Consider the following 141,391-nt stretch of genomic DNA (forward strand, 5'->3'; position numbering starts at 1 on the left):
GTCTCAAAGTTGTAGTGAGGCTGGTGTTGGCCTCTTCTCTCCCGTATGACAGGACAAGAGGAAATGGCCTCAAGCTGTGGCAGGACAGGTTTAGATTGGATATTAGGAAGAATTTTCTTTACTAAGTGGTCAGGCATTGGAATAGGCTGCCCAGGGAGGTGGTGGAGTCACGGTCCCTGGAGGTGTTAAAAACAAATATGTGTCACTTTGGGACATAATCTAGTGGTCATGGAGGTGTTCGGTAGAAGGTTGGCCTGGATGTTCTCAGAGGTCTTTTCCAACGTTAATGAATCTATGATTCTGTGTGTCAGGGTGCAGGGGCTTCCTCTGGCTGTGGGAACCTCCCCAGGCTGCGGGGTGCTCACGGGCCTCGGAGCCGTCGCGGAGCCGCCTCGTCGGGCCCAGCCCCTCCCCACAGGCGGTCTCTTACCGGCGGGCGGGAGCTTGTTCTAGGGTCGGAAGCGGGACCGTGGCTGGCGGGGTCTGGGCGCGGCTCCGAGGGCAGTTGCGGGCAGTACCCATGGCGCTGACGGCCGCCGGGGCGCGGGTGCTGCGCGCCCTCAGCCGCTGGCTCCCGCCGGGCCGGCTGCGTGCGGCCGGCCGGAGCTGCCGCCGCGGTGTGGGGGGCTCCGCGGAGCTGCCGCCGGGCGGGTACGGAGTCTGGCAGGAGCGGGCGGCCCGCGACCCCGCCGGGTTCTGGGCGGAGGTGGCGCGGGGGACGCTGTGCTGGGACAACCCCTTCCACACGGCTTGCCAGCCCGGCCTGCCCGCCGGCACCGCTCGCTGGTTCCTCGGTGGCCGCCTCAACGTCTCAGGTAAGGGCTCTCCGGGACCGCGCGTCTCCTCAAGCCCCACCGCCGCGGGAGACTGCCCCGCCGGCCCTGCCCGCTGCTGCCCTCGGGGTGCCCGGGGGGTACCCACTGTTTTTTCTGTTTGTTTTTGCCAGCGACCCTATTTTTGAGGGAAACCCCCAAGAATTTCGGTTGGAAACTGCTCTGAGAAAGTCCGCGGAGTGTTACAAAATGCCGTATAAGATGTTAAAAAGCACGGCTGAGGGAACTGGGGTTGTTTAGTCTGGAGAAGAGGAGGCTGAGGGGAAACCTCATTGCTCTCTACAACTCCCTGTAAGGAGGCTGGAGCTAGATGAGTGATGGTCTCTTCTCCCTTAGTAGCAAGTGATAGGAAGAGAGGAAATGGCCTCGAGTTGCACCAGGGGAGGTTTGGGTTGGATATTAGAAGAAACGGGTTCAAACTTGAACATAGAAGGTTTCACCTCAACATGAAGAGGAACCTCTTTACAGTGAGGGTGATGGAGCCCTGGAGGAGGCTGCCCGGGGGGTTGTGGAGTCTCCTTCTCTGGAGACTTTCAAAACCCACCTGGATGCATTCCTGTGCAGACTACCCTAAGTGATCCTGCTTTGGCAGGGTTGGATCTGATGATCCCTTGAGGTCCTTTCCAGCTTCTGATATACTGTGATCTCCCTGCTGAGGAAAGGCTGAGGGAGCTGGGGCTCTTTAGCTTGGAGAAGAGGAGGCTGAGAGGTGATCTCATTCATGTTTATAAAGATGTGAAGGGCTTTCTCAGGAGGACAGAGCCAGGCTCTGCTCAGAGATGCCCAATGATAGGCCAAGAGGCAATGGGTGCAAGATGGAGCAGAGGAGGTTCCATGTGAACACAAGGTAAAACTTTGTCGCTGTGAAGGTGACAAAACACTGGAACTCAGAGAGGCTGTTTACTCTCCTTCTCTGGAGACATTCAAAACCCTCCTGGATGCATTCCTGTGTGACCTGCTCTAGGTGCTGCTGCTCTGTCGGGGGGGTTGGACTTCATGATCTTTTGAGGTTCCTTCAAACCACTAATATTCTGTGAGTAGGAAGGGGAAAGTAACTAAATTCTATTTTGTGAAATGAGCAAAAGGCTCTTGTAAGCCTCAGATCAGGAAGGAAATAATAGTGTTTGGCCTAGTTCACCTCCTGGTTCTTACTTAGCAAGGAGCTAAAGCTCTCATTTGGCTCAGCTGGGGCTTCCTGCACTAGAAATTCCCTCTAAAGCCTGCTCACGAGTAAGAAATGCTGCTTGGGCAGTGGATCCCCATTAATGTGATTTACTGTAGTGTGGCACAATATGTGAGGGTGTTGCTGCAGTCAGCTTGGTGGTGGGAATTGCTAAGGGTCATGGAACAAAGCACAGCAGATCAAGTCAAGTGTGGATGGAGTGCAAAGTAATGTGTTGACTGCTTAAGGTGTTCTCAGTTCTTCCTGTATGGTATCAGGAGAATAAGAAATAGCTTTAACTGCTGGAATTTTTATAGTATTACTGCAGGAATTTACATGAAAATAAAATACCTTCAAACAGCTGAAGAGTGCTTTTCCATGTTTTTGAGACTGACAGTTACTCTCCCTGAAATGTGTGGAATTCTGAGGGATTTCCCACTCTGTGGACCTTTAGGGGCTCATTTCTCCACCCTAGGAATGATTCATACCCTGGTGGTGTAAATCTGATGTGATCACAAAACAGCCCAAGCTGACTCCCGAGTCTGCAGTGTCCTTAAATGCCCACAAAGTGGGACAGCAAAAGGCAGTTTTTGTTGCACTTGTGTGGAAAAATGAAACCCTTTCCCACAAGTATTACTAACATTTCCTGGAAATATGATCTGAAACTCATTATTTTTTTTAAGGGTGCTCTCTGAGTTATGCAACTGTTGTTTAATAGCTGTCCATTGAAGTCAAAGCTTCATCTAGAAGATAATAATGAAATAAGTGTAGATTACACTTGGATTTAATCTTTCACAAGGTTAATCTCTAACCATCAGGCAGGTTTCTTGGGTGCATTCTCTAAGTTTCCTCAGGGTGGGTGCTTCCCTAGGTTAATTTGGGCCCTGCATAGATAATGGTTTCCTCTACCACAAGTGGTTGCAGATCACCTCCAGAAGGTACTTTTATACCCTTAAGTTTGAGCATGTGTTGTTTGTAGCTTGAGATATGTTCAACGTTCTCAGATGTCTACTAATGTATAGATAGCATCATAGAATGATTTTGGTTGGAAAAGACCTTAAAGTTCACCAAGTCTGCTGCAAAACCATGTCCCTCAGCACCACATCTCTGCCTCTTTGAAACACTTCCAGAGATGGGGATTTAACCATCTCCCTGAGCAGCCTGTTCCAGTGTTTGAGAGCCCTTTCAGGGAAGAAGGTTTTTCTAATCTCCAACCTAAACCTCCCCTGGTGCAACTTGAGGCCATTTCTTGATCACCTGGTTGCCCTGCACTTGCTGCATAATGGCACTCAAGATGATCTGCAAAGACATAAGGTGTCTGTGCACTCTGAGTTTACCTTGGAATCTATAGTTTGGGATATTTTCAGTTATCTGAGATTCAGCTTTTCTAACATACCCTGGAAGAAAAATGTTTCACATGAGCTTTAATTAGAAAATTCAAATAGTACAGTGCTAAAAATGCAAGTCTGTCAGATGTATGGAGTGAAATGCTGCTCTGGGGAGCAAGAACATCAAAAGTACGTCTCGTCTTAGTGCTACTGGGAGCAGGGGAAAAATTTGGGCTGGTTTAAACATAGCCAGAACAGCTAAGCTGAGCTGAATCATCTGAGAGCTCTCCTGGGGATGCCCTATCTAAGGCAGCTGTAGCAATTAAGTGTAGAGTATTTGTAGTATTTGCATACTACAGATATGGCAAAGGGCAGCTTTGTCAGTGCTGCAAACCCTGCCACTGCCAGGGCTATAAATGAGCATGGGGCTGGTTAGCTAGCAAATGACGGTTCATCATGTGCTGGTTACTGTTACACTTGGAATCACAGAATTCTTTTGGTTGGAAATCACCTCTAAGATCATTGAGTCCTAAGACCACCTGGGCCATTAAGCTGTGTCCTGAAGTACAACACGTACTCGTTTTTTGAACGCCTCTGGGGTTGGTGACTCCACCATCTCCCTGGGCAGCCTATTCCAATGCCTTACCACTCTTGCTATAAAGACATATTCCCTGATATCCAACCTAAACCTCCCCTGGCACAATTTCAGGCCATTTCCTCTCATTCTATGACCTATTACTATGGAGGAGAGACTGACCTCCACTTCACTCCAACTCCTTTCAGGGAGTTGTAGAGAGCAATGAGGTCTTCCCTCAGCCTCGTCTTTTCCAGACCACACAATCCCAGTTCCCTCAGCCACTCCTCACCAGACCTCTTCTCCAGACCCTTCACCAGCTTTGTTGACCTTCTCTGGACCTGCTCCAGCACCTCAATGTCCTTCTTGTAGTGAGGGACCCAAAACTGAACCCAGTGTTTGTGGTGTGGCCTCACCAGTGCTGAGTACAGGGGCACGATCACTTCCCTACTCTGCTGGCCACACTATTTCTCATCCTGGCCAAGATGCTGGGGGCCTTCTTGGCCACCTGAGCATGCACTGGCTTGCGTTCAGCCAGCTGTCAACCAGCACCCGAAGGTCTTTTTATGCTGGGCAACTTTCCAGCCACTGTGCCCCAGGCCAAGTGGCCAGCTTGAGCAAGCCATGTTTGCAGAGCACCTTGCACACAAGCAGGCTTTATTGAAACCTCTTTTCTTACAGTAAATTGCTTGGATCAACACGTCAGAAAGTCTCCAAACAAAGTGGCTTTGATTTGGGAGAGAGATGAGCCTGGCACTGAAGTGCATGTCACGTACAGGTATGACACCTTCTCATTGGGTGCATTGGGTTCTGGTTTCATGATCATAGACTCATAGAACTGTTTCAGCTGGAAAAGACTTTGAAGATCATCAAACCCAACAATGGTCTAATTTCACCAAGTCTGGGGCTGAACCATGTTCCTCAGCACCACATCTCTATGTCTCTGGAACACTTCCAGGGATGGGGATTCAACCACCTCTCTGGGGAGCCTGTTCCAGCATTTGAGAAGAAATTTCTTCTCATGTCCAACCTAAACCTCTCCTGGTGCAAAACTTGAGGCCATTTCGCCTCATTCCTCATTTGATACTAGGGAGAAGACACTGATACCCACCTGGCTCCAACCTCTTTTCAGGGAGTTGTAGAGAGCAGTGAGGTCTCTCCTCATCCTTGTCTTCTCCAGACTAAACAACCCCAGTTCCCTCAGCTGCTCCTCACCAGACTTGTTCTTCAGATCCTTCACCAGCTTTGTTGCCCTTCTCTGGTCATGCTCCAGCACCTCAATGTCTTTCTTGTAGTGAGGGGCCCAGAACTGACCCCAGTACTGAAGGTGTGGCTTGACCAGTGCTGAGTACAGGGGAATTTGTTCTGTTTTTGGTCAATAGCATGATACCAAGTCCTGTCAGGAGGAGATTTGAAGCTCCCTGTGTTCCTCTTTCCCATCCTCCTTGCAGATTGAGCAACTGCTCTATGTGACACTGACTTGTAATCACTGCTGTAATTGGTAGGCTTTGTTAGACTCTAGTAATTTTCAAGCACATTTCTCCCTGCTCTGTGGCCTCATTTAGCAGATAGGCCTGCCTGCAAAAAATGCCTTTTAGGTCATCTGTGTCTCTAGTGAGAGTTAAAGGTTTCCCACACTTTTATGTTCCTCAATGCGTATCTCAGGGAGCCAGGTGTTAGATCTGCTGTATCCCAGGGAGCCAGATGTTTGATCTGCTGGATCAGAAAACAGGAGACATAGGAGGTCCTGGCATCTGACCCTTTTCTGTCCCTTTGCCAATAAGGGGATTCCTGGAGCTCCTTCAGTCGAAATAGATTCTGGTGGTCTGGTTCACCTCCAGAATGTTTTAAAGCTCCTGCAAACGTTATTCATTGGACTGACAAAGCTGGTCAGCAGGGAGGTGTGAGTATATAAATAGCTTTGAGAGGTTAGTGGCCCATGCAGCAGAAATCAGCATGATCTGTCCTAAAGCTGTGGAAGGAGTGGATTATCTGGGGGTTGTTATTTGGCAGGCTGTGTAGCACGTTATGATATAAACGTGATGTAACAACGCAGTAGCTTGGCTAGATGCTTGCAGTTTTGGCTTTTGCCATTCTAGTGGTAGAAAAGGAGATGGGATCAAAAGTTCTTTCAGAGCTCAGGGTGGGGTATGTGATTTTTTTACCACTTCACTCTTTCGAGCACAAATAGAGGTCGGACAGGAGTGGCTTGAGAGCAGTCTTGAGGGGAAGGACTTGGGGGTGTAGGTTGATGGAAAAACTCAATGTGAGCCAGCAATGTGCACTGGCAGCCCAGAAGGCAACTGTGTGCTGGGCTGCAGCAAAAGAAGTGTGACCTGCAGGACAAGGGAGGTGATTCTGCCCCTATGCTCTGCTCTCATGAGACCCCACCTGGAGTACTGTGTCCAGTTCTGGGGTCCTGTCACAGGCCAAGCAGAAGAAGATAAAACTGTTGGAGTGGGTCCAGAGAAGGCCATAAAGATGATCAGAGGGCTGGAGCATCTCCCCTATGGGGACAGGTTGGGAGAGCTGGGGCTGTTCAGCCTGGAGAAGGTTCCTGGGAGACCTTACAGCAGCCTCCCAGTACCTGAAGGGGGTCTGCATCAAAGCTGGGGAGGGACTTTACAAGGGCTTGGAAGCTGGAAGAGAGGAGATGTATACTGGATATTAGGGGGAATCTCTTTCCAGTGAGGATGGTGAGACACTGGAACAGGTTGCCCAAGGAGGTTGTGGATGCCCCCTTCCTGAATTGTTCAAAGCCTGGTTGGACAGGGTCTCGAGCAGCCTGGTCTAGTGGAAGGTGTCCCTGCCCATGGCAGGGGGCTTAGAATTAGATGATCTTTAACATCTCTACCAACCTAAACCATTCTAAGATTCATGCCCCATGTGTGAACCTGAGGGTAGGTCAGAGGAGGCAATTGTGCTCTGATTAACCTGAGAAGGAGAGCAGCTTATCAGACAGCTTCAGTCAACACAACTGTAGCCTTCCCCTTAGGCTGTGCTACTTGAAATGTGCTGAGCTGTTCCAGACTCTCAAACCATCTTCTTGGGATCTCAGGAGATAGGAGAAGACATTTCCAAACAGAACTGTTTTTTTTTTTTTTTCTTGGCCTTGAGAAAATGTTTGGAAGAAAGCATGTTTTCAGCTTGTAGATCTGTGATTGCTGAGGCCTGAAGACAAGAACAGATATCCCCAAACTGAATTTATCTTTGAAGTGCTGTACAAAGAGGCAGTAAGTAACAACCAGAAAGGACATCAAAGTGCAAGATAACCTTGATAACCTCTATTTTCAAACTTATGCTTGTGTTTGAGAGCTATGTTCCTGCTCCTCTGCCTGCTTGTCTCAGTGAGAGGTGACTGCGGCGAGTGACAGTTTCCCAAGAGACTTTGGTCCCATGACAGGGTAAAAGGGTCACCTGGTTCTCTGCTTATCTCATTAAGTCAAGAATAGCTTTGTTGGAAACAGCCATGTTATATGGGTGTGTGCACAAGGAGAGAATCCAAAGTTTTGCCTTTTCTGGGATCTTTGGGCTGCATTTTTAAAGGTTTCTGATGGGGTGGAAAGGTTTTCCGAGGTGTGTTGGCACTGACCTTCCTTGGAGGCCAAGCTTAGTTGAGAACTTTTTGTAGAATCATAGAATGGTCTGGGTTGGAAGGGACCTCCAAAGGTCATGTAGTCCTACCCCTCTGCAATCAGTGGGGAACCCTCAACTAGATCAAGTTTCCCAGAGCCCTGTCAAAGCCTCACCTTGAATATTTCTGGGGATGGAGCCTCAATCACCTCCCTGGGCAACATGTTCCAGTGTTCCACTACCCTTATGGTAAAGAACTTGTTCCTAACATCCAATCTAAATCTACTCTTCTCTAGTTTGAAATCATTGCCTCTAGTAGTAGCATCATGTTTTAGCTTGAAGTTTTCCTGGGAAGCACGTGAGAAAAAAGAGCTGGCCCAGAAGCTGTGATGCTGGCTGACTAATCCTCTGAGATCCCTGTGGCCTCTGCAGGACAGCCCCAGCATACAGAGGGAACGAGAGGGATGCTGAATGTCAGGAGGACCCAAACTCTGGGAGATGTGCCCTTTTCCTTAGGATCTGGTTGTGCTGCTAATGGGACAGCAGCCTCCAAGTTATGCTCTAGGAAGGCAAAGACTTTAATGTAGCCACTGCAGTATGGATCAGCTTTGAGAAAGGTTTTGGAATCTCAGCTGGGAGGTGTCCAGGGTTTACGTGCAGAGAAAGACAAGGCACTAGTTTTGTGTGTTATCTGCTTTGCAAGGCTTGCTGCTGTGAGCTTCTCCTCCTAGATAAGCCCTGGGTGGCACAAGGAAGGAGGTGTTTGCTGTCATGGATGTTCTTCCTTCTCCTCTGGGCAGCTGTCAGGGGCAAGAAAACAGCTGAGTCCTGGCCCCATTCCCATCACAGCATGCAAAGGAAGCAAGTGGCTGTGCAGGAAATGGGCTGGAACAGGCTTCCTCCTCCCTGAGGAAGGGAAAAGCCTCAGTCACAGAATGACAGAGTGGAAGGGACCCTTGAAGGTCATCTTGTCCAATCCCTCTGCAGTAAGCAGGGACATCTCCAACTAGATCAGATTGCTTAGGGCCCCATTACTTTTGATCTTGAATGTCTCCAGGGATGGGGCCTCAACCACATCTCTGTGCAATCTGTTCCAGTATTTTACCACCCTCAATGTGAAAAGAGTAGAAAGAATGTCCAACCTAAACCTACCCTGCTCTAGTTTAAAACCATTGCCTCTCGTCTTATCACTACAAGCTCTTGTAAGAAGTTTCTCCCCAACTTTCCTGTAGGCCCTCTTTGGATACTGAAATGCTGTATTAAAGTCTCCACAAAGCCTTCTCCAGGCTGAACAACCTTAACTCTCTCAGCCTGTCTTCGTAGGAGACTCTAGCCTTCTGATTATCCTTGTGGCCCTCTTCTGGACCTGCTCCCTCAGGTCCATGTCCTTCCTGAATTGAGGGCACCAGAGCTGGACACAGTACTCTAGGTGAGGTCTTACCAGAGCTGAGTAAAGTGGCAGAATCACCTCTCTTGACCTGCTGGCCATGCTTCTTCTGATGCAGCCCAGGATACCATTTGACTTCTGTCCTCAAGCTCACACTGTCTGCTCATGTCCAGCTTCTCACCTGTCAGCAGGTCCTTGTCTGCAGGGCTGCTTTCTATCTTCTCATTCCCCAGTCTGTATTGATAGTGAGGATTGTTGCCACACAGGTGCAGACCCCTGCACTTGCTCTTGTTGAACCTCACGAGGTGCACCTAGGCTCACCTCTCCGGCTTGTTCAGGCATCCCATCCCTCTGGCCTATTGACAGCACCACTCAGTTTCGTGTCATCTAAAAATGTCTAGAAATACTTTGCCAGGGATTGCTTTCCAAAGAAGGTCTTGTTATTTTGGGGGTGTAAAAAGAACTGGATTAACTTGTTTAGAAAGCTGCAAGCTGTCTTGCTGTGGTGAAAGACAGCATCAGGGCTTCTTGGGAAAAGGTTTCTGCCAGGCACCCCTAAAATGTGTCAGAGAAAATGCCACGTGTTGGTGATGGGTTTTACAGGAGTCTTTGTTCCAGACATTGAATGATGAGTTTTGGAAACACAGGCACTGCTGTATCTGGGTGAGGATCTGGGAAAAATATGGCCTGGTAGTTTCTGAACAGAGTCATAAAGATAGGGAGAGAAGCATTGCATCTGTGAGATTAAACAGAGGCACTGGTGTGAACAGTGATCTGCTGGCTCTGCTGGAGGGACAGCCTTGCAGGGCTTGTGCTGAGAAGTGATGCAGATGAGATGCCTGCATGAAAGGTGATGAGTGTCTAGAATAGAACAGTGTTAACACTGAAAGTTTTGTTGATGGGCAATAAAAAGGAAACCAACCTTATATAGAGAGAGACAAGGGTTTTTTAGTATAAGCAAAGGACCTGGGGGTGCTGCTTGACATCTGGCTGAACATGAGCCAGCAATGTGCTAAGGTGGCCAAGAAGGCCACCAGCATCCTGGCCTGGATCAGGAATAGCATGGCCAGCAGGAGCAGGGAAGTGATTGTCACCCTGTACTCATCACTGGTGAGGTCACACCTCAAATACTGGGTTCAAGTTTTGGACCCTCATTACAAGAAAGACATTGAAGAGCTGGAGTATGTCCAGAGAAGGATGACAAAGCTGGTGAAGAGTTTGGAGAACAGGTCTGGTGAGGAGCAGCAGGGACTGGGGTTCAGTCTGGAGAAGAGGAGGCTGAGGAGAGACCTCACTGCTCTTTACAACTGCCTGAAAGGAGGTTGGAGTGAGGTGGGGGTTGGTCTCTGGAGTGGTGTTCTGCTGCCCTGTTTGCTCCCTTACTTGCTCCCAGCTCTCAATCTTCTTTTGCAGAGGATCTGCAGACTGTTGCACCATGAACTGACTTTGCTGTTCCTTGTCTGTCTCTGTCCAGAGGGGCTGGGCACTTCCTCTCATTGCGTCACATTTCCTTCTCCTGTAGTGGCAGTCTCCTCTTGTCTGACGGTCTTGTGCCCAGGGCATCAGGTGCTCTGGGACCCTCTGTGTGCTCTGTGGTGTTGTCCATCTCTGGTGGTTGCCCTCTCTGCCTCTGTGGGGCGTTGTGCCCAGCTCCACACCGTCAGGCAGGATCGATAGGCTGAGGTCAGTTCTGTGAGATTCAGCAAGGCCAAGTGCCAGGTCCTGCACCTGGGTCACAACAACCCCATGAACACTCCAGGCCTGAAGGTGTTTGAAAGGCGCAGAGTTGTGGTGCTGAGGGATGTGGCTTAGCACTGGACTTGGTAGACTTAGATAATGGTTGGAGTTGATGATCTTAAAGGTCTTTTCCAACCAAAATGACTCTGTGATTCTGTGACCCTGCAGGGTGCTCTTTTCAGACCTGACACAGGCCTTGGTTGAGCACTGGAAATGTGTAACCTGCTGGCATGTACAAATTGCCTGACAGCTAGAGCAGAGCATGTGTGAAGTAGTGAGGGAGTCAAGGGAAGTTATTCCTGACACAGCACTTCTGCGAACTCCCTTTCCTGAACTGGATGGGAAACCTAAGTTTCTGCTACAGGAGCCAGGGATTTGTGGTTGTCGTAGTTTTAGGCTATACCTTTAAAATTTTTTCGCAGATCTTGGAACAGAAAGTAGTAAAATGTCAACAAATTACAATTCGGTGTAAAAAGGAAAATAAAGGTAATTCTAAGCATTCCCATTGGAGAAACATCTACCACAAGATTTGGTTCCCAAAACAATTTCTCTCTTCTCACTTCTTCACTCTGGGAGAGACTCACTGGCTTTACTGACCTTGGCTGCACTGTTTTGGCTAAGCCTAGTATCTCTGCTTCTGTCTCTTGTCTCTTTTGTACAAGGGGGAAGCAGGGAGGGAGAAGCTGTTGCAGCTCCCCTGGTCTTTGGCCAGGGGGGCCCTTGTGCTGTTTGTTAATTGTAAATACCTGTAAATATTGTCAATACTGTGTATTTGTACATATTCATTGCATTTCATTGTAGACTGTAGTTGTGCTTGTAAATACACCTTCCATTTGCCTTCCAACTGAGCTGGTCTGGCAAAGTTAATGTTGGGGGGGAATTTCAACCCACCAGAGTGGTTTTCTTTGTTGAGGGTTCTTGGCTTCACTTTTTCATTGCCTTTGTCTGTTCCACCATGTGCTACACCACTAAGGGACCTCCAAGACGTTCCTTTTGACATTTCCTGTCTCCCATAACATCTTCATAGGTAAGCTTAAGAAGTGTGGGCCAGATGACTGTACAGTGAGGTGGATTGAGAATGGGCTGAATTACAGAGTGCAGAGGGTTGTGATCAGTGGTGCAGGGTCTAGTTGGAGGCCTGTAGCTAGTGGTGTTCCCCAGGGGTCAGGACTGGGTCCACTCTTGTTCAACATCTTCATCAATGAGCTGGATGAAGGGACAGACACTGGGAGGAATGGCTGGCACCCTTCCAGGCTATGCTGTCATTCCACAGGCTGGAGAAGGTGAACCTCATGAAGTTCAACGAGGGTAAGTGTAGGGTGCTGCACCTGGGGAGGAATAACCCCCCTGTACCAGGGTAGGTTAGGGGTTGTCCTGTTGGAAAGCAGTTCTGCAGAGAAGGACTTGGGAATGCTGGTGGAGAGCAAGTTCTCCACAAGCCAGCAATGGCCAGGAAGGCCAAGGGTATTCTTGAAAGCTTTAAGAACAGTGTGGTCAGCAGGTTGAGGGCATCAGTACACAGAGAGTTCCTGAACCTAGAGGACAATTTTATTCCTGGCAGATCTGGCCTGGCAGATTCTTCTCTTCCAAGCTCTTCTCGCTAGTAACAAGTGGTAGGGTGAGAGGAAATGGCCTCAGGTTGCACTAGGAGAGGTTTAGGTTGGAGATTAGAAGAAACTTCTTCACTGAAAGGATTCTCAAAGACTGGAACAGGCTCCCTAGGGAGGTGGTTGAATCTCTGTCTCTGGAGGTGTTTAAAAGATGCAGAGATGTGGTGCTGAGGGACATGGTTCAGCACCAGCCTTGGTAGAACTGGAGAATGTTTGGATTTGAATCACCAAGGTCTCTTCCAACCAAAAAGATTCTGTGATTGGCATCAGTAGTGGGTGCTCTGCTGCCCCTTGTGAGGGCCACCTCCTTCCTTGATGTGAGAGCACTCTTCACCTGGCAGTCGTCTTCCACTTCAGGCACACAGAGCTGTTCAGTTCCTGACAGCATCTTGCTCTGAGGGATGCCTGCAATTGCACTGCTCCCTGTGCGGGCATCAGAATAAGCTACATGCAAGCCCTTGTCCACCAACTGCTTTTTTGTTGCTTGGAGGAATGTTTCTGCTGTTAAGTCAGCACATTGCAGCAGAGAGCTCTGTGAAAAGAGCTTTTGTTACTGTTGGTGGTGTTCCTGACTTTCTCTGTGAGTCTCCGCAGCTTCCCTGAACAGCTTTGTGCAGGGCTCCAGCACCCTCAAAGGAAAGAAGTTTTTCCTTAAGTTGGAGTGAAATCTCCTGTGTTCTAGTTTGTACCTCTTGCCCCTTGTCTTGTCTGTGGGCACCACTGAAAAGAGCCCAGACCCATCCTCTTAACCTCCACCCTTCAGATATTGATGAGATCACCTAAGTCTCCTCTTCTCCAGGCTAAATAGTCCCAGCTTTCTCAGACTGTCCTCATCAGAGAGATGCTACAGTCCCCTCAGCAGCTCTCTGCTGGACTCTCTGCAGTAGTTCCTTGTCCTCTTGAACTGGGGATCACAGAACTGGACACAGTATTCCAGATGAGGCATCCCCAGGGCAGAGCAGAGTGGGAGGAGAACCTCCCTTGTCATGCTGGCCACAATCTTAATGCATCCCAGAATACTGTTGGCCTTCTTGGCCATGAGGGCACATTGCTGTCAGGCAAATGCATTGTGTACCCTTGCAATACAAAGGGGAGCTACTAGTTACAGAATCACAGAATCAATAAGGTTGGAAAAGACCTCAAGGATCATCAAAGTCCAACCTGTCACCCAAGACCTCATGACTACTAAACCATGTCACCAAGTGCCACATCCAGTCCCCTCTTGAACACCTGCAGGGATGGTGACTCCACCACCTTCCTGGGCAGCACATTCCGACGTCTAACAACTCTCTCCATGAAGAACTTTCTCCTCACCTCGAGCCTAAAATTCCCCTGGCGCAGCTTGAGACTGTGTCCTCTTGTTCTGGTGCTGGTTGTGAACTTTCAGGACACTGTAAACAGTGCTGGGAGTCTTTGGACAATGCTTCCATTTAATCTTGTGTTTATTCCATACATGTTCTCAGTAGCTTCTGACTGAGCCTTGCAGGTAAAAAAGGCCAATAGTGGCTAAAATGGGCACCAGCTTACAGAGGCAGCCGGACAACTGCTGGCTTTCTGGCTGCTCTACCTACCCCAGAGCTCAGCAGCTCTGGGCAGCACCTGTGGCTCTTGCTTGCACTGTGGTAGTTTTACGCTGATGCCAAGGAAAATTTTCCACATACGGAGTAGGAAAGTAGTATAATGTAAATAAATTACCATAGGATGTAAAAGGGAAAATAATGCTAAGGTCTAAATAATCCCATTGGTCTGATAACTAACATAAAGTTAGTTGTGTAAACTAACTCTCTTTTTGGCTTCTTTGCTCTAGCAGATACTAGCTGGTGCTTTTGCTTAGCTGTTGCTGACCTTGGCTGTGTTCCTTTGTTGTGGCTAAGTACTAACAAGCTACTCTTTGCTCTTCTTTCTCTTGTCCTGTGTACAGGGAGGAAGAGGAGGAAGCTGTTGGTAACCCCCTGGTTTTGTCCGGGGGGGTTCTAGTGTTGTATATAAATTGTAAAGGGATATAAATATTGTGTATTTTTAACATATTCACTGCATTCCATATTTCTATATTTTAGTTTTGCTTGTAAATATAGCTTCATTTGCTTCCATCTGATCTAGTCTGGCAATTTTATTTTTGGGGAGTAATTTCCACCCACCATGCTCTCTTTATCCTTTTGCAGCAAGTGTGGCTCTCTTCCCCTCTTTCCTTCTCGATGGCAGGAGCAGTCTGGCTTTCACCTCACTGCAGGCCACCCTCTTTAAGATGCAAAAGCTGTCATGCCCCACACTGCTGAGGTGACAAGGTCCAGAGGTGATGGCAATGCTTTGCTCAGTTCAAGTTCATCCTTTTCTTTTTTTTCTTTTTTTCTTTTTTTTTTTTTTAGCTCTTCTGTGTAAAACAGGTTGTGTGGTCACTTACCAATGCTGCTTCTGTGCTGCAGGGAACTTCTGGATCTGACATGCCGCCTTGCCAACACCCTGAAAAAATATGGGATAGAGAAAGGGGACAAGGTGGCCATTTACATGTCTGTGTCTCCCTTGTCTGTGGCAGCCATGCTGGCTTGTGCCAGGATTGGTGCCATTCACACCGTGATCTTCGCTGGATTCAGTGCGGAGTCCTTAGCTGGGAGGATCATGGACTGTAAGTAGATGCAGACTGGGGAACAAACCCCTCTGGAGATGTATGCTAATTTGGTGTTTTCTCAACAGACAGAGGAAAAGTTCCTTCTCAGGAATTCACTCTTCTCTGCAAAGCGCTGTGAAAAGTCTTTTCCTTGGTGGCAGATGCAGTGTTCTCTGGCCTTAAAAACATAGAATCATAGAATGGTTTGGGTTGGAAGGGACCTTAAAAGTCATTTAGTTCCAACCCCCCTGCCATGTGCAGGGACACCTTCCACTAGACCAGGTTGCTCAAGGCCTGGTCTTCAACACCTCCAGGGAGAGGGCATCCACAGCCTCCCTGGGCAACCTGTTCCAATGTCTCACCACCCTCTCTGGAAAGAATTTCTTCCTAATCTCCAGTCTAAATCTCCCCTCTTCCATCTTACAATCCATTCCCCCTTCTCCTATCATTACAAGCCCTTGTCAAAAGTCCCTCCCAGCTTTCTTGTAGGCCCCTTCAGGTAGGGGAAGGCTGCTCTAAGGTCTACCTGGAGCCTTCTCCCCTCCAGGCTGAAGAGCCCCAACTTTTGCAGCCTGTCCCCATGGGGGAGGTGCTGCAGCCCTCTGATCGTCTTTGTGGCCCTCCTCTCTCCAACAGTTCCATGTCCTCCTTGTGTTGAGGCCTGTCACATGCTGGTCAGAGACTGTGATGATGGGTTTAATCGCATTCTAGGGAACAGAATCAAGATTCTAAATGGAGTCAAGGGCCAAGTAACTATTTTTCTGCCAACAAATTCACAAATGCAAAGGAAAGAGAGAGAGAAAAAGAGAAAGGAAGGAAGAAAAGAAAAGAAAAGGTCAGTTGCAATAGCTACCATAATGATAGACCTTCAGCGTCCCCAAAGCAAATTTGTCTTCCAGCTCAGTGGGGGAAGGTTCCATCGGAAGTTAGTAGTCTCCTCTTTTATCTGGTAGCATTGTTTTATCACAGAATCATAGAATGGTCTGGGTTGGAAGGGACCTCCAAAGCTCATCTGCAGTCAGCAGGGGATTCCTCTGCAGTCAGCAGGGGATTCCTCAACTAGATCAGGTTGCCCACAGCCCTGTCCAGCCTCACATTGATAATCTCCAGGAATGGGGCCTCACCCACCTCCCTGGGCAACCTCTTCCAGTGTTCCACTACCCTCATGGTGTAGAACTTGTTCCTAACATCCAATGTAAATCTGATCTTCACTAGTATGAAGTCATTCCCCCTCATCTTATCACTATAGGCCTTTGTAAACAGTCTTTCTCCATCCTTCTTGTAGGGCCCCTTCAGGTACTGGATATGTTCACCTTCTGCTGAGAACCACTTAGCATATTCTGAGAGCTGTTTTGCTTCCCCACAGCCCCCACCTGGGGGTGGTGCACATGCTCAGTACCATCACTGGGGTGTCTCACGTGGTCTTCAGGGGTCTCTGAGCCCCTCTGTCCCCAGGCCATGGGTTTGAGTGCAGGTGCAGGGGTTGGGTCAGATTTCTTGGAATCAGCTCCATATTCAGGTGTGGAAAAAAACCCAAGAAGCCTCTAGTCTTGTGGTTTGATTGATGCTCCATTGCCACAGTGGTGGTGTGAGTTGGTGGTTTCATGTTCCAGCAACACTGAGGCAAAATAAGCAACCAGTCTCTCACAGGGGCACCAGAACTGGACGCAGTACTCCAGGTGGGGTCTCATGAGAGCACAATAGAGGGGCAGAATCACCTCCCTTGTCCTGCTGGTCACACTTTTGATGCAGCTCAGGACAAGGTTGGCCTTCTGGGTTGGCAACTCACATTGCTGGCTCATGTTGAGTTTTTTGTCTACTGACACCGCCAAGTCCTTCTCCTCAAGACTGCTCTCAAGCTGCTCCTCACATAGCTTCTATTAGTGCTTGGGATTGCCTCAAGCCAGAATCATAAAATAGTTTGGTTGGAGAAGACCTTGAGGATCATCAAGCCCAACTATTCTCTAACTCTACCAAGTCTGGTGCACCTGGGTTGTGGTGTCATGATCATAGTATCACAGAAGTGTTGAAAAAGAAGGTCATTGAACCCAGCTATTACTTAAGTAATAGTGCTAAACCATCTCCCTCAGCACCACATCTCTGTGTCTTTGAAGCCTCTCCATCCATGGGGATTCAACCAACTTCCCAGGGAGCCTGTTCCAAAACAATAAATTGCTTGCCACAGAACCAGAGAATCATTGCAGCTGGAAAAGACCTCTAAAATGATCAACTCCAACCATCAACCCAAGACCACCATGCCCATTAAACCATGTCCCAATGTGCCATGTCTACACGGTTTTTGAACCCCTCCTGGGATGGTGACTCCTTAATATTCAGTCAGTTCTGGCTTACTGCCAGACAGCAGTGAAGCTGGAGAGAAATCCAGAGCTTAGGAACGGGGCCTGATTTGTCCCTTGGCTGTAGTGTTTGTTTGAGACTCCTGCAGCCTGGGCAGTGATTCCATGATTTATGGACAGCACTGGAAGCATTGGCAGCCTGCCCCTGCTTTGTTAGCCTTTGTACCAAGAGACAGAGCTGCTTTTAGGCCAAAGCATGTATAAGGTGATGAGGCCATGAAAAAAAACCCAAGGAATGATAAAAATACCAGCAGGAGAACAAAGCAGCAACTGGCTCATCTCCTAGCAGTCACAGAAGTTTTCTTATGGCTAGTGTGAGGGAATAAAAATCTGACAGCAGTTTCAATGTCCTTTTTTTTTGGTGTGTGTCCTGTTTCAGCAGAATTAGTCTGAAGAGTGTAAGTCCAGGTTTTAGTTACCCTTTGTTTTTTGTAGAATCAGAGAATTGTTTCAGTTAGAAAAGACCTCTGAGACCATTGAGTCCAGCCTTCAACCTAAGACCACCATGGTGACTTGTATGGACACCATGGGCTAAAGAGCCTTTTCTCTGCAGCCACAGCTCTGTAGTAACATTGTGGAGTACAATTTGAGCATTTTTTTTTCTGGGGAAGAGAACCTTACTCTCTACAAATTTAATTCTGTGAAATATCTGGAGAGAGGCTGGAGCCAGGTGGGTCTTGGTCTCTGCTTCCTAGTACAAAGGACAGGACAAGAGGAAATGGCCACAAGTTGCAGCAGGGGAGGCTTGGATTGGAGATTAGAATCATAGAAATGTTTTGGTTGGAAAAGGCCTCTATCTAAGATCACTGAGTCTAACCACCAACCTAAGACCACCATGGCTATTAAACCATGTCCTAAAGTGCCATGGCCACACATTTCTTGAACACCTCCTTGGATGGTGACTCCACCACCTCCCTGGGCAGCCTGTTCCAATGCCTGACCACTCTTGCAGCAAAGAAATGTTTCCTCCTATCCAACCTAAACCTCCCCTGGCACAATTTCAGGCCATTTCCTCTCATTCTATCACCTGATACTAGGGAGAAGAGACCAACCCCACCTCTCTTCAACCTCCTTTCAGGGAGTTGCAGAGAGCAATGTGGTCTCCCCTCAGGGAATTGTAGAGAGCAATAAGGTCTCTGCTCAGCCTTCTCTTCTCCAGACTAGACAACCCCAGTCCCCTCAGCTGCTCCTCACCAGACCTGCTCTCCAGACCCTTCACCAGCTTTGTTGCCCTTCCCTGGTCATGCTCCAGCACCTCAATATCTGTCTTGTAGAGAAGGCCCCAAAACAGAACCTGTTATTTGAGTCATGCCCTCGCCAGTGCTGAGTACAGGGTCACGATCACTCCTCTGGTGCTGCTGACCACACTATTCCTGATCCAGGCCAGGATGCTCTTTGTCTTCTTAGAAGAAACTTCTTCACTGAAACTTCAAACACTGGAATAGGCTGCTCTGGGAGGTGGTTCAATCCCCATCCCTGAAGGTGTTTAAAAATTGCAGAGATGTGCAGTTAAGGGACATAGTTTAGCATCAGACTTGATAGAGCTAGGTAATGGTTGGACTTGATTTTGAAAGTCATTTCCAACTGAAACGATTGTATGAATTTGAAGTGCTCTGCTTCCAGGATGTTTCTTTTCTAGGTGCAGTTCTGTTTCAGAATGTTTCAGAATCTCAGAGCAGAGTAATGGCTCCAAGAAGATGCTGGATTTGGTGCTGTTCAGTTCAGCTTGCAATGGATACTGAGAAAGGATGAGAGAGGGGTAAATGTGCTTGTTCACTAAGGTTATAGAAGTCTTGCATTGGTTTCAGGGCATGAGCTGTTGGGCTAAAGCAGCAGAAGTCACTATAACAAGCAACTGGGAAGAAACTATTCTGTGTGTTGTCTTTGCTGGAGAGGAATGGAGGCATTTTAAGTGCCAAGAGTGATACAGAGGCTTGCAGTGATACAGCAAGGGGCAATGGCTTCAAACTAGTGAGGAGGAGATTTAGGTTGGATGTTGGGAACAAGTTCTGCACCATTAGGGTGGTGGAACACTGCAACAGGTTGCCTAGGAAGGTAGTTGAGACCCCATCCCTGGAGATACTCAAGGTCAGGCTCAACAGGACTCTGGACTACCTGATCTAGATGAGGATGCCCCTGCTTACTGCAGAGGGGTTGGACTAGATGACCTTTGGAGGTCCCTTCCAACCCAAACCATTCTATGATTCTGATTCTATACTGCTTAGGCTAGACATTGGGAGAGACTTTCTTGTGTTTGTGATAGGCATTGGAGTAGAGTGGTGGGGAGAGGGTAGATACCTTGGGAGCATTTTGGGACAGCCGTGAGAAATGGTTTAGATGGAGTGCACCCTGCTTTGGAGTGGAGGAGATGGACTAAACATGCAGAGGTTCCAGCTCCCCCTAATCTCCCTGGGCCTCACGTTTTTGAAGTGTTTTCATCGGTGACACTGCCTCATTTTGACTGATAGACCTTGTGAGCATGTGCTGTCCTATCCTTCAGTTCCCACAGTGATGAAAGCAGGGTGCACCTACTAGCCTGCAAGACAAGGCTGCTATGTCTGCTAATTCTTTCTCTCTTTAGCTGGATGCAAAGCAGTTATCACCTACAACCAGGGACTCAGAGGAGGTCGAATCATAGAGCTGAAGAAGACTGTGGATGAAGCAGTGAAGAATTGTCCAAGCATCAAACATGTTTTTGTGGCTCAGAGGACAGATAACAAAGTCCAGATGGGTGACTGTGATATTTCCCTTGAGGAGGTATGCTGATGTTGGTAAACTCTGCCTGGTTCTTCAGATGCTTCTTGAAGTATGTGATGTTTATTGTGCTAGAGGAGAGAAATATGGAATGTAGCCATCAGCTAACAAAGACATCTCTGAGAGACCCAGTACAGGGTTGTTGACATGGGCAAGAGATTCTTGATGAATGTGCAGATCATGTGCATTCTCCTCTTTGTTTCTGGAGTTTGATCTGCTGTAGGCAACACTGGGAACTGTCAGCCAAGGGTCTCCATACTTTCCTTGTGTATGTGATGTACAATGTTCTACCATGGCTTGGCTCCACTCTAGTGCAGCTGCATCAGAGCTGCCAGTGATGGTTGGCCTTTGTGCTGCAACTGGAGCAGGCTTTCAGAGTGTGCTGCTCTTCCAGTGTTGCCACAGTGCTCCAGTAGGCTAAGGGATAAAGCAGTGACAGTATCTGTGGGTCTCTGCACTCACTTAGCTCTGCAGATGTCTACTAGCCCTCTGCACAACTCCTTTTAGATTTGAGTGTTGGCTAGAACATCTTTCTCTCCAACTATACTTTTCAGACCCAAGTTCTGCAGATAATAAGGAGATGCCCATTATGACATCTGGATCTTCATCCTAATCACAGAATGGGTTGGGTTGGAAGGGGCCTTAAAGATCATCTAGTTCAAATCCCCCTGCCATGGCCAGGGACACTTTCCACTAGACGAGGTTGCTTGAGGCCTTGTCCAGCCTGGTCTGGAATACCTCCGGGGAGGAGATAAACCACAGTGATAGCATTAATGGCCCTAAACCTAATGACCCTAAACTTAGTGACCCTAACCCTAACAGCCTTAAGCCTAAATCTTCCACCCAGCCCTAACCTTAATCCTAATGAACCTAACCCTAATGGCTGCACCCCTTAATGACCCTGACCCTAATGACCCTACGCCTTAATGACCCTAACCCTGCTGTGCTGTTACATACGCCTGAAAGGAGGGTGTAGTGAGGTGGGGGTGGTCTCTTCTCCTTAGTGTCAGGTGATAGAATGAGAGGAAATGGCCTGAAATCGTGCCAGGGGAGGTTTAGGTTGAATATGAGGAAAAATGTCTTTGCTGCAAGAGTGGTCAGGCATTGGAACAGGCTGCCTAGGGAGGTGGTGGAGTCACTATCCCCAGAGGTGTTCAAGAAACGTGTGGCCATGGCACTTTGGGACATGGTTTTATGGCCAAGGTGGTCTTAAGTTGCAAGTTGGACTCAATCTTAGAGGTCTTTTCCAACTGAGACATTTCTATGGTTCTAAACATTCACAGACTGAACTGCTGAAATGCACTGCAGAAATGATGAAGCTCATGAGAGGATTGATGTCACCCCTGGATGTTATTGTGGTTACTCTGTGATGGGAGGACAAGTGATGGCTTGGGAATATTTAGAACCTGTCCTGCCTGGATAAAAAAACAGCAGTTCACGGAATGGAGCTCTGGAGATTGAGTCCAACCCCCTGCCAAGGCAGGTTCACCTAGAGAAGGTCACACAGGAACACATCCAGGCAGGTTTTGAATGTCTCCAGAAATGGAGACTCCACCACCTGTCTGGGCAGCCTGTTCCAGTGCTCCATCATGCTTAAAGAAGTTCCTCCTCATGTTTAGCTGAAACTTCCTATGTTCAAGTTTGTGCCTGTTACCCCTTGTCCTGTCACTGGGCACCACTGAAAACAGACTGGCTCTATCCTCCTGACACCCACTCTTTCAGTATTTCTTAGCATTGATGAGATCCCCTCTCAGTCTTCCCTTTTCCAGACAAAAAAAGACCAAATTCCCTCAGTTTTTCCTCATAAGAGAGATGTTCCATTCCCCTCAGCATCTTTTTAATCAGTTTTTTAGTGTGTTTAGCTAGTAGGTGGGACTGCAGCCTGATGCAGAAGTAGCTTTATCGTTTTGCTGGCAGCAGCAAACAGAAGCTACTCATGGCAAAAGTGCCTGGATATCACCAGTCTGCAGCCAAGAGAAGTAGTCAGGAGTCCCTGTGCTGCTCACATGAGATAGGACCAACTATCAGGGTAAGTTAAGCAGGGAAGGCAGTGTTTGTTTGGAAATTGCCTTGCTCCTCTTCACCAAGCACATTCTGACAACTGTCTTCATTCTTCGAGCAGCCTGAGGGGATTTGTTGAGCCGAGAGCTGAGCGCAGCCCAGTGTTAATTGGAGGGTGTGAAACCCTTAGTGCTCTTAACTTGGTCACTACTGGGGTTGCCAGCACTTGTGCAGTGGATCTAAACTCCTGTTGCAATGGAACATATGCCAACTCCATCTTCATTTCAAAACCTGGCAAGTCAGCCTGAAGTGGCAGTACTGAAATGTCAGAGTAAATACCTGAGCTGACCAGGAGTGCTGGAACTCAGAGGCTAGGAAGTCCATCTGACCCTAATAGCTCTTCATATTATATTCTGTTTTGTTTGTCAGATATTTTTAAAGAACTGGACCTGCCATTGGTAGTGCTCACTTGTAGAATCATAGAATCTTACAATTTCTTTGGTTTGAAAAGACCTCTAAGATCATCAAGTCCAACTGTCAGCCTAAGGCCGCCGTGGCTGTGAAACCATGTCTCAAAGTGCCATGGCCACATGTTTCTGGAACTCCTCCAGGGATGGGGACACCACCACCTCCCTGGGCAGCCTGTTCCAATGCCTGACCACTCTTGCAGAAAATAAATGTTTTTCTCCTATCAAACCTAAACCTCCCCTGGCACAATTTCAGGCTGTTTCCTCTCGTACTATCACCTGATACTCCAACTCTTTTTCAGGTAGCTGTAAACATCAGTGAGGTCACTCCACAGCCTCTGTTTCTCCAGAACAACCAACCCCAGTTTCATCAGCCACTCCTCACCAGACCTGTTCTCCAGACCCTTCACCAGCTTTGTTGTCCTTCTCTGGACACACTCCAGCACTTCAATGTCTTTCTTGGAGTGAGGACCCCAAAACTAACAGTACTTGAGGTGCAGCCTCACCAGTGATGGGTACAAGGGCACAATCATTTCTCTACTCCTGCTGGCCACTATAAATGCAGTGTGCATCTAGACATTCCTTTTAAGAGCCACTTAAAAACCCTTGCAGAAATCATTATTCATCTGGGACAGGACAGAGCTTAAGAGAAACAAGCCAGCTGTGCTTTTTTTTTTTGACAGCCATATGTTGATCATCTGAAACACACAGTGATTGTTGCAAGTTTGTGTACCATGAATAAGGAAAATGTTCAGCCTTGTCCTGATAAAGCTACAATATGGGAAAACAAGCCCTCTGCTGCTGCAAAGTTTAGTGGCCACAAGTGCCTCTTTCAAAGCACATTTTAGAAGAAACTCCCTCACTGAAAGGGTTCTCAAAGACTGGAACAGGCTCCCCAGGGAGGTGGGTGAATCCCCATCCCTGAAGGTGTTTAAGAGTTGCAGAGATGTGGTGCTGAGGGACATGGTTTAGCACCAGCCTTGGCAGAGTTAGAGAATGGTTGGGCTCTGTGATCTTAAAGGTCTTTTCCATACAAAATGACTCTGTGATTATTTTCCCTTCCTCTGCTGGAATGGGCACACAAGCTGAATCAAGAGTTTGTTCTGATCTAGTAGGACATTGCATCCTTCCCTCCTGTGGCTCTGATCATAGGGATGAGGAAAAGTTCTCTCCTACTTGGCTAAAAGTTGGAGTGTGAGGAGAGTGACAGAGACAGGAAAGAACTCTCCTTCTCATGGGTAGAAGCAATTAGAATCTGAGGATCAAACGGAGAGGACAGTCATTGCTGGGGCCAGGAAGGGAGCAGAATGCACAGTTCAGCTCTAGCACTGTAGTTTTAAAAAGGAAGAGGAAGGTCCTAAACAGTATGCAGGCAGCCCTGCTGCTGCTGTCAAGTGTGGTTGATGTTTGCAGTCAATGTGGTTTTCCACCAGCAGCTTATAAAAGCTGGAAATGTAAGCTATGACACAGTTGTTTGTTTGTTTGCTTGCTTTTCCCTGAAATATTATTTTGTCTGGCCAGTTCCTCTCTCCTAGGAGAGATGGTGGTGGAAAGCCTGGGTGCTCTGCTCCACAGGAACCTTTCCACAAGGTGAGCACATATCACCTACAACACATCCATGGATGTTTGTGAGGGGCCAGCAGCGATGGTGGTTCTTGACTCTGGAAACTGCTGACATGCTTACAGCATGGTTGGCTCCATATAGTCAAAGTCTTTCTGCCATTACCACCTTTTTATTCCTTAGGAGATGGCCAAGGCAGCTTCTGAATGCACTCCAGAGAGCATGGACAGTGAAGATGTGCTTTTCATGCTGTATACCTCGGGCAGCACAGGGAAACCTAAAGGAATTGTTCACTCCCAGGCTGGCTACCTGCTGTATGCTGCTCTCACTCACAAGGTAACTCAGCTGCATCCTCTGGAAGGGGTTCCCTGACCTTCCAGCAGTGTTAACAAGAGGGATTTGGGCTGGGGAGAGATGCTGTATTCTGTTTGCTACCTGATTGGCTTATTCATAGAATCATAGAGTGGTTTGAGTTGGAAGGAAGATCATCTAGTTCCAAACCCCCTGCCATGGGCAGGGACACCTTCTGCTAGACCAGGTTGCTCAAGGCCTCATCCAGCTTGGCCTTGAACACTTCCAGGGAGGGGGAATCCACAACCTCCCTGGGCAACCTGTTCCAGTGTCTCACCACCCTCCCTGGGAATAATTTCTTCCTAATAACTAGTCTAAATCTCCCCTCTTCCACATTAAAGCCATTCCCCCTCATCCTATCATTACAAACCTTATTGGGTGTGAATAAACTGAAACCTGTCTGAGAAGCTCTAATTAACCTTCATGATTTGTTCCTGGGGAATATAATTCTGTGCAAACCAGGGCCTAGAGTTATGGTGGAAGCTCCATCTCTGGAGACATTCAAAACCCTCCTGGACACGTTCTTGTGTGCCCTTTGTTAGGTGAACCTGCTTTGGCAGGGGAGGTTGGGCTTGATGATCTCCAGAGGTTCTTTCCAACCCCTACCATACTGTGATTCTGTGAAAGGAAGGAAAGAAACTGCAATTCTATTGCTACTTATGTGTTTAAAATGTGCTAGTGTTGCAGGCCAGAGTTTGCAGATGTTAAAGTGATGCAGTCCAGGTGAGTACTTTGCTGGTGTTGGCAACGTGGATGTTGCTGTAGTTTGTTTTTTTTTTTTTATCCTGCTGCAAGCCTCTTCTATTTCTGAGTGAATCTGGACTCCTAAAACAACCTCTTTGCATAGCACTTACCTGAACATCAACAATTACATTCTCACCCTGTGGTTGCACCTTTGCTGCTTTCCTGTGCTACCTAGGCTAGATGTTTAAACCTTCTTTCCCATGAAAATTAAAGGTCAAGGTAGCTGCTTTTTGAAGCTTCAGGTCTGAGCTCTGCATATGAAAAGGTAGCAGTGAGATGTAGAGAGGGCTGTGGTGAAGGATCTCCACCTGGCTGTAGTGGTATCACTCTGTAATCACATGGAATTCAGGCAGAGGATTTCTTTCTTCAGGCTGACAGTGGAATTTTTATGAGGTTTGACTGTGCAGGTGTCAGACTTCTCTGCATGAAGGATATTTCATCAGTTGGAAAAGGCCTTTAGGATCACATAGTCCAACCATTCTCTGAACTCTACTAAGGCTAGTGCTAAACCATGTCCCTCAGCACCACATCTGCCTCTTTTAACCACCTCCAGGGATGGGGATTCAACCACCTCCCTGGGCAGCCTGTTCCAGTCTTTGAGAACCCTTTCAGTCAAGAAGCTTCTTCTAATTTGCAACCTAAACCTTCCACGGTGCAGCTTGATGCCATTTCCTATCCTCCTATCACTTGTTACTAGGGAGAAGAGACCAACACTCACCTCACTTCAACCTCTTTTCAGGGAGTTGTACTGAGTAAGAAGCTCTCTCCTCAGCCTCCTCTTCTCCAGACTAAACAGTCCCAGTTCCCTCAGCTGTTCCTCAGAAGACCTTTTTTCCAGCATCTTGTTGCATCAGCTTTTTAAAGTGACAGCCTAATCTTCCAGGCATCTTTCTTTCTTAGCTCAGAAGGTAGATCCTGAACCCTGGTGCAGGCAGAGGAGGGAGGCACTTTATGCAGCTGCTGTCTCTTTAGGGCTACCTCAGAGCCTGGGAGAGAAAGGCACTCACAAATGTGAGATGAGAATTGGCTCTTCTAGAGAGTGATCAGTTGACCTGTGTGGCCTCTATGGTCTTTACACAGTCACCTGTGACAGTCTTGTCCCACATTCTTGAGGTTTTCTTATAGTTCTGATGCAGTTTTCTGCCATTTAAAACATAAGGCTAACTCTGCCTTGTGAGTTAGAACCTCTTCACCATATGGAAGAGGAGTTGGACTTAGAGTGGGAAGCATTTTCCATGATCAGGACAAGATAATGGAGTCTCTGAGACTTTTCTCTTGAAATTTGATGAGCAGGGACAGGGTAGCATCTGGCAAGTGATACACTGGCAGAGAGGCTGAGCAGCTAAGAACATTTCTCGTGGGCATCTCTCAGTGTCTCCAGCTTTTGGGCATCTCTCATTTTCTCCAGCTCTCTCATGGAAACCTGTTGATACAGGTGAGGTGTCTGAGCTGCTGAGGCTTGCCCCTTCCCTGCAGTTCAGACTCAGCTGTCCTACATAGACTGCCTGAGGTATCCAGGGCTCTGGGCTTTGCTTGTAGCTTAGTTGCTCCAATCTGAGGAGCTGCTGGTACAGCCATGCTCTCTGTATGTTTGCACTAGCAGTCAGGAGCCTGGGAGCCCTGGAACTGTTCCTTCTGACTTGCTTCCTCACCTTGGGCTGGCCTTTGTGCTGCTGTGTGCTGTGTGCTTGGCTGCACTTGCCCTGTGTGCTGTCTTGCTCCCATTCCAGCACCTCACCTTTGAAGCTCTTTGCTCCTGCCAAAGGGAAGTCAGCTGGCCTTACATTTATCTTTGCAGTATGTATTTGACTACCAGCAAGGTGATGTCTTTGGCTGTGTGGCTGACATTGGCTGGATCACAGGACATAGCTATGTTGTGTATGGACCACTCTGCAATGGAGCCACCTCTGTCCTGTTTGAAAGCACTCCAGTGTACCCTGACCCAGGTGAGGAAGTGCTCAACAAAGGTTTGGCTAGAGATGGCAGTGGGACAAAGGAGATTTAGACAACGATTCAGTATAACCTGCCTGCTCAGGGGAGGAAAGCTCCATTGCTTTGGAACATGTGTCTGTAGAACTGAATCACAGAATGTTTCAGCTGAAAAAGACCTCTAAGATCAAGTCCAGCCATCAACCTAAGACCACCATGGCCATCAAACCATGTCCCAAAGTGCCATGGCCACACATTTCTTGAACACCTCCAGGGACAGTGACTCCACCACCTCCCTGGGCAGCCTGTTCCAATGCCTGACCACTCTTGCAGGAAAGAAATTTTCCCTCCTATCCAACCTAAACCTCCCCTGGCACAGTTTCAGGCCATTTCCTCTCATTCTATCACCTGATACTGGGGAGAAGAGACCAACCCCACCTCAGTTCTACCTCCATTCAGGGAGCTGTAGAGAGCAATGAGGTCTACCCTCAGCCTCCTCTTCTCCAGACCAAAAAATTCAGGTCCCCCAGCCACTCCTCACCAGACCTGTTCTCCAGCTTCACCAGCTTTGTTGCCCTTCTCTGGACCCTCTCCAGCACCTCAATGTCTTTCTTGTAGTGAGGGGGCCAATGCTGAACCCAGTATTCAAAGCACAGCTCCACCAGTGATCATACAGGGGCATGATCACATCCCTGGTCCTGCTGGCCACATATTCCTGATCCAGGCCAGGATGCTGGTGGCCTTCTTGGCCACCTGAGCACAATGCAGGCTCATGTTCAGAGGGCTGTAAATCAACACCCTCAGATCCTTTTCTGCCAGGCAGCTTTCCAGCCACTCTGCCCTAAGCCTGGAGTGTTTCCTGGGGCTGCTGTGACTCAAGTGCAGGACCTGGCACTTGGCCTTGTTACATCTCATACAACTGACCTCAGCCCATTGATCCAGCCTGTCCTGATCCTTCTGCAGAGTCTTCCTACCCTCCAGCAGATCAACATTCCTACCCAATTTAGTGTCATCTACAAACATACTGAGGGTGCACTTAATCCCCTCATCCAGACTAGTAATAAAGATATTGAAGAGAACTGGCCCCAGCAGCGAGCCCTGGAGAAGACCTTTTGTGACTAGCTGCCAACTGGATTTAACTTCATTGCCAGCACTCTTTGGGCCCAGCCATCCAGGCAGTTTTTCACCCAGCAAAGTCTCCACCAATCCAATCCATGAGGGGGCAGTTTCTCCAGAAGGATGCTGTGGGAAACGGTGTCAAAGGCTTTAGTAAAGTCTGGCTAAACAACATCCACAGCCTTTCCTTCATCCTCTAAGCATGTCACCTTGTCACTAAAGAAGATCAAGATGCCAAGGAGAATGCAGGGATCCATGCTGACTAGGCCTGATCATCTTGTCTGTGATGTTCAGGAATATCCAGGGTGGAAAAAAAAAAAAAAACAAATCAACTTGCTCTTGGTTTTGCTCTGTCCTCTCTGTAGACACAGCTCTAACTTTGGTCCTGCTGTGGCAGGGGGGTTGGGCTCAATGATCTCCGGAGGTGCCTTCCAACCCCTAACATCCTGTGATCCTGTGATCCTGTTCATCTTTCTGCTGAGCTTGTGTGTCAGCATTTCAGTGGTAGGAGATAAAAAAAGCTGTTTGTGGTGTTGCAGGTCGTTACTGGGAAGTGGTGCAAAGGTTGAAAATTAATCAGTTTTATGGAGCACCAACGGCCATCCGCTTGCTGCTCAACTATGGAGAGGAGTGGGTGAAGAAATATGACAGATCTTCCTTGAAGACCTTGGGATCAGGTAAGGGGTGGGGAATCTTCATCTGGAAAAAAAAAAAAAAGACACAAGGGCTTCTACTCTGCTCTGGGAGATCCCACCTGGAGTACTGCATCCAGTTCTGGAGCCCCTATTACAAGAGGGATCTGGACATGCTGGAACGTGTACAGAGAAGGGCCATGAGGATGAGCAGAGGGCTGGAGCTCCTCTGCTATGGAGACAGACTAAGAGAGTTGGGGCTGTTCAGTCTGGAGAGAAGGCTCTGAGGAGACCTTGTTGTGGCCTTCCAGTATCTGGAGGGAGCCTACAAGAAAGCTGGGGAGGGACTTTTTAGGATCTCAGGTAGTAGCAGAACTAGGGGGAATGGAACAAAGCTGGAAGTGGGGAGATTCAGACTGGAAGTGAGGAAGAAGTTCTTCACCATGAGAGTGGTTGTGTCAGTGAGAGCCTGGAATGGGTTGTCCAGGGAGGTGGTTGAGGCCCCATCCCTGGAGGTGTTTAAGGCCAGGCTGGATGAGGCTCTGGCCAGCCTGATCTATTGTGAGGTGTCCCTGCCCATGGCAGGGAGGTTGAAACTAGATGATCCTTGGGGTCCCTTCCAACCCTGACTGATTCTATGATTCTAGATGGTGAAATGAAGAAGCTCAACTGACCAGATGGGATGTGGTTAAAAATAGATGATAAAGCAGGCTCCCTGCCTGGCTTTTCAGATATTTTCTCAGCAGAAGGAGAAACAAACTGAAGTTGGGGCCATTGAACCTTAGTGTAATTGCCTATTTCCTAGCTCATTTGGCAGGATCCCATTCTTTGCTAAAAAGATTTATCCAATAGTGAATGACATCATTTGGAATTTTGCTGGCATTTTGCTGGATCCAAGCAGTATTTTCCTGCATTGTTTGGGATTCTAGAGGCTCTTATACGTGACCTGCATTAATTAGTTACATTCAGTGATATTTATTGTTTGCCTTTTGGTCTTTCTCTAAAAATCAGTCCTCAGTTCACAGTATAGTAGGGGTTGGAAGTGACCTCTGAAGATCATCTAGACTGTCCCCTTCTGCAGGGAGCAGGATCACCCAGAGTCAATCACACAGGAACATGCCCATGCAGGTTTGAAATGCCTCCAGAGATGGAGACTCCACAACCTCTCTGGGCAGCCTGCTCCAGTGCTCAGGCACCCTCAGAGTGAAAAACTTCTTCCTCAGGTTTACATGGAACCTCCTGTGTTCCAGGTGGTGTCCATTGCCCCTTGTCCTGTCACTGACACCACTGAGAAGAGCCTGGCTCCATCCTCCTGACGCTCACCCTGTAGCTATTAATCAACATGAATGAGATCCCCCTCAGTCTCTTCTTCTCCAGTTTAAACAGCCCCAGCTCTCTCAGCCTCTCCTTGTTAGAGAGATGTTCCAGTCCCTCAGCATCTTAGGGGCTCTGGACACTCTCCAGTAGTTCCTTGTCCTTCTTGAGCTGGGGAGCTCAGAACTGGACATAGTATTCCAGATGCTGCTGCACCAGGGCACAGCAGAGGCTGGCCATGCTCTTCTTAATGCATGACAGGAGACCATTGGCCTACTTGGCCGTGAGTGCACATTTTTGGCTCATGGTGAACTTGTCCATCAGCACTCCCAGGTCCTTTTCCCTAAAGCTGCTCTCCAGCAGGTCAGCCCCCAACCTGTACTGATCCATGGGGCTGTTCTTCCCCAGATGCAGGACTCTACACCTGCCCTTGTTGACTTTTGTTTGGTTTCTTCCACCCGACTCTCCAGCCTGTCCAGGTCAGGGGAGACAGCAGCACAGCCTGACAGGGTGTCAGCTGCTCCTCCCAGCTCTTTCCATGAGAGCACTGCAGAGCCTTGCACAGACCAGCAAAAATACTGTTAGCACTCTGCTGAAGGACCATGCATACAGTGTGATGTGCACCAAAGGGGAGGCTGAACTGCCTGCAACCCCCTGAGGCTGAAGTTGATTCCTGTGGTAGTTTCAGGCTGTGCCTTGAAAATTTTCCACAGATCTTGAACAGAAAGTAGTAGAATGGAAACAAATCACCATTGGATGTGAAAAGGAAAATAATGATAAGTTCTAAATAACCCCATTGGACAGATAACAAACAAAACTTAGAGCTGTGAACTAACTTTCTCTCTTTTCAGCTTCCTTGTTCTACCAGATACTAGCTCTGGCTGCTGCTGGTTTGCTGACCTTGGCTGCGTTGCTTTGTTGTAGCTGAGTATTAACAAACAACTCTCTGCTCTTTCTCTTGTCCTGTGTGTACAGGGGGGTAGGAAAAGGAGCAGGGAAGGGGAAGCTATTAGTAGCCCCCTGGTTTTTGCCAGGGGGGTTCCTGTGTTGTTTATAAATTGCACATATATGTAAATATTGTACATTTTGTACATATTCATTGCTTGTAGTTTTGCTTGTGCATGCAGCTTCATTTGCTTCCAGCTGAGCTGGTCTGGCAATCTTGGGGGGAATTTTCAACCCAGCAACACTTCCTTTCTTCTTTTGGCCTAGTGGGAGAGCCCATCAACAACGAAGCTTGGCAGTGGTTCTACCATGTGGTGGGAGAAGGGCGCTGCACCCTTGTGGACACGTGGTGGCAGACAGGTAAAATGCATCCTTGGGGAGCCTGGGGGGCCCTGACTGTGTATAGGTTCCTGGTGGCTAGAGAAGGAATGTTACAGAATCATTGAATTACAGGGTTGTAAAGGACTCCCAGAGATCATCTAGTCCAGTCCTCCTGCTAGAGCAGGGTCACCTAGATCAGGTTGCCCAGGAACGTGTCCAGGTAGGTTTGCGATCTCTCCAGAGAAGGAGACTCCACAACTTCTCTGGGCAGCCTGTTCCAGCACTCTGTCCCCCTCTCAGGGAAGAAGTTTTTCCTCATGTTTCATTGAAACATCCTGTGTTCCAGTTTGTGCGCATTGCCCCTTGTCCTGTCCCTGGAAACATTTCAATTCAAGCCCAACAAGTCTGTCTGGTGTGTAGAATAGCTTTTGAGATTTGCTGTGGACTTTCAGCAGACAACAGCTATGTGACAGCATCCAAAAGAAGTAGAAGTGTTGGATTTTTCTTTTTATCTTTTTCCTTCTAAATGTTCTTTGATATTTTGGATGACAGAAAATACCAAATTCTTTTAGAAATAGGAGGCAGAGGTTGAACTTCAGGACAGAGCTGGGAATAGGCAGCTTGACTTTAACCTCATTTTCAATTGTTTATTCCATTGTACTGATCTTGGTGTGGTCTTGTAATGAAAAGGCATTTAGAGCACAATGTATCCACAATCCCTGCTTAGGTCTGCTTTGTTTCCCTTCCTGGGAATGGTCAGAGGAGGGTGGAAAACTAAGCTGTTTAGTCAGAGGGACCTAGTGCAACTGCTCTGGTGGATTGGAAAGGAGTGAAGGCTTTACTGGCTGTGCATCAGGTGAGTAGGGGACAGTGGTTGTCACACAGCACCTTCTCCCAGGAGTGAGGTAGGATGCTGCAGTTACTTTGTAATGCCTGAAAAAAGAGCGTGCTTCTGTTCTGGCAACCTGTGTGGCCCAGCTCTGTGCAGCAGTTAAGGTTTGTTTTCCATTTACAACCCAGTGGACAGAGTGATTGGTCCTCACAGATCCCTCTCTGGTTAGAGCAGAGCTGATCCCTATCTCGTGCCTTCCCTGGCCAGCACCAGGGAGAGGCCACAGTGCTGCACTCTGCCTGGGGGGACTCTGCTGCACTTGAAGGAATCCTCCAGCTCCTTCCTCAGTACCTGCTCCACTCTTCTGGGCAATAACATTCAAGAGTTGCTAAAGGTGCCTTTCAATATGTCCTTCTCATGTTGTGAACCACTGTTTTTCACAGAGTCATGGCCTTAAAGGATGCAGCACAACTGCTGCTGTTCTGCTTCTGCTAAAAGAAAAAACCAAAACAACAAATAAACAAAACCAACCAACCAAACACCAAAAAAAAGCCCAAAACAAAATCCCCAAATGCATCCTATTACTTTCCTTTCCAATCTACCTGCTTCTGACTTCACCTTTATTCCTTCTAGCAAGCTCTTTCTTCAGGATCCCTCTGGCCCATCTCAGTGTGATGCAGTAGCCTCTGGCACAACGCAAAATTCCATTTCATACAGACCAGGCTTGCAGGCTCTTTTTATTTTTTCAGATTTGAAATAAAACCACCTCAGAGCGATAATGCTAACTACTGTCAACTACTGGTCTCTTAAGCCCTCTGGGATTCTCACATACTGAGCAGAAGGAAAGCTGCCTGGCTGGGTGTTATGTGCTTTCCTCCTCACTGCTCCAAAATAAAACAGAATGATGGAGCTGAAAACTCTTTTTTTGCCCTAAATATTTTTTTGTTAGCCTTCAGTTAATTGACACAAGCAACATTTACTCAGCACAAATACAGGCTGGGCAGTGACTGGCTGGAGAGCAACCCGGAGGAGAGGGACTTGGGGGTGCTGGTGGATGAGAAGCTCAACATGAGCTGTCAGTGTGCACTTGCAGCTCAGAAAGCCAACCAGAGCCTGGGCTGCATCAAGAGAAGTGTGGCCAGCAGGTCAAGGGAGTTGATGCTCCCCCTCTATTCTGCTCTGGTGAGACCCCACCTGGAGTACTGCGTCCAGTTCTGGAGCCCGTATTACAAGAGGGACCTGGACATGCTGGAACATGTCCAGAGAAGGGCCATGAGGATGAGCAGAGGGCTGGAGCTCTTCTCCTATGAGGACAGACTGAGAGAGGAGAAGTCTCCGAGGTGACCTTATTGTGGCCTTCCAGTATTTGAAGGGGCCTACAAGAAAGCTGGGGAGGGACTTTTCAGGATCTCAGGTAGTGACAGGACTAGGGGGAATGGAACAAAGCTGGAAGTGGGGAGGTTCAGACTGGACGTGAGGAAGAAGTTCTTCCCCATGAGAGTGCTGAGAGCCTGGAATGGGTTGTCCAGGGAGGTGGTTGAGGCCCTATCCCTGGAGGTGTTTAAGGCCAGGCTGGATGAGGCTCTAGCCAGCCTGATCTAGTGTGAGGTGTTGGAAATAGGTGATCCTTGAGGTCCCTTCCAACCCTGACTCATTCCATGATTCTAACTATGTGCATCTTTTATCTGCATTAGTGTCTAGAGTTTCCTCTGAAGTATGGGGTTCTATCTTGTATTAAACTGGATTTCTCCTGGGATTTTTGTGGCAACAGTTGTCAGGTGAGAGGTTAAAAAACGTTTGCTGGACAGTCTGAGAGCAGAGTCTGTGATCCCACCTTGAACCAGGCATAATTTTGCAGAAAAACACTTACCAGCTCCTGGAAGCATAAAATAATGATAAATATTCATTAAATTGATTTTGTTAGAATCAAGCTTTCTCCACAGTTGATGCTTGCAATAGAAGAGGAAGCCAATATTCATTAAACTGATTTTGTTAGAATCAAGCTTTCTCCACAGTTGATGCTTGCAATAGAAGAGGAAGCCAATATTCATTAAACTGATTTTGTTAGGATCAAACTTTCTCCACAGTTGATGCTTCCAATAGAAGAGGAAGCCAGATTAATCTTGGAAAAATGCTACATGCCACTGGAATTTAAATAGAGCACAGAGACAGTTTGATGGATGCTGGTGGTGGTCCTGCAGTGTCACCTCTCATACACAATTACAGTGTGGCTTGTTAATTGTGGTGTGGTGTGCAGCGTCCCCCATGGCGTGTTGCTTTCGGAAGCAGTAAGGTGTTGGCAGACAATAAAGCCTGGCAGGCATCAAGATTGGCAAATGGTTATTTCAGAATCCACTTAGAAGTCTTTGGAGGAGCACTGACAACTCATCCAAAGCAATTTAGTAAGGGCAAGTGTAGAGTCCTGCAGCTGGGAAGGAGTAACACCAGGCACCAGTACAGACTAGGAGTCATCCTGCTGGAAAACAGCTCTGTGGAGAAAGACCTTGGAGACCTAGTAGGCAGAAAGTTCTCCACGGGACAGCAATGTGGCCACAAGAGGGCAAATGGTATCCTGGGGTGCCTCAAGAAAAGTGTACCCAGCAGGTCTAGGGAGGTTCTCCTTCTCCTCTACTCTGTCCTGGTGAGACCACACCTGGAGCATTGTGTCCAGTTTTGGACTCCCCAGTTCAAAAGAGACAGAGACCTGCTGGAGAAAGTCCAACAGAGAGCCATGAGGATGATGAAGGGCCTGGAAATTCTGTCTTATGAGGAAAGGCTGAGACCTGGGGCTGTTTAGTCTTGAGAAGAGAAGGCTGAGAGGGGATTTTACTAATGTCTCTAAATATCTGAGGGGTGGGTGTCAAGTGGAGGGGGCCAATCTCTCTTTGGTAATAGCACAAGGAACAACAGCTGGAACACAGGAAGTTCCACCTCAACATGAGGAGAAACTTCTTTACCGTGAGGGTGCCAGAGCACTGGAACAGGCTGCCCAGGGGGGTTGTGGAGTCTCTTTCTCTGGAGACTTTCAAAAGCTGCCTGGATGTGTTCCTGTGTGACCTGCCCTAGGTGATCCTGCTCTGGCAAGGGGGTTGGACTTCAGAGATCCCTTCCAACCCCTACCATTCTATAACTCTATGATTCTAAGTAGTGTAGTATGAGCAGATGAGAGAGGAAAAAACCTCCTGTGGCTCTTACTGTTAAATATTAGGTAATACTGTACTCTGAATGACAGCAATGGAATCAGAGCTGTGAGCTTCAGGGGTAGTTCTTCACAGCAGGGATGAGACACTGGGTATTTTTACTTTTGCCATTGGTTTTTTGTTAAAGAAAAATGAAACAACAAAAGTACAGCTGTTCTAGGCAGATGTGAAGAAAAGCTGGTTGTTGGTTTTGAAAGATAGAAATTTAGACTGAGGCAGTGCTTCTGAGAGGAATTCCCCACGAAAGTGTCAGTCCAGTCCAATGTGTGTTGATCAAAACAATGATGATGGAGTCCATGTTCCACCCTGCTGCCAGGGCCCTTCACTCATGGCAGGGGGGAGCTTGTTTCAGTGCATCACCCTCTGGGCTCAGTCTCTGCTGTACTGGGTCTGGGTGGATTTGCCACTATGGTGATAGCATGGGCACAGGTAACATGGAAGCATGATTTTCTTCTGCCATCTCTGCCTCTGAAGATTAGAGGCAGAGATTAGAGTCAGTCTGTCTCTTAGATTCAACAAAGCCAAGTGCTGGGTCCTGCAATTGGATCACAACAACCCCATGCAATGCTTCAGGCTTGGGGCACAGTGTCTAGAAAGCTGCCTGTCAGAGAGGGACCTCAAGGTGTTGATAGGCAGCCAGTTGAACAGTCAGCCAGTGTGTGCCTAGGTAGCCAAGAAGGCCACCAGCATCCTTGTCTCTATCAGGAATAGTGTGACCAGCAGGACCAGGGAAGTGCTTGTCCCCTTGTACTCAGCACTGGTCAGGCCCAGGTTCAGTTTTGGGTCCCTCAATCCAAGAAAGACATTGAGGTGCTGGAGCAAGTCCAGTGAAGGACAATAAAGCTGGTGAAGGGTCTGAGAACAGGTCTGGTGAGGAGCAGGTGAGGGAAGTGGGGGTGTTTAGTCTGGAGAAACGGAGGCTGAGGGGGGACCTCAGCCTGTGCAACTCCCAATGGCCAAAAGTTGCACCATGAGAGGTTTAGGTTGGATATTAGAAGAAATTTCTTCACTGAAAGAGTTCCCAAACACTGCATTGGGTTCCCCAGGGAGGTGTTTGCAGAGATGTGATTTTGAGGGACATGGTTTAGCACCAGACTTGGTTTAGTTAGCTAGTGGTTGGACTTGATATTAAAGATCTTATCCAACCAAAATGATTCTGTGGTTCTATAATTCCTTCCAGTGGCTTTTTCTTGCAAGGTGGCTTTGAAATTCTCTTCTTTTTAACTAAGTAAAGCTGACGTTTGCTTTCACCTAGGATTGAATGGACCTCACATCATTTGTTTCTCACTACTCTTCCAGAAACTGGTGGTATCTGCATTGCCCCACGGCCTTCAGAGGAGAACGCTGAGATCGTTCCAGCTATGGCTATGAGACCTTTCTTTGGGATCGTACCGGTGCTGATGGATGAGAACGTGAGTTGAGGCTGTGCTGGGTGCCCCAAAGAGAAGCTGTTTCTGCCTTCATTACCTTTGTGATGGCAAAAGCACAGGATCCAGAGGGTATCTGTTCCTCCATTAAAATGGTAGAATAGATGAGCAATTTGTATTGTGAGCACATCTCAGATGTCCATACTGGTTACCAACTGGGTTTTGGAAGTTGTCTGCACATCTCTAGATCTTTTATGGTACTGATTAAGAGCTGCTGCCTCTGTTTATGAAAGAAGTCAGGAGTCACACAGCTCCTGGCAACCAAGGAGCTGACCTGTTGGAGCCTTGTATGGAACATCTAGAGACACTGCAAGACTGGAGCAGCCAGCGGGACTGGTGGAGTTTTCCAAAGGAAATTCAAGGCAGGAGGGCCTGCAGCTTTGTGTATCTGTGAGGAAACTGGCACTGGTCTGTGAAGCTGCGCAAGGTGATCCTCATTTGTGCTCCAGTGCTCTGTTAAACAGTAAAGCTTGGAATCTTCCCTTGGTAAGGGAATGTGGCAGTTAACAAAAGCCCAAGTGAAGGCAGGAGTCCCAGGCGCTTCCCTGCCAGCCTCATCCAGGCATCTCCTGGCTGCTTAGCACATCTTTGCTGGCATTGCCTTCTGAAGAATCACAGGACTCACTTTTCTTTCAGTCTTCTCAGCTGTGCTGCTGGCCTCCTCGGGGTGAGGAAGGCACGATACAGACCGTGTGTGATAGCTCCAGGAGGAAATTAATTTTCTCCACTGCTGGTCTGCAGAAAGCAACAGGGTGACCCTTGCCAGCTTGATGGATGCCACACAAGCCCTTCCTTATTCCTGTTGTGTTCACCTGATCATCTTTGCTGTGCTTGAACCTGCAGGGAAAGGTTATAGAGGGCAACGACGTGCCTGGTGCTCTCTGCATCGCCCAGCCATGGCCTGGCATGGCAAGAACAATCTATGGAGATCACCAGCGGTTTGTTGATGCCTATTTCAAAGCCTACCCAGGTAAGGAAAATGCCAAGGGAAGGCAGCTGGCACTGCACAGTATAAGCACTCCAAGGATTTTCAGTATTCCTTTGTGATATTTCTGTACCAGCCAGATCTTGGTTGCTGAGGGCTGTGTTTTGTGTTGCAAGGTCCTACTACTGGTCTTAGATACTGTTGACCTTTCTAGCTGGTAAGAGGGGAATACATTTCTGGGAAGATTTTAAAGCCTAAGTTTTAAAATCCAGATGTCTTTTTTGGGGGGGATCATTTGTGTCTCACTTGAAAATAAGCACAAGTTGGATGGGAAAGTACCTCCTGCATCACTGAATCTCACCCCTGCTGTCAGAGGCTATATTACAGCCTCCCTTTTAAACACATGGGCAGGTTGTATCTGGCAAGTAAACAGAACTGGCAGGGAAAGAAATTTTGTAGGAGATTGGACAAGACCACTGTTCTCACTTGGGGGAGCAACTGAAAGGTATTTGAAAGCTACAAGCTAGACAAGATTTAGACAATCCTGCAAAATGTACAGAATGGGTTGTAAGAGGAGAATGGGAAACTAGTGGAACCACAGAATGATTTAAGTTGCAAGGGACCTTAATGATCATCTAGTTCCAACCCTCCTGCCATGAGCAGGGACAACCTGCACTAGGACCAGGTTGATCAAGGCCCTGTCCAACCTGGCCTTGAACATTTCCAGGGAGGGGGCATTCACCACCTCCCTGGGCAACCTGTTCCAGTGTCTCACCACCCACAGTGGAAAGAATTTCTTCCTAATCTCCAGTCTAAATCTCCCCTCTTCCAGCCCAAAGCAATTCTCCCTCATCCTATCACTACAAGCCCTTGTCAAAAATTCTTCCCCAGCTTTCTTGTGGGCCCCCTTCAGGTACTGGAAGATTGCTGTAAGGTCTTCCCAGAGCCAACATCAGCTACTGTGTTGTGTTGCTGGACTTGGTTTTACTAGAGGGACATCAGCCACTGGTTGCTGCTGATTGCTGACAGTGATTTTGCCATCTTGGCAGAGAGCTGACCTCTGCTGAGTTTGCTGCTGCCCAGGTGCTCACGAGGAGCCAGCACAGCTCAAGCAGAACATACATAGAATCATAGAATCAGTCAGGGTTGGAAGGAACCACAAGGATCATCTAGTTCCAACCCCCCTGCCAAGGGCAGGGACACCTCACACTAGACATACTTTGGTGGTGACCTGGGTTAATGATTGGGTTTGAGTTTAAAGGTCTCTTCCAACCAAAATCCTTCTAAGGTTCCAGGATGAAGGTTGAGGTTGGCAGAGGGAAGTGGAAATGTGTGGCAGGCCACACAGCTGTATGCTGAGGAAGCTCTCTGAGCTGTCTGATCCACCCTACTCTACTTGCCATCGTGGAGCATGGGCTGTTCTGCACCAGAGCCCAAAGCAGTGCTTCCCAGCAGACTTCCTGCTGCTGACTACCCACCTGTCTGTGCTGTAGGTTACTACTTCACTGGGGATGGTGCTTACAGGACCAAGAAAGGCTACTACCAGATAACAGGGCGCATGGATGATGTCATTAACATCAGCGGACACCGGCTCGGCACCGCAGAGATAGAAGATGCGATGGTAAGTTGCAAGCAGGTGGAGGTCACTTGCCAGGGCCTCTCTCTGGGGCAGGGTGGTCCTTTCAAAGAAATGCTATGGATTTAAACCAATGCAAGGTCTCTTGTCTTCAGAACCCTGACAAACGTGTGAAAGCAAACAGCTCCCTTAATTAAGGAGACAACAAAATGGGCAAGTGAGTCACCACCATCAGCAGTCCCTGTGGGCTCACTGTCAGAGCTGTGTTGTCTCTCAGTGAGATACCCTTGCAGTTGTAATTTTAGATGCTGCTGGGGTCTCCATCAGGGATTGTTTCTCCTGTTTGATCATTCTCCTCTGCTAGCACTCACCCTCTCCTTCTCAAATCTGTGGTTCCTGCTCATCTGAGCAAGCTGAGCATGCCTGAGAATTCAGCTGGGTTAAACATGAAGCCACCTTGATTCGTGTCAGCCACAAAGCTAACCTGTCATTTTGGGAGAAAGTAATATTAAATGTTCAGGGAACTGAAAACAAAAACTCCTCACAGCATTTGTCTTCCAAGCTTGACCTGAATGTTTATTTCTGTGTTATCTGCCTTTGCATAAGGTACCTGTCTTGTGTAAGACAGATGAACTGGGAGCATGTTCATAGAATCATAGATTGGTTTGGGTTGGAAGAGACCTTAAAGATCATCTAGTTCCAGCCCCCTACCGTGGGCAGGGACACCTTCCACAAGACCAGGTTGATCAAGGCCTCATCCAGCCTGGTCTTGAACACTTCCATGGAGGGAGCATCCACAGCCTCCCTGGGCAACCTGTTCCAGTGTCTCACCACCCTCACTGGAAAGAATTTCTTCCTAATCTCCAGTCTAAATCTCCCCTCTTCCAGCTTCAAGCCATTCCCCCTTCTCCTATTACTGCAAGCCCTTGTCAGAAGTCCCTCCCCAGCTTTCTTGTGGGCCCCTTCAGGTACAGCAGGCCTCTCATAATGTCTCCCCAGAGCCTTCTCTTCTCCAGACTTGAATAGCCCCAACTCTCACAGCCTGTCCCCCTAGAGGAGGTGCTGAGAAAACTGAGCTGTGGTCTTGTGGCACACAGGGGCCTACTTTTCCCTCTGTGAGTAATTTTTTGGTGTCTGTGTGGGTTTCTGACCATCCGTTTAGGATGCAGTTCTTCTTCCATCTGTGCCCATGCATGCATGGGCATATGCAAATATATTAATATGTTTAGATTGCTCTGTGATGTTTTTTTCTTGCATATTTTAATCTAAGATAGCCTCATCCAGGCTTTGGTGTGGGATCCAGATACGCAGTTTCTTCCGATCTTTGCACCCCAATTGTCTTCTTACTGCTGAAGAATGTTTAATTAAACTCTGAAGTGTGATAGAATAAATCAATGTTGTGCAGCATAATAATAAAGACATGCACTTGGGAAAATAATTCTTCTCCTGTTCTAGGATGATCATAGACTCATTAAGGTTGGAAAAGACCTCTAAGGTTATCAAGTCCAACCATCTACCAAACACCTTTCTGAGCACTAGACCATATACCAAGGTGCCACATCTGTTTGTTTTTTGAACACCTCCGAGGATGGTGACTCCACCACCTCCCTGGGCAGCCTGCTCCAATGCCTGACCACTCTTGCAGGAAAGAATTCTTCCTAATACCCAACCTAAACCTCCCCTGGTGCAGCTTGAGGCCATTACCTCTTGTCCTGTCTTTAGTTACTTTGGAGAAGAGGCCAACACCAGCCTCACTTCAACCTCCTTTCAGGTAGCTGTAGGGAGCAATATAGTTTTCTCTCAGGCTCTTCTTCTTCCTCAGGCGAACCAATCCCAGCTCCCTCAGCCTCTCCTCATAAGACTTGTTCTCCAAACACCTCATCAGCTTTGTTTCCCTTCTCTGGACCCACTCCAGGACCCACTCCAGCACCTCAGTGTCTTTCTTACATTGCAGTGCCCAACATTTGGCACAGTACTTGAGTTGTGGCCTCACCAGTGAGGGAGCCTGATCCTTTTTGCCTTCTGGTATGCTTTGGGCACTTACACACACCAGTCAAATGTGGACTGTGATCATAGAATCTCAGGGTTTGGAATGGACCTCTGAAGAACATCTAGTCCAACCCCCTGCTAGCTCAGGAACACATTCAGGTGGGTTTGGAATGCCTCTAGAGGTGGAGACTCCACAACCTCTCTGGGCAGCCTGGTCCAGGGCTCTTCCACCCTCAAAGTGAAGAATTTTTTCCTTATATTTACACTGAATCTCCTGTGTCCCAGTTTGTGTCCATTGCCCCTTGTCCTGTCACTGGACACCACTGAGAAGACTCTGGCTCCATTCTTCTGACTCCCACCCTTTAGCTATTGATCATCATGAATGAGATCCCCCCTCAGTCTCCTCTTCTCCAGGCTGAACAGCCCCAGCTCTCTCAGCCTCTCCTCATAAGGTTCCAGTCACCACCTGGGACTGTAGGGATGCACACACAGGAGTACAGTCAACAAAGAGAAAGCAGGTTTCCAGCTGGAGCAGATTCTCTGGGGTGTGCATCAGGCCTTGCAAGTACATGTACCAGGACTTACCTGTCTGTTTAAAAGCAGGGCTCATCCAGTCAGTCAATGCTACTCCCAGAGACATGGCCATGACTACCAACTGTCCATCCAGTAGCAAGGCAGCATCCAGCTTGCCTGTTGTCCTGGCAGCAGGATCTGCTGAGGGGAGGGTGAGATGTTTTGTTCCTAGAGCAGCTGGTGCAGTTGCTGCAGGGCCTCAGGCCCTTCACTCTGTCTGTTTCTGCTTTATTTCTGGTGAAGGCTGATCACCCTGAGGTCCCTGAGACAGCTGTGATTGGGTACCCACACAAGATCAAAGGAGAAGGTATGTGAGAAGCAATGTCCTCATATGACACCTATGGATATTTGCATAGAATTGTTTTGGTTGGAAAAGACCTCCAAGATCATGGAGTCCAACCACCACCCTAACACCACCATGGCCATTAAACCATGTCCCAAAGTGCCATGGCCACACAGTACTTGACCACCTCCCTGGGCAGCCTGCTCCAATGCCTGACCACTCTTTCCATAAAGAATTTTTTCCTAATATCCAGCCTAAACCTGATCCCCTGGCACAATTTCAGGCCATTTCCTCTCATTCTATCACCTGCTACTAGGGAGAAGAGAGCAACCTCCACCTCACTCCAACCTCCTTTCAGGGAGTTGTAGAGAGGAATGAGGCCTCCCCTCAGTCTGCTCTTCTCCAGGCTAAACAATCCCAGTTCCCTCAGGCACTTCTCCTAAGACCTGTTCTCCAGACCCTTCATCAGCTTTGTTGCCCTTTCTTTAATTTCTACCCTGAGCTGTGTGTGAGGAGGTGCCTGGGGAAGGGGAGAGCAGTTATCCTTACGCTGGTTGGTGTTGCAGCCCCAAGATGCTAAGACTGCCACGAAAACAACTGAGTGTTTCTGAGCTGGGGGCAGATGTTACTCCCTAAACTGTTCTCGTACATCATTTATATATGTGGCAGATGTTCTTCTAAAAGGATTGTGCTCAAAGATGAGCAGAATGGGAACAGATGACCTGCATTGGCTAGCTTTTGATCACTATTCATGTTGAGATGTCATTGTCACTGAGATCAAGAAAAGGCTTGGCCATCATTTGAGGGCTGGAGTCTTGACATTGATAGGGTTTTGACAATCCCTAGATTGCACACAGGAATGATTTGAAACCTGCCTTGGATCCTTGCCAGCCAGGATCTGATATGAAGTATGTGGCTTTTGCTCGTTTGTCTTCCAGGTGCCTTTGCTTTCATAGTGCTAAAGGAGCAGACAGCTCATACAGACCGTGTCAAAGAAGAGCTCAAAGCCATAGTGGCTTCCAAGATAGCAAAATATGCTGTGCCTGACCACATTCTGGTAAGTGGGAGACTGTAACAGGTACCAGGAGACAGAATAGTCACAGAATAACAGACTGGTAGGGGTTGGAAGGGACCTCTGGAGATCATTGTGTCCAACCCCCCTTCTAAGGCAGGTTCACCTAGAGAAGGTCACACAGGAACCACATCCAAGCAGGTTTTAAAGTCCCCAGAGATGGAGACTCCACCACCTCTCTGGGCAGCCTGTTCCACTGCTCCATCACCCTTAAATTAAAGAAGTTCCTCCTCATGTCAAGCAAGCTTCACCTTCCTGTCTGCAGCGCTGCTGTGCTCCATCCTTGGCCTGAGGAAGCAGCAGGAAAACAGAACTAGCTGGAGGGATCCCTAGGTAGGCAGGGGCAGGTGCAGTGGTGTGGATGTGCTCCTTTCTCCATGCCTGAGGATCAGCAGTGACCCAGAGGGTGCTTGGGATGTTACAGCTGCTCCATAAAGTTCCCACCCTCAGCTAACCCCTTGCTGAAGCAAGGTGACACTGCTCTCTGTGGCCTAATGCCATGGATGAGACCAAACCCCACCAAAATGCAGAGAAACACCACAACCTTCAGCATCCCTGGGAGGCAGAGCGACACTTCCCACTGCCCAGACTTATTGGGTTACTAAGCTGCATTCACCACAGATCTCAAAGCATTGGCTATTTCTGCTGCATAACCAACAGCTTGTTGAGCCTGACCCTGGGAGCACTGATGAGCTCCAGGCTCTGTTTGTGCTCAAGCCTTTCAACCCACTGCCCAGTCCTTTGCAGGAAGCATAGAATCATAGAGTAGTTTTGATTGGAGAAGACCTTGAAGATCATCAAGTCCAACCATTCTCTACTTATGCCATGTCTGGAACTAATCATGTCCCTCAGCACTGCATCTCTGCCTCTTTGAAACAGCTCCAGGGATGGGGATTCAACCACCTCCCTGGTGAGCCTGTTCCAGTCTTTGAAAACCCTTTAAGGGAAGGAATTTCTTCTAATCTCCAGCCTAAACCTTCTCTGTTGTACTTTGAGGCCATTTCCTCTCCTCCTATCACTTGTTACTAGGGAGATGAGGCTGAGCAAAGCCAAGACATCTAACATTCTTTAGGTGATGAAGTGTGGTACTTTTAGGCTATGCCTTTAAAATATTTTCACAGATCTTGAACAGAGAGTGGTAAAATGTAAATAAATCACTATTGGGTGCAAAAGGGAAAATAATGATTGTTCTAAACAATCCCATTGGAGAGTTATCTACCACAAGAATTAGTTTGGTAAATAATTTCTCACTTCCTTGGGTTGGGAGATACTAACTGGCTTCTGCTTGACCTTCGCTGCAATGTTTTGGCTAAGTCATAACAAAATATCTCTCTGCTCATTGTCTTGTCCCTTTGTGTACAAGGGGGGAAGGAGGAGCTATTATCTTCCCCTGGTCTTTGGCCAGGGGGGGTCCTTGTGCTGTTTATCAATTGTAAATACCTGTAAATATTGTCAATACTGTGTATTTTGTACATATTCAGTGCAGTCCATTGTAGTTTTGCTTGTAAATACAGCTTCCATTTGCTTCCACCAGAGCTGGTCTGGCTAATTTAATGTTGGGGGAAATTTTTCAACCCACCACATGAAGGAAAGTGTGTAGGCTGCCTGATGTAATCAGGCAGAGAGAAACATCAGCAGACAGGAGTTATCCCTTGAGACCCTGTAGCTGGTGTGCAGTATTGTGTGCTTTATATTCCTGCCCTGTAAAGGGGAATATGTCTGTCTGTCTGTTCTGGTAGCATATTGAGATCTGTGTCACCATCAGTGCCTGAGTTTTCAAGTGTAACTAGCTTTCTGGCTCAGTAATTAACAACTTTTGCAGGTCCTCATTCTTCAAGGAGCTGTGTCTGGAGATACCAGCAGTAAGGAAAGGGGGAACAAATTCCACTTAAGAGCAAAACTGATAGCAGAAGGAATTGGTGCTAGTGTGTCTTGGGTTTATAGGGAGCGAGTCACATGTAGTAAGGAGGAGTAAATAGAAACACTCCACACACGGTTGGAAAGAATTGGTAATTCAAATGGAAGTATTATTCATAACTACGTACAACAGTACTAAAGCATCTAAAATACACACATCCATAGTCCACCTTGGCCATGCTACTCAAAACCACCTCATTAGGCCAAAGCTTTATACAACCTCCCTCCAAACCAGGCCAAAAACTCAGGCCTCAAATGCACCCCCCCTCCTCCATGCCTCTCTACCCCTCCATGCCATACCAAGCCCATGTGACACAGCTAAAAATTCAGCTTGCCAGCTCCTGGCCACTCAAGGTCAAAAACCTCAACTCCCCCATAAATATGGCATGATGTGAAGAGAGCAGAGAGAGGAAAAAGGGAAGAACAAATAGAAATGCCTCTTTATAAAGGGTTGCAGGGCTTGTGGGAATGAAATAGCATAGACTACACCTTCTGGACCATCCCTTGACTTTTTCTGGTCCTCCTGGAGCTCCACAACTCTGTGGTTCTTAATGGCATCCAGCCTGACAGTATCACAGTATATCAGAGGCTGGAAGGGACCTCAAGAGATCATCAGGTCCAACCCCCCTGCCAGAGCAGGATCACTTAGGGTAGTCCACACAGGAATGCATCCAGGTGGGTTTTGAAAGTCTCCAGAGAAGGAGACTCCACAACCTCTCTGGGCAGCCTGTTCCAGTGCTCCATCACCCTCACTATAAAGAAGTTTCTCTTCATGTTGAGGTGAAACCTTCTATGTTCAAGTTTGAACCTGTTGTTCCTTATCACTGTGAACCACCAAAAAGAGCCTGGCCCCCTCCACTTGACACCCACCCCTCAGATATTTATAGACATTGATCAGATCCCCTCTCAGTCTTCTCTTCTCCAGACTAAACAGCCCCAGGCCTCTCAGTCTCCCTTCATAGAGAAGGTGCTCAAGTCCCCTAATCATCCTCATGGCTCACTGTTGGATTCTCTCAAACCACACCACAGTGACACTCCTTTCCTTGGATATAAAGTAGTGTGCTTAGTGGCCTGGTATTTCCCAGGAGCCTCAAGAGGGGCTGTGGCCATGAGGCAGTGTGCCAGGCTTAGGACAGTTCAGGCAGATTTCCTTGTGGCTACCAGCAGGAGCCAGGTTCTCAATATAGCTCTGTTTTTCCCCTTCCTCTGCAGGTGGTGAAACGGCTTCCTAAAACCCGATCAGGGAAGATCATGAGAAGGCTGCTGAGGAAAGTAGTCACTGAGCAATCAAGCAGCATGGGAGATACCACCACGCTTGATGATCCAAGTGTTGTCAAGGAGATATTGGATGCTTACCAGAAATACAAGGAGAAGGGTTCCTTATAACAAGGCAGCTCTGGAATCTCTGTCCTCTGGAAATGTGGCAGGTCTCAACCATGCAAATGACAGATCTCTCTTGCTGTGTTTTTGTTGGTGGTTTTTTTTTGTTTGTTTGTTTGTTTGGGTTTTTTGTTGTTGTTGGTTTGTTTGTTTTTTTATTAAACTCTTGTTTTTTTCCTAGGGGAACAACATTTTCCACTCCAGTGTATTTTGAGATGCAGAAGAGCGAGGAGCAATCTGCAGTTCTGCACAGTCACTGAGCTGCCTTTCATTGCTTTAGGGCTGTTGTAGAGCAGTTGCTGGCGGTTTCCATTAGCTATGATGAAATGTAATACCAGCTGAGGCAGGATGCAGATGTTGATGCTTCTCATTTTAGTGTCAGTGTACAGGGAAATGCTCTTCTACAACACTTCTGCTGTTTGAAAAGAAGCTGTGGGTTTCACTTCTTCAATTTTACCTTCAGCTTGGATATCTGAGTTGCAGCATCTGTATTTCATTGCAGCCTGTGGTGCCTTTTCAGCAATGCTGGGTGTTCTAGTAGATGTTCCACGTTTCACATGAAGGTCAAGGTTATGAGAGAAGTGAGAAGGACATGGCTAGTCTGGTAATTCTTTCTTGTGTTTACCCAGATGTTCTAATACCTCCTCTAGCTTTCCATGTAAGGATTTGTTCCTACCACTGTATGTCCTAGGACTTGCCAGAGATGGTGAGCTTCTGCCCCTTGCTGTCCCACCTAGGCAACCCAGCACTAGCACTTCCAGCTGCAAATCTGAGCCACAAAGCCTCTCACTGGACTTCCTACATCTCCACAATGCATTGCAAGTTGTGTAGGAGGGGTCTGGTCCCACATGTTCTTATTCTGTCTGGAGCCACGAAAATGAGGAAGGGAGTGGAACATCTTCCTTAGGAGGACAGACTGAGGGAGCTGGGGATCTTCAGCTTGGAGAGGAGGAGACTGAGAGGTGACCTCATTCATGTTTATAAATGTGTAAAGGGTGAGTGCCAAGAGGATGGAGCCAGGCTCTGCTCAGTGCTGCCCAATGGCAGGACAAGGGGCAATGGGTGGAAGCTGAGGCATAGGAAGCTCCATGGAAAGAGGAGGAAGAATTATTTCACTGTGAGAGTGAAAGAACACTGGAACAGGCAGCCCAGGGGGGTTGTGGAGTTTCCCTCTCTGGAGATATTCAAGACCTGCCTGGATGTGTTCCTGTGTACAGGTGATCCTAGGGGTTGGACTGGATGATCTCTCAAGATCCCTTCCAGCCCCTCCATTTTGTGATTCTGTGAAACTGAGATCACCAGCTGGGCTTTTAAACTAACTGTACATTGTCTCACTGGTGATGCCAATTGGATCAACGTTGTCCACTGTGGCTCATTTCTGTGTATCAGGAGTGGTGGTCTACTGCTGGTAGATCTTTGTTGCTAGTTGGTGATTTGTGTAGGTGCATTTGTTTCTTGAAGGCACTATGGAAAGAGATGATGATTGCTTGTTCTCCATCAGAGGAGCACTGGCAAACGAAATCCTGAAGCGCTCAAGAGAGGTTTGAAGCTGAGATGTGCTGGAGGGGTCACTGTGACTTGTTGGGCTGTGTGGTTTCTGTCCAAGGAAGGGTTATTTTAGCTCACTCCCAAATGGCCTGTAACCTTGTTTATTTCAACAAAGACAAGCACCCATTCTGAGGTAGGTTTGTTCTTGTGTCAGAAATTATGTCTTAATGCTTGTCATATCCTGCTGTGGCAGAGGGATTGGGCTCAATGATCTTCAGTGGTCCCTTCCAGCCCCTACCATTCTGTGATTCTATGATTTCAAGTTGGGCCCTACCACATCTGCACTTTCAGCATGCTGCCTTGCTGAGCTTCCAAAGAGTTATGTGCCAGGTGGGTACCTGCAGATTGCCCAATCCACAAAGAAGGAGGAAGTGCCTCTTAGATGCCTCTGGAAAGCTATGACAGCATTCCAGACCAGCAGTCTCAGAAGAGCAGGGAACAATAGCCTTTGTCTTTCATATGCTTTCAAAATTGTAACTCATATAGTCAGCGTTTTAGTTCTGGGCTCATTTTATCATGGAGAAGTTTTGACTGAAGCACTCAGGTTGCCCAGGGAGGTCATGTATATCCCCTCCCTGGAGGTGTTCAAGGCCAGGTTGGATAGGGCCTTGAGCAACCTGGTGTGGTGGAAGGTGTCCCTGCCCATGGCAGGGAGGTTGGAACTAGATGATCTTTAAGGTCCCTTCCAACCCAAACCATTCTATGGTTTCCTATATTTGGACTGTTCAGAAGAGTTTGCTGGTAGGTGTCCTGTCCTCTACTATGCCACAAAAGGTCATAGAAAAGGCTGTAGAGACAAATGCCACTGCTAAATTTGGGTTCAGCTGTCTGAAGAGTTGAGAGTGGTTGGAAGGGCCACCTCCCTGGGCAGCCTGTTCCAATGCCTGACCACTCTTGCACTGAAGAATTTTTTTTTTTTTTCTAATGCCCAACCTAAACCTCCCCTGGCACAATTCAGGCCATTTCCTCTCATTCTGTCACCTGATACTAGGGAGAAGAGACCAACCCCTACCTCAGTACAACCTCCTTTCAGGGAGCTGTAGAGAGAAATGAGGTCTCTCCTCTGCTTCCTCCAGACTAAACCCCATGTCTCTCAGCTGCTCCTCATATGACCTTTTCTCTAGACTCTTCACCACCTTTCTTCCCTTCTAAAGGCCTTTTGTCTTAGATTCCTGAGATCCTCTGAGTACCCTAACAGCATTTGCTTTTTTTAGACTTTAATTGATTTTCAATGGCTCTAGGGAGTGGGTAATGCAGCAGGGAATATGATGCTCCATTAAAATTCCCATCCTTCTAACTGCAAGCCATATTTGCTTAATTAGACACTCTCTGGACTTTGTGGGAAGTTGAAGATCAGAAAGTTTGATAGAGTTGACAGGATGTTAATATTTTAGGAGACAGCCACTACTGCCGTTGGAGAAGAGAAACAAAAACAAACAACAAACCCCAAAACAAACAACAAACCCCAAAACAAACAACAAACCCCAAAACAACAACAACAACAAATCTACCACCACTTCCTTAAGGGTTTTTCAGCTGGGAAGCAGCCAGCAGTTAATGCATTTGACAGAAAAAGTGAACTTGCTTAAGCAAGTTGTCTCCAGTCTGCAGTACCTTATAGCAGAAGAAAGCTTGCTTGTGAATGAGATGACACTTTCCTGTTGGCCAGGAAGGAACTGATTTTCTTCTCAGAATCATAGAATGTTAGGGGTTGGAAAGGACCTCTGGAGATCATTGAGTCTAATCCCCCTGCTGAAGCAGGGCCACCTAGGCCAGGTCACACAGGAAGGCATCCAGATGGGTCTTGAAAGTCTCCAGAGAAGGAGACTTCAGAACCTCTCTGGGGAGCCTATTCCAGGGCTTCAATACCCTGTCAATAAAAAAGTTTCTCCTCATGTTGAAGTGGAACTTCCTGTGTTCCAGTTTGTGTCCATTGCCTCTTGTTCTGTCACAGGACATCATTGAAAAGAGACTAACACCATCTTCTTGATCTCTGCCCTTTAGATATTGATAAGCATTGATGCCCCACTGAAAAGAGATTGGCACCTTCTTCTTGACACCCACCCTGCAGATATTTCCAAGCATTAACAAGACAGTTTCTCCTCTCAGTCTTCTCTCTTCCAGCCCTAGGCCACTCAGCCTTTCCTCACCTGACAGATGTTCCAGTCCCTTCATCATCCTCCTAGCCTCCATTGGACTTTCTCCAATTGTTCCCTCTCCTTTTTGAACTGGGGAGCCCAGAACTGGACACAATACTCCAGATGAGATCTTACAAGGGCAGAGTAGAAGGGGAGGAGAACCTGCCTTGACCTGCTAGCCACACTCTTCTTAATGCGCCCCATATTCTGGATATAGAATTTCCTTGCCCTATTGACCTGAAATTTCCATGCTAAAGCATGACCCAATGGTCACAGGCACATGGTCTTCATTCATCTGATCTGTCTCATTTAAGACAAGCTGCATGAGGAGCAATGAGCTCTGGTGCATTGAGACATCTGTCATAAAATTACTCTGCTCAAGGGAAAATGCATCCCTGTTGCCTCAACTTGCATGGACCACGGCTGCCGGGGTGATTAGGGACTGACCAGGTAGCTGCAGCACCCCAATAAATTCACATCCATGCTTCCAGCTGGGGTGTGGACAGGCTGTGGTTACAAACATGCTTCATACTGTGAAGTTTTGAAGCCTTAGAAGCACCTTTGTTGAAATCGTGGTACGATCACGTGCAAGATTAGAGTGCCATGTGGATGTTGTTTACCCAGACCTTTAGTACAGCATTTGACTCTGTCCCCCTCAGCATCCTTCTGGAGAAACTGGCTGCTCATGGCTTGGATTGGTGACACTTTGCTGGATGGCCTGGCCCAAAGAGTGGTGGAAAATGAAGTTAAATCCAGCTGCTGGTGTTCCCCAGGGCTCAGTGCTGGGGCCAGCTCTCTTGAATACAGTGGTCTTGACTAGGGGATTGAGGCACCCTCAGTAAGTTTGCAGGTGACACTAAACTGGGAGGGAGTGTTGATCTGCTTGAGGGTAGGAGGGACCTGGACAGGCTGGATTGATGGGCCAAGGCCAGCTGTATGAGGTTTAGCAAGACCAGGTGCTGGGTCCTGCACTGGGTCACAAGCCATGAATGCTTGAGGCTTGGGGCAGAGTGGCTGGGAACCGCCCAGCAAAAAGAGACCTGGGGGTGTTGATTTATAGCCAGCAGAACACAAGCCAGCGTGTGCCCAGGTGGGCAAGAAGATCACCAGCATCCTGGCCTGGATCAGAAATAGTGTGGCCAGCAGGACCAGGGTCAGTTCTGGTGTGTGGTAACTGTACCTATAGCAGTCTTTCTGTACTCAAAGGGGTTCTCCAGGAAAGTAGGAGACAATCTCTTTACAAGGGCTTGTAATGCTAGGATGAGAGGTACTGAAAGGGGGTAGGTTTAGATTAAGTGTAAGGAAGGAGTTCTTTATTGTGAGGGTAGTAAGACGCTGCAACAGTTTGCCCAGGGAACCTGTGGTTGCCCCCTTCCCTGGAAGTATTCAAGGACACATTGGATGAGGCTTTGAGCAACTTGATCTAGTGGAAGGTGTCCCTGTCTGTGGCAGGGAGGTTGAGACTTAGACGATCTTTAAGGTCCCGTCCAACCCAAACCATTCTGTGATCCGAAGAGCAGTATGAAGAACTGATCTGCACTAATTATGAAGGTGGTAACAACACAGGGACTACTTTACAGTGGAATTATTGGACAAACTTGGGCTTGCTTTGTTTGGAAAAGCTGAACTGTTGAATTCTTCTAAACCTTTGTATGTCCATGAGGAACTTAGGGGTTATTTGCCAGGTTGCCTTTGTAGCTTCATTCAGTTGGAAAAGACCCCGAAGATCATCAAATCCAACCATCAACCCAACACTACCGTGGCCATTAAACATGTCCAGAAGTGCCATGTCCACACAGTTCTTGAACACCTTCAGGGATGGTGAGTCCACCACCTCCCTGGGAAGCCTGTAGCTTCATTAACAGAGATCCAGAGTCACTTTTTACCTGTTGCAGTTTGTTGCAAAGGGAAAATATGTTTGGTAGGGTTTGTTTGTTGTTTTTTTTTCCCCACTTGATTTTGCCAGTTTTGCTCGTGGTGCCTTTTCCCTCCACTGGAGACAAAGCCTATGATTTTCTTAATTTTAAAAAGGGAAAGTTAATCTCTCTAGAGATGAGGTATGTTGTACAGTCTAAAAAAGGAAATTAAAGGCTTGTTTTCTTGTAGTCATGCTTTAAATACAATTATTGTCCTTGACCAAAAGTTTCTTCAAACTTCTCTGTATTCATCTTTTCATTGAAGTTGACCAGAAGGTTCTTCAATAATCTCTGTATTCATATTTTCATTAAAGTTGACCAAAAGGTTCTTCAATGATCTCTGTATTCATATTTTCATTAAAGGAATGATCTTCCTTCCTATCTATGTGATGGGTTGGCTTTAAGTCCTAGTTGGCCAGCCTCTCCATTCCCTAAAAGGTCTGGGAATTCTTCTGCACTTTGGACTTGGTTCTGCCTGTCCTGATTACTTGAGGTTACTAACACCATCCAAAGGAGTTTGAGCTGAGGGTGAGTCAGGTCCAAATTGCTGTTTTGCTTTGCTGCTCACAGGAAATGAGCGGCTGCCAAAAAACTGCCACTGCAAAACAACTCTGTGAAGAGCCAGCATTTGCACGGAGCTAAGCTGCATGTCTGATGTAAATCCCGAGGTCCCACTGCTCTGCACTCATTTTCCTGCCTGATGCAAACAGAGAACAATTAGCGGGAACAATTAATTACCGTTAGTTGATATGGGCAGTTCAGCTACAGCATGCACAGGCAGAGGAGGAGTGAAAATGGGAGATGTCTGGGGAACATCAGACACAGCATTTTGCAGAAGGGGAGTGTGCAGCTGACCCAGAGCCAAGCAGCTGAGAAGAAATTTGTTTCCAGGTGATCATTTGTCAGCGTCAGGAACTCATCCTCTGCAGGCCACCTTGTCCATTAAGTGAGAAAGACTGTTTCACCCTCTGCATACCATACAGCTGGCACTACAGGGACTTGCAGGAAAAGGGCTACGATGATGCTGAGGGGACTGGAATACCTCTCTTATGAGCAGAGGCACTCAATTGGGACTTTTTAGTCTGGAAAAGAGAAGACTGAGGGGGGATCTCACCAACGCTTAGAGATACTGAAAGGGTGTCAGGAGGACGGGACCAGGCTTTTTTCAGTGGTGCCCAGTGACAGGACAAGGAATAGAGGGCACAAACTCAAACATAATAAGTTCTATCTAAACATAAGGGGAAAGCTCTTCCCTTTGAGGTTGACTGAGCACTGGAACAGGCTGGCTAGAGAGGTGGTAGGGGTTCCATCTCTGGGGACATTCAAAACCCACCTGGATGTGTTCCTGCATGACCTTGTTTAGGTGAAACTGCCTTTGCAGGGGGCTTGGACTTGAGGATCTCCAGAGGTCCTTTCCAAGTCCTACTATTCTGTGATTCTGCAATGCAGGGCTGAGCACTGAACATCCTCATCAGCCACTTATCACAGAATGAATCACAGAAGGGATTGGGTTGAAAGGGACCTTTAAATGTTACCTAATCTGATTTCCCTGCAGTGAGCAGGACTGTTACCTCCAGCAACTGCTTCTGGACAGCTTCCAATGCCACTCTCAGCTCTTGCAACCCTCTGGCAAGTGCTCCCAACAAGCCATGGGAAGGGCTAGATAGAAAGGCAGATGTCCATCTCCTCACTTTGTGTTCCACTGCTGCAACTGCCCTGATTTATTTACTGAGCATTTATTGGTAGAATGGAGACTGTTTTCCAGCCCAACACAATTATATTCAGGGCCTGTCTCTGTGGTCAATTAAAACCACATGAACCAATTTCAGCAACAGGTTTCTGGATTTTTTTTTAAACTAAACAGGAACAGATGATTCTTTTCCACCCTGAAAACAGACAGTTGTGGGCAGAGAATTGTCTTCTGGTTAAGTCTAGACATGCAGCATGTTTTTCAAGGCAGTAAGCCTCACCTTGCTTTGTCCTGGATAGAAGGATCTGAGGACATAACCTCCTTTTGGGGTGGAAATGGTCATGGCTATGCAAAATTACCAGCCTACAAACATTGGAGCCCTCAATATAGGAAGGACACGGACCTGATGAAGAGGGTCCAGAGGAGGGCCATGAAAATGATCAGGAGGTTGGAGCACCTCTAAGGACAGGCTGAGGGAGCTGGGGGTGTTCAGCCTGGAGAAGGTTCTGGGAAGACCTAATAGCAGCCTTCCAGTACCTGAAGGGAGCCTACAGGAAGGATGGAAAGACTGTTTACAAAGGCCTGTAGTGGCAGGATGAGGGGCAATGGCTTCAAACTAGAGAACAGGAGATTTAGATTAGATGTTAGGAACAAGTTCTTTACTATGAGGGTAGTGGAACACTGGAACAAGTTGCTCAGGGAGGTAATTGAGGCCTCATCCCTGGACATATTCAAGGTGAGGCTCGACAGGGCCGTGGGCAACCTGATCTAGTTGGGGCTGTCCCTGCTGACTGCAGGGAGGTTGGACAAGATGACCTTTGGAGGTCCCTTCCAGCCCAGACCATTCTATGATTCTATAATGCATGATCTGCCACAGGAGCTGTTTCACTCTTCCCTCTATTCTTCTGCAGCTGGTGTGTATCTGCCTGGACCCTGTGTTTGTAGTGACAAAGCTTACTTTAGCTTTTTTGGTTGTTGAGTCTTGGAGAGTGGAAACCCAGTGTTTTCTAATGTTCATCCTGCACCTGCATGTAGAAAACTCCATTAGATTTGTTTTTAATACCTATTAGACCTTGAAGATGCCATTTCACCCCTTTCTGCTTTAGCCTTCTGCACTCCAAGGAATGCAGTAGCCTCACAACAGAGTGGGGAGGAGAGGTTGTGGAGTACTCCTCACAAGGTCCTGGGCTGAGATGGTTGTTCAGGAACACTGGTGCCTTTAGAGAACAGCACTGCTAAGCTGTCTTGCAGCTGCTGGGCCTTTTGCCTGAAATCTACTCGGAGAGAGAAAAGGTTCCTCCCTCCAGCCCCCTTTCCTGGCCACAGCCCCTCTCAGAGGAAAACTCACATGTTTTGTTACTAGGCACAATGCCAAATAGCCTTCCCCATTCCTTGACAATATGCACCTGGGGTGGTCCCCTCTTCCAGCTCTCGTCTCTTTTGCTGCACTCACTAAAGGCAGTGCTAACAAACCCGTGGTACCACCACGGTGCTGGCACCCAGGATCATTCCTGTAACGCTGCAGCTCCTAAGCAAGGCAAAGCAGCCAGAAAAGCTGTCAGTACATTGTGTTATCCAAAAGACCAAGAGAGGAGCAAAGGTGGTGCTCTTGGAGCCCATGGGCTGACAGAACACGGGAGGTGTAGGTGTCACCCCTCCCATCTCCGTTTAAAGAATCACAAAAGATTAGGGGTTGGAAGGGATCTCAGATCGCCTAGTCCAATCCCCCTGCTAGAGCGGGATCACCTAGGGCAGGTCCCACTGGAAAGCATCCAAACAGGTCTTGAAAGGCTGCAGAGGAAGAGACTCCACAGCCTCTCTGGGCAGCCTGTTCCAGTGCTCTGCTACCCTCAACGGGAAGAAGTTTTTCCTTATGATAAACTGTTCACACGGAACCTCCTGTGTCTCAGTCTGTGCCCACTGCCCCTTGTCCTGTCACTGACACCACTGAGAAGAGTCTGGCGTCATTCTCCTGCCACTCACCCTTTAGCTATTGATCAGCATGAATGAGATGCCCCTCAGCCCTCCTCTTCCCCAAGCTAAACAGCGCCAGCTCCCTCAGCCTTTCCTCATAATGCCGATGTTCCAGTCCCCTCAGCGTCCTAGCCGCTTTCTGCTGCACTCTTCAGTAGTTCCTTGTCTGGGGAGCCCGTGGGTACAAAAGTCGTCGAGGGTGATGGGTAAGACATAAACAAGACTGGCAGCTCCTTCAACTCACGCTCCTGCAACCGGCTCCGGGAGCCAGCGAAGGCTGTGCCTTGCGCGCCCCGCAGCCGCCCTCAGCCTTCGCCTCGCAGCGGGTCCCATTTCCCGCCCACCTCTCTCCGCCGCCTTCGCGGTTTCCTGGCGCCATCTTCCGAGCCCTGCCGCTCGTGCTCGCCCTGCCGCTCGTGCTCGCCCTGCCGCTCGTGCTCGCCCTGCCGCTCGTGCTCGCCCTGCGTAGGCCACAGAGCGGGAGGGCTGCAAGCTCCGGCTCTGCCCACAGGGGCCCCGGACTGCTCAGGAGGCAGCAGTGGAGCTCGTCTTGCTCCCCGTGGCTGCAAGGTGCTTTGTAAATACGTAGGGGATGGACCCAGCTGTTGGCGAGGGACCCAGCGGTGGCCCATGGAGCTCGGGCACTCTTTAACTTGAGGCCTGCCGCAGCAGCTCCCTCCTGAGGAGAGAGCGGAGCCGTAGCCAAGGGGGCGGCTCTCTGCCGGGGGTGTGGGAGTGTGGAGCAGGCGGAGCCGGGAGTGCCGGTGCGCGGCGGCGGTGGCGGCAGTGGCAGCATGAATGAGGCAGAGGGCCTGCGGCAGCGCCGGCCGCTCCGCCCGCAGGTCATCACCGAGGACAGCCCGGCGCAGGAGGCCAAGGAAGGCAGGTAGGGCCCGCCGCGGTTCCCCTTGCGTGGGGAAGGAACGAGCGGCCTGCCAGTGACGGTGGGAGTGGGATTTGCCTAGCTTGAGGGGAGAGGAGGAGGAGAGCGGATGGACTGCTGCACGGTGGTGTTTGTTGGCGAGGTGCCGAGGGCCCGGGGCCGGGCTCATGCGAGGCGGGTGTTCGGCTGGGCCTGAGGGAAGGGCCCGGTGTGGGTCGGTGGCTGTGTGGTGGGCAGGGGATCCCGAGCAGATCTGGGGCTCTAGGGTGGCCACTGGGCCCTGTCTGAGGGGAGTCTGTCTAAGAGGTGTGCTGGGAGTGGAAAGCCTCCACCACCCTGGAGGATGGAAGTCAGGACGGGAGCTTTAGACTGGATATAGAAAAAAATTCTTTCCGGTGAGGGTGGTGAGGCACTGGAACAGGTTGCCCAGGCTGGTCGTGGATGCTCCCTCCCTGGAGGTGTTGAAGGTCAGGTTGGATGCGGTCTTGAGCAACTTGGTCTACTGGAAGGTGTCCCTGCCCATGGCAGAGGGGTTGGAACTAGGTGATCTTTAGGGTCCCTTCCCATGAAACCATTCCATGATTCTGTGAGCCTGCCCTGGCACAACTGGTGGAGGCTCAGATCTGGGTCACAGTGCTCTGGGAGAGGCTGGCCTGAGTGAAGCAAAGTAGAAGGAGCTTGCTGGCTGGCCTGGGGCTGTGGGGAGTGAGGCCTTGGCTCCCCTGCTTTCTTGGTCAGTGGCACCCCAGCTCTGCAGTGGGTGCTTCTCTGGTGCTCCTTCTTCTGCTGGAGGTGGCTAGAAGAGGGAGGAGGGTTTTTGGAAGGGCCTGCACACCTTCTGCTGAGCTGCAGGAAGAGCTTTTAACAAAACAAAACAAAAATTTAATTTGTGGCCTTTTTTTTAATTCTTTCCCCAGGGGGTCCATTTGAAAATCATAGAATTGTTTCATTTGGAAAAGACTTCTAAGATCATCAGGTCCAACTGTCCACTTATCATTACCATGGCCATTAAACCATTTCCCAAAGTGCCATGTCCCTGTATTTCTTGAAGACCTCCAGGGATGGTGACTCTACCACCTCCCTGGGCAGCCTATTCTACTGCCTGACCACTTTTTAAATACTGTTTAACTTTCATTAGTGAAGAAAGAATGGTTATCCCATTGTGGCTTGCTCAGGTTTGTTGTAGGTGTGATTAAGTCTTGTGTAACTCAGTTTGTTTATATTGTGTAATAGTAATCTGAAATTTAAAGGCTAGTCTGTATGTGTCTGATATAGAATGACCTTATGAACAAGTCTGTTTGTTTGTGGCTGAGTTGAAGATTCCGTTTCCAATTTTCTGTTCAAGAATTTTGTAAACAGTTCACTGTAGCTAAAGGCCACAGCTGCAATAAGTCATTGAATCATTAAGGTTGGAAAAGACCTTTAAATAATGGTGTTTGTTTTGTCTTCCACTCAGTAAAGTAATTGATGACTTGTAATACTTAGGTTCACCACCCATTTTGTCTCCTCCCATTTCAGTACATTGCAGAGTCTTAACCCTGTCTTAGCCCTGTCTTTCAGGGCCATCAGAATGACCATGTCTGGTGGCTTGCACACTTGGCCTGCTTTTGAGGGAGAACATGAGCGTCTCTCACCTTGAGAGACTGCTTTTCCTAGCTTCAGCCCTTCTTAGTAATTTTGCTCACAGTCTTGAGATATTTAGAATCATAGAACTGATTTGGTTGGAAGAGATCTCTTGAGTCCTACCTTAAATTTAAGACCACCATGGCCATTAAACCGCATCCCAAAGCGCCACATCTGCATGCTTCTTGAACACCTGCAGGGGCAATGACTCTACCATCTCCCTGGACAGCCTGTTCCAATGCCTGACCATGCTTACAGGAAAGAAATTTTTCCTCACATCCAACGTAAACCTCCCCTGGCACAATTTCAGGCCATTTCCTCTCATTCTATCACCTAATAATAAGGAAAAGATGCTGACCCCCACTTTGCTACAAACTACATTCAATAGCTGGTAGAGAGCAATGAGGTCTCCCCTCAGCCTTCTCTTCTCCAGACTAAACAATGGAGATTTCTTAGCCACTCCTCACCAGACCTCTTCTACAGACCCTTCACCAGGTTTGTTGCCCTTCTCTGGACATGCTCCAGCACCTCAAGGTCTTTCCTGCAGTGAGGGGCCTGAAACTGACCTCAGTACTCAACATGTGGCATCAACAGTGCCAACTATAGGGGCACAATCACTTCCCTACTCCTTCTGGCCATACTATTCCTTATAGATGCCAGGATGCTGCTGACCTTCTTGGCCACCTGAGCACACTGCTGGCTTATGTTCAGCTGTCTGTCAGCCAGCACCCCCAGGTCCTTTTCTGCTGGGCAGTTTTCCAGCCACTCTGCCTCAAGCCTGGAGTGTTGCATGGGGTTGTTGTTACCCAAGCGCAGGAATCGACCCTTGGCCTTGTTGAATCTCATTCACTTGACCTTTGTCCATTGATCCAGCACGTCCAGATCCCGCTGCAGAGCCTTCCTACTCTCCAGCAGATCAAGACTCCCACCTGATTTAGTGTAATCTGCAAATTTACTGAGGGTGCACTCAGTTGCCTTGTCCAGATGACTGATAAAGAGATTAAAGAGAACTTGGTTTATTCCAGTTCTGTGCAGAAGAAGGCTGCAGGCCTTGAGTGAAGCCTGGCATTTTTGTAACTGTTAATCCTTTCCATTTGTCAACACAGTAGGTTAGAGTTGTCATTATTCTATAGTAGGTATATTTTGTTTAGTTTTGTGAGGATCCTGAGAAGCCGACTCATGTTATTGTTTTTAAAACAAGGCATGTTGGTTTCTTTAAATTCTTATGTCTTTAAATTTAGCAGTGTGTAAAATAGGTCTTGCAGTTTGCAGGCTTGAAGTGAGTTTGTTTGTTTGTTTGTCACCTAGTTCTTGCCTTTCTCCTTTACTGTTAATTTCTTGCAGATCTGAATGAGGATCAGATGTATGACCTTTACTTAAATTATGCTTTTCAGGAGCCGTAATTAAGTTGGTTTTGGCAGATGAGTTTCCATTCATCTTTATCTGCTTCCTTTTTTTTGTTTTTGTAAGCGGGGCTCAGCTGTCAGAAAGGTGCTGAGGTGTCTGCTGACAATACTTTTCATCTTGCAGTATTGAGCCTTCATCTTTTGAAGGACAGTGGAAGGACAAGGCTGACAGCTGAAGTCTGTGCAAACTTGGGGATCACCTTGTATCTCAACCACCCACTCTCAATTCCAGATCTGATGGGAAACAGACTGGGAGGTTGATGGCTTCCATCAGATATCTACTGTTAGAGCCAGAAGTACTGGAATCATCTGATGAATTCAAGGGTAGTCTGGCTCTTTGGAAGTGCGACGTGGTCAGCACAGAGGAGAAAGCTTGTTTGGAGCAGTTTTCCCGCTTGATCCAGATGGAGACAGTGTTAGTGGTGTACCACTGCTGAATCACAGAATGATAGGGGTTGGAAGGGAACTCTGGAGATCATCAAGTCCTACCAACCCACCCCCACCAAGGCAGGTTTGCCCAGAGAAGGTCACCCAGGAACGTGTGCAGGTGGGTTTGGAATGTCTCCAGAGAAGGAGACTTCACCACCTCTCTGGGCAGCCTGTCCCAGTCCTCCCTTACCCTTACAGTAAAGAAGGAGCCCCTTGTGTTTAGATAGAACTTCTTCTGTTCAAGTTTGTGCCTGTTACTCCTTGTCCTGTTGCTGGGCACCACTGAAAAAAGACTGTTCCTATCCTGGGATCAGTTCATGATGGTCATGCTGGGATCTTGAGTGTGAGAAATAAAATTTCTTGTTTAATATATCTAAGAGCAGGAGTACTTTGAGCACACTGGTGGAAAGGAAATATACTCGGTTGGTGAGTACCTTGTGGAGCTGGGGCAAATCTGGTGACCAACAGCAAAGCAGCTGTTTTTGGTATGCTCTAGTGACACTTCTTGGTGTGGGCTGAATTGCTTGTAACTTTGGGCTAGCAGCAATGGCAGCTCTGTCAGCATCCCCTTGGCACAGCCTGGTGATTTGCATGGTGGCTTATGATGGCCTGCTGGGGAAACTGGGGCACACCTCCATCGTAATCACCTCCACCTGCTGCCAGAAGAGAGGGTCTGGCAATAGCTGTGCCATTAGGAGAAAGCTGTGATGCATTATGGATGTTCCAACTTGGGCACAGTGACCAAATGCAGGCCTAGTCCTGGCCTTGCTGTTCCATCTCATGATCCCCAAAGGTTACCTTGATGTACTGCAAGTCCATGTCCTTGGATCCCCAGTTGTGGTATTTGTGCTCTGGGCAGGGGTTCATCTTTCCTATTATCTGGATGATTGGCTAATGAAGGACAAACCAGTGGAAGCAGTCCAAGGATTAATGCAGAACTAACAGGCACTTTTTGCTTTGAGTTGTTACTACAAGGAGACAGGCTGGCTGTCCCCAGGAATGGTTCAGAGGAGCTAAAATTGTGGGTGCTGCTTTTCTAGTTTAAGGCTGGGACCAGAAATAGTGCGGCCAGCAGGACCCAGGGCAGAGATTGTCCCCCTGTACTCAGCACTGGTGAGGCTGCACCTCAAATACTGGGTTCAGTTTTGGGGCCCTCACTGCAAGAAAGACATTTGAGGTGCTGGGGCAGATTCAGAGAGGGGCAATAAAGCTGGTGAAGGGTCTGGAGAACAGGTCTGGTGAGAAGCAGCTGAGGGAACTGGAGGAGACTGAGGGAACACTTCATCATTTCTCTCTGCAACTCCCTGAAAGGAGTTTGGAGTGAGGTGGGTGTTGTTCTCTCTTCCTAGCAACAAGAGATAAGAGGAGAGGAAGTGGCCTCAAGATGCACCAGGGGAGGTTTAGGTTGAGTATTGGGAAAAATTTCTTTACTTTAGTTGAACTTTTCATCCAAAATTTGTCGGGATAGAAACCATTGCCAAAGCCAGAGATCAAGGTGAAAAAAATCCTCCAACCAAACGACCACCTCCCTGCCTTGTCTTGATTTTGGGTTTTGTTAGTTGGTGGGGTGGGGTTTTTTGTTTGTTTGGGGTTTTTTGTATTTGTATATTTTTCAGTCAGAATATGTGAAACCTGTACATGGAGGCACAGGCTCATAGATGGTTGTGTGGAATTTGTGTAGATCATATGCTTATGATTGTACTGTTGTCTCAAAGCTTCTTTTGTTGTATTTTTTTTTTTTTATGTTGGTGTCTCTGACTTCAAACAAGTGTGCAAATGCCTGTCTAGGGATAGATTCTGCCAAGATGGCTTTGGTGGACTTGGTAGAATCAGGTTTACAGTTGCATTTGATGATCTTTAAGGTCTTTTCCAACTGAAATGACTCTGTGGTTGTAATGTCTCATATGATGCCAGTGTGCTGAGACTGGATAAACATGCCTTTCTCTCGTACTAACAAGTTCAAAATGGAATTTATAGGACATTTGGGATGGTAGTTGGACAGAAGTGAGGAAAACCAGCTGTTAAAGAATGTTTAAACACTGTTGTGTCTTAAACCAGCTTAGCATGTTAATCCTGTTTCCTGTCTGGTTTTGACAGCACTTACAGCAGCAAGGTGTTCCGTGTTACCTTCTTGACTTTGGCTGCATCTCTGACTGTGCCCCTGCTTGGAGTAACTCTTTTACTGGATTCTCCCATAGACCCTCAGCCTATAAGGTAAGTTTGTTTTGAAAGAAATGCTGTTGAAGCATAACTTCTTTGTGTCCTGGCTTTTTGTTCTTTTTCAGCAAACAAGTGTTACCTGTGTAAAGTGGTTTTAACTGGATTAAGAAATAATCATAGAATCATTAAGGTTGGAAAAGATCTCTAAGATCAAGTCCAACCTTCTACCAAACACCTCCATAATGGAGAAATGTTTTTGTAGGTTTATCCATTGCTATGGCCTGCTTCCCACACCCTGCCTGCTTCTGAGCTGTCTTGTGCCTTCTATGTCACTGCTGACACTTTCTTTTGATCATTAGCCTAGAAAATTATTTTTTTGCTGTCTAAGCTGTCAGTGGAACTTGTGGACACTTCTGTGCACTCTTGCCTTGTGTGAGACAAGAACTGCATTTTCACTAAGGACTAAGCTGTACCCCTGCAGTTACAGTTCTGTCAAAGGGAGTCTACTGCCTGAGAATGGAAATGGAGAACCTGACTGGGTTAATATGGGGCTTTGTACCAGTGGAACCATGTGGTGATCACAGAATCACAGCATGGTGAGGGTTGGAAGTGACCTCTGAAGATCATCTTGTCCAACAACCCTGATGGAGCAGGATCACTTAGAGTAAATCACACAGGAACATGTCCAGGGAGGTTTGGAATGCCTCTAGCATCTCTGAGCAGCAGTGTTCTGCCACCTTCAAAGTTAAGAGCTTTTTCCTTCCAATGTTATATTTAAATCTCTTAAAGCTGTGCAGCTGGGTGAATTCTGCCCTGTTTGAATTCATAAACATCTCAGTCAAGGTCTGTATCAAATACCTAGTTTAAGAGTGAATCAACAGTGTGTTGGGAGAGGTTGGGTATGAAACACATTGACTCCTACCATAGGCTGCTTAGTGCTCCTGGTGTTCTAAAGGAACTGAAAATGCTCAGTCTGGTAAGTATTTATGATCAGCTCAGTAATTCCCTATTGAAAAGGGACAACAACAACACTGTAAATACCTCTAAAGTTGCAGGAAACTGTTCATGTGGTAGGGTGCTGCTTACAAATCCTGCCAATAGGCTATTTAACATAAGCAGCCTCACTGCAGATGTTAATGAAATGCTTTCTGCTGTGGCTGAGTTTAACAAATCCCAATTCCCTGAAATACATTGCAACCAAATAGTAATTTAGCAACCCAAGAGGATATGGTCTCCCTTGTCCTATCACTGCAGGTCCTTGTCAAAAGTCCCTCACCAGCTTTCTTAAAGCCCACTGGAAGGCTGCTATAAGGTCTCCCCAGAGGTTTCCCTTCTCCAGGCTGAACGGCCCCAACTCTTGCAGCCTTTCTGCACAGGGGAGATGCTTCTGCCCTCTGATCATCTTTGTGGCCTCCTCTGCATCTGCTCCAGCAGTTTGATGTCCTTCTTGTGTAGGGGCCACCAGAACTGGACGCAGGTCACACACAGCTGTCACCTTTCTGATCAGCAGAACCAGAAAATGATGATCCTTGCCGACCAGGAGTCAACGTTCCTGCTTGTCAGCTGTGTTTTCTTTTGAAATATGCTGAATATAAAGCATAGGTCAGGTTTGCAGGAGTTGGCAAACCAGGAAGAAAATGATCCAATGTGTTACTCAAGAGTGTTTGCAGATCTGTGCAAGGGTTCATGAGGTCTGTGTTGTGTTTTGCAGCTTGAAGGAACCTCCCCTCCTGACAGGCGTGCTCGAGCCCAACATCAAGTTACAAAAAGCTGAGAGGTTATGGGAAAATCAGCTAGTTGGGCCAGAGTCCATTGTCAATATTGGGGGTAAGCACTAATAAAATAAGCTATTAAAGAAGGATCTTTAAATGTTGCTCCATCAGTGAAGATTTATTCAATAACACATCTTTTAAACAACCTCTGAAAGTTGTTTGCACCATGCAGCCAACTCTGGGTTTTAATATTTGCAGGCAACTGGCTACTTTTGTAATGGTCATTGGCCCTGAGGAAGCTGAGGTTTGTGGTGTTAATTTTTGCTTGTATGACAAAAATAAACCTGAAACTGATAAACAGCATATCTACATTTTGGTGCTGTTGCATGCATTACAAATGCCATCCTGTATTTCTCTCTTATGGCTTGTGTGTTCTCCCCAAGATGGCAAATCCATGCCACCTCTGAGCGGTTTCTTAACAAGGTGGCTGCATGCATAAATGGCATGGCAACCACTTTGTGTGTGTGTGTATTGTGTGACCAGGTGGCCAAGAAGGCCAAAAGCATCCTGGCCTGGATCAAGAATAGTGTGACTAGCAGGAATAGGGAAGTGATTGTACCCCTATACTCAGCACTGGTAAAGTCACAGCTTGACTACTGGTTTTGAGTGCCACAGTATAAGAAAGACATTGAGGTGCTGTAGAATGTCCAGAGAAGAGCAACTAAGCTAGTGAGGGGTTTGGAGACCCTGTTGTACAAAGAGCAGCTGAGGGAACTGGGGTTTAGTCTGGAGAAAAGAAGGCTATGAAGAGATCTTACTGCTCTCTACAACACCATGAAAGGAGGTTGAAGTGAGGTGGGGTTTGGTCTCTTCTCCCTCGTATCAGGTGATAGAACAAGAGAAAATGGCCTGAAATTGTGCCAGGGTGGTTAAGGTGGAATATGAAGAAAAGTTTCTTTTCTGTAAGAGAGGTCAGGTGTTGGAACAGGCTGCCCAGGGAGGTGGTGGAGTCACCATCCCTGGAGGTGTTCAAGAAGTGCGTAGATGTGGCGTTTCAGGATATAGTTTAGTGGTCATGCTGGTTGGGTTATAGTTGGACACAAAAATCTTGAAGGTCTTTCCCAACTGTAATGGAATTCTGTGGTTCTATGTGTGTTTAGTAACAAAATACATATCTTTGTGTGCATATGTATATAACTATAGACTCATTTTGATTGGAAAAGACCTTCGAGATCGTTGAGTTCAACCACTGTCTAATTCTATCAGGGTTAGTGATAAACCATGTCTGTCAGCACCACATCTCTCTGTCTTTTCAACACCTCCAGGAATGGAATTCAACCACCTCCCTGGGGAGCCTAGTCTCATTTTTGAGAACCTTTTCAGTGAAGAAGTTTCTTCTAATCTCCAAATCTCCCCTGCTGCAACTTGAGGCCATTTCCCCTCATCCCATCACTTATTACTATGGAGAAGAGACCGACCCCCACCTCACTCCAACCTCCTTTCAGGGAGTGGTAGAGAGCAAGGAGGTCTTCCCTTAGCCTTCTTTTCTCCAAATTAAAAAAACGTATTTCCCTCAGCTGCTCCTCATTTAACCTTTAACTAAGGATTTGGACAATTTATGGGTGAAGAGCTTCATATCCCATATTCATAACTCCTGAAGTTTAAATCGTGCATCTTCTCTTTGAGTTGGAAGAACTCTAACTAAATATTCTTATTTGCTTTCATCTTTCTCCTTCCCTCTTTATTCTTTTGCTATAACTGAAGAAGACCTTTGCTTCCCTAGATCTCAAACATGAATTCTACTTCATGCTAGTAGGATTGTGTAGAAGAATGATTACCACTACAGTGTTGCAATCAAGCTACTAACAGGAGTTCTTTTCGCAGATGTGCTGTTTACTGGGACAGCTGATGGGAAGATTATCAAAATTGAAGATGGGGAGCTAGAAACAATAGCCAGAATTGGCCATGGGCCTTGTGGTGAGTGCCAGCTCCTGAACATACCTGAAAACATCTGGGTTGTGTTGATTAAACTGGTCTGGATTGCTTCTGCAAGTGCATGTCTTCCTCTGGAGATATTTGTAGCAAATACTGATAAATTTGGGTGAATGAAGTATGAGTAGAAATATGTATGTAAGCACTGGAAGGAGCAGCAGAACAAAAGGCCAGAAGAAGGGAATAGGTACTCTTGATAACAAAGGACATTGTTCTCAGCAGTAAAATTTAGTAGTAAGGGATTTTTATGTTGTGACTGCAAAGCCTGCAGTCTAATAAGGCTGCAGCATGCATGACTTATTAGTAGGAGATCAGAGAAGCACAGAATTATCGAAGCTGGGAGGGACCTCCAGAGATCATCTAGTCCAACAAGTAAAGCAGATTGCACAGGAACACGTCCAGGTGGCTTTTGAAAGCCTCCAGAGAAGGAGACTCTGCAGCTTCTCTGGGCAGCTGTTGCAGTGTTCTGCTACACTCGAAGGCATAAATATGAGTTTGAGTTGGATGTGAAGAATCACTATTTTCTGTTGTGCTTGGGAGAGGTGGGAAGATTATGCTGCTTTATTTCTTTGGGATCCTAAGAAGTAGTGGGGAACCTGGACTTCTGTCTTTTCCTCTTTAAATTGGGGATGGAAGTGAAAAGGCCACAGCTGACTACTTTCTCAGAGGTTTCTCTCACTAGTCTTTCAAACTACAAATCATAGAATGGTTTGGGTTGGAAGGGACCTTAAAGATCATCTAGTTCCACCCCCTGCTGCCATGGGCAGGGACAGCTTCCACTAGACTAGGTTGCTCAGGGACCCAGTCTTACTGGAATGGTCCCCTCGTATCCCTGCCATCTTCCTCAAATGCCCATAGCACACCCATGTGAAAGAACCTTGTCAATCCAGGGAATCCAGAGATGTCCTGAAGTTCTTATTTCTTCAGTACTCTAGTAAATTAACTGCTCAGATTTAGAGTGTTCCTCTTTCTTGACATAAAGAAGTCTTCACTGTCTATGTCTTGAGAAACTGTTTCATAACAGTGTTGGCCTTTCCAGAAAAAACAAATTTCTGAGATATGTGTGTATATTTTTTTGTATTTAAGAAAGAAAAGAAAAAGAATCCCATATTAAAACTAATTCTGTCTGAGAATCAGCCTTTAGATAAATCAAGTTTTCTAACATTCAGCCCTATTTGGGGCAACTGTTAACGAGCTACCAGCCTGGGAAATTACAGGGTTATCTCTAGACAGGTGAAACAACCCCATGGTAACCTGCAGAACCTGGGGATGTGTGGTTAGAAAGCTGTGACTTGGAGAGGGATCTGGAGGTATTGGTTGACAGTTGACTGAACATGAGTCAGCAGTGCCCAGGTGGCCAAGAAAGCCAATGGCATCCTGGCTTGGATTAGGAACACTGTGACCAGCAGGAACAGGGAGGTGATCATCCCCCTGTACTCAGCACTGGCAAGACCATAGCTAGAGTATTGTGTTCAGTTCTGGGCTCCTCACTGTAGGAAGAACATTGAGGTGCTGGAGCATGTCCAGAGAAGGGCAACAAGGCTCATGAAGGGCCTGGAGCACATGGCCTACAAGGACGGTCTGAGGGAACTGGGGTTGTTCAGTCTGGAGAAGAGGCTGAGGGGAGACCTCATTGCTCCTGAAGGGAGCTACCTGAAGGGAGATTGGAGTGAGGAGGGGACAGCCTCTTCTCCTTGGTGTCAAGTGACAGGACCAGAGGAGATGGTTTCAATCTGTGCCAGGGGAGGTTCAGGCTGGGTGCTAGGTATTATTTCTTCACTGGAAGGGTTCTCAACCATTGGAATGGTCTGCCCAGGGCAGTGGTGGAGTCACCATCCCTGGAGGTGATTAAGCACTGTGTGGACCTGGTGCTTAGGGCCATGGTTCAGTGTTGACCCTTCAGTGCTGGGTCGAGGGTTGGACTGGATGAGCTCTAGGGCTCTTCCAACTGGATGTTTTCTGTGATTCTGTGAAAACATGGGGCTGTTTCATTCAGTGAAAGTAAGAATAATTTCTTGCATGAGCGTGTGTGGTGCTGGGCATAGAATTTTGTCAGTCCAGTTTCACCTGTGTTGGTAACCTTAATGATTTGTATTTATTTCTGTTTGGAAAACCATGTGAAAATTGTTTCCTTAGGAAGCCGTGAAGATGAGCCAACGTGTGGAAGGCCACTTGGTATCAGAGTGGGGCCAAATAACACCCTTTTTGTGGCAGATGCCTATTATGGACTCTATGAAGTCAATCCTAGTACAGGTATGATTTTTCTGCTCAGAAGTTCTCTTCCACTGAGAAATTCAGGTCTTGTTTACAGCTCTGCCAGACACTGCAGGCAGAATAATGCCTGCGTTCTTTGTAGGGTGGGTTGGAGCTGTCTAGATGAAATATGGCACACAAAGGCTTGGTATTTATTTCCTTGTAGCAATTATTTTCTCTCTCTGTCTGTATCAGAGTTATGAGTGGCTTGTTTTCTGCTTACATAGACTTTTGGTTGTCAAAATTAGTGCCCTAGGATCTGTGGATAAAGCTCTGTGTAGCTGTTCCAATTTTCACAGAGCGGAACGGGGAAATGTTGTTACGTAAACTTTTTGTTGTGTTTGCTGTACTTCTATTTTGGCCTTGATCTCAGTGTGTGATAGTGAAAAGCTCTTAACTTCCCTGTGACCTCAATCTATAGAAAGGGAAGAAAGATGTATTTTGGTGCAGCTGAAGATCAGTGACATGCAAGGGGGGGGATTGAGTGTACCCTCAGCAAGTTTGCTGATGATACCAAACTGAGAGGGGGTGGCTGACACCCTGTCAGGCTGTGCTGCCACCCAGAGATATCTGCACAGGCTGGAGAGCTGGGTGAAGGGGAAGCTCATGAAGTTCAATAAGAACAAGTGTAGAGTCCTGCAGCCACCCAGGCACCAGTACAGACTAGGGGTCATTTGTGCTGGAAAGCAGCTCCATGGAGAAAGGCCTCAGAGTCCTAGTGGACAATAAGTTCTCCACAGGACAGCAATGTGGCCTTCTGACCAAGAGGGCAAATTGCATCCTGGGGTGCATCAAGAAAAGTGTGTCCACCAAGTCCAGGGATGTTCTTCTCCTCTACACTGCCCTGGTGGAGACCACATCTGGAATAATGTATCCAGTTTTGGATTCCCCAGTTCAAGAGAGACAGGGATCTGCTGGAGAGTCCAACAGAGAACTATGAGGATGATTAACGGACTGGAACCTCTCTTCTGTGGAAAAGAAGACTGAGACCTGGGGCTGTTTTATTCTTGAGAAGGCTGAGAGGGGATCTTATTAATGTTTATAAATATCTGAGGGGTGGGTGTCAAGAAGAAGGTCACAGTCTCTTCATGGTGATGCCAAGCAATAGGTCAAGGAACGATAGGCACAAGGTGAAACACAGCAAGTTCCACCTCAACATGAGCAGGAACTTCTTTGCTGTGAGGGTGCCAGAGCACTGGAACAGGCTGCCCAGAGAGGTTGTGGAGTCTCCTTCTCTGGAGACCTTCGAAACCTGCCTGGATGCATTCCTGTGTACACTGCTGGCTCATCTTCTTCAGGCTGTTGATCAACACGTCTGGCACCTTTCCAGCCTCTCTGTTCCAAGCCTGAAGTATTGCATAGGGTTGTTGTGACTCAAGTGCAGGATCTGACACTTGGCCTTGTTGGATCTCTTACATTTAGTGTTGGGCCAGCCAGCCAGCCTGTACAGATCTCTCTGCAGAGCCTTCCTACCATCAAGCAGATCAACGTTCCCTCCCACTTCAGTGTCATCTGCAAACTTACTGAGGGTGCACTCAATCCCCTGGCCTAGGCATTGATAAAGATCTATTCAATGTGGTGTTGTTCCACTACAACCCAAAACCTTACACTTAACAGAGGCACAAATGGCTAAAAGGTGAAACTAGTTTCCTGTTAGTATTTAACTCATTTCCAAGGAAGGACATAAAAAATCTTGTCTTGTGTGTATCTTTCTTTTTCTTTCTTTTTGTAACCAGGGGAAACGAAGATGCTTGTGTCGACCAAAACACCAATTGAAGGTCAGAAGTTGTCCTTTTTGAATGATCTTACAGTGACACGGGATGGGAGGAAGATCTACTTCACTGACTCCAGCAGCAAATGGCAAAGACGAGACTACCTGTTCTTGACTATGGAAGGCACAGATGATGGACGGCAAGTATCTCTTCCCCAAGGCATTTAACTGACTGTAAGCTCAGCTCTTTGAATGGGCTTCACCACTTCCTTGATCTTCAGCTTTTTGCACTTGATAAAACCACCTGTGCAAACACTGCACTGCTCAGGGAAGGGTGAGAGAATGTATGAATGTCCCAGCTAACTGCAGGGGGGTTGGACTAAATGACCTGTAGAAGTCCCTTCTGACTTGCATGGTTCTATGATTCTAATGAGAGCTCTTTTTCCTTCAAGAGAACTTGTATGGAGCATATGTTTCAAAAGGGAAGGAAGGCTACTGGTGTCCCCCAGGGCACCCCGCAGTGGGTGCAGCACCATTCAATGTGTTCATCAGTGACCTGGATATAGGGACAGGGTGTACTCTCAGCAGGTTTGCTGAGGATACCAAACTGGAAGGAGTGACTGACGCCCTGCAGGTTGCACTGCCATCCAGCATGCCCTGAACAGGCTGGAGAGCTGGGCAGGGAGAAACTAAATGAAATTCAACAAGTCCAAGTGTGCTGGTTTGAGGCCAGACAGATTTTCTCTTGCCCTGAGAGGGACAAAAGAATGACACTCACACAAATGGATTGGAGAGTGATGGAAAGTTTAAATGGAAAAGCAATTTCTAAAACTACAAAAAACTACAAGCATAGTGCCAAAAATATCCCAAAGCATACAGAGTCCCTTACATAACACCCAAAGACCTCCCAGCTCTTCCCTTCTCCCCACCTGAGGGTAAACCCAAACTCCCAGGGCTCTTTCTTCCCCCCTCCACTTCTAAGCTAATCTCAGGCTGGCCAGGTCTGAGACTGCCCCCCCTCCTTTCTCCTCCTGGCATTAGGCCTAGACAGGCTTAAGAGGCCTTGAGATACTCCCCCACCATTACCTGATAGGGAAGCATCTCCCACGGGAGCAGAGAAGGAAGAAAGAGACAGGGAATGACTTTGCAAATGGATTTATAGGGCGCAGGATTTATGGGTAGAAATACGCCGTTTCCTGTGTCCACCTGATTGGGTTGGACACTGGGGACACCGGAGGTGTAACTTATGTGGCAGTAACAGGAGGCACCCAGCCTAAACTGCCATACCAAGTACAGAGTTCTGCATCTGGGGAAGAACAGCCCCATGGATCAGTACAGGTTGGGGGCTGACCTGCTGGAGAGCAGCTCTGGGTAAAAGGACCTGGGAAAGCTGGTGGACAAGAAGTTCACCATGAGCCAGCAGTATGTCCTTGTGGTGAAGAAGGCCAAGGGTGTTCTGGGGTGCATTAAGAAGAGTATGGCAAACAGATTGAGAGAGGTTCTCATCCACTTCTATGCTGTGCTGGTGAGGCCTCATCTGGAGTCCTGTGTCCAGTTTGGGGTACCCCAGCTCAAGAAGGACAAAGAACTGTTGGTGAGAGTCCAGTGCAGGGCCACTAAGATGCTGAGGAGACTGGGACATCTCTCATATGAGGAAAGGCTGAGAGAGCTGGGGCTGTTTAACCTGGAGAAGAGGAGGCTGAGGGGGATCTTACTAATGCATACAAATATCTAAGGGGTGGGTGTCAGGGAGATGGGGCCAGATTCTTTTCAGTGGTCCCCAGTGACAGGACAAGAAGTAATGGGCATAAACCTGAATGCAGGAAGTTCCATATGAGAAGAAAATTCTTCACTTTGAGGGTGGCAGAGCACTGGAACAGGCTGCCCAGAGAGGTGGTGGAGTCTGCACCTCTGAACACTTTAAACACCCACCTGGACATGTTCCTGTATGATCTGCTCTAGATGATCCTGCTCTGGTAGGGGGATTGGACTCAATGATCTTCAGAGGTCCCTTCCTACCCCTTCTATTATGTGTGATTCTGTGTGAAGGTGTTAGCATTACACTAAGCCTAAATCCTTCAGGAATGCTGCCAATCTTAAGTACCTTAATATTTCTCCTATCTTCATGAACAAGTCTTTCCTGGCTGTTCTGCCTTTTTAACTTAGGCAAAATGCATGTGAGAGAAGTGCCTGGACAATGAAACCAAGATTAATGATGTCTTCACTCAAGACCATCTATAATGCTTTCTTTTTAGCTTGCTTGAATATGACACAGTAACAAAAGAAGTAAAAGTCTTAATGGTAGGACTGAGATTTCCCAATGGTGTCCAGCTCTCTCCTGCAGAAGACTTCGTCCTCGTGCAGGAAACAACCATGGCTAGAATCAGAAGGTGAGTAGGACCTTGCTGAAGTTATCCCTACTGTCAGTTTAAAATTTATCTGAGTGACAAAAGAAATCCTACAATCTCTTCATGCCTAGTTAGTAATGGCTAAGAAGGTGGCCTCCCTCAATACTTCATTTTTTTTTTCTTCCACTGTAAACACTTTGACTGCATAACCTTTCCATCACAGAAGTCGTTCGACTGGAAGGGATCCCCAAGGGTCGTCTTGTCCAACCACCCAGCAGGGAGCAGAGACATCTCCAACTAGATCAGGTTGCTCAGGGCCCCATCAAGTTTGACCTTGAATATATCCAGGGATGGGACCTCAACCACATCCCTGGGCAACCTGTTCCAGTATTTCACCACTCTCATTGTGAAGAACTTCTTCCTAATGTCCAGCCTAAATCTACTCTTCTCTAGTTTAAAACCATTCCCCCTCATCCTATCACTACAAGCCCTTCTAAACAGTCCCTCCCCAGCCTTTCTGTAGGTCCCCTTCAGATGAAATGTAGCTATAAGGTCTCCCTGGAGCTTTCTCCAGGTTGAACAGCCCCAATTCTTTCAGCCTGCCTTCATAGGAGAGGTACTCCATCCCTCTGATCATTTTTATGGCACTTCTCTGCACCTGCTCTATCAGGTCCATGTCCTTCTTGTATTGAGGGCCCCAGAGCTGGACACAGTACTCTAAGTAAGGTCTTACTGGAGCAGTACAGAGTGGCAGAATCACCTCTCAGTTTGCTGTCCACACTTCTTTTGATGCAGCCCAGGATGCCATTGGCCTTCTGGCCTGCAGGTGCACATTGCTGGCTCATGTCCAGCTTCTCACCCACCAGCACTCTCAGGTCCTTTTTTGCAGGGCTGCTCTCAATCTTGTCATCTCCCAGCCTGTGTTGAGAGTTGCCCTGACCTAGGTGCAGGACGTGCACCTCATGAGGTTGTTCTTAGCCCACCCCTCCAGCCTGTCCAGGTACCTCTGGATGCCATTCCATCCCTCAGTCACATCAACCACACCACTCAGCTTGGTGTCATCAGCAAACTTGCTGAGGGTCACTCAGTCTTGCTGTCTGTATCATATATGAAGAGACTGAACAGCACTGGTCCCAGTGTGGACCCCCCAGGGACTCCAGTTGTCACTCATCTCCATCTGGACATTGAGCTGTCGACAACTGCCCTTTGGATACAACCCTCCAGCCAATCCCTTATCCCCTGGACAGCCCACCCATCCAATCCATAGCTCTCCAGCTTACAAGGATGTTGTGGGGCACTGTGTCAAAGACTTCACAGAAGTCCATTAATGACATCTGTTGGTCTTCTTTGTCCACTGGTGTAGTCGCATCATGGGCTCCTTGAGCATAGTGGAGTAAGCTGATGTTTTCTGAGGAGAAGAATGTGGCTGTACCAAAATAAAGAAAGAAATTGATTTATTTTGTTTTTGTTGTTTTTGGTTTTTTTAAGTGAATTCTTTTGGGGACTTCTATTTATTATGTGAACTGTTTGAAGGAAGATGTCCTAATCCTTGCTATCTGTAACTTTCAGGTATTATGTGTCTGGGTTGATGAAAGGTGGAGCAGATATGTTTGTTGAGAATCTACCTGGTCTTCCAGATAATATCAGGTTAAGCAGCTCTGGAGGATATTGGGTAGCTATGGCATTTGTCCGGCCCAATCCTGGATTTTCCTTGTTGGATTTCCTGTCTGAAAAACCATGGATTAAAAGGATGATATTTAAGGTAAAAAAAAAAAAATTAAAATCACTTTTAGTGTAGGGTTGGGAGTGATAAATATTGTTTTGTCCTGTTTCATCCCCTTCACAGGAAGATTTTGAATTGGTTTTTTTTTTTTTAGTGTCACAGAATACGTCCGGTCTCATCCTGTCCAACCCTTGACCCAGCACTGAAGGGTCAACACTAAACCATGGCCCTAAGCACCAGGTCCACAGGCTGCTTAAACACCTCCAGGGATGGTGACTCTACCCCTGCCCTGGGCAGACCATTCCAACAATTGAGAACCCTTTCAGTGAAGAAGTATTTCCTAACATCCAGCCTGAACCTCCCCTGGCAGATTGAAACCATTTCCTTTGGTCCTGTCACTTGACACCAAGGAGAAGAGGCTGTCCCCTCCTCATTCCAACCTCTCTTCAGAGAGCAATGAGGTCTCCCTTCAGCCTCCTCTTGTCCAGACTGAACACCCCCACCTCCCTCAGATGCAACTTGTGGACCATCTGCTCCAGGCCCTTCACCAGCCTCATTGCCCTTCTCTAGACACACTCCAGTCCCTCAGTGTTCTTTCTATAGTGAGGGGCCCAGAACTGAACACAGTGCTGAAGGTGTGACCTCATCAGCGCTGAGTACAGAGGGATGATCACCTCCCTGTTCCTGCTGGCCACTGTTTCTAACACAGGCCAGGATGCTACTGGGTTTCTTAGTTAAACATGTGGTTGTCTCCAGGTGGAGGAGTTCCTCTATATTCCTAGGTAGTAAAACTAACATTTGCTTCGCTGAGTACCAGGTCTCTTAAGCTGCCTCCCATCTTGATGTCAGGAAAGAAATAGTGGCTATCTCAGCCCTAGCCATGCAGCAACACAAGATCTACTTTTTGGATACACGAAGACTTCACCTTTGTACCTGAAGTACCTAAACTACTCACTGCCAGGTGTCTGGAGAACATTTGAGATGTCTGCCTTGTTCTACACACTACTGTAGACATCGTAGGAGACAATGTGTGTGTCCTGTATGCTGCTAACTGACACTTTGTTCTTCATCATTATGCTTCTTATGTCACACCCCGTTTTAGGATGAGGACAAGCAGGAATTCTGTATTTTGTAAGGAATCTCTGATGCTTAAGGTGCTAAAGAAATGGAATGGTGCTTTTTAACCAACAATGGTGCTCTTCAAACAAGGAAGACTTGAAAATACAATCACCAACCAGTGTCTGCAGTGGCAGTGCCATTTCAGCTAAAACTCTGCTGTCCCTCTGAAACCTATTGTCTCCTGTGGTGCAGCACAGGAGCCTTAAACTCTGCTCTGGGGAGCAGAGCATGATGTCTGCTGCTTGCAGGACACAGGAACAAGCTGGTGTCTGCTGTGTGGACATCCTTTCAGCTTAGTGCTGGAGCAGAGTTTGCTTCTGCTGGTTTTGTTTGTTTGTTTATTGTAGCTTTAAGGTTGTCTTTTCAGGAGTTAATGTATTAGGCCTGTATAATACTGTTTACTCAAAATGTGTGCTTAGCTTAGCTTCTTCTTCCAAGGAAAAAGCTTAGCTGCTTCTTCCAAGCAGTGTGGAATGATTTTTTTTGTTTTAAGTGCCTGAGATCTAAGAACAAAATCTTTCCTTGTTAATTTTATTCTCTTTTATTTTCTTCTTCTTTTAGCTGCTGAGTCAGGAGACAGTGACAAAGTTTGTGCCCAAATACAGCCTTGTTGTTGAACTTAGTGAGACAGGATCCTACAGAAGAAGCTTCCATGATCCCAATGGAGTGAGAGTAGCTTATGTCAGTGAAGCACATGAGCACGATGGATATCTTTACCTGGGATCCTTCCGGTCTCCATTTATCTGCAGACTTAATCTTCAGCATGTTTAACTGTCCAGCCATGATCAAGTGCCACTGTCTCTAATACTCCTGAGGTATGAGGGAAGAATGTGACCAAGGGCAAAAAGTCTCTCACTGTTCTGTTGCACAGCTCACTGTGCCTGTCTTGTTCCTTGGAGTTGGCACACATCATTATTAATACCTGAGGAATATGGTGGGACATCTTCATACAGTTATGTGCTCCTTAAAGAAAATCCACTGCTCTTCCGTTACAGCCATGTCTAAAAATGTGGAAAAAAGTTGCTTTACAAGCCGCACAGAGACAAAGAAAAGCATTGGGGGCTAACACATGAAGGGAACCTCCTAGCACCAAATGTCTTTTTCCGTTTGCTCTCTTTTGAGGAGAGAGTCTAAATGGAGCTTGCAATTCTGGGCTAGCTCTTTCCTATCACCCGTTACAGCCATGTCTAAGCATGCCCAGTCCTGTTTTGGAGTCTTTTTAAACAGACCTCATCTGTCACCTTGAGTGCAACTGTATGTCTCCTGATACTGGAAGGATTTGTGATGTATGGAATTTGATTGTGTCTGATTTTGGATTGAGGAGGGTGGTGTCTTGCATGTGTTTATTTCTGGTTTAGAACTTCCCCCTCAGGAGTGGTTACAATGCATGTTCTAATGTCATACCATGGTGCTGTTGGAGAGGCAGCAACATTCTTAACGTGCGTAGAAATCTAGTGATACCATTTGGGGTTTCTCCAATTCCCAGCTTGTGTAATCCACATCAATTAACTGTTAATCAACATGGAGAATCAAATTTTATCATTATCTGTGGACTCCTGTGTTTCTTTATAGCATCATAGTCAGATGAAGAAAAAAAGTTGTGTTTTTCTGTGTTACTAAAGATTAGTTCCAGAGAGTTTAAACAGGGTCACTGGTAGTATTCCCTCTGTGTTTACCAGGTCCTGTAAGTCTCCTGTTCATTATGTAGGTGGCTGTTCCAGACAGACATGGGAGAGAGAGGGACACCTGCAGGAATCACAGAATGGTAGGGGTTGGAAGGGACCTCTGGAGATCACGTCCAACACACCTGCCAAGGCAGGATCACCTAAAGAAGGTCACAGAGGAACATATCCAGGTGGGTTTTGAATGTCTCTAAAGATGGAGACTCCATCACGTCTCTGGGCAGCCTGTTCCGGTGTCCCTTAAATTAAAGAACTTCCTCCTCATGTTTGGGTGCAACTTCTTCTGTTCAGGTTTGTGCCCATTACCCCTTTGAAGGAATTGATTTAGGGACCAGAACTCCAGACACTGTCTTACTGATAGAAGGAGATGCTTTAACCATGATGGGTGGCAAACCCTGGGAACAGAGCGCAGCTAAAAGGAAAACACAGACGGGTCAGCTCCCTAGAGGCCACTGTGACCTAAGGGAGTTATGCAGGGACCTGATAACAAGAACAAAGCAAAACATAGGACAGAATTATGGAATCCCTTTATCTCTTGCTTGACGTTTGCTTAAGCCTTCTGAAAAATATGTGTCCGTGTGATACTTTCTCTCTGTAGCCAATCATGAATTTATAACTGTAGTATGGACATACCAATGACCAATTACAAGCTGCCTTCTGATGTTATGTTAACCTATATAAAGAAAAAGCTTTGTACAATAAATCGACACGTGGCTTGCATCAGGCCTCGTCCCGTCTCTCACATCGCAGCACCCCTTGTCCTGTCACTGGGCACCACTGAAGAAAGCCTAGTCCCATCCTCCTGACACCCTTTCAGTATTTCTAAGCATTGATGAGATCCCCTCTGTCTTCTCTTTTCCAGAGCAAAGAGACCTAATTCTCCCAGTCTTTCCTTATAAGAGGGATGATCCTCTTCAGCATGTTTTTAATGGAGAATGGTTGAGATTTTTGGGAAGATCGGTGTTTGAAAATTGATGTAGACTGAAAGGGCCCTTATAAAATCCAGTAATAGTGGATGAGGAAGGCTTCAGTGGAAGGTTTTGGAATGTGGTAGCAGCTTATGGACGCTTTCTGGCATCTACACTACTTCTGCTAACAGATACTCTGCTTGGTAAATCCAGAGAATGCTTTTCTGTCAGTTACAGAAGGAAAGGCTGTGCTGTCACGTTTTACATAAGAGGGCTTGCATCTTGAAGGTGTTACTTTAGCAGCCGTGTGATTTAGTGGCTTGATTTCAGGCATCGGAACAGGCTGCCCAGGGAGGTGGTGGTCACCATCCCTGGAGGTATTTAAAAGATGTGTGGATGTGGTGCTGAGGGACGTGGTTTAGTGGCAATGGCTTAGAAGTAGTGGTGGGATTGTGAGCTCTAGGTGAGCTGTTGGACTTCATGATCTCAAAGATGTCTTCCAGTGTCAGTGGTTCTATGATTCTAATTTGTGCTTTGGGATTGAAGACTGCTGCTCTCTCTTTTTCTACCACTGGGTGATAGTCAAACATAAACATGGTATTGCTCAGTTTCCTCACTTTGGAGAAAGAAAGAATGAAGATTTGCTTGATGTACAATGAAAAGCAACAGAGAAAGGGATGATGATAAAAATGTCATCTGCTTTCCCCTAGCCTTCTGCACTTCTTTCTGGCTGGGCACATCCCTCCAGCTGAGAAGGATGGGCCTGTAGCTACAGCTACTTTAGCAATAACTGCAGGCAGGCAAAAGGCAGGCTCTGCACTGAGGACAGGCAGGAATTCTGGGGGTGGAGTTCACAGGCAGGAAGGAATTAATGCCCATTTCTGATAAAGAAATTTCATAATTCATGACTGTGCTTCATTGGCAAGTAATGTGACCTGCAGGACAGGTGAGGTGATTCTCCCCCTCTGCTCAGCTCTCCTGAGACCCACCTGGAGTACTGCATCCAGTTCTGGGGGCCCCAGCACAAGAAGGACGTGGAACTGCTGAGAGGGTCCAGAGAAGGGCTGTGAACATGGTCAGAGGGCTGGAGCAGCTCCCCCATGGGGACAGGCTGAGAGTTGGAGCAGCTCAGCCTGGAGAAGAGAAGGCTCTTGGGAGACCTTAGAGGAGATTTCCAGTACTTGAAGGGGGCCTGCTAGAAAGCTGAGAAGGGACTTTTGACAAGGGCTTGTAGTGATAGGATCAGGGGGAATGGCTTTGACCTGGAGGAGGGGAGAAGGGGAGATTTAGACTGGAGATTAGGAAGAAATTCTTTACAGTGAGGGTGGTGAGACACTGGCACAGGTTGCCCAGGGAGGTTGTGGATGCCCTTTCTCTGGAGATGTTCAAGGCCAGGCTGGATGGGGCCTTGAGCAACCTGGTCTACTGAAAGGTGTCCCTGCCTATGGCAGGGGGTTTGGAACTAAACGATCTTTAAGGTCCTGTCAACCTAAACCATTCTGTGATTCTATGACAGATCTGATCTGACAACATTATCCTGAAGAAAGAACAACTTGACCTCCCACATTCCTGACACAGATGTCTAACCTTTTCTCTAGCACTGGAGATTCTTTAAGACTTTGAGTGTATATCCTCAGGCAAACTACCCCTTTGTTGTGAAGCTTTCTTCAATGTTGTAGTTCCATGTGCTGTAGTTTAGCCTTGTTTACATCATAGCTGTGTGAAGATTCATCACAGAGTAACATAAGTCCAACATTGCTTCGCTTCCTAGGTGTATTCACACTGCTTTGGGAACTCAACCTCTACAGAATGAATGACAGCATTGGTTTCATCTGTAGTTTAGTTTTGGAAAAACAGATATACAACTGGACAGCAAGAAATTCAGGCAAGGCAGAGCTTTGTCACTTTGCAGCATCTTTCTCGGGGAGAAGAACAACCAGAGAAGAGCTCTGGGGAGATTCTGTACAGCTGTTCCTCACTTCAGTTTTGGCCTCAACAGTCCAGGCAAGGAAAAATTCATGACAGTAGATCTCATGTAAGTCAGGTTCTCATGGGGCAAGGTGAATCAGTAACAGAGAGCAACAGGAACATGAGCTGTATGTAACCAAGGTGTTATCCAGACCTCAAAATAGCATCTCAGCATCTGCAAATAAAAGGGGGATTAGTGATGAAGATCAGGTGGCTGCTGGTCTGGGCTCAGCATTTTGGTCCATAATGGGGCAGGAGAGAACAACATCTTTTTGTCAGCCCCCTTGATCCTAGGAAAAGATGCTGTTGGCTAAGTAGCCACATCTGAGTGGGAAAGCTCACCTGGAGTACTGGACAGATATAAGCTGGAGGAGGGCAGATTTATACTGGATGTTAGGAAGAAATTATTTACAGTGAGGGTGATCAGACACTTGAACAGGTTGCCCAGGGAGGTTGTGGATGCCCCCTCTCTGGAGGTGTTCAAGGCCAGCTTCTTGAGCAACCTGGTCTAGTGGAAGGTGTCCCTGCCCATGGCAGGAGGGTTGGAACTAGATGATCTTTAAGATCCCTTCCAATCCAATCCAACCCATGCCATGATTCTGTCTAAGTATTTCCCTCACCCTGGAGATCTGTTTAGCACCTGCTCTATTTCTGCAGGTTTTACCCAGGAGTGTGGGCTAGATGGCTATGAATGATTCACCTCCTTGCAGAAAGGAGCTGGCCTTGGATGCATGAGAGATACAATGCTGCTCATACTGGTACCCCTTGCCTCACCCCAGGTGACTGTGCAGAAGAGGCTTGTACATCTATGGGGACATGGCAGAGCTGGTCTGAAGGTGACTATACACTCTAGAGATGGCCTAGAATCACCTGTAGTTACTGGGTACCCCAAAGGAATTGGACACATACCTGTTGCAGGTTTTTTTTCTTCTGGAAGTGACAGCTGTCCAGGTTGGAGTGCTCCCTCTTCTCACACACAGTGCGTCCAATGTCCACATGGAGCATGTACTTCAGCCCTCTGACAACCTAGAGGAAGCAGGGGCCCCCTTTAAAGTAGGGGCAGGGGAAAGGGGTGCCAAAGTTTTGGCTAGAAATCAAGTGCTACAGCTATGACTTGTGTGTGGTGGTGTGGATTGAAGTACTGGGTCCTGCACCTGGGTCACAACAACCCCATGAATGCTCTAGGCTTGGGGCAGAGTTGCTGGAAAGTGACCTGACAGAGAAAAGACCTAGTGGGGGTTCTTCTCACACCAGCTGAACATGAGCCAGCAGTGTACCCAGGTGGCCAAAAAGGCCTGGATCAGGAATAGTGTGACCAGCAGAAGTAGGGAAGGGATTGTTGCCCTGTACTCAGCACTGGTGAGGCCACACCTTGAATGCTGGGTTCAGTTTTGAGGCCCTCACTACAAGAAAAACATTGAGGTGCTAGAGCAGGTCAGTGAAGGGCAACAAAGCTGGTGAAGGGTCTAGAGAACAGATCTGGTGAGGAGCAGCTGAGAGAACTGGGGTTGTTTAGTTTGGAGAAGAGGAAGCTGGAGGAAGACCTCATTTCTCTCTACAGCTCCCTGAAAGGAGGTTGTAGTGAGGTGGAGGTTGGTCTCTTTTCCCTATTAACAAGTGATGGGACAGGTAGAAATAGCCTCACGTTGCAGCAGGGGAGGTTTAGGTTGGAGATTAGAATGAACTTCTGTACACAGACTCCCCAAGGAGGTGTTTGAATCCCCATCCCTGGAGGTGTTTCAGGGATGCAGAGATGTGGTGCTGAGAGACATGGTTTCACAGCAGACTTGGTAGAGTTAGATAATGGTTGGACTTGATGATTTAAAAGGTCTCTTCCAACTGAAATGGAGGAGCAGAGCCCTCCTGCAGAGCAGTGCATTGGGACAGAGGTTTGTGTGCTGTTTATCTTTGGGCACACACAATGATCCTGAGCAGGATCAAGGCTCTCCTGTCAGGGGTACTCTGTAGGAAGGGCCAATTGCTAAATGGTTTGGAGGACCATCAGAAGCCTGGGCTTTTCTTACCTGTACCATGGCTGTTTTAATTTGGGATTCCTTGAAGAGAAAGAGGTCATTGGAGCTGTTGTTGTATCTGTAAACCCCCAAGCGAGCTGCCCTGCGAACGCCGGGGTTGTCGGTACCCATGGGGACAGGGGAGCCAGGCTTCATGGTTGAATGAGGTGGTGGGACAGATGTAGCTGAAACAACATAAAAGGTGAGTGCAACACATACCAGGTGCCTGAAGTGGTGGAAGTCTCAGCCCTCTGAACAAATGCTAAACCTTCTTACTTCCCCGGTGTGCTCTCATCTGTTTTTCTTTCTATGTTTGAAATGGTGAAACAATCCTGGAGAATGATGCCAAAAGGTGCTGCTAGAAGTGATGGAAGACCTCAAATTGACTTTGAAGAAGCCAAGGCACAAGGAAGTGTTATTTAGAATGTCTCTGAAGAGTTGGCAGGCATTGAAACAGGCTGCCTAGGAAGGTGGTGGAGTCACTGTCCCTGGAGGTGTTCAAGAAATGTGTGGATGTGGCACTTGGGGACACAATTTAATGGCTATGGTGTCTTAGGTTGTCAGCTGGACTCAGAAGTCTTTTCCAACTGAAACAGTTCCATGATTCTGTGATTCTAAACACAAACTGAACTGCTGAAACGCACTGCAGAAATGATAAAGCTCTTGAGAAGTTTGATGTCACCCCTGGATGGTATTGTGGTTACTTTGTGATGGGAGGACAAGTGATGGCTTGGGAATATTTAGAACCTGTCCTGCCTGGGAAAAAAAACAGCAGTTGACAGAATGGAGCTCTGGAGATTGAGTCCAACCCCCTGCCAAGGCAGGTTCACCTAGAGAAGGTCACACAGGAACACATCCAGGCAGGTTTTGAATGTCTCCAGAGATGAAGACTCTGTGGCACTTTGGGATGTGGTTTAATGGCCATGGTGGTCTTTGATAGTTGGACCTGATGATCTTACAGGTCTTTTCCAACTGAAACAATTCTGTGGTACAATTTCCAGCTGATAGAAGGCCTGATTTTGAACATAGTTCTAAAGCTTGATCATGCTGTTCAGAGCACAGAAAAATTCTGATAACAAATCAAACACTGGCTGGAAGAGCCGTGCTGCTCTTTCCTGGCATGCCAAGTCTTTCTTGCAGGCATAAGTCTTTCTCACCCTCTCTTGATCCTTTGATGGCATCTCCAGGTTTTTATTTTAGGAAGATTTAGGTGATGATAAAATTGAGGGAAAGATCTTTTCATAGGCTGGCAAAGGAGAGGGTGTCCCTGTTCTCCAGCTGGGTGGGGAAAGGCCTGGGGCAGAACTTGGACTAGCTCTCCATCATCCTACAGAACAGGCTGCTTTGGTTGCTGAAGTGCTCTTTCTCTGACCCAGCTGCCAAGGAACATTTTCTTATCACAGCTGTGAAGTAGAGGAACAGGGTGTGTAGGAAATGGAGACAGGGGAGAAATACAGAATGGTCTGGGTTGGAAGGGACCTCCAAAGGTCATCTAGTCCAACCCCCTCTGCAGTCAGCAGGGACATCCTCAACTAAGTCGGGTTGCCCAGAGCCCTGTCCAGCCTCACCTTGAATATCTTCAGGGATGGGGCCTCAGCCACTTCCCTGGGCAACCTGTTCCAGTGTTCAACCACCCTCATGCTAAAGAACTTGATCCTGACATCCAATCTGCCTTTCTCTAGTTTGAAGCCATTGCCCCTCATCCTATCACTGCAGGCCTTTGTAAACTGTCTCCATCCTTCTTGTAGGCTCCCTTCAGGTACTGGAATGCCACTACTAGGTCTCCCCAGAGCCTCCTCTTCTCCAGGCTGAACACCCCCAGCTCCCTCAGCCTGTCCTCATAGCATAGGTGCTCCAACCCCCTGATCATTTTCATGGCCCTCCTCTGGACCTGCTTCAGAGGAGAAGAGAGGGGCAACCTGGTGATCCCAGTCAAGGTAGGTATAAAACCTTCTGAGCCCTTGTGGGATTAATTTCCTCCCCCTGTTTTCTTCTACTGACCTATAGGTTTCCTCAAGGCTATTGGATTTATTTCTCTTGATATGTTTCAATCTTCATTCAAGATGGTCACTGTACGGTGCAGTGTTCCATGTTTGGAATGTTTCACCCTTCCACGTTTGGAATAGTTTGCTCCACTGCATCTGTAGTTCTGATTTTCCCTCACTGCACCCTTTCCTGACAGTTTCTTCCTCAGCTTGGCCCTTCGGGTACATTACCTTCAAAAGCTGAGTGTGTCTAAGATGATGGGTCTGCTCCAGGAGCAAAGCAGGATAGCCCTGATGATCAGATGAAAGCACAGGGCTCTAGGCATACTGGTATTGGAAATGCTTGTCCTTCAGGTCTGGGTGGGAGCAGAGGCACTGGATGACTAGGCCAGGCACCTATAATACTCAGAGGCCCAGAGGATGTGATCTTCTGACCTGGGAAAACAAGTCTTAACTGTTCTACAGGGAGATGCTCAGGGCTACAGCAGCTGTACTTTAGACCCCATCTTTGCTTCTAGGTTTGGAAATGTGAAGGAAAAGGGGTAAGATCTGTCCCTCCCCTTCCTGTTGGATAGTAGTAGGGTTGACTCTCTTCTTTCTTCACTACATTAAAGGTATTGAGGTACTGGAGAAGGGCAACAAAGCTGGTGAAGGGTCTGGAGAACAGGTCTGGTGAGGAGCAGCTGAGGAAACTGGGGTTGTTTAGACTGGTGAAGAGGAGGCTGAGGGAAGACCTCATTGCTATCTACAACTCTGAAAGGAGGTTGGAGCCTAGTGGAGGCTGATCTCTTCTTGCTACTAACAAGGGATAGGAGGAGAGGAAATGGCCTGAAGTTGCACCAGGGGAGGTTTAGAGATTAGAAGAAACTTCTGGACTGCAAGGGTTCTCAAAGACTGGAACAGGCTCCCCAGGAGGGTGGTTGAATCCCCATCTCTGGAGGTGTTGAAAAGAGGCAGAAATGTGGTGTTGAGGGGCATGGTCTAGCACCAAACTTGGCAGAGTTAGGTAATGGTTGGACTTGATGACCTTTAAGGTCTTTTCCAACTGAAATGATTCTCTGATTCCTGCAACCAGTTTATGTGCAGCTGCCTGTTATGAAGCAAGCAAGGGCTGCTCTTGCAGAGATGCAGAGACTTTGGTGCTTTCCTCAGTGAGGAGTAATTTGGGGGCCCAGTTCCTGCAGTAGGAGAGTCGCCCTGTGGATGCCCTGCAGTGAAATAAATAGGTAGATTGCATCAGGTTGCTTTTCTTTATCATGAGGTGCTTTCAAAACCTCCTCCTCACTCTTAGAAGCAAGTCTAGGCCTTATCTTTACAGTTCAGCCACCACAGAGTTCCTGCATGCTTCTGCAACCCCCAAAGGAAACCACAGCTGAAATAAAAAGCTGCTTGGCTAACCAAACATCATCCCTGAGTACTTGCTCTGTGTGGAAACCAAAGTAAAACTGACGTAGAACTAAAACCTTCTGAGAGAAACCACTCCTGCCTGTAGCTTCCATTCCCAAGACTTGAGAGTCAGCTGCAACCAAGAGTTTCTTTGCTCAGCAGAGGAAGAAAGCAGACAGTCATGTTTTGTTCAAGTCATATCATTGACACTCAAATGTGCAATACCAGAAGGGGGCGCACAAGAAAGCTGGGGAGGGACACTTTACACGGGCTTGTAGTCATAAGAGGGAAGAGGGGAGATGTAGACTGGATACTAGGAAGAAATTCTTTCCAGTGAGGGTAGTGAGATACTGGAACAGGTTGCCCAGGGAGGTCATAGATTCCCCCTGCCTGGTACTGTTCAATTTCAGGTTGGACAGGGCCTTGTGCAACCTGGTTTAGTGGAAGGTGTCCCTGCCCATGGCAGGGGGGTTGGCACTAGATGGTCATTAAGTTCCCTTACAACCCAGACCATTCTATGATTCTATGATCTGTGCTTAGCAGTCAAATTGTACCCACAGTCTTTACATTTAATGATCAAGATGATGCAGGGTTCAAACACTGACAAAACAGAGTAGTCCCATAAACTGACTTTAACATCCTTAGATGATGCCCCTGGACAACAGGGTTCACTAGAAGGGGAAACAGAATTGTTTCAGTTGGAAAAGACCTCTAAGTCCAAATGTCAACCTAAGAACACCATGGCCATTAAACCATGTTCCAAAGTGCCAGGTCCACACATTTTTGAACACCCCCCAGGATGGTGACTCCACCACCTCCCTGGGTAGCCTGTTCCAATGCCTGACCCCCTCTTTCCATAAAGAAATTTTTCCTGATATCCAACCTAAATCTTCCCTGGCACAATTTCAGGCCATTTCCTCTCATTCTATTACCTAATACTAGAAAGAAGAGACCAACCCCTACCTTGCTCTAACCTCCTTTCAGGTGGTTGTAGAGAGCAATAAGGTCTCCCCTCAGCCTTCTCTTCTCCAGACTAAACATCCCCAGTTCCCTCAGCTGCTCTTCATAAGACAGTGGTTGGATTTGCAGCTGCAGTCTGAACCCTGCAGCTGGAGAAGGGCTGTTACTTGCCAGCAGCCTCCCACACTCAAAACACTTAAAGCCCAAAGGAAGCCAAAATTCTTTTCCACTCTTACCACCTGAAGTCCTGGTGAAGCTCCAAAGTGCTAAGCAGCAAAGGGCAGTGAAGCTGCAGGTGAAGCTGCCTGCCATCTCCACCTCCTCAGGAGTGAGCCAGTGAGAGGAGTGACCACCCTGCTTCCTGCTGTGGAAGATCTGCCTCTTTGAGTGCTCTTATTGGCTGGGAGGAGAGAAGGAAAAATCACCCTAAAACCCTATGAATCATCGCAGCTCTGCTGCAGACTTTGTCTCCTGCTGGTGACCATGTACCTTGAAGCCCAACCACAAAGCTGTAGCTCAGCAATAGCAGCACCAGTGCTGCATCAGACAAGGGACTTCTGCTTCGTGATCCTTGGGGGTTGTGCAGCAGTAGGGGCAGATGTGTGATGGAGCACGGAGCAGCGGGGTGGGGGTGAGAACAGTCCTATGACCTATAGTGTGGGCTGCAAGACTCCTGGGGAAACTCGGTCCCTGAGCAGTGGGAAGTGAGCCCTGCCTGGGGATGGAGTTCTTGGCTTATATGCGTGATTGTGTGCTGAGAAACCTGGCAGAGAAGATGGGGCCAGTGTCTTGCTTCCCTTTTTGCTTTTTCTTGCTTTCGTTTTTGTTGTTTTGGGTTTTTAGTTTGTTTGCTTGTTTAGTTTGATGTTCTTTTTCTTTCTTTTTGCCTCAATTCTTTTTTCCTTTCTTATTTCCCCCTTTCTTTTTCTTTTCCTTTTTCCTTTCTTTTTGCTTTGTCTTTTTTCCCCCGTTCTTTTTCTCTTTTCTCTGCTCTTCCCCCCAGCTCTTCCTTCCCTGCTCTTCCTCCCCCGCTCTTCCCCTCCCCTCTCTTCCCCCCCATGCTCTCTCCCCCTCACGCTCTTACCCCCCCCGCTCTTTCCCCCTCACACTTTCTCCCCCTCACGCACTTTCCCCCTCCCGCTCTTCCCCCCTCCCGCTCTTTCTCCCCCTCACTCTTTCTCCCCCTCCCGCTCTTTCCCCCCTCCCGCTCTTTCCCCCCTCCCGCTCTTTCCCCCCTCCCGCTCTTTCCCCCCTCCCGCTCTTTCCCCCTCCCGCTCTTTCCCCCCTCACGCTCTTTCTCCCCCTCATGCTCTTCCCGCCTCACATTATTTCCCCCCTTACGCTCTTTCCCCCCTCACGCTCTTTATCCCCTCATGTTCTTTCTTCCCCTCACGCTCTTTATCCCCTCATGTTCTTTCTTCCCCTCACGCTCTTTATCCCCTCATGTTCTTTCTTCCCCTCACGCTCTTTCTCCCCCTCACGCTCTTTCTCCCCCTCACGCTCTTTCTCCCCCTCACGCTCTTTCTCCCCCTCACGCTCTTTCTCCCCCTCACGCTCTTCCCCCCTCACGCTCTTCCCCCCTCACGCTCTTCCCCCCTCACGCTCTTCCCCCCTCACGTTCTTTCCCCCTCATGCTTTCTCCCCCTCACGTTCTTTCCCCCCTCATGCTCTTTCTCCCCCTCACCTTCTTTCCCCCTCACGTTCTTTCCCCCCTCATGCTTTCTTCCCCTCACGCTCTTTCTTCCCCTCACGCTCTTTCTTCCCCTCACGCTCTTTCTTCCCCTCACGCTCTTTCTTCCCCTCACGCTCTTTCTTCCCCTCACGCTCTTTCTCCCCCTCACGCTCTTCCCCCCTCACGCTCTTCCCCCCTCACGCTCTTCCCCCCTCACGTTCTTTCCCCCTCATGCTTTCTCCCCCTCACGTTCTTTCCCCCCTCATGCTCTTTCTCCCCCTCACCTTCTTTCCCCCTCACGTTCTTTCCCCCCTCATGCTTTCTCCCCCTCACGCTCTTTCCCCCTCACGCTCTTCCCCCCTCACGCTCTTCCCCCCTCACGCTCTTCCCCCCTCACGCCCTTTCCCCCTCACGCCCTTTCCCCCTCACGCCCTTTCCCCCTACGCTCTTCCCCTACGCTCTTTCCCCCCTGACGCTCTTTCCCCCTGACGCTCTTTCCCCCCTGACGCTCTTTCCCCCCTCACGCCCTTTCCCCCTCACGCCCTTTCCCCCCTCACGCTCTTTCCCCCTCACGTTCTTTCCCCCTCATGCTTTCTCCCCCTCACGCTCTTTCCCCCTCACGCTCTTTCCCCCTCACGCTCTTTCCCCCTCACGCTCTTTCCCCCTCACGCTCTTTCCCCCTCACGCTCTTCCCCCTCACGCTCTTCCCCCCTCACGCCCTTTCCCCCTCACGCCCTTTCCCCCTCACGCCCTTTCCCCCTCACGCTCTTTCCCCCTCACGCTCTTTCCCCTCACGTTCTTTCCCCCTCATGCTTTCTCCCCCTCACGCTCTTTCTTCCCCTCACGTTCTTTCCCCCCTCGTGCTCTATCTCCCCCTCACGCTCTTTCTCCCCCTCACCTTCTTTCCCCCTCACGTTCTTTCCCCCCTCATGCTTTCTCCCCCTCACGCTCTTTCCCCCTCACACTCTTTGCCCCCTCACACTCTTCCCCCCTCACGTTCTTTCCCCCTCATGCTTTCTCCCCCTCACGCCCTTTCCCCCCTCATGCTCTTCCCCCTCACGCTCTTTTCCCCCTCACGCTCTTTTCCCCCTCACGCTCTTCCCCCCTCACGCCCTTCCCCCCTCACGCCCTTTCCCCCTCACGCCCTTTCCCCCTCACGCCCTTTCCCCCTCACGCCCTTTCCCCCTCACGCTCTTTCCCCCTCACGTTCTTTCCCCCTCACGTTCTTTCCCCCTCATGCTTTCTCCCCCTCACGCTCTTTCTTCCCCTCACGTTCTTTCCCCCCTCGTGCTCTATCTCCCCCTCACGCTCTTTCTCCCCCTCACCTTCTTTCCCCCTCACGTTCTTTCCCCCCTCATGCTTTCTTCCCCTCACGCTCTTTCCCCCTCACACTCTTTGCCCCCTCACGCTCTTCCCCCCTCACGTTCTTTCCCCCTCATGCTTTCTCCCCCTCACGCCCTTTCCCCCCTCATGCTCTTCCCCCTCACGCTCTTTCCCCCCTCACGCTCTTTCCCCCCTCACGCTCTTTCCCCCCCCACGCTCTTCCCCCCCTCACGCTCTTCCCCCCCCACGCTCTTCCCTCCCCACGTTCTTTCCCCCCTCACGCTCTTTCCCCCTCACGCTCTTTCCCCCTCACGCTCTTTCCCCCCCTCACGCTCTTTCCCCCCTCACGCTCTTTCTCCCCCTCACGCTCTTTCTCCCCCTCACGCTCTTTCTCCCCTCACGCTCTTTCTCCCCCTCACGCTCTTTCCCCCCTCACGCTCTTTCCCCCCTCACGCTCTTTCCCCCCTCACGCTCTTTCCCCCCTCACGCTCTTTCCCCCCTCACGTTCTTTCCCCCCTTATGCTTTCTCCCCCTTACGCTCTTCCCTCCCCATGCTCTTTCCCCCCTCATGCTCTCTTCCCCTCACGCTCTTCTCCCCTCATGCTCTTTCTCCCCCTCTTTTTATTTTTGTTCTCCTTTCTTTCCTTCCATCTGAAACAACCAGATGCCAAATTCAAGAGACTGGGAGATGAACTGAAGGGCTGAGAGTGCTGGGCCTCAGTTGTGTCAGGTGAGCAGAAGGGTTGTACTTGCTTTTCACTTGCCCCAGCAATGAACACTCATCCTTTCTCAGCAAAGGCATCTTATAACCTGAAGGAAAGTCCTGGTGCTGGGCAGTGTGAGTGCTGTGTAAGAACCTGGAGGAAAATGTTTTCTTGTAGGGAGGGATTAGGTAAACCCTCTGTTGAAATGTCCAACCATGAAGGAATGGAGTAATCATGGTGAGTCACATTTAACAGACCTGCTTGTGTAGACCACCTGAATCAGACCCCAAGCCTGTGGAAAACATTGAGAATAAGAGAGGCTCTGCTGGGAGGTTTTTAACCTCTCCTACTCCACTTTCTTTTTAAGCTCTCACAGGGGTTTGTCCTTGAACTGTGGCCCAGGCAGGGACTGAATCAAGCATCATCAGCCCTCCCTTCTCCTCAGGAGTTGTGCTCTGCAGTTCTGATCCCACTGAGAGACTCTGGGGGGGAGTGTATTTGTAAACCTAGAGTTGAGTCCTTCATCATACAAGAAAGGGGTGATTGAAACCCTTGTCACCAGGTACCAACGCATCTCTTCTGTGTTGCAACAGTCTGTTTGTCACCCTGCCACATGCTGTATCAGAAAAGAGCTTCCTGCAGGACCTCCATCTCTTCTCTCTTTGATTCTTGGTGAGCTCACAACCTTTTGATCTGAGTCAAAAGGGCACCAGGCTGAGTAATCTGGGGGGTGATCTTTCTAAAGTGCAGCTTCTTTCCTTGCCTCAAGCTGCACCAGGGGAGGTTTAGGTTGGAGATTAGAGGAAACTTCTGCACTGAAAGGGTTTTCAAAGACTGGAACAGGCTCCCCAGGGGGGTGGTTGAATCCCCATCCATGGAGGTGTTGAAAAGAGGCAGAAATGTGGTGCTGAGGGACATGTTTTAACACTAGCTGTGGTAGAGTTAGAGAATGGTTGGACTCTGTAGTCTTAAAGGTTATTCCCAACAGAAATTATTCTATGATTATGAAAGAGGTGCCTTGGGACACCACTAGCAGCCCTTTGGTGGGGTTTGGTGCGAGTGGGGAAGATGACTAATGAAGACAGAGAGGTTGGTGAGGTGCACAGAGCAGTTTGGGAGGAGGGCTGCGTGCCAGAGCTGTAAAACCACCTTCCGTAGCTGTTGGCACCAGAGGGCACCAGAAGGTAATTCACGGTGCTGGAGCCCAGGTTGGTCAGTCCGGGCACCCACTGAGCATCTTGAGCAGCTGCTGCCACAGTACCTCTGACCTGAGTGCTAGGAACATTGGGATGCCCTGGTGTGGATCTCCTTCCTCTGCTCAGAGGCTAAGGGCAAGTGCAAACCTCACGCAGAGCATAGCTGTCCCCAGTGGATACAGACCCCAGGGGTGGTGGCCCTGTTTCACAGAACATCTGAAGATCTTTGAGTCCAAGACCTCTGCTAAAGCAGGGTTACCTAGATCAGATTGCACAGGAACATGTCCAGGTGGGTTTTGAAAGTCTCCAGAGATGGAGACTCAGGAACCTCTCTGGGCAGCCTGTTACTGTGCTCCAGTACTCTCAAAGTAAAGAATTTTTTCCTTATGTTTAAGTGGAGCCTCCTGTGTTGCAGTTTGTGCCTGTTGCCCCTTGTCCTGTCACTGGGCACCACTGAAAAGAGCCCAGCCACATTCTTTTGGCTTCCACCCTTTAGCTATTGGTAAGCATTGATCAGATCCCCTCTCAGTTTGCTATTCTCCAGGCTAAACAGCCCCAGGGCTCTCAACCTCTTCTGACAAGAGATGCTCCAATTCCCTCAGCATTTTTGTGGCCCTCCATTGGATTCTCTTAACTCCATTTCAGCCTCATCCAAAACTAGCAGTGCCTTGGACTCTATTCTTGCTTAGGAGATTGCCTATGGCTTTGATGAACCAGATCTGGACTGTCCTTGTTGGTGTCCTGGGGCATAGGGAGTGTGCTCTGGCTGTCACGTCAGGGACTGGAACAAACTGGCTGTCAAATGGGAACACAGGAGGTTCCATACAAACATCAGGAAAAACTTCTTCACTTTGTGGATGGCAGAGCCCTGGACCAGGCTGCCCAGAGAGCCTATGGAGTCTCAATCTCCGGAGGCATTCCAATCCCACCTGCACATGTTCCTGTGTGATTTACTCTTAAATGATTCTGATCTTCAGAGGTCCCTTCCAAGACTCACCATGCTGTGATTGTGTGATAGTGCTATGTACTATTAAGTTATAAACCCCCAAACAACACCAAAAATCCCTTGTCCAGATCATTGATAATATATGAAAGAGAACTGTCCCCAGCCCTGAGCCCTGGGGAACACCACTGGTGACCAGCCACCAACTGAGTTTAATTCCATTTACTCCTTTCTGCATTACACTGGGCTGAAGAGATCTTACAAGACTTGCATGTGTGAAGAGCCCTGGGCTTTGTTTTTGTTGGGAGTAGGGAACATCTCTTGCAAGTCATAGGATACCATGCTTGTCCTCTTTTCTCCAAGAGAATTTGCAGAGTCTGCTCATTCTCTCACCATGGTGCTGGAGAGACTTTGGAAACAGTGTGCAACTCTGGGTTTTTTTTTGATTAAAGTAATAAAAATACCCCAAAAAACACATCCAACTTTCATTAGCCTTAAATCCAAGATGTAGTTATATTCTCCTTTTCTACTACTGAAGAGGCAAAACCCACAGTACCTTAAGACTGCTCTTCATTACATTTGGTGAAGGAGGTGGAGTTCTGCAGCATCACTTTTTGCTCCTGATTTCCTACATAAGGTAGAGCTCTTCACGTCTCTTTTTGATTCTGATTTGGTGCACAAGGTAGAGCTCTTCAGCATCTCTCTTTGATTCTGATTTGCTGCACAAGGTAGAGCTCTTCAGCATCACATTTTGTTTCTGTCATTCAAGGCAGAGCTTTTGCCACACAGCACAACCCAGCAGTCACCACCATGGCTTCATAGAGCAGTGCCAGTGAGGTGTGCAGGAGGATGTTCTGGAGTGACACTCCTGTAAATCTAATCAGCATCTAGCTCTGCATCTCCAACATTTAATTTTCCGTTCTGACTCCCTTTTTGCATTTCATGGATCAGTGGGGGACTGTGAGAAAAACTGATCTCATTAAGTTTTTGCTGGGACTTGGGGGATGACTGGAGTGTGTTCAAATCATGCTTTCTGAAGTTTTAATTAAGGCACATTTGCCATTGTCAATAGTTGGGCCTTTTTTCCTTTAGTCTTTTTTTTTTCCAGGGCAGCCAGTTTAATTGCTTTTGCTTTAATGAAGGATGTGCCAAGAAGAGGCTTTTTTTTTTTTTTTCTTTTCTCTCAGCTGAAATAAAATCACCATCATTGTAGTTTTTGGTAGAAAATTTGTGTTTCTTTGGCAGAGTGGAAACAGCAGACTTAGAAGTGTTCTTTTGTGCTGGACACCTTGCTCTGCAGATGCTGAAATATGCTGAGATGCAGAGAATCACAGAACGATAGGGGTTGGAAGGAACCTCTGGAGATCATCAAGTCCAACCTGCCTGCCAAGGCAGGTTCACTTAGAGAAGGTCACACAGAAACACATCTAGGTAGGTTTTGAATGTCTCCAGAGATGGAGACTCCGCCACTTCTCTAGGCAGCCTGTTCCAGTGCTCCAGCACTCTTATATTGAAGAGGTTTCTCCTCGTGTTTAGATGGAACTTCTTCTGTTCAAGTTTGTGCCATTCTCCCTTGTCCTGTCACTGGGCACCACTAAAAGTAGAGTGGTCCCATTCTCCTGACACCCACCCTTTAAGGATTTCTGAGCATTGGTGAGATCCCCCCTCAGTCTTAAACAGAGTGAAAAGACCCAATTCTTTCCTCACAAGAGAGATATTCCAGTCTACTAATTATCCAAGAAAGTCCAAGGAAGAAGGACTGTGATGAAGAATTGAGGTGAGGACTGAGCTGCTCCTCTGAATTCCTATAGGACGATCATCTTGCCAGCCCATTCTTTGTAAGTGGAAATCCATGCAACTCATATAGCAGCAGGCTTGCAGTACAGGGTTACCTGCACAAGCCACAGGGTACTGGTAACTCCCCCTGGTGCAACCTGAGGCTTGTTTCCTCTTGTCCTATCACTTGTTACTAGGGAGAAGAGACCAACACTGGTCTCTTTGCCTTGCTTTTCTTTGCCCTGGTTCTCTTTGGCCTGCTGGAAATCAGCTCCATGGAGAAAGGCCTTGGAGTGCTGGTGGATAGCAAGTTCTCCATGGAACAACAATGTGTCCTTGTGGCCAAGAGAGACAATGGTATCCTGGGGTGCATCAAGAAAGGTGTGTCCAGCAGGTCTAGGGAGGTTCTTCTCCCCCTCTACTCTGCCCTGGTGAGACCACACCTGGAATACTGTGTCCAGTTTTGGGCTCTCCAGTTCAAGAAAGACAGAGACCTGCTGGAAAGAATCCAACAGAGAACCACGAGGATGATTATGGGACGTGAGCATCTCCCCTATGAAGAGAGACTGAGAGCCCTGGGGCTGTTTAGTCTGGAGAAGACTGAGAAGGGATCTGATCAATGTGTATAAATATCTGAGGGGTGGGTGTCAAGTGGATGGAGCTAAGCTCTTTGCAGTGGTGCACAGTAATAAGACAAGGAACAGCAGGTTCAAATTTGAACATAGAAGCTTTCACCTCAACATGAGGAGAAACTTCCTTACAGTGAGGGTGATGGAGCACTGGAACAGGCTGCCCAGAGAGGTTGTGGAGTCTCCTTCTCCGGAGACTTTCAAACCCCACTTGGATGCATTCCTGTGTGACCTGCCCTAAGTGATCCTGCTTTGGCAGGGGGGGTTGGACTTTATGATCTCTTGAGGTCCCTTCCAACCTCTAATACACTGTAATACTGTGAACACCCACCTCACTCCAACCTCCTTTCAGTGAGTTGTAGAGAGTGAGGAGACCACTCAAGCTCATTTTCTCCAGACTAATGTTGCTAATTGCTTGTGTAGGTCACTTTTAGAGACTTAGGGTCTATTGTGCAAGAGGTCCATGGGAAACTTTTACCAAATGAACTTGTGAACTCTGTTAGATACCAGCTACAACAATGAGCAGTTAAAACTAGTTAGCAGATCTCCTATCTTGTCTACTGATGTGCTGCAGCTGCTGCTAACAGCTGCTGCTAACAGCTGCTTTTCCTCCCCTTACCTCACCCTGGAGGAAGCAGGGTAAGGTTCCTCTGCACAGTAGGAAGGGATTGTCTCAGCAGCTGAGGGAGGAGGTTGTGTGATGATATTTGAGCTCAGCAGAAGAGGGGAACCAAGGGGCACCACGGGGATATGTGATCTGCTTGGATTTTGTATCCAAATGCATCTGTGTGGGAGCGTAAACAAGCACCAGTGTGGATTTGTTGTGTCCTGCCCCTACACCTGTGTTAAGGTGGTGGCTGGAGGAGGCTCTGAAAGCCCTTTCTTGTCCTCTAAGGATGTGGTGCAGGAGTGGCCTCAGACAATTAGGCGCTTCTCTTCCTGGATGTATTGCAAACAAATCCATCATGTATTCACTGGACCTATAGAAACAATGAAGCATGTGTTAGGGACTTTGGACAATTGGTCCTCTGTCCAGGCCTGTTCTGGGCTCCACACTCTGTTTATCTCCACTTTTCATCTTCTGGCAATCCTACTACTCACCTCATTTTTAATCATTCTCTCTAGACTGAGCAGGTGCTTTTGACAGGAGAGTAGCAAATGCTGTGCTCTAGTTTAAGAACAGGGTGTTGGGCAGTGATGTTGGAAGGTCCCTGTGCTCTGCTGTATGCCCAGCTCAAAACCACAACTGGTAGGAATAACTGCTCCTAGGACAGAGGCATTCACCAAAGCCAGAGTGTCCTGCACTCACCCTGTCTCTTTAGAAGAGGTGGTTGCTTCTCTTTTGTGGGGAACATTGACTAACCTCATAGCTATGGATGCACTGAAAGTGTTTGCCATGGTGGGCAAGGATGTGGGGAACCTGTAGAGGGTCAAAGCTGCTAAAGAGCCATTCATGTGGCCAAAGGTGGTGTTGCAGTGAGAGTCTGCCTCATGCTGGCAGTCATCAAGGTTCGCTTTACAACCCAGAAGGCCAATGGCATCCTGGGCTGCATCAGAAGAAGCATGGCCAGCAGATCAAGAGAGGTGATTCTGCCACTTTGCTTTGCTCTGGTGAGACCTCACCTGGAGTACTGTGTCCAGTTCTGGAGTCCTCAATACAGGAAATACATGGACCTGCTGGAGCAGGTCCAGAGGAGGGCCATGAGGATGATCAGAGGGCTGGAGCATCTCTTCTGTGAGGACAGACTGAAAGAGTTGGAGCTGTTCAGTCTTGAGAAGAGAAGGCTCTGGGCAGTACCTGAAAGGGGCCTACAGGAATACTGGGGAGAGACTATTTAGTAGGGCTTGTAGTGATAGGATGAGGGACAATGGTTTTAGACTAGAGCAGGGTAGGTTTAGGTTGGACATTTGGAGGTAGCTCTTCACAATGAAGGTGGTGAAATATTAGAACAGGTTGTCCAGAGAAGTTTTGGAGACCCCCTGGAGACATTCAAGGTCATGCTTGATGGGGCCCTGAGCAACCTGATCTAGTTGGAGATGTCCCTGTTCACTACTGGGGGGTTTGGACAAGATGAATTTTGAGGGTCCCTTCCAACCCAGTACTTTCTGTGATTCTCTCTTTAGACTCATCCTTGGCACAAGCTGTGTGGAAGGAAGCGCAGGACAGAAGGAGGTGGATTGGTGTTGCAACGTGAGCCTGTGTCTGCAATGCAGTGTGTACTGCAGGTCTCCCACTATGGAGAAAGACAAAGCTCTGCTCTCTATAGCTGTGTTTGAGAATCCCATTCACAACTACTCACAGCTTCTCCATCTGGCAGGTACCCAGGTACTCAGCACTGCTGAGATTTGGATCTGATAGCCCTGAGATGCCCCTGCTGAGCTATGTCTCCTTTTGGCACTCACTGCCAGTTCTTACCTGGTACTTATTGTGAGGAGCAACCATGAACTGTTTTGAGGGGAGGCTGAGCTATGATTTCACACACAAGTGGCAACATTAATGTGTGCAAAATGCTCCCCGGGGCTAGGAGGATGGTGTTGGAGGTGTTCTCCTGAAGAAAGCAGAAAATGGTTGTGTCCTGAATGTAATTTAAATCAAGCACAGCAGTGTCCATTACATCAATACCCTAGGCAGAGTGATAGCTTTGTGCTGCCCCTCTCCTGTAAGGGATACTTGTGGGTGCCCAGGCTCAAGGCAGCAAATGAAGTCCCCCCTTCCCTTCCCAGCCACCCTGCATCTCCCTGCAGTTCAAGCAGAGACCAAAAAAGTCACACAAGTGTTACCTGCTGAAATCCATCCCTGAAAAATGTGCTCCAGTCACTTCTGTAGCACCAAAAGTGAGGAATCAATCAAGAGTTAATTATCTGCCGAGAATGCCACCAGAACTCTTTCACTGCAACTCTCATTCCTTTCTTTCCACTCCCTCTGAAAGGTGGAAAAGCATTTCCCCTGCATTTGGCTTCTTTTTTCCTTTAGCAGCAGATAATCAGCTTAATAGAAAAAGGATTGTTCTTTCAACACAACAGAGCTGTAATGGAGAGAAATCACAGAATCATTAAGGCTGGAAAAAACCTTTAAGATCATTGAGTCCAACCCTAACCCAACTACAATGACCATTAAACTGTATTCTGAAGCACCAAATCTACACACCTCTTGAACATCTCCAGGGATGGTGACTCCACTACCTCCCTGGGCAGCCTGTTCCAATGCCTGATGACTCTTACAGGAAAGACATTTTTCTTAATATCCAACCTAAACTTCCCCTGGCACAACATAAGCCCATTTCCTGCTTTCCTATTGCTAGTTACTCGGGAAAAGAGACCAACACCAGCCTCACTCCAACCTCTTTTCAGGGGGTTGGACTCGATGATCTTTGAAGGTCCCTTCCAACCCCTAACATCCTGTGATCCTGTGATCCTGTAGTTGTAGAGGGCAATAAGATCTCCTATTAGCCTTCTCTTCTCCAGACTAAACAACCCCAGTTCCCTCCACTGCTCTTTGTATGCCATGCCCTCCAAACCCCTCACTAGTCTCATTGCTCTTCTCTGGACACCCTTCAGGACTTGAGTGGAAAAAAAGAACAAGAAAGTGTGGCTCACATGAAGTGAACCTGTTGGTTCTGCACTTGTGGTTTCTGGAGAGTTGGGAGGGCTGTGTGAAACACTACCTAATATCTTTCCCTTGGAAAGAGCGTTGTAGGGCTCCTGATACAGCCTCTGCTATCCTTTGCATGTAGAAGTTGGAGATGGAGAAGACTTGGAAATTTTTGATTATTGGCACTAAGCTATCATTTCAGTGTCCTTTTCTACAGACCAAAGGGATTTCTCAAATCCAGCTCCACCTGGGATGACAGTTATGAACCTGAAAGGAGACTGTAGTCAGGTGAGTGTAGGTCTCTTCTCCTGAATGGGGCTGAAAGTCCAGGAACCTGCATGCCCTGTGTGGCATCAAAGAACCATGGCCAGCACGTTGAGAGAGGTGATTCTGCCACTCTATTCTACTCTGCTGAAAGTCATTATTCAGCAAATGGCTTAATGTAGCCATGGAATAGACTTGGGTGGAACACAAGATCAGACAAAGGGGAAGATTTAAGGTAATTTGTGCAACCCTTGGTTTTGGACAGTTCCTGCCCCCTCCCTAGAAGTGTTCAAGGCCAGATTGGACAGGGCCTTGAGCAACCTGGTCTAGTGGAAGGTGTCCCTGCCCATGGCAGGGGGCTTGGAACTTGGATCTTTAAGGTCCCTTCCAACCCAAACCTTTCCATGATTCTATGAAGGAACACATCTACTAGGTTTTCTACTTGAGGTTTATGTTTCTTTTTATATATATATATATTTATTTTTTTTCTGTAATTCGTTTTTCAAGCACACCTTTATCCTGGAAGCTCTTTCTGTGCCACTGCTAACCATGAAACCATCCTCATTTTGGAGAAATATTTGTCTCCTATTCCTACAGTAGTCAGATGAAGTTTGCAGAGAGCTTGAGATTTAGAGATCACTTTTGGGAACTGTCATTTAAAATCTCCCAGCTTTTAGATGCTCTTCAAAGAAATTAAAAAAAAAATCTACAGTATTTTCAAGCAGTTGTATTAAACCAACCCACACAGTGTTGAAAGCTGCTGTTATTAATCTGGAAACGGTCTGAGCTGTACTGTGTGGGAGTGTATCACTGCTTAGTTCACATTACTGGTTACCCTCAGTGCCCACAGGCATAAATGCAGTGATAAATGGTTGATTTTGCCTCCTGAAGCTGGAGAGGCCCTGTTATACTGCTGGAAGTGCCTTTGGGATTGATAGCCTTGTCCAAAAGGCCAATGGCATTCTGGGTTGCATTAAGAAGAGTGTGTCCAGCAGGTTGAGGGAGGTTCTTCTCCTGCTCTACTCTGCCCTGATGAGGCCTCAGCTGAAATACTGTGTCCATTTCTGGGCTCCCCAGGTCAAGAGAGATAGGGAACTGCTGGAGAGAGGCCAATGGAGGGCCACTAAGATGCTGAGGGGACTGGAACATCTGCCTGATGAAGAAAGACTGAGAGAGCTGGGGCTGTTTAGCTTGGAGGAGATTGAGGAGAGATCTTGTTAATGCTTGTCAATAGCTAAAGGATGAGCATCAGGAGGATGGAGCCAGACTCTTCTCAGTGGTGTCCAGTGACAGAACACAGGGCAATGGGCACAAAGAGGAACCCAGGAGGTTCCATGTAAATGTAAGGAAAAGTTTTTTCCCTTTTCCCCTTCCCACTGGCTGCCTAGAGGGTTTGTGGAGTCTGCTTTCCAGCACTTGAAAGAGGCCTGCAAGAAAGCTGGGCAGGGACTTTTGGCAAGGGCTTGTAGTGCTAGGATGAGGGAGGGAATAGCTTTAAACTGGAAGAGGAGCAATTTAGGCTGGACATTAGGAAGAAATATTTTACAGTGAGAGACACTGGCACAGGTTGCCCAGGGAGGTCATATATGCCCCCTCCCTGGAGGTGTTCAAGATCGGGTTGGACAGGGGTTTGAGCAACCTGGTCTAGTGGAAGGTGTCCCTCCCCATGGCAGGGGCATTGGAACTAGATGATCTTTCAGGTCCCTTCCAATCCAGACCATTCCATAATCTGTACTTGACCTGTGTGCTCAGAGAGATGCTGTTGACTTACAGCTTCAGATTTCAGTTATTATCTGAGCTCAGTTTGTTCCTGGCTACATCATTAAAAAGAGAGAGAACTTTCTTTGCCCACCTTTTCTCCCTAAACTTCTGTTTTGCTGCATTTTGTGCTATGCACATTTACAGAGTAATAAATTCAGTCTTTTTTTTTTTTTTGGTCTAAATGTAATTCCTTAGTAATTGCAGTCTATTTATTTTTATTGGTAGCAATACCTTAGCTTTGCAAATGTGGGATGTGGACTCTGCTGGCAGTGTCTTAGGAAAGGCCTGTGTCATAAAAGTGAAAATGCATTTGGCAAGTTTAAATTAGATGACTGCAGAGAGCTCTTCTTCATGTTCACTGAACATGGCAGAATTCATTCCTCAATAAGTCCATCAGAGGCTCTAGGGGATAGAGAACAAGATGAACCCCCTCTCCCTGTGAAGCTTTAGTATATCTCATCATCTGAATGATGCCTTGACAAGCATAGCTGGAATGAGATTCAAATCCTGAAAGGCCAGGTTGGACTTTTGATGATCTTAAAGGTCTCTTCCAACTGAAAAAATTCTGTCATTCTGTGATTCTAAGGATGGTAGCTATTTCAGGCTTGCCAACAAGCAATGCCTTGACGCTAGCTTATTACCTTCCCCTTCCTTTCCAGCCCTGTGAAAGCCTTTGCATAGCTGCTGATGGCGTGTGGAGTGGGCTCTTGCTGCTGGACATTAAGGTACATTGCCAGAGCATGCCACTGGCAACTCCAGTTCTTACTCCAGTTTTTCCATCCTTTCTGCAGTCGTCTTCTATATCTGCCCTCATTGCCCCTTCCCTGGAGATCTTCAAGGCCAGGTTGAACAAGGCCTTGAGCAGCTTGGGCTAGTGGAAGGTGTCCCTGTCCATAGTTGGGGGGGTTGGAACTAAATGATCTTTAAGGTCCCTTCCAACCCAAATGATTCTGATTCTATAATTCCATGATACTTTGATGTATCCACATGGAGAACAGTAAACCCCCAAAACTCACTCTGACCCACAGACACATGCAGCACAGAGCATCTATCTGACCATCACAATGAGCAAACTTCCAGAGAAACTCTGGGCAATTTTCATCTCCATTTTCATCTCCATTTCACCATCAGATCATTAGAATGAGATAAATAAATCATCTCAAAACAAACAGGCAGACCCAAATGCAGCTCTTTAAGTATTAGCAGCTTTGAAATGTTTGATAAGAGTCTGTGATGACTTGTGATGGCTGCTGCCTTTTCCAAAGTTTAGATCTAAGAGCTGAATCTTTTATGGTGCATTCCAAGGAAGATAAACCACAGTTATTACCACTGCAGTTTGGCTTCTATACCCTGAATGAAAATGCCTGTTCTGTAGCTGCCATGTGCCATACCCAAAGGGGTAAGATTGTAACTACCAGTCAATAAAGTCCCTTCTAAGTTTTCATGGTAATAGACCTAAAGGAAGTTATTTGTACTCACTAGTTCTATAGTACCTCTTAAAATTGTAGCATCATAGAATTGCTTTGGTTGGGAAAGACCTTTAAGATTATTGAGTCCAACCATTTTCTAACTCTTCCAAGTCTGGTGCTAAACCATGTCTCTCAGCACCACATCTCTGCAGTTTGTAAACACCTCCATGGATGGGGATTCAACCACCTCTGTGGGGATCCTGTTTTGGTGTTTGAGAACCCTTTCAGTGAAGAAGTTTCTTCTAATCTCCAACCTGAACTTCCTCTGGTGCAACTCAAGGCCATTTCCTTTTGTCCTGTAACTTGTTACTCGGGAGAAAAGACCAATGCTCACCTGGCTCCAGCCTTCTTTCAGGGAATTGTAGAGAGCAATGAGGTCTCTCCTCAGCCTCCTCTTCTCCACACTAAACAAGCCCAGTTTCCTCAGCTGCTCCTCACCAGACCTGCTCTCCAGACCCTTCACCAGCTTTGTTGCCTTCTCTAGATCTGCTCCAGCATCTCTGTGTCTTTCTTGGACAGAGGGCACCAAAACTGAACCTAATCCTCAAGGTGTGACCTTGAGGACACCCTTCCCTGGTCCTGCTGGCCACACTATTTCTGATCCAGGCCAGGATGCTTGTGGCCTTCTTGGCCACCTGGGCACACAGTGCTGGCTCATCTTCAGCTAACCATTGATAATGTCAGTGGTCAGGCACATACTGGGGTCACTGAAATTCAGAGAGCTATTTACTGGCAGATCACACTCCTCACTACCTAATTCTCTGTTCTCTGGCAGTGGATTTTGCAGTGTCACCAAAGATCCAGCAAGCTCCATGTGTTAGGTTGTCTGGGAGAGTCACTTGTCCCATGCCCCCAAGCATCGGGACAGCACCAGCAGTTTAGCAGAGGGACCCTGGCTGGGAGTCTGTTTCTATCCATGCACAATGTTCTATGCACGGTGGCAGGAATGCTTCCTGTAGGGTCCTTGCTGTCAGTGCTGCTTTTGGCAGTATCCAGGAAGCCATAAAGTGTTGAATGTGAGAATTTCAGTGCTATGCTGCTGGTGAACACTTAGCCCTGCTTTTCAAGAGGAGTATTTAATCAAGGGGAGGAGAATATGAAGTCTTTTCCACCTCACTTGGGCCATGAATGAGTCCTTTAGCAAGAGTAAAGTGGGGCACAGAGAATTGCTGCTGATTGGAAAGAGCCTTGAGCAACCTGCTCTAGTGGAAGGCATCCCTGCCTATGGCAGGGTGGTTTGAACTAGATGATTTTTAAGGTCCTTTCCAACCCAAATCATTCTAAGATTCTACTGGCTGGGAAACTGGCTGTAATGACTGTGCTCAGACAGCGCCATCTCATTGGGGTGGTGAGTCTAAAGAGACACTTCATTTCTGGAACTTCTAGAAGTAGTGCACAACCCAAATGATGTGACTGATGCTAAAATGCTAAATCCATGTCTGCTCTAGTGGTGGATGCTCCAGCCTTGCCCCAGGCATCCTCTATTACTGGTGGAGAGAACAGGGGTGCCTCCAGACTCGTGCTTTTCCTATGGCTTGTTCTTGAAAGGTACCTTCCTGGGACCTTGAAAGGTCCCTGGTGACATTTGAAAGCAGACTTGATGTGGACTTGGGTAGCCTGATCTAGTTGGAGGTGTCCCTGCTCACTGCAGGGGGGGCTGGGCAACATGATCTTTGAGGGTCCCTTCCAACCAGATGCATTCTGTGAGTCTCCGCCTGGAGAGGGCATAGAAAAGGAAACCAGCCTCAGAACTCACATCTTGAGTGTCTCCAGTTTCCACATTTGGAAGTCACACTGGTGAGGTGAACAGTGACACAGAGCTGTTGATTTAGACAGTCCTGGGGTAAAACAAGCCCTAGGATGCATGCAGGCACACATAGGGGTGTGAAAGAGTATGGTCAGGACATGTTCAGACCAGAGCTGAACATGGTCTGATGCAAACACAGCAGTGGTCAGGGATGGGTCTTTGGCCTTGCAGACCTTTAGCTCATCAAGCAATTCTGGGGCGTTGCTCTGCTGTAATTAAATTTAAATGGGAAACTCCTGGGGATGGTTAAGGTCAGGTGGGTGCTGCTCAGTTGGGGCTGTCAGGAAAGAGCATTGATTTGTTAAGGCCTTGGGCTGTACCTGGCTGGGTGAACAACAGGAGCTAGAACATCTACCTCACAAGGAAAAACAGAGAGTTGGGGTTGTTTAGCCTGGAGAAGAGGAGACTTGAGAGAAGATCTTATTTGTGCTGATCAAGATCTGAAGGGTGAGTGTCAGGAGGATGGAGCCAGGCTCTTCTCAGTGCTGTCCGGTGACAGCACAAGGGGCAGTGGGCACAAACTGGAACACAGGACGGAATACAAGGGTAAACTTCTTCCCTTTGAGGGTGGTGGAGCACTGGACCAGGCTGCCAGAAGAGGTTGTGGACTCTCCTTCTCTGGAGACTTTCAATACCCACCTGGATGTGTTCCTGTGTGATTTACACTGGGTGACCCTGCTCTAGCAGGGGGGATGATCTCTTACCCCTACCCTCCTGTGATTTTATGATTAGGGAAGCAGAAATTGCTTCCATTAGCATTGAGATGGTTCTCTGTCTGCAGATGGCAAATACAATGCTTCTGACGACAGGTGGCATGCTGACACTGTTCTGGGAAGTGAAACACAGGCAGATTCAGCACTGGCCACGCGTTTCACACAGGGAGGGGCAAACTCTGTTATCTTTGCAAGTTACCTTCCAGGAGAAGGGTGGCTTGATTGCATGAACCTGTGTGGAGCTTTATTCAGATTTCAGGGGGACTTTTCCTGCACCAGCACACCACAGAGTTTCACTACAAGCTGTGATGCCACTGGAGGTGCAGCAGGAGAATTACAGTGTGCCTGCAGGAAGCTGTGGGGAGAGGAAATGGCCATGAATAAAAACATCAACTTCTGGCTCAGAGAGACTCCCTTGCAGCCAGCAAGCTGACAGCAGGCAAGTCCAGGGGGACAGCAGTGGTTAGTTGGACTCATTGATTGTTGCAGGCAGCTGATCTAAATTCAGCTGTGGTGCAAAGCCCTGGGCAAAGGAAGTGTGAGGGTCATGAATGTTCACTAGATAAATGAACAGCATTGTTTGGAGTGAAGAAGGTGCACAGAGTGTGCTACATGTGGATTGTTGGTGTTGAGAGCATTTTGCTGGAATAGGAAGGACCTACTATGTCTGGGGCTTCAAACTGTGACGTGAATGGTGACAACTGATCTGGGTCTTCTCACATGACTGTTTCATCTTGCTGTGCAAAGAGATCCCAGTCCTGTAATGGGCTCTGGACATGAACAGAAACTCTTCTGTTGTGAGGACAGGCTGAGATAGTTGGGGCTGTTCAACATGGAGAAGAGAAGGCTCTAGGGAGACCTTATAGCAGCCTTCCAGTAGCTGAAGGGGGCCTACAAGAAAGCTGGGGAGGGATTTTTTACAAGGGCTTGAAGTGATCTGACGTGGCGGAATGGCTTTGGGTTGGGAGAGGGGAGTTTTAGACTGGATATTAGAAAGAGATTCTTTCCAGTGAGAGTGGTGAGACACTGGAACAGGTTGCCCAGGGAGGTTGTGGATGACCTCTCCCTGGAAGCCTTCAAGGTCAGGTTGGACAGGGCCTTGAGCAACCAGGTCTAGTGGAAGGTGTCCCTGCTCATGGCAGCAGGGGTTGGAACCAGATGATCATTAAGATCCCCCTTCCAACCTAAACCATTCTATGATGATTCTGTGATTCATCCAAAAATCTTGGCAAATGTAGTCTAAACAATGTATCTCCCAACCTTCAATTGTGAGTTTATATCCATCTCCTGCACATGCTGTAAACCTGGTGTTTGATGGTGCTTCTCTTAGGAGGACAATGTTTTGCACTACCAACACTGAAATGTGGCCCAGATATGTTCTTTCTTGGAATGGAATTACAAATGGATTTTGCTTGTAAAACACCTTCACAGTGATTTCCTACAAAGTGACAGTCTTGTCTCATTATCTAGGTTCATTTGTTGTCTGATGGATTTTAATAGCAAAGCTCTGATATCTGATGATTAACCCCCACCCTCAAAAAAGAAAAAAAAAAAAGAAAAAGGAAGTTCAGAGCTGTGTCACGTCCTTACCATGAGCTTCAAAAGGAAGCATGACAAGCAGTGTTTGGGAAGAAATTCACACTATTGGAAGTCTGATGTCAGGGAGTTTCAAACAAAAGGAAATGATTGAAGAGGGAGAAGGAGGGAAGAGTAATCGTGGATGACAAAGGCAGTAGCATCAGACAAGCAGGCACCGTGTCCCTTGTGATATAGGCTGGGCAGGGACTGGCTTGAGAGCAGCCCTGAGGAAGAGGACTTGGGGGAGCCACCAGTGTGTGCTTGCAGCCCAGAAAGCCAATCACATCCTGGGCTGCATCAAGAGAAGTGTGGCCAGCAGATAGAGGGAGGGGATTCTCCCCCTCTGCTCCGCTCTGGTGTGACCTCACCTGGAGTACTGTGTCCAGTTCTGAAGCCCCTATTACAGGAAGGATCTGGAGGTGCTGGAATGTGTCCAGAGAAGGGCCATGAGGATGATCAGAGGGATGGAGCTCCTCTGCTATGGAGACAGACTGAGAGAGCTGGGGCTGTTCAGTCTGGAGAGAAGGCTCTGAGGAGACCTTGTTGTGGCCTTCCAGTATCTGAAGGGGCCTACAAGAAAGCTGGGGAGGGACTTTTTAGTGTGCCAGGTTAGGACTAGGAGGAATGGAACAAAACTAGAAGTGGGTAGATTCAGATTGGATGTTAGGAAGAAATTCTTCCCCATGAGGGTTGGTGAGACACCAGAACAGGTTTCCCAGGGAGGTGGTGGAAGTCTCATCCCTGGAGGCTTTTAAGGCCAGGCTGGATGGGGCACTGGGCAACCTGCTCTAGCGTGAGGTGTCCCTGCCCATAGCAGGGGGATTAGAACTGGATGATCCCTGAAGTCCCTTCCAACCCCGACAACTCTATGATTCGAAGAAAGAACAGATCTAGCTATGTGTCCAAACACCCCTTGCTCTGACTTAATGCTTTGTCTTCCTTACTATCTTTATCAATGTGGATCTGGCTCTGAAGACTGAGTGCACCCTCAGTAAGTTTGCAGATGACACCAAGCTGGGTGGCTGTGTTGATCTGCTAGAGGGTAGGGAAGCTTTACAATGAGATCTGGACATGTTAGACCAATGGGCCAAGGCTAATTGTGTGAGGTTCAAAAAGACCAAGTACCAGGTCCTCCTGCACTTGTACTCTGCACTGGTGAGGCCACACCTCAGACACTGGGTTCAGTTTTGGGCCCCTCACTGCAAGAAAGACATTGAGGTACTGGAGCAGGTCCAGAGCAGGGCAACAAAGCTGGTGAAGGGTCTGGAGAGCAGGTCTGGTGAGGAGCAGCTGAGCAACTGGGTTTGTTTAGTCTAAAGAAAAGGTGGTTGAGAGGAGACCTCATTGCTCTCTGTAGCTCCCTGAAAGGAGGTTGGAACCAGCTGGGTGTTGGTCTCTTCTCCCTTGTAGTAAGTGACAGGATGAGAGGAAAGGGCCTGAAGTTGCACCAGGGGAGGTTTACAAGAAAATTCTACACTGAAAGGGTTCTCAAAGACCGGAACAGGCTCCTCAGGGAGGTGGTTGAATCCCCGTCCCTGGAGGTGTTTCAAAGAGGGAAAGATGTGCTGAGTGACGTAGTTTAGCACCAGCTTGGGTAGAGTCAGAGAGTGGTTGCACTCAATGATCTTAAAGGTCTTTTTCAACTAAAATGATTCAATGATTCTATGATTTAATGCACAGATCTTTCAGTGTGTCTTATGTGCCATAAAGAGATAAATTCCCCCCAGGCCAGGGAAGATGAACTTAACAGATGCTGCTTCTGAAATTCTGGGATGGAGTACAAGCTCCTTGTACTAAGCACAGGAGAGGGAAGGATGGAGTATTGCATGTGTGCAGAACATTCCAAGGAAATATAAGGCAGAGGGAGAAGACGCCATTTTGGCTGGTGAGCTGATCGGGATCGACACCGGGTCCACTGTGCCTGCTTTGGGTTCTCTCTCTTTTCATTTCTTTTCGAGGTTTGCGGGGCGGAAGGACCCTGGCAGAGAGTGACAACCAGCGGTCGTCCTCTCGCGTGCCTGCTCGGGATTGTGACGTCAGCCGCGGGAATGTTTAAAACCCGGCAGGGCTGAGCACACAACGCCATTTTGGCTGGTGAGCTATAGGCTTCTTGCCTGCTTGCACGTGCCAGGTCAGCTGACAGGATACAGGGGAAAAAAAAAAACAAACCCAAACAAACAAACAAACAAAAAACCTCTCAATAAAATCTCCAATCTCAAGACCTCTTGCCAGCAGGTACCTACCATGGTAACAACTCGGACAAAGGGTGTTAAACATGCAGTAGGTTCCCAGACTGAGTCTCTCTACAAGCATGCTGGTGTTCAGGCTTCCAGCTGCAGTGAGTGTTCGAGCCTGGCACTTGGTGTGGAGGGTGAAGGAGACACCTGTGTCAGGTGTGACCAGGTGAATTGTCTCTTAAATTTGGTAGCTGAGCTGAAGGATGAAGCGGCTGAGCTGAAAGCGGAAGTAGCAAGGCTCAGGACCATACGGGAATGTGAAAGGGAGTTGGATATGTGGGAATAGGCTTTGAAACCCCCTCCAGTTGAGGGGAGCAGTGGAGGATGGATACAGGTCCCTGTCAGGGGAAGCAAAGGGAATGCACCCCGACCCTCTTCCCCTCCCCCATTGCCCTTGAGCAATAACTATGAGACTCTGCAGGCTCAGGGCAATGTGGACGAGAGCATTGTAGAGGAACCGATCAAGGAGATGCCAAAGACGAAGCAGCCCCCCCAAACCTTAAGGACCAGTGCTACAAAGAAAAAGAGAAAGGCTATAGTTATTGGAGACTCTCTCTTGAGGGGAACAGAGGGACCCATATGTTGTCCCGACCCATCCCACAGGGAGGTGTGCTGCCTACCTGGGGCCTGGGTGAGGGACATCACCCGAAGGTTACCTAAACTAATCCAGCCCTCTGACTATTACCCATTGCTGGTAATCCAGGCTGGAAGTGAAGAAATTGAAAAGAGCAGCACCAGGAAGATTAAAAAGGAATTTAAGGCCCTTGAGAAACTGATTGACGGGGCAAGAGCTCAAGTGGTGTTCTGCTCAGTTCCCTCAGCAGCAGTGGTGTACACTGAGAGGAACAGGAAAACCCACACCATCAACAGTTGGCTTAGGAGATGGTGCCAGCAGCGGAATTTTGGCTTCTTTGATCACAGGGCAACTCTTACTGCACCTGACCTGCTGGACCAAGATGGGTTGAATTTATCTAGAAAGGGTAAGAGGGTGCTGGCACTGGGGTTGCCAGGACTCATTGGGAGGGTTTTAAACTAGGTCTGAAGGGGGTGGGTGAGGAAACCAGTCTCCCTGGAGAGGAGGGGAGACCACATAAACTGGTGAAATCAGCAGCCCAGCTGAAGTGCATGTACACCATGCACGCAGTATGGGCAACAAACAAGAGGAACTGGAGCTCTTGGTTCACCAGGAGAACTATGATGTAGTTGCCATCACAGAAGCATGGTGGGACGATTCTCACAATTGGAGTACTGCACTGGGGGGTTATAAGCTCTTTAGGAGAGACAGGCAAGGGAGAAGAGGAGGAGGGGTGGCCCTGTATAGTAGGGAATCCTTTGATTCCTCAGAACTTGAGGTTGCAGAAGAAATGGTTGAGTGCTTGTGGGTTAAAATCAGAGGGAGGCCGCACAAAACTGACATCCTGGTTGGAGTCTGTTATAGACCACCCAACCAGCACGAGGAGGCCGATGAGATATTCTATAAGCAGCTGGAAGCTGTCTCAAGATCATCAGACCTTGTCCTTGTGGGGGACTTTAACCTACCAGACATCTGCTGGGAACTTAATTCAGCAGAGAGGAGACAATCTAGAAGGTTCCTAGAGTGCATGGATGACAACTTCCTGATGCAGCTCTTAGGTGAACCTACCAGGGGTAAGGCTCTGCTTGATCTGCTGTTCTCAAATAGAGAAGGGCTGGTGGGAGATGTGATGGTTGGAGGCTGTCTAGGGTGCAGCGACCATGAGATAGTGGAGTTTTCAACATGCAGGGAAATAGGGAGGAGCAGTAACAGAACCCTCACTTTGGACTTTCGGAGGGCAAACTTCAGCTTGTTCAGGCAACTTATTCAGAAAGTTCCCTGGGTAACAGCCCTTAAGAACAAAGGGGTCCAGGATGGTTGGACCTACTTCAAACAGGAGCTCCTAAAGGCACAGGGACTGGCAGTTCCCACATGCCGTAAGACGAGCCGGCGGGGAAGACGACCGGCCTGGATGAGCAAGCAGCTCCTGAAGGATTTAAGGGAAAAAAAGAGGGTTTGGAAAGGGGGGGAGGCAACTAATGACATGTTTAAGGATGTTGTTAGATCATGTAGGAGAAAAATTAGAGAGGCAAAAGCACAGTTAGAAATTAAACTGGCCGCTTCTGTGAAGGACAACAAAAAGCATTTTTATAAATATATTAATGCTAAAAAGAGGGCAAGAGGAGCCTCCACTCTTTGTTGGACGTGGAGGGTAACATTGTGACTAAGGATGAGGAGAAGGCTGAGATTCTAAATACCTTCTTTGCCTCCATTTTCAACAGTAAGGCAGGAGGACTTCAGGATAACTGGCCTCCTGAGCTGGTCGATGGGGTCAAGGAGCAGTGTTGTACTCCTGAAATCCATGTGGAATTAGTTCGAGACTTGTTGAGTCACTTGGATATTCACAAGTCCATGGGACCTGATGGGATTCATCCTAGGGTGCTGAAAGAGCTGGCAGAGGAGCTGGCCAAGCCTCTCTCCATCATTTTCCACCAGTCCTGGCTCACTGGAGAGGTCCCAGAAGACTGGAAACTGGCCAATGTGACACCCATCCACAAGAAGGGACGGACAGAAGAACCTGGGAACTACAGGCCTGTCAGCCTGACCTCAGTGCCAGGGAAAATCATGGAGCAGATTGTCTTGGGGGCAATCACTGCACACCTGAAGGATGGCCAAGGAATCAGGCCCAGCCAACATGGAGTTAGGAAGGGCAGGTCCTGCCTCACCAACCTGATCTCCTTCTATGCTCAGGTGACCAGCCTGGTGGACGTGGGAAAGGCTGTGGATGTAGTCTACCTGGACTTCAGCAAGGCCTTTGACACTGTCCCCCACAGCAAACTCCTGGCCAAGCTGGCAGCCTGTGGCTTGGACAGCAGCACTCTGTGCTGGGTTAGGAACTGGCTGGAGGGCCGAGCCCAGAGAGTGGTGGTGAATGGTGCCACATCCAGCTGGCAGCCTGTCACTAGTGGTGTCCCCCAGGCATCAGTGATGGGCCCCATCCTGTTCAATATCTTTATTGATGATCTGGATGAGGGGATTGAGTCCATCATCAGTAAATTTGCAGATGACACCAAGCTGGGAGCAGGTGTTGATCTGTTAGAAGGTAGAAGGGCTCTGCAGAGGGACCTTGACAGGCTGGACAGATGGGCAGAGTCCAACAGGATGGCATTCAACAAATCCAAGTGTCAGGTGCTCCACTTTGGCCACAACAACCCCATGAAGAGCTACAGGCTGGGGTCAGAGTGGCTGGAGAGCAGCCAGGTGGAAAGGGACCTGGGGGTACTGGTTGAGAGTAGGCTGAACATGAGCCAGCAGTGTGCCCAGGTGGCCAAGAGAGCCAATGGCATCCTGGCCTGCATCAGGCATAGTGTGGCCTGCAGGAGCAGGGAGGTCATTGTACCCCTGTACACAGCACTGGTTAGGCCACACCTTGAGTACTGTGTCCAGTTCTGGGCTCCTCAGTTTAGGAAAGATGTTGAATTGCTGGAGCATGTCCAGAGAAGGGCAACGAGGCTGGTGAGAGGCCTTGAGCACAAGCCCTATGAGGAGAGGCTGAGGGAGCTGGGGGTGTTTAGCCTGGAGAAGAGGAGGCTCAGGGGAGACCTCATTGCTGTCTACAACTACCTGAAGGGAGGTTGTAGCCAGGAGGGGGTTGGTCTCTTCTCCCAGGCAACCAGCACCAGAACAAGAGGACACAGGGGGAGGTTTAGGCTGGAGATGAGGAGAAAGTTCCTCACAGAGAGAGTGGTTGGCCATTGGAATGTGCTGCCCAGGGAGGTGGTGGAGTTCACCATCCCTGGAGGTGTTCAAGAGGGCATTGGACGTGGCACTTGGTGCCATGGTTTAGATAGTCATGAGGTTTAGGGTGACAGGTTGGACTTGATGGTCTTTGAGGTCTCTTCCAGCCTTCTTGATTCTATGATTCTAAGAAGCCTTGGGACTGGGCAGAGATACTGGAGTAAGGCTTGTCTACTGTATTTTTAAGATTCCTGTCATAGCCTTGTCACTTCCAGGGTCATCCACCTAAATGTGGCAGCTAGAAAACTTCATTCTCATTGTGAAGCTTTCAGGATGCAAAGTGCTGCTTGATCAGAGTGAGGGCTGCTGCTGCTTTAACAAGCTCCTTTAGCCCAAGATTGATTGTCCCATTCACAGCATGGGAGATCAGTGCTGTTTGCAGCAGTGGAAGTCTCCCCTTTCCAGGGTTTCTGCTGAGGTGGAGGTGTCAGGTAGTGCTGGTGAAGAACCTCCTCCTTTGTGGTGGGCATCATGCTGAGCACATGAGCTTTTGATGCTTACTGGGATGCTTGCAGCCCTCTCCTCTGTTGGCTCAGTCTCTGAGTGCCAATGGGGATCATTCATTTGGGATCCCATGGGAGCAGCTGTGCAGTCTCAGTCCCATATGGATGTTTTCTGTTTGGAGCAGCATCAGAGCTGGGAGCAGAGTGGGTAGCCCAGAGCTTCTGGAGGAGTGAGTCCATATCACAGAATGGTCTGGACCAGAAGGGACCTCCAAAGGTCATCCAGTCCAACCTCCCCGCAGTCAGCAAGGACATCCCCAGCTAGATCAGGTTGCCCAGGGCCCTGAATATCTCCAGGGATGGGGCCCCAACCACCTCCCTGGGCAACCTGTTCCAGTGTTCCACCACCCTCTTAGTAAAGGCCTGGTGTCACCCTTTCTCCAGTGAACATTGAATGAAAAAAATAATTTTGGCTGGAAAAGACCTTCAAGATAGTTGAGTCCAGCTGTTATCTAACTACCAAGTCTGGTTCTGAATCATGTCCCTCAGCATCATATCTCTGTGCCTTGGAAACACCTCCAGAGATAAGGATTTAACCACCTCTCTGGAGACCCTGTTCCAATCTTTGAGAACCCTGTCAAGGAAGAACCTTCTTCTAATATCCAATTTAAACCTCCCCTGGTGCAACTTGAGGCCATTTCCTCTCATCCTATCACTTATTACTACGGAGAAGACACCAACCTCCATCTGGCTCCAGACTCCTTTCAGGGAGTTGTAGAGAGCAATGAGGTCTCCCCTCAGCCTCCTCTTCTCCAGACTAAACAACCCCAGTTCCCTCAGCTGCTCCTCAGAAGACCTGCAGATGTTTAAATATTGTGTAGACTCTTTGATTCAGGCCATGGGGTTGGTAGTGATGAGGGATAGCAGGGTGCAGCTTTGCTGAGAAGGAGTTACAGAGAGAAAAAACTGACTTGCTGCAGGAATGAGCTCTCTGGGAAAGCACAGAGCACCAGGGATTGAAAGTCTCAGAAGCACCTGAGTCCTTGTGGTTGAATATTTCATATGGACATCTCACAGAAGCATCTGCACTTCAAGGCCCAAATGCTTTTGAAGTATTTCTACTTGAGTCCCCGAATAAGAAAGGTTATGTGCAGGACTGCATGGGCAATTTATAGCTAAGTGAAAAGCCAGTTTGCACAGTTGTGTCTAACTGGTTTCCAAGACCCAGAAAGCCACACAACGTCCTTAGGCTGTGCTTGTCCTTATTTAAATGGGCAATCTTTTGGGATCCTTGGGAGAGAGTGAGCTCGTGTGTCAGCAGATGAAAAATGGGAGGCCTGAAGCAGTGCCCTTAAGTTAACTTCAAGTTGGAAGACACCCAGATTTGGTGCAAAGGCTCTTGTGAGGTATTCTGGAGGCAACTTCGCTGCCATGCACTGTGAGAGGCACCTGGAGCTCACTTCATGACTGGCTGCTTTTTCAGGTGGCTCCTCTCTTCTGCTTCCCTCACCCTGTGACTTGGTTCAGAGCAGGTGAGAGGTGACAGCTTTGTTCATTTTAAAGTCGTTTTGAAGAGATCTGAAAGAAAAGTGAAAGAACTCCTAGGTGATTATTCTAAGCATACAGGCAAAAATGGCAGTGTTGGGCTGAAGCAAGGAATCACAACAGCACCTGAAGCCTTCACAGGTCAGCATAAATTCTGTGGCCCTGTGCTAGTTATGACCAAATCCATATTCATGTCCAGAGAAGGGTAACAAAGCTGGTGAAGGGTCTGGAGAACAGGTCTGCTGAGGAGCAGCTGAGGGAACTGGGGTTGTTTAATCTGAAGGAGGATGGAGTGAGGAGGGGGTTGGTCTCTTCCCCCTAGTAACAAGTAATAGGATGAGAGGAAATGGCCTCAAGTTGTAGCAGGGGAGGTTTAAATTGCACATTAGAAGAAAGTTCTTCACTGAAAGAGTTACTAAACCACTGGAACAGGCTGCCTAGGGAGGTGGTTGTATCCCCATCCATAGAGGTGTTGAAAAGAGGCAGAGATGTGATGCTCTGAGAGATCTCACAAGACAGATATGATGAGAGGAAACGGCCTCTAGTTGCAGCAGGGGAGGTTTAGGTTCGAGATTAGAAGAAGCTTCTTCACTGAAAGGGTTCTCAAAGATTGGAACAGGCTCCCTAGGGAGGTGTTTGAATCCCCATCCATGGAGGTGTTTCAAACAGGCGGAGATGTGGTGCTGAGGGACATGGTTTAGCACCAGTCTTGGTAATGTTAGAGAATGGTTGCACTCGATCTTAAATGTCTTTTCCAACCAAAATGATTTTATGTTCTGTGATTAATGCAGAGGTTTTTCCAGTGTGTCTTATGTGCCATAAAGATCTTTATTTCTGCCATGATGGATTTGACTTATGAACTTAGCAGATGCTGGCTCTGAATTTCTGAGAAAGAATAGAAGCCTCTTGTACAAGGAAGGAGGGAATATTGCATATGACAGGAAATGTCCTCAAGTTGCACCAGGTGAGGTTTAGGTTGGATATTAGGAAAAATTTCTTTCCTGCAAGGGTGGTCAGGCATAGGAACAGGCTGCCTAGGCAGGTGGTAGAGTCACTGTCCCTGGAGGAGTTCAAAAAACCTGTAGGCATGGCACTTTGGGACATGGTTTAGTGGGTATGGTGGTTTTGGGTTGACAGATGGAGTTGATGATCTTAGTGGTCTTTTCCAACCCTAATGATTCTATCATTCTATGATTCTATGATATTTACTGGGCTGCTTTGGGTTTTACAACTGGAAACTTAGCTTAATTCAAAGAACAGGCAGTGAAGGATGGGACCTCCCCCTTTCAGTATTTCAGGCTATTTTCAGATAAATGACTGATGTTCTCAGCTGATCTTCCTGCTTCTAACAGTCTATATCTGATCATCTGTTTCCAATTAATCCTTTCAGCCTTTCAGGCTTCTCTCTTTGAAGTTGTCGTTTGTCTCTAAGCTGTACAAGTTGGCTAAGACAGTAGTGTGTCAAAGGCCCTGGGCAAGACACCAAAGCAGGATTCAGGAGATCTGTGACCACTCTCCCCTCTGCAGGTTGACTCCCAGCTGGTTACTGCATGATCGCAGAAAACATCTGGTTGGAAGAGACCTCAAAGCTCATCCAGTCCAACCCTTGACCCAGCACTGAAGGGTCAACACTAAACTATGGCCCTAAGTGCCAGGTCCACACAGCACTTGAACACTCCCAGGGATGGTGACTCCACCACTGCCCTGGGCAGACCATTCCAATGCTTGAAAACCCTCTCTGGGAAGAAATATTTCCTAACATCCAGCCTGAACCTCCCCTGGCACAGCTTGAAACAATTTCTTCTGGTCCTGTTGCTTGCCACCATGGAGAAGAGGCTGCCCCCTCCTCGCTCCAACCTTCCTTCAGGGAGCTGTAGAGAGCAATGAGGTTTCCCCTCAGCCTCCTCTTCTCCAGACTGAACAACCCAAGCTTCCTCAGACATTCCTCATAGCCCAGGTGCTCCAGGCCCTTCATGAGCCTCATTGCCCTTCTCTGGACATACTCCAGCACCTCAATGTCCTTCCTGTAGTGAGGGGCCCAGAACTGTACACAGTACTTGAGGTGTGGCCTCACCAGTGCTGAGTACAGGTGGGATGATCACCTCCCTGTTCCTGCTGGCCACCATGTTCTTAATGCAAGCCAGGATGCCAATCCTATCCTCTTTTCCATAATCTCTAAAGCTATGCAGACTTCCCACCTTCTGCAACTCCTCCACAAGTGCTCACCTTCTGCAAGCAGGAAGACCATTTCTTCTGCTCCACTCTTCTTGAGGGGCCCTAGGCATGTCCTGCAGCCCTAAGCCTGCGATGTGGCATCCTTCTTTGGGAGCTCAGCTTGTGCTGTGGCCTCTGATGTGCCAGGAGTAGCTGCTGCTATTGGTGTTGGACTGTATCTTGTGGTGCACCACATACACTGTCCTCAGCAGATTTTCTGGCTCCATCCTGTGTGCTCTTCTGTGCATATTGGTGCATCTGTCTGCACCTTCTGTTACAGCAGCACAGATCAACTTTTGGTGCTGTATAACAGAGTGCAGACTCCAGATGGTAGAGATGTAAAGCTTTTCTTATTGCCAAGCTCAGGAGCGTGGAAATCATGGAGTGGGAGGAAGACTCAAAGGTCACATCTCCAAAGTACAGGTTCATTCTCCTCCAACCTTCTCCTCCTGGCTGCACAGATCCTTCTACATGGAGTTTTACCACCTTTTCATCACTTCCATTTCACTGCAGCTGATGAAAGCCTAAGCCTAGATGCTTTTCTGGCATTCAAAACCTTGGCCAGGGCTCATCAGGTCCAACACAGCATGGCTCTAGCTGCCTCACTGATGATGCACTAATTAGAGTAGGTCAGAGGCCTGGAGTAGTTTTCTTCTTTCAGCATATTTGGTTCCTAAGAGCATTACACTGGGTGACTCCTGTGCTAAAAAATGCAGACAAGTGCAATAACTGAGCTGGAATTTAATGGGTAAAGAACAAGTCCCATCCAGAGCTGACAAACAAAGAGGAGCTTCTGTGCTATACAGGGGCTCATTCCTGGCTGGGGAGTCTTTTAGAGGTATCTCTGTTGTAGCAGGTGCTGACTGGAACAGTTTTCTTCTGTGTGCTAGCATAGACCTTGCTGATACTGATGTGTCCTGTGGGTATCTTTCTCAGACAGCAAAGAAATTATTTTCTGCAGTGATGGCTCAAGTAGTGAAGGTTCCTACCTAAAGGCTGGGCTGGATGAAAGCGTGGGAGTTGAGGACTGAGAAGGTCATGATGATTGGTATGTCTTTTGGGGTAAAGAGGGAGAGAAGAGAGAACATGGCTGAGGAAAGAGGTGGAGAACAAGGAGGGAAGAGTCATAGAATCATAAAATCATAGAACTGTTAAGGTTAGAAGACACTTTTAAGACCATCAAGTCCAACCATTCACCTAGAGCTCACAGTCCCACAACTACTCCTGAGCTACTACCACTAAACCACATTCCTCGGCACCACATCCTTCAAATACCTCCAGGGATGGTGACTCCACCACCTCCCTGGACATCCTGTTCCAATGCCTGATAACCCTTTCTGGGAAGAAATTGGTCCTAATATCCAACCTGAACCTCCCTTGGCAGAACTTGAGGCCATTTCCTCTGGTCCTGTCACTTCTTGCATGCAAGAAGAGACCAACCCCCACCTCACTCCAGCCTCCTTTGAAGTAATTGTAGAGAGTGATGAGGTCTCCTCAGCCTCCTTTTCTGAATGGTGAACAACCACAGTTCCCTCAGCCATTCCTCACAAGACTTGTGTTCAAGGCCCTTCACCAGCTTAGTTGCTCTTCTTAGTACCCACTCCAAGCACCTCATTGTCCTGGTAATAATGAGAGGAGAAAGCCAATAGAAGACTGAATGGAAAAGTAGGCTTGGAATTAGCAGGCAAACTGTTCTCTGAACTGCTCTTTGAAGAAATAAAATGTGGAGATACACTCTCTGTAAACAAAGCAGCATCCAAGAAAATCTGGCTTAAGAGTTTGCTTGCTCTTGCTAATATAACAGCCTGAAAAGCCCCAAAGATGAGTTTGCTGCTTACTCCAAGAAAGTCAATAATATCATGCTGGGAATAGCTTCGAGTCAGCCAGGGCTTAATGTAACATGGCATGTGTAAGACTTCAGAGCTTGATGCCATCTGCTCTCAGAGAGTATTGGATTGCTCTAAGAATGTCAACAAATAGGCTTGAGAAGCTTGGGAAAATGAAGAGGGAAATAGCAAGAGCCAAGCTATAGGAAAATGATGACTTTTTGTGGCTGTTGCATTTCTGGATAGGTTGGACTGATGGGCCAAGGCAAACTGTATGAAGTTCAACAAGGCCAAGTGCCAGGTCCTCCAATCTGGGCCACCACAACCCCAGGGTAAACTACAGACTTAGGGATGTGTGGTTGGAATGCTGTAACTTGGAGAGAGGCCTGAGGGTATTGGTTGACAGTTGACTGAACATTGAGTCAGCAGTGTCCAGGTGGCCAAGAAAGCCAATGGCATCCTGGCTTGGATTAGGAACATAGTGGACGGCAGGAACAGGGAGGTGATCGTCCCCTGCACTGGTGAGGCCACACCTTGAGTGTTGTGTTCAGTTCCGGGCCCTTCACTACAAGAAGGACATTGAGGTGCTAGAGCATGTCCACAGAAGGGCAATGAGGCTGATGAAGGGCCTGAAGCACATGGCCTATGAGGAACATCTAATGGAGATGGGGTTGTTCAGTCTGGAGAAGAGGAGGCTGAGGGGAAACCTCATTGCTCTCTACAACTACCTGAAGGGAGGTTGGAGTGAGGAGAGGGCAGCCTCTTCTCCATGGTGGCAAGCAACAGGACCAGAAGAAATTGTTTCAAGCGTGCCAGGGAAGGTTCAGGCTGGATGTTAGGAAATATTTCTTCCCAGAGAGGGTTTTCAAGCATTGGAATGGTCTGCCCAGGGCAGTGGTGGAGTCACCATCCCTGGGAGTGTTCAAGTGCTGTGTGGACCTGGTGCTTAAGGCCATAGTTTAGTGTTGACCCTTCAGTGCTGGGTCAAGGGTTGGACTAGATGAGCTTTGAGGTCTCTTCCAGACAGATGTTTTCTGTAGTTCTGTGATTTGTTAGATTGGTTAGTCTGGGAATTTTAATATGCTGCTTTCCCACGGTCTCCTGGGGAAATGCCTACAAAAGGGGAGACATGAGTCATTGAGTTAAACTGAGAGAAACATGGCAACGAGACTAGCAGACTAATCAGACCAAAAAAAATAACTTCCACATGGTCTTTGGAGACATCATTTGTAGGTTGAGGAAGGAAAACCGGCTGGTGGGTTGGCTAACGGCTTTAAGATCTCTTTAATACAGCTTCCAAAAGAATCTGTGAGGAACCATGTTTTTATAAAACATAAATATATAAAAAATATATAATGTAAACCTCAGGTAGAAAACCTAATAGGTCTGTTCCTTCATGGAATCATGGAATGGTTTGAGTTGGAAATGACCCAATAAATATCTAGATGCAACCCGCCTGCCATGGGCAGGGACACCTTCCACTAGATCAGGTTGCTCAAGACCCTGTCCAACCTGGCCTAGAACACCTCCAGGGAGGGAGCATCTACAACCTCCCTGGGCAACCTGTTCCAATGCCCTCACTGCAAATAATTTCTTCCTAATCTCCAATATAAATCTCTCCTCTTCCAGTTCAGAGCCATTATTCCTCATCCTATCACTACTAAAATGTCCTTGCCCAGCTTTCCTGTGGGCCTTCTTCAGGTGTTGACTCTTTTCTCCAAGAGTCAAGATAATTATACTTCAAAACTTTCTTTTGGTATAAGCATTAATTGTGACATAAGCACGTTTCAAATGGGTCTTGGTGCCCAAACTATTTCCATGATTAGCTAAAAAGATTCGGGTGTTATGTTACAGTTAAGCTGCATTAAATCACCAATCTCTCTTGCTATGCTCTTTTCATGCTATAACGGCGATGCTTACCAGGCTGCACAGGTTTTATCCTCTCCTTCTCCTGTGGAGCAAATAAAGCATTGCTGTTTTTTATACCACCTGATGCTCGAATACAAACAAAATGTTTTGTGTGCAGACAGATTGCCTGCCACAATGTTTAGCTGCTTTAAAATTGTTGCTCACTAAACACTAATTCTTCTCCTGAGCCCCTGTCCTATTTTCACCTGTGACAGGTGAGGAAGACTTGATTTATGATAATAAGGATTATTAATATGCATCACTTCTGGTGGTTGTCTTATTTCCCCCACCAGATACTTGAAGGGCAGTTGCGTGGTTGATGGGGTCAGCAACATAAAAATTTGCAATGTCCATAAACTGAGGTCTAGGGAGGTTCTTCTCCCCCTCTACTCTGTGCAGGTGAGACCACACCTGGAATACTGTGTCCAGTGTTGGGCTCCCCAGTTCAAAAGACAGACCTGCTGGAGAGAGTCCAACAGAGATCCACGAGGACGATTATGGGACTTGAGTCTCTCCCCTATGAAGACAGACTGAGAGCCCTGGGGCTGTTTAGTCTTGAGAAGAGAAGACTGAGAGGGGATCTGATCAATGTCTATAAATATGAGGGGTGGGTGTCAAGTGGATGGGGCCAGTCTCTTTTGGGTTGTGGGCAGTAATAAGACAAGAAGCAGCAGGTACAAGCTTGAACATAGAAGGTTTCACCTCAACATGAGGAGAAACTTCTTTACAGTGAGGGTGATGGAGCCCTGGAACAGGCTGCCTGGAGAGGTTGTGGAGTCTCCTTCTCTGGAGACTTTCAAAACCCACCTGGATGCATTTCTCTGTGGACTACACCCCTTTGGCAGGGGGGTTGACTTAGATGATCTCTTGAGGTCCCTTCTGACCTCTAAGGTACTGTGATTCTGTGATACTGTGAGCTGGCTTCAGGAGCATCCATGAGACAGGTCACTAGTGGCAGGAGAATCATGGAAGGGTTTGGGTTGAAAGAGACCCCAAATATTATGTAGTTCTCCTTCTTTGAAGAGTTTCAAGGCAAAGCTATAACTGAGCCCATCTGATTTTGGTGTTAGTGCTGCTTTGAGAGTAGAGACCTGCAGTGGTCCTTCCCAACAATGCTTCTCTGAGCATATGGTTATGTTCTTCTCCTGTGATCTTCACCACAGCTGGATGCCAGCTTCATGGGGCTGCCTGGGGAAGAGAAGGTTCTGGGGAGACCTTATAGTGGCCCTCCAGTACCTGAAGGGGGCCTGCAAGGAACCTGGGGAGGGACTTTTTACGAGGGCTTGTAGTGATAGGATGAGGAATAATGTCTTCAAGATGGGAGAGGGGAGATTTAGGCTGGAGATTAGGAAGAAATTCTTTCTAGTGAGGGTGGTGAGACTCTGGAACAGGTTGCCCAGGGAGGCTATGGCTGTCCCCTCCCTGGAAATGTTCAATCCAGGTTGGTCAGGGCCTTGAGTTACCTGGTCTAGTGGAAGGTGTCCCTGCCCATGGCAGGTGGGTTGTAATGAGATGATCTTTAAGGTCCCTTCCAACTCAAACCATTCTATGATTCATTATCTCCACCCTTTGACACCTAAGAGAGAGACAGAAGATGCAAGTCTATGCCAAAGTTTGGACTCACTCTTCGCCACTGGCATCTGCTCCTTGGTGTCCTTGTCCCTGGAGGAACAATCCATGGCCAGTGTTCCTTGAAAGTCAAAGGTAAAAGACCTTTGCCAGAGTCTCAAAACTGGGGCTCAGGGCAGACGTTCTCCATGTAGCTCAGAGGGTGGCTGTGTTGTGGTGTTGAGGGTGAGATGAGGCCCATTTCTAAGGGTGTGCTACACTGGGAGGTAGTGTAGCACAAGCTTTGGAAAGGTGGGAATGAATGAGCAAGGCTGTCAGCTTGTCTTGGTCAGGGCTACTTGTTCACAACCAGTGTGTGGACTGCACATCTTAAGGGGGCCTACAAGAAAGCTGGTGAGGGACTTTTTAGCATGTCAGGTAGTGATAGGACTAGGGGGAATGGAGCAGAACTAGAAGTGGGTAAGATTCAGATTGGATGTTAGGAAGAAATTCTTCCCCATGAGGGTGGTGAGACACTGGAACAGGTTGCCCAGGGAGGTGGTAGAAGCCTCATCCCTTGGAGGTTTTTAAGGCCAGACTGGATGTGGCTCTAAGCAACCTGATGTAGTGTGAGGTTTCCCTGCCCATGGCAGGGGTTTTGGAGCTGGATAATCCTTGAGGTCCCTTCCAACCCTGACAATTCTATGATCTTGGGTTTACTGGGGTCAGATCCCAACTCAGCTGAGCTGAATACCCTTAGCTCCTGGGAAAACATCCCAGAAAAATGTGCCTGTGTGCCATCTATTTGTAGCTCAATATTTCTTCCTCCATCACCATTTTTGTGAGTTACTTTGATGTGTTGCTGTCCTTGAAAGTCAAGAGGTAGAACAAAACAAACTGATGGAGATGAGATTACAGTGGTAGTACTACCTGAAAATAATGTCCTTTAGATCAGTGTAATGGTAATGCCATTTGGCAGTTTACCAGAGCCACTTCTGACTGATTTTAGTTGCTCTGTTTCACTCCAAAGTAATTTTGTTCAGTGCTTGTGATGATGTGCCCTAAGAGAAATGTGTAAGGTTTTTTTAAGGATTAGCCATTAGATCCAACTCCTTCAAGAGCAGAAGCCCTGGAAGTGAAGAAAACTTGATTTATGTTCTGGGTGTCTGAGGCTAACCTGGGTGATTTCTGAACTGCAAAGAGAATTTTTCTTTGGCAATCTAGGATATATATTTTTGTGAGAGGAACAAACCTATAGTTTCCCCCCCACTTACTCTTGTTTCATTTATTTTTATGAAGTACTCTTGTCATGTGCACAGAACCCTGAACAACTGAATTTTACCTGGCGTTCAATGAATGCGTTAATTTTTATTGGTTATTCTCTCCTGCAGCTCAGTATTTGGTTTCCCAGTGTGTTGTCAAAGCTGTCATTACCCAGAAAAATGTTTACACTCTCCCTCTTCCAGTTGCCAAAAGGTCTTCTAAGAAGACTATGCAAGAAAAAGCAAATTTGGAAGGTGCCTGAAATGCTTAATGTGACCAACAGGACCAGGGAACTGAAGGAGTGATTTTTCCCCCCGTAGTCAGAACTGCTGAGGCCACACCTTGAGTCCTGGGTATAGTTTTGGGCTCCTCACTACAAGAAGGATATTGAGATGCTGGAGCTGGTCCAGTGAAGGGCAACAAAGCTGGTGAAGGGTCTGGAGAACAGGTCTGGTGAGGAGCAGCTGAGGGAACTGGGGTTGTTTAGTCTGGAGAGGAGGAGGCTGAGGGGAGACCTCATTGCTCTCTACAACTCCCTGAAAGGAGGTTGGAGCCAAATGGGGGTGTAAGTCTCTTCTCCCTAGTAAGAAGTGATGGGACAGTAGCCTCAAGTTACAGCAGGGGAGGTTTAGGTTGGATATTAGAAGAATTTTTTTCTCTGAAAGGGTTCTCAAAGTCTGGAACAGGCTCCTCAGAGAAACTGTTGAATCCGCATTCCTGGAGGTTCAAAGAGGCAGAGGTGTGGAGCTGAGGGACATAGTTTAGCAACAGCCTTGGAAGAGTTAGATAATGTTTGGACTCAATGATCTGACAGGTCTGTTCCAACCAAAACTTTCTATGATTCTATGAAAATATTCTGGCTGCACTGTTTGGAGAGCTCCTTTTTTCACACTTCAGTTGTAGAGTGAAAAAAAGGCCTTTTAAAGAGTGAGGGAGGGCAGTATGAGGGTACTGGAGATCAGGCTCCCAGCCCTGTACTTGCTGGTTGAGACACTTCTCTGTGTCTGGAGCAGAAAGGGATGATTTGATGTAGGAATATACTGGAAAGAATAGAGGCTGTGAGATAGGAGACAACATAAACAAAGCCAAGCAGCCCATCTGCTGGAGTATGCCTACATCTTCTCTGGGTGGAGAGTACACAAGTGTAAAAAGGCAGAACTGTAGCCCTCATAGCAAAGATGTGGGCATAAGGTGGACTGGTTCCAGAAATGCCATGGATACAACCTTCTAAAATGACTCTCCACCAGCCTGTTGCTGCCATGTATGCCTTCTAGAGGTGGTGCTAAACATCAACCCCTAATGTGTGCTGGTGCATGGAGCTGTTCCTCTCCAGGTGCAGGACTCTACACTTAGTCTTACTCTTACTGTGTTGCTGCACAACCAGTCCAGCTGTAACCTTAGGCTTTAAGGAATATTTTTTCTATAAAAATGAACCAAAATGTGCATGGACTCATTCTTAAAGGGAAAACCTCCCACTCAAGGGTACCCAAAATATACACTCACCAGAGGGGAGGTGAGAACTCACACGAGGTCCCATTATTGAGGGGAGAGGATCCAGCTCCTTCAAGGAGACCAATTCCAAAGGTCTCTTTAGCAGAACTCCTTTTATACCACAAGTTGAAGTTGCACTGTAGTCAGTTCTAATTAGTTGGAGGGCCAAGCCCACCAAAAAGCAGGGCAACAACCTGGGTCTGGAGGCACCATTTAATGGCTGGGAGGTGCCAAGCTGATCTTTATCAGCCCCAGACCTTTGTCAGGTGTTTATCAGGCTTTTGTGTTTCTGTCAGCACGGTTGTATCTGTCACAGAGAGCTTTCAACTTGACAGGGAGCTGGGTATGGTTTAGATGATGGAAACAGCAGTGCTGTCTTTTGCAGAAGAATTTCACAGATGCTTTGGCAGAGTAGCTGTTCTGACAAATGCAAGCTTATTTGGAATGGGAGAGGGCAAAATCCAACTCCACATCTTGCTGGTTTAAGGATCCAGGCAGTGTCTCTGGAAGTCTTTCTGGATATCAGTTGTATTTGTCCAGGGGAGACCATATCAACTAATTTGTATTGTTTTAAGGTGCCTGCATGCATTGCACAACAGCATTCTGGTTCCTGATTAATAGAACCATAGAGTTGTTTCGATTGGAAAAGACCTCTAAGATCAGCAAGTCCAACTGTCAACCTCAGATCAACCTTTGTGGCCCTCTTCTGGACCCACTCCAGCAGGTCAGGTCCATGTCCTTCTTATGTCGAGGGGCCCAGAGCTGGACACAGTACTGCAGGTCTCACCAGAGCAGAGTTGAGTGGCAGAATGACCTTTCCCTATCTGCTGGCCATGCTTCTTTTGATGCAGCCTAGGATGGGATTGGTCTTCTGGGCTGCAAGTTATTTCTCTGATAGGAAATAATAGGAATTTGTCATAGAAATAGGAATTTCTCTGATTGGAAATAATAGGAATTTGTCATAGAAATAGGAATTTCTCTGATAGGAAATAATAGGAATTGGGAAATTGAAATAGGAATTTCTCTGATAGGAAGTAATAGGAGTTGGGAATTGAAATAGAAATTCCTCTGATAGGAAATAATAGGAGTTGGGAATTGAAATAGAAATTCCTCTGATAGGAAATAATAGGAGTTGGGAATAGAAATAGGGATTTCTCTGCTAGGAAATGATGTTCCAGCTTTGTAGGAACTGGGAGTGTGGTGTAGAGCAGGGAGAAGCTGATGACCTTCAAATACACTAAATCCTAATCCTGCTTTTAGCCACAGCAGGGGAGAAGTCTGTCTTCTGAGTATGAGCAGTGTGAATCCTGTTGCTTTGTTGTTACTCCTGTAGGGTTTAGAGAAGTCAATCCCTAGTCCAACAGAGCCCTTTCTGTGCAAACTGTTCTAATTGCAGTATCTGGCTCTTCTGTACTTCAGTGCTCTGTCAGGGTGGGTGCTTAGTGTGGACTTCTAGTGACCTTCTTTTTAATTGTCTAATTGCTTGTGATTGATTTGGATGACTCCAGCAGTTTCTGCTAGCTCTGATTAAAACTGGTGTCTTCCCCAAAGTACTAAGTTTCTTCCTCTTACTTCTTTGCATTTAAAAAAAAAAAGTATCCTGAAACATTGCTATGGGATGGATGGATGGATGGATGGATTGATGGATGGATGGATGGATGGATGGATGGATGGGCAGATGGATTGTAAAGCTGAGGTACCTTACTTCTGTCAACCTAGTAGCCTGTAGCTAGTGGTATTCCCCAGGGGTCAGTAGTGGGACAGCTCTTGTTCAGTATCTCCATCATGGACCTGAATGAAGGGACAAAGTGTAACTGCAGCAAGTTTGCTGGTGATACCAAACTGGGAGGAGTGGCTGACACCCAGTCAGGCTGTAGCCAACAACGTGCAATTATGGCCAAGAAGGCCAATGGCATCTTGGCATGCATTAAGAAGAGTGTGACCAGCAGATCCCTAGGGATCCCGTTCCAGTTCTTAACTCTATCAAGTTCTCTTAACTCTAACAAGTCTGGTGCTAAACCATGCCCCTCAGCACCACATCTCTGCATCTTTTAAGCACCTCCAGGGATGGAGATTCACTACCTCCCTGGGGAGCCTATTCCAGTCTTTGAGAACCCTTTCAGGGAAGAAGTTTCTTCTGATATCCAACGTAAAGCTTCCCTGGTGCAACATGAGGCCATGTTTGGACAAGGCTATGATCATGGCTGGACTCACTTTGAGATGGAGGTTGGATCTCCAGAAGCCCTTTCAAACCTTAATTTTCCTGTGATTTTGATGATGGAGCTTAAGGACTATACCTTGAAGGTAACTTCTCAGAAACCAATGAGTGAGCCAAGCTGCTACTCACCCAACAGGTGCAGCTCTGAGTGAAAGAGCACAATTTTGGTCAGTTTCTCCTCTTTAGTCAGAGATTGCTTCTTTTTCTTTTTTTTAATAAGAAGTCTTTAAGTTTGATTACTGCAAACACTCCAGTCAAAGGCACTCAGCAGGTGTAGCTATGGCAACCCTTCAGATAAGTGGTCTAAAATATACCAGGTAAAATAATGAGGGGATAATAATATGGTTTTAGCTCAAATAAACTATTAAGTGTGACTAATGGTTTTACATTTCAAAAATATTCATACACCATATTTCTGGACGATAAATTAGTAAGAGTTCGAGGCCCATTGTTCATCCCACCACTGTAGGTGGTCCCCAAAGAATACCCATTAATATATGCCTCCTGTATTTGTTAACCCAGCACTCAGCAGGAGAAAAGAACTCTTGTAGCTCTACAAAATGAAACTGGTAGAGAGGAGGAGGAGGAGGATTCAGGGAGGAAAGATTACCTGTGCAGAGAGATCTACAGTCCCTTCTCAGAGGCTGACATAACTAATTTGACTGAGCTAGGTGTACCTGCTAGGGCAGGGGGAGTGGACTGGTGCCCTCAGTACAGGCAGGACATGGACCTGATGGAGCAGGTCCAGAGGAGATCCGTGAAAATTATCAGGGAATTGGAGCACCTCTGCTACAAGGACAGTCTGAGGGAGCTGGGGGTGTTCAGCCTGGAGAAGAGAAGGCTGTGGGGAGACCTAATAATAACCTTCCAGTACATGAAAGGGGCCTGCAAGAAGGATGGACAGAGACTGTTTACAAAGGCCTGCAGTGATAGGATAAAGGGCAATGGTTTAAAATTAGAGAAGAGAAGATTTAGATTGGATGTCAGCAACAAGTTCTTTACTATGAGGGTAGTGGAACACTGGAACAGATTGCCCAGGGAGATGTTGGGGCCCCATCCCTGGAGATAGTCAAGGTGAGGCTGGACAGGGCTCTGGGCAATCTGATCTAGTTGAGGATGTCCCTGCTTACTGCAGAGGGGGTTGGACTAGATGACCTTTAGAGATACATTCCAACCTGGGTGATTCTATGATCCTGTGACTAGACAATCTCCAGAGGTCCCTCCCAATCTCTACCATTCTGTGATTCTGTGTCACTATCTCCACTCTCTCTCTCTCTCTCCCCCTCTCTCCCCCCCTCCCCCTCCCATTCTCTCTCTCTCTTTTCATATATATATATAAAAATTAATTTTTCCCAAGCCATCTCTATTGGACACAAATCTAAACTAGCAATTAACAGCTTGGGAGATAAGTGCTGTGCAGACTCAGGATGGAGCAGTCATTACCAGAAGAAAGATTATAATTTAAATAGTCTGACATATCTTCATAGAGTCATAGAATGGTTTGGGTTGGAATGGACCCCAAACATCATCAAGTTCCATGGGCAGGGACACCTTCCACTAGACCAAGTTGCCCAAGCCCCTGTCCAATGTGGGGGTATCCACAACCTTCCTAAGCAACCTGTTTCAGTGTCTCACCACCCTCACTGGAAAGAATTTCTTCCTAATATTCAGTCTAAAACTCCTCTCTTCTGGAATTCATTCTTCAGACCTGGCAACTGACCAAAAATTTCTGGATCATAAATCCTGCAGCAATCCTTGCAGCTTATTTAGTTGGTTCACCTTGAAGCATCTAATACATAAAAGATTATGATGCTTATTTATTTTTTTCCCCCAAGTACTGGCATTATGAAGCAGACACAGTAAACAAAAAGTGGTCTAGGCCCCTCTTTTAAATGTCCTCCCTCATTCCTGGGTCATTACAAAACACCTCAAAAATCCAAAGCAGAGGTGCTTTGTTGAGTTAGATTTTCTCATCATCAACAAAAACTTGGTGATCTTTGTAGAGTAGGGTCAATGGTTGGACTTGATGATCCCAGGGGTCTTTTCCAACCTGCATGATTCTCTCATTCTATATTTGAGTGTGTTTTAGGAAAACGGAGAGGCTTATGTGAGGAAAAACATCTCTGTGATACTGCTTTTCAAAGCGGACTTTGCCACTGATTTTTATTTTTCAGAGGCTCTTCCTGACCAACTTAAAGTCCTCCTCCAGCAGCTCTGTGTATCTCTGCATGCTTATTTTTGTCAGGTATTGCCCTCTGAAAGAAGTTAGCTTTCTAGCACAGCAACATTGTTCTAAATAATGCAGTGTTTAATCAACCATTACCTGGGGCAAGAATTTGCAGGTAGGAAAGGGAGGAAAAGAAGCAGAAGATGAAGGCTCTTTGTTCTCTTCAAGCAGCAAGTCCTAGCAGATGGGAGCAGGTACCCTTCCAGCTCTCTGCTTTGCTTTTGCCTTCTGGGCTCTTCCGCTCTCTCCCAGCTGCAACATTTTACTAATCATTCTGCAGTGCTTTAAATCCATAGCTGGTTGAGGAAGATTTGGACCATCCTCCTCCCTCTTAGTACTGTTCCCAGCTGTCTCTAACACATTATGAGGTGAAAGCTTGCTTCTTTGTAGAGGTGCTCTGGGCAGCTGTGGTCTCAGCAAAGTAGAGTGCCTTCATGGACCTGAGGTGAGCTGGGGTTCAAAGTTCTGCATCTGGGTTTCAGCCTCTATTTTCTCATTAAGTCTCTCTCCTCTGGGCTTGAGACAACATGACCTTGATGTCAGGAGAGATAATGCCCAGAACCATAGGATCATAGAATTACCTGATTGGAAAAAGTGAATGTAGGCAATTAGAGACGTTATTGCTCTCTACAACTTCTGCACAGTGTCACACAGCACTAAAAATTGGTCTGTGCTGCTGTAACACTGGTCAGGCCACACCTCGAGTACTGGGTTCAGTTTTGGGGATCCTCGCTACAAGAAAGACATTGAGGTGCTGGAGTGGGTCCAGAGGAGGGCAATGAAGCTGGTGAAAGGTCTGGAGAACAGGTCTGGTGAGAGCAGCTGAGGGAACTGGGGTTGTTTAGTCTGGAGAACTGGAGGCTGAGGGCAGACCTTCTCATTACAGCTCCCTGAAGGGAGGTTGTAGTGAGGTGGGTGATGATTTCTTCTCCCCAGTAGAAAGCAATAAGGCAAGAGGAAATGGCCTTAAGTTGCACCAGGGAAGGCTTAGATTGTGTATTAGATGAATATTATTCCCTTCAATCTTTTTTTTAAAGATTGAAACTGGCTCCCCAGAGAGGTGTTTGAATCCCCATCCCTGCAGGTGTTTCAAAGAGGCAGAGATGTGGTGCTGAGGGATATGGTTTAGCCTCAGGCTTGGTAGAGTTAGAGAATGGTTGGATTTGATCTTAAAGGTCTTTTCCAACCAAAACCATTGTATGATTTTCTGAGTGTGGGAAAGCAGCATTATCTGTGGCATATACTGTAGTTAGTGAAGTCAAAATTTTGTTTTATAGTGGTAGATGCTGTGTTTCTTTCTGTGTGGCAAGGGAGAGGTTGGCTGTTTGGAAGAGAACTCTGAAAGGCAGCTGAGAAGTGCCTTTAAGTTGAAGAGCAGGAAAGGAGCAAAGTGAAACCTGTGCTGGTCTCTTTAAGACATAAAGATAAAGGATAGCATAAATCTGAGCACATTATGGATCTACAATAAATGTGGTGATAAATCAGAGGCAGCTGATAATGTAAGAGAGTAATACATGTTTGCAATACCATCAGCACACAATATTGAAAGATAAGTGTCCATTTACAAAGCAGTGATGAAGCAGTTCTTGATGCCTTGAAGATCACCTTGTAAATCTGATAAGTGAAAGGAAAAGGTCCCTGTGTTGGATCCAAAGGAAGTGTCAGAGACACCAAAATGTGTGAAAGAAGGAGAATTGCCTCTGTTGACCAGCAGTTCCACTCTGAGGAATGGGGAATCTGAGCTGCTCTCCCCAGCTGGCAGTTCCAAACCTGTCTTTAAGATAAAGGCAGGAGAGAGACTGTTTACAAAGGCCTGCAGTGATAGGACAAGGGGCAATGGTTTCAAACTAGAGAAGAGCAGACTTAGATTGGATGTTAGGAACAAGTTCTGTGCCATGAGGATGGTGGAACACTGGAATGGGTTGCCCAGGGAAGTAGTTGAGGCTCCATCCCTGTAGATTCACAGAATCACAGAATCATTCAAGTTGGAAGAGACCTCCAAGATCATCAAGTCCAACTGATATTCAAGGTGAGGCTCAGCAGGGCTCTGGGCAACCTGATCTAGTTGAGAATGTCCCTGTTTACTGCAGAGATGGTTGTACTGGATGACCTTTGGAGGTCCCTTCCAACCCAGACCATTCTATGCTTCTATGAAGGATCCCACCAAGCAGGAATGACAATGTTTTGCTTGCAATGCTGATGGATTGAAACCATGCCTAAGAACCATGCCTGTGAAACCCTCAGGAAAGAGTGTAGTAAATATAGCCTTCACTTGTGATTGTGATAAAATGAGATGGAAGAAGTAACTAAGAGCCAGGATTAACAACCCCAGATTTTGTGGAGCTGTATAAACCTTGGGCTAGGCAGTGAAGCAATGAACAGGGCTGCATAATTACGGCCGTAAAAGCACGAGTGTTCTCAGCACACTCGGAGCAGAAGAGTCACATCAATACTGCTGAGCCTAAGAAGCTGTTCATTTGCTTTAGATCTGTACGTTTTTATCATGTGAGCTCTGTTCTCTGCTAGTATCTTAGCTTTGACTCAGTGTACACAGTGAATTTCTAGGGGCTTGCATCCGAGACAAGTCTCTTCAGCGAGATGTGGGCAAATTGCAGAGCTGGGCAGAGAGGAACCCAATGAGGTTCAACAAAGATAGTGCAGTGTCCTGTATCTGGGAAGGAATAATAAACTGCACCAGTGCAGGCTGGGAGGCGATCTGCTGGCAGGCAGCTCTGTGGAAAAGGACCTGGGAGTCCTGGTGGATAATGTTATCCAAAATGTTATCCATGGGTCAGCAATGTGCCCCTGTGGCCAAGAGGGCCAATGGTATCCTGGGGTGCATTAAGAGGAGTGTGTACAACAGATTGAGGGAAATTCTCCTCCACCTCTGCTCTGCTCTGGAGAGGTCACACCTGGAATATTTGTGTCCAGTTTTGGGCTCCCCAGTTCAAGAGGGACAGGGATCTTGCTCAAGAGAGTCCAACAGAGATGCTACCAGACTGATTAAGGGACTGGAGCACTGCCCCATGTAGAGAGGCTGAGAGACCTGGGGCTGGTTAGTCTGGAGAGAAGACTGAGAGGGTGTTTAATAAATGTTTCAGGCTCTGCTCAGTTATATCCTCTGATAGGACAAGGGCTAATAAATATAAACTACAGCACAGGGGGTTCCACCTCAACATGAGGAGGAACTTCTTCACTGGGAGGGTTGCAGAGCACTGGAACAGGCTGCCCAGAGAGGTTGTGGAGTCTCCTCTGGAGACTTTCAAGACCCATCTGGATGTGTTCGTGTGTGACCTGCTCTAGATTCTCTGGTCCTGCTCTGTCAGGGGAGTTGGACTCGATCTTCAGAGGTCCCTTCCAACCCCTAACATCCTGTGAATTGGCTGCTACCAAAAAGAAAGCAGAAATAAACTGCAGTATTCATAGAACTTGAGAGTAATGGGCTGATTATGAATCTGTATCCTGCTCTTCCTCCATCATCAGGCAGCATTCCTGTAATGGGGATAGAAATGGAAGCAAAAGTGCAATATATCTAACCTGAGACTTGGAGAGCTTCTGTGGCTAGCATCCTGCTACTGTGAGCATCACAGTGTCAGAGAATCACAGAACAGTAGGGGTAGGAAGGGACCTCTAAACATCATCTAGTCCAACCCTCCTGCTAGAGCAAATCACACAAGAACACATTCAGGTGGGTTTGGAATGCCTCCAGAGACAGAGACTCCACCACCTCTCTGGGCAGCCTGGTCCAGTGCTCTGCCACCCTCAAGGGGAAGAAGTTTTTTTTGTTTGTTTGTTTACATGGAACAGACTGGGTTCCAGTCTGTGTCCATTACCTCTTGTCCTATCACTGGACATCACTAAGAGTCTGGCTTCATCCTCCTGACACCCATCCTTTAGATACTGATCAGCATCAATGAGATCCCCCCCTCAATCTCCTCTTCTCCAAGCTAAACAGCCCCAGCTCTCTCAGCCTCTCCTCATAAGGTAAACGTTCCAGCTCCCTCAGCATCTCCATTGGACTCTCTCCAGTAGTTCCCTGTCGTTCTTGAACTGAGGAGCCCAGAACTGGATGCAGTATTCTGTCTGGGGCCTCACCACAGCAGAGTGGAGGAGAAGAACCTCCCTCCACCTGCTGCCCACACTCTTCTTAATTCCTCCCAAGATGCCTTTGGCCTTCTTGGCTGTGAGGGCACATTGCTGGCTCAAGCCTTGAAACTTTTACCCAGCAATTTCTGTGTCTATTTCATAGCTCCTGATGTTGTTAGGATTCATTCTTCAGCCAGCTTGGCTATAGATGTTAGATGATGGTGGAATAGCTGACAATAGATTGATTGACCTCCCTGCTAGATATGTTCAGCATTCAGACCGAATTTTGCTTTTCATTGGAGCGGGAAGAATTCCTGCTTCTCAGTAATGTTTATCATAGAATCACAGAATATTAGGGATTGGAAGGGACCTCGAAAGATCATCCAGTCCAACTCCCTTGCCAGAGCAGGTTCACCTGGAACAGATCACACAGGAACACATCCAGGTGGGTCTTGAATATCTCCATAGAAGGAGACTCCACAACCCGCCCTGGGCAGCCTATTGTAGTGTTCCACCACCCTCACAATGAAATTTTTTTCCTTCCTGTTTCCATGGAACTTCCTTTGCCTCAGCTTCCACTCATTGCTCCTTGTCCTGTCATTGGGCATCACTGAGCAGAGCCTGGCTCCATCCTCTTGGCACTCACCCTTTACATCTTTATAAACATGAATGAAGTCACCTCTTAGTCTCCTCCTCTCCAAGTTAAAGAGCCCCAGCTCCCTCAATCTCTCTTCATAACCCACATTAAAACAATTTAACATGGGCGAGAGCTTTGGAATGCGTTTTTCTTTCCAAGGTTTCTTTTCCATAACTCTGAACTTTTTTACTCCTTTTTTTTTAACCATTTTTTCTTCTTTAACCTACATGTGGAAATATGGATACAAGACATATTACAGTGCAGAGCACTGCTTTGTTCCTACCTGATAGTCCCCATTTTGCCTGATTTTTTTGTTTATTTGTTTGGTAACAGGATTTTTAAAAATATTTTTTACAATGTTTAATTTAATTTTATTCCTTCTGTAGTCAAAAATTTGTCTGAGGTTTTGTCAAAGTTTTTACTGAAAACCATAATTCTGTGAAGACATAAATAATTTTTGTGAGCTATTTGCTCTCTATCTCCTTTGTGCATCTGAAGGGGGCCTGCAAGAAAGCTGGGCAAGGACTTTTTACAAGGGCTTGTAGTGACAGGATGAGGGGGAGTGGATTGAAGTTGGAAGAGGGGAGACTTAGACTGGAGATGAGGAAGAAATTCTTTCCAGTGAGGGTGGTGAGACACTGGAACAGGTTGCCCAGGGAGGTTGTGGATGCCCCCTCCCTGGAAGTGTTCAAGACCAGGTTGGATGGGGCTAGAGGAGCAAGCTTGTCCAGTGAAAGGTGTCCCAGGGCAGGTGGGTTGGAACTAGATGGTCTTTGGGGTCCTTTCCAACCCAAACCATTCAACAATTTTATGATTCTGTGATTCTGCCATGGTTTGCAAGACACTGTCTATAAGAAAAATTAAATATCTAGGTCATTGTTTTCCCTGTCTTGATCCATTCATTTTGTCCTCTGAGGTGGGCTGGCATATTACCAACCACAGTAAATAGCTCATTAACAACCTTGCCAACACTAGCTAATGACCTTGGGTCCTACTGGAGCAGATGGAGATTGAATTGCTGCATGTGATCAGTATTACCAGTTGTTCTTGACTCACTCCTCTGTGGTTAACAGCACTTAAAGAGATATGCTCTGGTAAAATGAAAGCCTCAGGTCTGGATTTTCTTCTCCATTGTCTTCTCTGGTCACAAAGAACATTTAGCCTTGTTTTGGGTGTCATGTTGTGGTCTGATGATAGGCCCATAGAAGGTGTAAGATGGAGAACATCTCCAGTGTCATTGTTTCCACTCCATTTCAAGGTCTTTGGAAGGCTGATTCAAGAAATGTGTGGACATGGCACTTTAGGACATGGTTTAATGGCCATGGTGGTGTTGGGACAACGGTTGGACTTTGGTCTTTTTCAGCCAAAACAATTCTCTGATTCTATTCTATAAAACCATGGGGAGTGCCTGTGTTTAATTTACAGCTCTGGTCAGACAGGCTGTGTTGCTTTCAAATTTCTTCACTTTTCTCTTATAAATAATAAGGATAGTATCTGTCTTCTCCTTGATAATGAGCTTAGAAATGAGAAGGTGGAAAAGGCTTTAGCAAACATAGACTCTAATGCATATTCATGAGGAGTTGACAAGCATCCTTTGATTTGCTTAGACATGTTTTGAGCAGATGGATGGGCTAGATGACCTCTGGAGATCCCTTCCAACTTCAATTGTTCTAAAATTCAATGAGGATGAGTCATTTAAGGCTGTGTTGTTATTTTAACATGCTTGCATGTTTTTATTCTGAGCCTGCTGTTGTATTTGCTGAGTTCACTTGAGCAATTGGCTGGACATTTTTAATGGGTTTAACTTGCCTTTTTTTTTCCCCCCCAAGTACCTCAGCAAACCAATAAAGATCAATTAAAAAAAAAAAAGAAACAGAGAAATTAGATAGTGGAGCCCTGCCCCATGACAACTGATGAATGACAAAGGTGCTCAGCACTGTGTGAGAGGAACCAATGCTAACTGAAGCACTTAGAGGGAACCTTTGAGATATAGGTTGGTCTCCCTTCCCTTCAACCTGAGCCATTCAAAGGCAGAGCCACTCTGATCTATGTGTGTGCACTGATTTAGGCTCTAGCCCATGGTCTTTCTTAATCCTTCTCTTCAGAAGTGTGTTTGGAGCACTTTGTTTGCTCCTGCCTTTTTATTCCTTAGAACCAGCCTGCCAGCTGTCCTGCTTTTGATCCTGTTGGAATTCTCTTCCTCCTAAAGCAAAGAAGGGAACAGCAGTTTTTGTCTGTCACATCACAGAACCATAACATTGCTTTGGTTGGAAAAGACCCTTCAGATCTTCAAGTCCAACCATTCTCTTAACTCTATCAAGTCTGGGGCTAAACCATGTCCCTCAGCACCACATCTCTGCATCTTTTAAACACCACCAGGGATGGAGATTCACCACCTCCCTGGGCACCCTGTTTCAGTCTTTGAGAACCCTTTCAGTGAAGAAACTTCTTCTTATTTCCAATCTAAACATCTCCTGGTGCAACTTGAGGCAGTTTCTTCTCATCCTATAATTCTGTCACTTGCAGATCTCCTAGCACTTTTGCCTCAATTTCCAGTTGTTGGGATGGACAGGTCTTAAGCTTCAAGAAGTGACGTCAGCTTAAACAGTTCCCATACCTGGAGTTTTATGCTTCTGATATTTCTTCTTTTTTAAGTCCTTCAGGTCAAACTTTGGAGTTTCTTGTTCTTCATGGCAGTTAGGTATTTACCCAGAAGCACAGAAAATTACTATCTTGGGCTTAGTGGACTCCAAAGCCCCCAGAAAATATAGATTGGGTCATCAGCTGGAAGTCCTGTTTGTGGAGAGGAATTTATGCCATTTTGAAATAGCATTTTAACTCAGTTTTGCTTTGATGATCAAATTGAGGATTAACTGAACTTACCCTGAACTATACCAGTTTGCATGAAGTCAGGATGTAGTCTTCAGTTCCCACACAGCATGTTAGTTGTGGATAGAGTACAGGGTATAGAATCATAGAATTATTTTGGTTGCAAAAGACCTCTAAGATCATCAAGGCCAACCATCAACCTATGACCACCACAGCCACTAAACCATGTCCCAGAGTGTATGAATCCTCCACCTCTGGATTTCCTGGTCTGAATTCCATCTCTGGATGAGGTCTGAACTTTTCTTCATTTTTCTTGAGAGCTTGTTCAGAAGAAAGTGGATCAATAATTTAGATGTGTATGAAGCTCTCTCTTTCTGGCAGGTCTGATGTCCTCTGCCTTCCTCTTTTTGTTTTGTTGTTTTTTAGTGTTCAAGATCTACTACAAATTAGTTTCTCCAGGGCATATTTGCCTTAGCTTCACTCAGAAAACTTACTTGTTGAAATAAAGAAACTGTGTAAATAACCCTTCAGCTCAGGCACTCTGGCTGAGTGCCTTGTAGCTTTTTTGTCTTTCTCTCTCTCTCTCTCAGAATTTAATTTCTTTTAGTGATTTAAAGTGCAACATTCGTGCTGAGCTCAGAAACCTCCACGATTCCTTTTATCACTGTCTTTATCATGATCAAATGAACTGCTATGGTGTGGGATGCAACTTCTCTGAAATACTAATAACAATTGAGACCTATGGAGATCCTGGTTGTTTCTGGCAGGGGAAATCCATCTTCGATGGCTCAGGAGCAGTTGTGGGCCTTTATGCTTGTAGGTGACCATCAGTCAGTTTTATACACGCTGCAGTTTTGCACAGCTCCTGCTACCTCAGGCAGCAAAGAACAACACGAAAGGCAGAAATATTTTTTTCAGTTTGGCTGAATCTGGAGCCTTCAGGAGGTCTTAGTGGGCCACTGCAGGGGAAAAGTCTGCAGTGCAGTCACTCTGAGTTGTACTCAAGGTGCACAGAATCATATCACAGAAGTGTCTGGCTAGAAAAGACCTTAAGATCAGTTCCAGAGATAGTGACTCTACCACCTCCCTGGGCAGCCTGGTCCAATGCCTGACCACTCTTTCAGGAAAGAATTTTTTCTTAATGTCCAACCTTACCCTCCCCTGGCACAATTTCAGGCCATTTCCTCTTGTCCTATCACCTGATACTAGGGAAAAGAGGCTGGGCCCCACCTTGCTCCAACCTCCTTCCAGGTAGTTGTAGAGAGCAATGAGGTCTCCTCTCAGCCTCCTCTTCTCCAGACTAACCAGCCCCAGCTCCCTCAGCTGTTCCTCACCAGACCTGTTCTCCAGACCCTTCACCAGCTTTGTTGCCCTTCTCTGGGCACATTCCAGTACCTCAATGTCCTTCTTGTAGTGAGGGCCCTGAAACTGCACCCAGTCCTTGAGATGTAGTCTCACCAGTGCTGAGTTCAGGGGCACAATCACTTGTCTGGTCCTGCTGGACGCACTATTTGTGATCCAGGCCAGGATGCTGGTGGTCTTCTTGGCCACCTGAGCACACTGCTGCCTCATGTTCAATTGTTTACTTCCAATATGGCTCTAAGGAATTTTTCTCAGGTGAATATCATTGGCTAGATTTAAAACTGAGCAAGAAATGAGCAAAATAAGAAGAGACCTGGGTTACAGTGATGGTTATGTTCTGAATTTCCACTGTAAACATTGTGATGAATTTTTAAGGAGAATTTTGCAAGCAGAGGACAACATCTTGTTTCAGCGTTGTGAGCAATACATTTTAGGTTTCTGAGGGAAGATGTGTGTTAGCTGGGGTTGGCTACAGGGCAGCTGTGTTGTTCTCCTCAGAAGTATGAAAAAACAAACAAAGATTTCATCCAAGCAGTGTCTCAGGTTACAAGCATGCAGGCAGGCATTCTCTTCTGGAGAAGAGAAGGCTCTGGGGAGACCTAATAACAACTTTCCAGTACCTGAAGGGGGCCTACAACAAGGATGGAGAGAGACTGTGTACAAAGGCCATAGGATGAGGGGCAGTGGCTTCAAACTAGAGAAGAACAGATTTAGATTGGATGTTAGGAACAAGTTCTTTACTATGAGAGTGGTGGAACACTGAAACAGGTTGCCAAGGGAGGTAGTTGAGGCCTCATCCCTGGAGATTTTCAAGGTGAGGCTTAACAGGGCTCTGGGCAACCTGATCTAATTGAGGATGCCCTTGCTGACTACAGAGGGGGTTGGACTAGATGACCTTTGGAGGTCCTTTCCAACCCAAACCGTTTTCTGATTCTATGAAAGCTTGCTACACTACACCATACAGCTACCATTTCAACCCTCCTCCATAAGCAGAAGAAACATCCTGGCCATCTCCACAGACAGCTTTTCCACAGAGTGTGGTTTAGAATTTAATTTCTGGCAGTTCCCACCCAGACACGTCCTGATGGACAGCCATTGTACTTTCCCAGTCCTGATGAAATTCCCTTCTGCATCTCCCAGCCCTTGAGTGCTGATGCCAGCTTCACTTGCCTTGGCCACATGAAGAAGACCTGGTTCCATCCCAGTCTGTGAGACGTGTGGGTGGGGATAAGGCAACTGTTAGCTTTCTAATGTGTTTTTTGTTTGGTTGGTTGGTTTTTGGTTTAGTAAAGCCTCTCGATCTTCCATGTAATGGAGAGAGATTTTCTACACATGCTCCAGTGTGTGAGTTCATTGTTCACCAACAATGAAGACCTGATTGTAATCACCTAGTATCAGGTGATAGAATGAGAGGAAATGGCCTGAAATTGTGCCAGGGGAGGTTTAGGTTGGTAATTAGGAAAAAATTCTTTCCTGCAAGAGTGGTCAGGCACTGGAAGAGGCTGCCCAGGGAGGTGGTAGAGTCACCATCCCTCAGGGTGTTCAAGAAACATGTGGACATGGCACTTTGGGACATGGTTTATTGGCCATAGTGGTCTTAGGTTGAAGGTTGGACTCGATGATCTTAGAGGTCTTTTCCAGCCGAAACAACTCTGTGATTCTATGATTCTATGAAGATGTGATGCCTGATATTTCCTGCAGGGCAGTGAACTTGCTTGTTTCTGCACTGCAGTTTAGTCTTCCCTGAAACTGTGGTCGATATCTGCTGGAGGACATGGCTTGAATAAGTAACGCTGACTGCAGTGTGGGTGCTGGAGGGGGAAATGAGACAAAGATATTGATGGGTACCAAACAGACAGCTCATGAAAGGCCAAAAAACCAGAAAATTTCCTGAAGAGCCTTAGCCCTGGTTGTGCTGTTAAAGGAGCATACCCCATGGGCAGGGTTGTCTTGGAAGTTCCTATGCTCTTTCACTTTTTCTGTTGTCCAGCTCTATGACAAGGAGATTAGTTCATAGAATGGTTTGACTTGGAAGAGGCCTTAAAAGATCAGCTAGTTCCAGCTCCCCTGCCCTGGCCAGGGACACCTTCCATGACACCAGGTTGCTCAGGGGCCTGTCCAACCTGGCCTTGAAGGCTTTCAGGGAGGGGGCATCCACAACCTTCCTGGGCAACTTGTTCCAGTGCCTCTCCACCCTTGCTGTACTTAAATATTGGAACAAGAAGCTGCTTGGCTATAGACTGCCCATTTTTTTCTGTTTGCACTGGTTCTGTTTCAGCCTCCTTTGGGCCACTCCAAGTTATTTTGGTTGTTTGGGTCAGTTTGCAGCAGCAGTTCCTTGTGCTGCTGGAGATCTCATTCAGCTTTGTTTGCTATATACTTGTTGTATTTGCTGAGTCCAAAAGAAGAACTGTAGTGCTATTGCCACACTCACCTGCAGATTCCTGGGGAAGCAGCTGGCCCAGCAGGAATGTCACACAGCCCAGGACCTAAATGAGATGAGCTCAGCCATGATAAACTCTAAAAAATCATCTGTTCTGAAAAATTATCCTGGTTTTTAAATGCACTGATAAAGAGCTTCCATCTCCATAAAATGTCCTACTTCTGTTAAGAGGATCACAGAGGCCCTCATTTTTCTTTTAATATCTTCTCCAGCAGGGCAAGGGTCCAGGAGCAGTGTATGGCATCTACGAGGTCTTCTTAATGGAGTGGAAGATTCACCTCAAACATGAGGACTCTGAAGCCTCTGTGGCACCTGGAGAAGGAGAAAAGGCTGCTCCCCACTTGTGGGAAGATGGATGTCTCCTCACAGCTGAGTTTTCCTCTACAGAATGAAGGGCAACAACATCCCAAGCAACCAAGGCAGGTAGGCTCTGTGTTGGAAGACAACCCAAGCACACATCATCCTTCCTGCCATGCAGCCTGTTCTGCTACCTAAAGAGGGTCCTTCCTCTACTCTCCTTGCTTTGAAACAAGGAAAAGATGTCCTGGAGGGTACATAGGTATAGAGAGTGAGTTGGAGAAGTGAAGCTTAAAAGCTGGATAGCCGGGTAAAGCACCAGAAGGGACACTTCACAATTTCCAGGATCTAAACTTGTGATGCTGTTGTGCATCCTCCAGAAAGCTTCCTGCCTGCATTTTTATCAGAGCTGCAGCTTTCTTGGTGAAGGGCTGTGGGTTGCTATTTTCCTTCTTTTCCTTACTGCATTTCTTTTATCTTAGGGTTTTTTTTTTATTTTTTTCCCCTTAAAGAAAAAGTAACAAAAGCAAGGAAACAACAAAATCTTCAAAGCAATTCAGTCTGGTAGTCTCAGGATAGGACTGTGAAACTCACCTTGGCAAGCTCCACTCGGTTAAAAGATGCATTTAGCAGCTTCTTGCTGCTTTTCTTAAGGAAAGGCTGCCCTTTGTGGTTTGTTAAGTACCTAAAAACCCTGGGTGAGATCACAACTCTCTCTTTTAATGATCCCAAAAGAGGCTGATGCTACTTTTTCAAGGCATATCCTGCCCAGCTTGTAATTGGCAGCACAGGCAATTGACATCCAAGTGTTTCATTTGGGGAAAGCTGCAAATTAGAAGGGTTACCACGCTGCAAATTAGAGAGAAGCAGCACAGACCATTATTCCCTGTCCTGCTTGTGTGACACAATGTACTGCTGGGGCTTGAATATCACTGAGGCACTCCAAGTAACATCTGTAGGTCTCCCCTGCCTGCAGTGAGGAGCAGTGTGTGAGAGGCTGGGTCTGGTCTGCGTGCTCTGTATGCTCACAGGGCTGTGTCAGTCCTCAGCCCAGAGGAGCTGGACTGCAGGTGGACATGGCCTTTTGCTCACCATCTTAGCTGTCCAGCAGGAAGAAGGAGGAGTCCTTGAAGATGCAGGTCAGTGCTCAGAAGAAATGAAGGAGGTGTGGTGATGGCCTGCCACAAAGCTCTTGGCAGCTCAAGCTGTCTGAGCCTCTTTGTTAATGTACTCCTTTCCCTGCCTCTCAGACCCTAGATAGTTTAGGTAGCATTTTCCCTCCCTACCTTTGACTTTTCTGTGCTTTCTTGATTCTCAGATTACAGAAGGCTCCATAGTATCCCAGAACTGGTCTCCTCATCATAGCACAAAAACTCATATGTGGTCTGTTGGGGTCGATGGTTTGACTTGACCTTAGATGTCTTTTCCAACCTCACAGATCTTATGATTCTGTTGGTAGACAGGGGCTGTGTCTCTTTGCCAAATCCTCATGCTGGGGAAGTCACATTTCAGTCCTGTGGCCATTACAGCCCTCATGGACCAAAACTAGAAGTGGGTAGATTTAGACTGGATGTTAGG

At 47.4% G+C, this 141,391-nt stretch overlaps 3 protein-coding genes across 3 annotated transcripts; 2 read left to right on the forward strand and 1 right to left on the reverse strand.

Moving 5' to 3' along the window:
* The first annotated feature begins 520 nt into the window (after positions 1–520).
* Positions 521–47,467, forward strand: ACSS1 (acyl-CoA synthetase short chain family member 1). The gene is made up of 15 exons (XM_054397373.1): positions 521–815; positions 4,579–4,675; positions 14,628–14,827; positions 19,748–19,923; positions 24,133–24,285; positions 26,843–26,990; positions 28,629–28,766; positions 31,248–31,340; positions 36,633–36,745; positions 37,604–37,730; positions 39,179–39,306; positions 42,067–42,130; positions 43,045–43,163; positions 46,308–46,522; positions 46,657–47,467. The coding sequence occupies exons 1-14, from the start codon at positions 521–523 to the stop codon at positions 46,479–46,481; spliced, it is 2,025 nt and encodes a 674-aa protein (XP_054253348.1). The 3' UTR covers positions 46,482–46,522; positions 46,657–47,467.
* Positions 47,468–56,535: 9,068 nt separating this feature from the next.
* APMAP (adipocyte plasma membrane associated protein) lies at positions 56,536–75,936 on the forward strand. The gene is made up of 9 exons (XM_054399111.1): positions 56,536–56,627; positions 62,180–62,296; positions 63,954–64,069; positions 65,839–65,931; positions 68,083–68,199; positions 69,936–70,110; positions 72,166–72,300; positions 73,828–74,020; positions 75,662–75,936. The coding sequence occupies exons 1-9, from the start codon at positions 56,536–56,538 to the stop codon at positions 75,869–75,871; spliced, it is 1,248 nt and encodes a 415-aa protein (XP_054255086.1). The 3' UTR covers positions 75,872–75,936.
* Positions 75,937–79,755: 3,819 nt separating this feature from the next.
* Positions 79,756–86,313, reverse strand: CST7 (cystatin F). The gene is made up of 4 exons (XM_054399213.1): positions 86,238–86,313; positions 81,683–81,855; positions 80,568–80,684; positions 79,756–79,833 (listed from the first exon to the last, which is right to left on the reverse strand). Exons 1-4 carry the CDS (start codon positions 86,311–86,313, stop codon positions 79,756–79,758), a joined length of 444 nt encoding a protein of 147 aa, XP_054255188.1.
* Positions 86,314–141,391: the final 55,078 nt, after the last annotated feature.

This window comes from Indicator indicator, chromosome 2 (assembly GCF_027791375.1).
Source record: "Indicator indicator isolate 239-I01 chromosome 2, UM_Iind_1.1, whole genome shotgun sequence".
NCBI lineage: Eukaryota > Metazoa > Chordata > Aves > Piciformes > Indicatoridae > Indicator > Indicator indicator.

What these genes read in the sequence shown, in the direction of transcription:
- ACSS1 (XM_054397373.1), top strand. Translation starts at nt 521, where the DNA reads ATGGCGCTGACGGCCGCCGGGGCGCGGGTGCTGCGCGCCCTCAGCCGC. An exon ending in ATGCTGCTCTCACTCACAAG is followed by an intron (nt 24,286 to 26,842) that starts GTAACTCAGCTG and finishes TTATCTTTGCAG; the next exon opens with TATGTATTTGACTACCAGCA. An exon ending in CTTGAAGACCTTGGGATCAG is followed by an intron (nt 28,767 to 31,247) that starts GTAAGGGGTGGG and finishes CTTTTGGCCTAG; the next exon opens with TGGGAGAGCCCATCAACAAC.
- APMAP (XM_054399111.1), top strand. Translation starts at nt 56,536, where the DNA reads ATGAATGAGGCAGAGGGCCTGCGGCAGCGCCGGCCGCTCCGCCCGCAG. An exon ending in ATAGACCCTCAGCCTATAAG is followed by an intron (nt 62,297 to 63,953) that starts GTAAGTTTGTTT and finishes TGTGTTTTGCAG; the next exon opens with CTTGAAGGAACCTCCCCTCC. An exon ending in AATTGGCCATGGGCCTTGTG is followed by an intron (nt 65,932 to 68,082) that starts GTGAGTGCCAGC and finishes TTGTTTCCTTAG; the next exon opens with GAAGCCGTGAAGATGAGCCA.
- CST7 (XM_054399213.1), bottom strand. Translation starts at nt 86,313, where the DNA reads ATGGCAGGCAGCTTCACCTGCAGCTTCACTGCCCTTTGCTGCTTAGCA. An exon ending in CTTCACCAGGACTTCAGGTG is followed by an intron (nt 81,856 to 86,237) that starts GTAAGAGTGGAA and finishes ATGTTGTTTCAG; the next exon opens with CTACATCTGTCCCACCACCT. An exon ending in AGAAAAAAAACCTGCAACAG is followed by an intron (nt 79,834 to 80,567) that starts GTATGTGTCCAA and finishes TTTTATTTGCAG; the next exon opens with ATGCTGAGATGCTATTTTGA.